The sequence below is a fragment of the Moschus berezovskii genome, chromosome 13, assembly GCF_049115385.1.
Source record: "Moschus berezovskii isolate FMDL1 chromosome 13, NW_MosBer_1.0, whole genome shotgun sequence".
Taxonomy (NCBI): Eukaryota; Metazoa; Chordata; class Mammalia; order Artiodactyla; family Moschidae; genus Moschus; species Moschus berezovskii.
Window position 1 is genome coordinate 28,051 of NC_142472.1, and position 141,172 is coordinate 169,222.

At 46.1% G+C, this 141,172-nt stretch overlaps 6 protein-coding genes and 1 long non-coding RNA gene across 21 annotated transcripts in view; 3 read left to right on the forward strand and 4 right to left on the reverse strand.

The window, feature by feature from the left end:
* Positions 1-4,703: 4,703 nt before the first annotated feature.
* Positions 4,704-14,044, forward strand: LOC129556542 (uS5 assembly chaperone PDCD2-like). 2 transcript variants are annotated; one of them, XM_055426779.2, is made up of 6 exons: positions 4,704-5,038; positions 5,621-5,863; positions 6,227-6,358; positions 7,658-7,761; positions 9,785-9,898; positions 13,691-14,044. In XM_055426779.2, the coding sequence occupies exons 1-6, from the start codon at positions 4,756-4,758 to the stop codon at positions 13,847-13,849; spliced, it is 1,035 nt and encodes a 344-aa protein (XP_055282754.1). In that variant the 5' UTR covers positions 4,704-4,755; the 3' UTR covers positions 13,850-14,044. The 2 variants fall into 2 exon arrangements, with proteins under 2 accessions (XP_055282754.1, XP_055282755.1); XM_055426780.2 differs by lacking the exon at positions 9,785-9,898.
* A 12,144-nt stretch (positions 14,045-26,188) lies between these two features.
* On the reverse strand, positions 26,189-35,723 carry CHAMP1 (chromosome alignment maintaining phosphoprotein 1). 2 transcript variants are annotated; one of them, XM_055426777.2, is made up of 3 exons: positions 35,590-35,723; positions 31,332-31,452; positions 26,189-29,695 (listed from the first exon to the last, which is right to left on the reverse strand). In XM_055426777.2, the coding sequence occupies exon 3, from the start codon at positions 29,655-29,657 to the stop codon at positions 27,213-27,215; it is 2,445 nt and encodes an 814-aa protein (XP_055282752.2). In that variant the 5' UTR covers positions 29,658-29,695; positions 31,332-31,452; positions 35,590-35,723; the 3' UTR covers positions 26,189-27,212. The 2 variants fall into 2 exon arrangements, with proteins under 2 accessions (XP_055282752.2, XP_088698680.1); XM_088842554.1 differs by lacking the exon at positions 35,590-35,723 and adding an exon at positions 30,317-30,393.
* Positions 35,724-39,574: 3,851 nt separating this feature from the next.
* On the reverse strand, positions 39,575-57,983 carry UPF3A (UPF3A regulator of nonsense mediated mRNA decay). 5 transcript variants are annotated; one of them, XM_055426772.2, is made up of 11 exons: positions 57,710-57,983; positions 56,268-56,374; positions 54,591-54,697; positions 53,300-53,398; positions 53,070-53,180; positions 48,437-48,492; positions 48,201-48,347; positions 46,413-46,478; positions 44,880-45,040; positions 43,602-43,896; positions 39,575-40,567 (listed from the first exon to the last, which is right to left on the reverse strand). In XM_055426772.2, exons 1-11 carry the CDS (start codon positions 57,911-57,913, stop codon positions 40,322-40,324), a joined length of 1,599 nt encoding a protein of 532 aa, XP_055282747.2. In that variant the 5' UTR covers positions 57,914-57,983; the 3' UTR covers positions 39,575-40,321. The 5 variants fall into 5 exon arrangements, with proteins under 5 accessions (XP_055282747.2, XP_055282746.2, XP_055282750.2 ...); XM_055426771.2 differs by having other exon boundaries at positions 48,189-48,347; XM_055426775.2 differs by having other exon boundaries at positions 43,704-43,896; positions 48,189-48,347; positions 57,710-57,978.
* An 8,845-nt stretch (positions 57,984-66,828) lies between these two features.
* CDC16 (cell division cycle 16) lies at positions 66,829-94,880 on the reverse strand. 2 transcript variants are annotated; one of them, XM_055426770.2, is made up of 18 exons: positions 94,711-94,880; positions 93,617-93,668; positions 93,422-93,519; positions 92,090-92,128; positions 91,696-91,836; positions 88,361-88,520; positions 87,364-87,455; positions 86,609-86,742; positions 85,772-85,851; positions 84,738-84,787; positions 83,855-83,928; positions 81,745-81,870; positions 76,553-76,705; positions 75,467-75,530; positions 73,116-73,177; positions 72,002-72,137; positions 70,392-70,482; positions 66,829-67,305 (listed from the first exon to the last, which is right to left on the reverse strand). In XM_055426770.2, the coding sequence occupies exons 1-18, from the start codon at positions 94,756-94,758 to the stop codon at positions 67,046-67,048; spliced, it is 1,860 nt and encodes a 619-aa protein (XP_055282745.2). In that variant the 5' UTR covers positions 94,759-94,880; the 3' UTR covers positions 66,829-67,045. The 2 variants fall into 2 exon arrangements, with proteins under 2 accessions (XP_055282745.2, XP_055282744.2); XM_055426769.2 differs by having other exon boundaries at positions 93,617-93,671.
* Positions 94,881-105,052: 10,172 nt separating this feature from the next.
* Positions 105,053-110,206, forward strand: LOC148775793 (uncharacterized). The gene is made up of 3 exons (XR_016038842.1): positions 105,053-105,266; positions 106,736-106,851; positions 108,350-110,206. It is a non-coding gene; the product is annotated as an uncharacterized LOC148775793 (long non-coding RNA).
* On the reverse strand, positions 106,445-118,967 carry CFAP97D2 (CFAP97 domain containing 2). 6 transcript variants are annotated; one of them, XM_055426766.2, is made up of 5 exons: positions 118,756-118,888; positions 116,718-116,883; positions 115,726-115,844; positions 115,262-115,385; positions 106,445-107,026 (listed from the first exon to the last, which is right to left on the reverse strand). In XM_055426766.2, the coding sequence occupies exons 1-5, from the start codon at positions 118,812-118,814 to the stop codon at positions 106,820-106,822; spliced, it is 675 nt and encodes a 224-aa protein (XP_055282741.2). In that variant the 5' UTR covers positions 118,815-118,888; the 3' UTR covers positions 106,445-106,819. The 6 variants fall into 6 exon arrangements, with proteins under 6 accessions (XP_055282741.2, XP_055282742.2, XP_055282740.2 ...); XM_055426767.2 differs by having other exon boundaries at positions 106,446-107,026; positions 115,262-115,394; positions 116,718-116,798; positions 118,756-118,967; XM_055426765.2 differs by having other exon boundaries at positions 106,446-107,026; positions 115,262-115,394.
* A 4,069-nt stretch (positions 118,968-123,036) lies between these two features.
* RASA3 (RAS p21 protein activator 3) overlaps positions 123,037-141,172 on the forward strand; it is a 107,016-nt gene continuing 88,880 nt past the window's right edge. The window contains exon 1 of one of the 3 annotated variants that reach the window (XM_055426760.2): positions 123,037-123,276. Coding sequence is in view for 1 of the 3 variants with exons in the window: in XM_055426757.2 (XP_055282732.2) it covers positions 140,758-140,812 (55 nt within the window). In the remaining 2 variants the exon portion in view is untranslated. Of the gene's footprint in view, positions 123,277-140,657; positions 140,813-141,172 lie in introns of those variants that run through there. The other 2 variants (XM_055426757.2, XM_088842556.1) reach the window with 2 other exon arrangements.

Genomic DNA, 141,172 nt, shown 5'->3' on the forward strand with positions numbered 1-141,172 from the left:
CGCACTGCCAATAAAGCCTGTTACTTTCCCATGGTGTCTGGGTTATTTCCTTATAGCTTGAGACGCCTGTTTCCGCGACCTTACACCTCACACCTCATCTTTCCACTCATGCCAACTAGAAACACTCAACTCTCAATGATCTGCCAGGTGCAGATTTTAGGCCAGCTGATGCGAAGAACTGATGCTTTTCCCTGATGGAAAAGATTGAATACAGGAGGAGAAGAGGACAGCAGACGGAGAGATGATTGGATGGTGTCACCAACTCGATTGACATGAGTTTGAGCAGGCTCCAGGAGCTGGTGATGGACAGTGAAGCCTGGGGTGCTGCAGTCCCTGGGGTCACAAAGAGTCAGACACAACTGAGCAACTGAACTGACTGAGCCCCCAGGCAGCAACAGGGGTGTAAAGGTCTTGCTTACCCCTAAGTTGTCCCAGAATCCCGGTCTTGGAAGTTGAAATCAGGATTGGGGTGCCTGGGCCTCTGACAAGCAGCTGGTTGGAAAAAAGACCAGTCCTGAGGGCAGGGGTGCCCTGAAGTCTCTGGGCTCTGATGCCCTGCTGGGATTCATCCCTGATGGGGACACAGGTGGGGCCTACAGTGGTTCCCAGGTGGCACTAGCAATAAAGAACCTGCCTTGAACAGCAAGGAGATCAAACCAATCAATCCTAAAGGAAATCAACCCTGAGTATTCACTGGAACGACTGATGCTGAACCTCCAATACTTTGGCCACCTGATGTGGCGAGCTGACTCATTGGAAAAGACCTTGATGCTGGGAAAGACTGAGGGAAGGAGGAGAAGGGTTACAGAAGATGAGACGGTTGAACGGCAACATCGACTCAGGGGACATGAGTTTGAGCAAACTCCAGGAGATAGTGAAGGACAGGGAAGCCTGGGGAGTTGCAGTCCATGGGGTCACAAAAAGTCAGACATAACTAAATGACTAACACTTACACTTTCTGAAGAACAAATGTATACCTTAATCTGGTTGCTGTATACCTGCAACAAAGACAACATTGGAAATGAACTATATTCCAAATAAAATAACCATTGTTTTGACAAATAAATTGAAATGCCTACTATATTCCTGTCAAGCATTGGTGACAACAAATGTTGGAGACGGCCTGGAGAAAAGGCAAACCTTCTACACTGCTGGTAGGCAAACCACCTCCTTCCAATAATGCTTGGTTTCAGATTTGAATCAATTACCACAGTATGAATTTACATGGACTATGAACTAAGGGTCTGACTATAGCAGACAATATGTGAAGACAATTGTGGTATTCCATGTGTGAGAGTGAATGTTTCTTGTCAGATCTGTAGCTCAATATTTTTTAGATTAGCTACAATGATTGTAGCTAAGTCCTGTTGAGTATGAATGAAATTTGTGAATCAGAAGGTGATCTACATTTCTTTGAACAGTCTGTAAAACTTCTAAGTAATAAACTCTAAATTTCAAATAATGAAACATTTATCTGAAATTTATAGGCTCTTTGAAGGGTGTATTCTACCATGAAAACTTTTCCTCTGTCCTTTTTGTAAGAAATTTTTCATGATAACACTTTTAACTCCTCCATTGTGAATGTTATCATCAAGATAAGCTTGTTCACATTTGTGATGGAGGTGGATTGATCCACTGTGATCACTCTCTGGTCACATGCCATTCCCAATTTTTACTAATGTCCCTCCATTCAAGATTTTTTTCCTTTTGTACCCATCAAATTCTACCTCTCAGATCTGCATTTACACAGAATGAGAAATTCCTGGCAAGTTCAGATTATGTTAAAACACTGCTTCCAAAGCTTTTTTCATATCAAAGAAATCTGAAAGTGATGAAGCAGGAAGAATGGTTGAGATTTTAAATGATTTCTAAGCTCCCCCCCCCCACCGAAAGAAACCCATTGAACTAAGACATCCTAGTATATTTTACTGGTCTATATAAATTCATTAAGTTTCTAGCCTTCTGTTATAAAATTGAGAAAAATGACTGGACAAAGTTGCAACAGATTGGAGGGCTATCTTTGGAATGACTGAAGATGAAAAAGGCTACATGAGTTCAAAGGAGTATGTGTAGGTTGATACAAGGTATCAACAAGTATGTATCAATGCATTGATAAAGTATGCCTTTTCCATATCTGCATGGGAAATAGATGGAAAGACAGTGGAAACAGTGTCAGACTTTATATTTTTGGGCTCCAAAATCACTGCGGATGCTGATTGCAGCCATGAAATTAAAAGACGCTTGCTCCTTGGAAGGAAAGTTATGACCAACCTTGATAGTATATTAAAAAGCAGAGACATTACTTTGCCAACCAAGGTCCGTCTAGTCAAGGCTATGGTTTTTCCCGTGGTCATGTATGGATGTGAGAGTTGGACTGTGAAGAAAGCTGATCGCCGAAGAATCGATGCTTTTGAACTGTGGTGTTGGAGAAGACTCTTGAGAGTCCCTTATACTGCAAGGAGATCCAACCAGTCCATTCTAAAGGAGATCAATCCTGGATGTTCATTGGAGGGACTGATGCTAAAGCTGAAACTGCAATACTTTGGCCACCTCATGCGACGAGTTGACTCACTGGAAAAGACTCTGATTCTGGGAAAGGTTGGGGGCGGGAGGAGAAGGGGACGACAGAGAATGAGATGGCTGGATGGCATCACCGACTCTGTGGACATGAGTTTGAGTGTACTCCGGGAGTTGGTGATGGACAGGGAGGCCTGGCGTGCTGTGATTCATGGGGTCGCGGAGAGTCGGACACGACTGAGCGACTGACCTGAACTGAATTGAAAGTATGCCTTTGTAAACAAAGATAAAACATTTATCTTTTCCTCTTTAACTGAACGTTCCAGAATTTAACTTCAGCTGGTTCCCCTGTGGACTTGATGGTTTATTGTAACCAGATTTCAAGTAATTATACTAATCATTGCTTTGATGTGTTCTCTTTGTTTTAAAATTGTTTATGCTTTCTATCTCTCTGTGTTGTAGTATGATCTTATTATGTTCTAGCAGTATGATGTGTTTTGTCTATTTAATAAGATTGTTGCTTGCATTATTTACTGTGTAAGCAGGTCTCCAACAAATGAATGATGGCTTAAGGTCTTGAAGCAGTTAATATATCAATATGTATACAGATATTTATAATTATATGTACATAGATCATTATAATTATATGTATAGAGACATTTCTAATTATATGTATAGAGATCTTTGTGTTTAGATAAGAGATATTTATAGTTACATGTATAGAGACATTAAGGAGTTCAGTCCCATAGTTTGAACGTTCTTTGGCATTGCCCATCTTTGGGACTGGCATGAAAACAGACCTTTTCCAGTCCTGTGGTCACTGCTGAGTTTTCCAAATTTGCTGGCATATGAGTGCAGCACTTAACAGCATCATTTTAAGATTAGGATTAAGATGTTAAGCACTTAACCAAATCTTAAGATTTGGAATAGCTCAGCTGGAATTCCATCAACTCTATTACCTTTGTTCATAATGATGCTTCCTAAGGTCCACTTGACTTCAGACTCCAGCATGTCTGCCTGTAGGCAAGTGATTACACCACCATAATTATCCCAGTCATTAAGACTTTTTTGTACAGCTCTTCTGTGTATTCTTGCCACCTCTTCTTAATATCTTCTGCTTAGATCCATACCACTTCTGTACTTTATTGTGTCCATCTTTTCATGAAATGTTCCCTTGGTATCTCTAATTTTCCTGAAGAGATCTCTAGTCTTTCATGGACCTAACGTTCCAGGTTCCTAGGTAATATTGGGAAAGGAGTATGTCAAGGCTGTATATTGTCAACCTAAGAAGAACTACAGAGCTTCTTGGTGAAAGTGAAAGAGGAGAGTGAAAAAGTTGGCTTAAAACTCAACATTCAGAAAACTAAGATCATGGCATCCAGTCCCATCACTTCATGGCAAATAGATGAGGAAACAGTGGAAACAGTGACAGACGTCATTTGGTGGGGGGGGGGGGCTCTAAAATCAATTCAGATAGTGACTGCAGCCATGAAATTAAAAGACGTTTGCTCCTTGGAAGAAAAGCTATGACCAACCTAGACAGCATATGAAAAAACAGAGACATTACTTTGCCAACAAACGTCCCTCTAGTCAAAGAAACTGTTTTTCCAGTAGTCGTGTGTATGGATGTGAGAACTGAACTAAGCTGAGAGCCAAAGAATTGATGCTTTAGAACTGTAATGTTGGAGAAGACTCTTGAGTCCCTTGGACAGCAAGGAGATCAAACTAGTCAATCGTAAAGGAAATCAGTCCTTAATATTCACTGGAAGGACTGATGCTGAAGCTGAAGTTCCAATACTTTGGCCTCCTGATGCAAAGAACTGACTCATTTGAAAAGACTCTGAAGCTGGGAAAGATTGAAGGTGGGAGAAGGGGACGACAGAGGAGGAGATGATTGGAATGCATCACCAACTCGATGGACATGAGCTTGAGCTCAACTCTCTCCGGGCGTTGGTGATGGACAGGGAAGCCTGGCGTGCTGCAATCCATTGGGTCGCAAGGAGTCGGACCCGACTGAACCACTGAATGGAACTTAACAAAGCACCTGACATTTTCTGTTCAGCCCCAGGCAGGGACCGGAAACCGGGTATAAGTGAGCCCGCCCAATCCGGCCCCCCGTGGTCCCGCCCCCTCTGCGCTGTCGTCCAATCACGTCTGGCCCGCCGTCCGCATTTCCGGCGCCAACTTCCGGCGGCGGCGGCGGCGGTTCAGCGGCACGAGTAGCCTGCACACCACGCCATGGCGTCTCCAAGCGCCGCGCTGGCGGAGCTGGGCTTCGTGGAGGCGGCGCCGTCGTGGCGGCTGCGCAGCGAGCAGTTCCCCAGCAAGGTGGGCGGCCGGCCGGCGTGGCTGAGTGCGGCCGGGCTGCCCGGGCCCCCGGAGCTGGCCTGCCCGCTGTGTGGCCGCCCGATGGCCTTCCTGCTGCAGGTGTACGCGCCGCTGTCGGGCCGCGCCGACGCCTTCCACCGCTGTCTCTTCCTCTTCTGCTGCCGGACGCCGCCGTGCTGCTGCGGCCTGCGCGGTGAGCGGCCGCGGCCTCTGCTCGGGGTCGGGCCCCGGAAGCCCTCGGCCTGCCCCGTACTCCGCCGGCCTCTCCCCCGGAAACCGCCCGGCTTCCCCCGTACCCCGCCGGCCTCTCCCCCGGAAGCCACCCGGCTTCCCCTTACCCCGCCGGCCTCTCCCCCGGAACCCCGCGAGCACTTGCGGGTGTGGGGGCGTCGCGGGTGGTCGCTCACTGCTAGCCGCCAGCCTCCTGGTTAATTAGTAGGTAATAGGTGTGGTAGGTTACTTTCAGGCAGTAGAAATTGTCACTTTCCGGAAAGGTGGATCCCAACAGGTTTTTCATGTTTCTGTAGTCTGACTTTACCTATTATTCTTAATTTGAATAAACTGTAAGAGCATACTTAGGTGTGTGAACTGTAAAAGTTTCTCGTTCTTTTCTCCGTTTCCAAAAAAGAAGCTCTTTGCACGGTAAAACTGTCTTCAGTTTTTCTTTTTAAAAAATGAATGTCTTTTTCAGTCCCCCTGTGAAGGCTCAAATACTTGAATTGCTATATTGTTTTATTTAAATCATTCATTAACAGTTCTCCTTCTCTCCCCTTAGTTTTCAGAAATCAGCTGCCCAGGAGAAATGACTTCTACTCCTATGAGCCACCTTCTGAGGATCCTCCGTCAGAGACAGGAGAGTCTGTGTATCTCCAGCTCAAGTCTGGTGCACAGCTCTGCAGAGTTTGTGGCTGTTCAGGCCCCAAAAGATGCTCCAGATGTCACAAGGCACATTACTGCAGTAAGGAGCATCAGAGCCTGGACTGGAGATTAGGACATAAGCAGGCTTGTGCACAGACAGGTCAGTCGATTCTGTTTTTACTTTTAAATATCAGCTCAGTTTCCTCGTGTCTATAGGCCAAATCTTTCATTTTGAGGATAAAGGTTAACATTAGAAAAGGTGTAATAATTTTCAGTGTTTTGGTTAGCTAGTGACATGAACATCTTTATAAAGAAGGAGCTGTGAGTTCTCACCCACTCACATCCCAACCATGCCTTAATATAGTCATTTAATGTATGAACCATATTCTAAAATGCTGAAGCTACATATGTTAGTTTCTAAGGAAGACTGTTATGACATGGAATACATTTCAGAAAAAGGAAATTATTTGATTTTCAAAACTAAATGATCACTAATGATGCTAGTTACCTTTTTTTGTTTCAGACAATTTGGACAATACAGTTCCAGATCACGACTTCCTTTTTCCAGAATTTGAAATTGTAATAGAAACAGAAGATGAGATTATGCCTGAAGTTGTGGAAAGAGATGATGAATCAGAGACTATAGGAAGCATGGGTAAGAAATCTGTTTCAAAACTCATTCGTTAAGTGAGTGAATGAATATAACACTTAAAAGGAAGGGCTCAATATGCCAAGAAGAGAAGCACTGAATAACTCACTGGGAGGCTTCAACCTGTACTTTTAAAATACTGCCTCATTTCAAGATATCCTTTCTGTACTTCCCTTCTTGGCATATATAACGTATATTTTGATTCCTGTGAAGTGTCGCAGGGTGTATCCAGGTGGTCAGTTGGGTGGGGCTGCACAAGATGCTGGAAACTTGGAAAGTTTATCTGGTTCCAAGATTTGTTTCTCAAATTGAGAAACATGAGAGTGCCTTGCAGTGTTTGGTGGGTGGCAGGCGTCCTCTTCCCTGGCAAGCTTCAGTTCCATGATTCTGTCAGTTACTTTACAGTGGTCACGTGCTAGAGCAGTGCCTGTGCTGAGACTCACTAGGAGCCAGCATTTCTCCAACACGTACCGTGTTGTACAGCACATACCATGGGCCTTCTGTGCATGATCTCACTGAGACTTTGGCATCAGAACAATACATTGAAAACAGTACCTCATCTTGCAGTGAGGAATTTGAGGTTTTGGGTATAACTTGTTTGGGCATATAACTGACCAAAGTCAAGTTTTAGAACTGGAGTTTGAGCTCACATCTTATTGACTTTAGAACTTGATCTCTTAACCACCACAGAATGTAGACTTTTAGAATCTAAATTAAATTTTACATTAGAATGTCAGCTTACTGGCTTATAGTTCACATTCAGGATATCAGAAATACCCTGAGTTACAGAGACTCGCCTGTTCAGGACAGGGTGAGTCAGGTAGCTGGGGTCCAGAGGTGAGAGTGAAAGTGTGAGCTGACCAGTCCAGTGAGCCTGCGACGACTGAGTGAGTGTGCCAGCTGGGACAGCAGCGATGGGGCAGAAGGGAACTGGAGATGGAGTCCGGACAAGTGAAAGGCAGTAGGGATTAGAAGGGCTTATGATTTGGGGGTATCCTTTTCAGTGCTGGCTACAGCAGTTCTGAGCCTGGGGGTCTATTCTTAATTTGAAGGTTTAAGGAGAAGCTCTTTAAAGAACCAGCAGAATAATAATGCTTCATGGAGTACCTGGAAAGTCAGGTAGTCTTAAAGCACAGATGTTAATGAACCAAAACAGGGAAAGCCTATAAAAAAAACATCAGGCCTTTACTGTCTGATTTAACACTAAGTTGGTTGTTTAAAAACTGGCTTTCCTCAGCATGTGTTTATTGTTAAGACATGTGGGTTATTCCTGTTGCCATAATAGTAATGTTGATGATTTTTCAGATGAAGCACATGAGGAAGAATTGGAATCCATGGCAAAACATGAATCTAGGGAAGATAGAATTTTCCAGAAGTTTAAAAATAAAATATCCCTTGAACCAGAACAGGTAAAATGGAACTTATATAGCTCCTTCTTCTGTTCTTTTCAAGTGGTGTAGGGGTTTGAATCTTAAGTTGGGAATTCCCTGGTGGTCTGGTGGTTAGGACTCTGCACTCCCACTATTGGGGGCCCAGGTTCGATCCCTGGTGGGGGGACTAAGATCCCAAAAGTCATGGTGTGCGCCACCTCCCGCCCCCCCCAAAAAAACCACACCAGTGTAGAAGTAACTCTTTCTAATAAAGTTAGTCTCTTGTCTATAGGATTCCTTCAAACAGGTGGTCCGTAAGGAAAGGTGTTTGCCGTGCTGATCCTTTTAATAGTTACAGAAAGACTGAAGGTTACATTGTGTATCATATAGTCATTTTCTAAAACTGTCAGCAATCAGAGATAAACATCTTTGTTGCCTGTAACACATGGAGTTCAGACAATAATGGGAAGACAGAAAGGAAATTTTTGCCCATATTTCCAACAGGGACCTTTGACTTATAAAAATTAACGTGACACATTAATAGAGAAATCACTGGCTTTGTGGAAAGAATTATGGGTTTGGTGTTGTGAGGATTCCTGGCTCCTTGAGTCACCTTTTGGCCTTCTGATGTAGTTGTATCTACAGTGTAGGGAGAAGAAAAGTGGTTTGAGGATTAAGGTAGGTCATAGACTTACGGTAAATGTGCAGATAGATCATAGACTTACGGTAAATGTGCAGATAGATCATAGACTTACGGTAAATGTGCAGATAGATCATAGACTTACGGTAAATGTGCAGATAGATCATAGACTTACGGTAAATGTGCAGCAGATGTTTCGCTCTGCCTGTTTTCCTCCATTAACTATTCCCTTAACTTCCCTCACCATGAATATAAACCACTAAAGACTTTGGAAAATTCCCATAAGCCAGTCACTGGAGCAGATAAATACTCAGGAGCTTATAGGAGAAGGAAATGGCAACCCACTCCAGTGTTCTTGCCTGGAGGCCCAGGGACGGCGAAGCCTGGTCTGCTGCCGTCTATGGGGTTGCACAGAGTCGGACACAACTGAAGAGACTTAGCAGCAGCAGCTTATAGGAAGAATAGATCTAGGTCCTAAATACTGAGAAGGCGGTTTTTCAGTTTAGTTCAGTCGCTCAGTTGTGTCCGACTCTTTGCAACCCCATGAATCACAGCACGCCAGGCCTCCCTGTCCATCACCAACTCCCAGAGTTCACTCAAACTCATGTCCGTCGAGTCAGTGATGCCATCCAGCCATCTCACTCTCTGTCATCCCCTTCTCCTCCCGCCCCCAATCTTTCCCAGCATCAGAGTCTTTACCAGTGAGTCAACTCTTTGCATGAGGTAGCCAAAGTATTAGAGTTTCAGTTTAGCATCAGTCCCTCCAATGAACACCCAGGATTGATCTCCTTTAGAATGGACTGGTTGGATCTCCTTGCAGTCCAAGGGACTCTCAAGAGTCTTCTTCTGAGAAGGCAGTTTTTAGCAATGTGTATTTCTTTTTTAACAAGAAACATCTAGGAAAATCACTCAGTTGTTACATAAGATCTTATTATAGTGAAATTTACTTCTGTTGTATTTAAAACTGTATCTCATTTGGTATTTGTTCTTTTCAAAATTGGCAACTGAGGTTCCTTATCTGTGTGAAGGTAAGCAGAGACACTGGGCTGCATTTTGTATTCACAACCTGGTAATAGGGAAATAGAATTATTGTTAGTCTCTTTACAAAATAACTATAGAATTCAGAGTCTAACCATATTGTCATCTAAGAAAAATACTTTTGATAACCTGAATCAGATGAGCTGAAAGCATCACTTTGACGATACTGAGGCAGGCATTGATGGTGCCCAGTGTGTGTGTGTGTGTGTGCGTGTGTGCGCGTGCGTGTGTGCGCGTGCGCGCAGGGAGTGGGGGAGGGGCAGACAGGAAACTGGTTTTCAGATAAGCGTTTCATCAATTGTCAGAGTATGTACAAAGTTTCTCGAGATGATCCTCAGGTCACATGAGGTGTTGGTGAGTTAAACTGATCCTAATTGATTTTAGGTTCTCAGATACGGCAGAGGGATTGTCCCGCTCTGGATCTCTGGTGAAAATATCCCTCAAGAAAAGGATATTCCAGATTGCCCCTGTGGTGCTAAGAGATTATTTGAATTCCAGGTAGGATCTTAAAAAGGAATATTTTAGTATATATTTACCCGATTAAATATTAAAAAACTTTGTCAAAGTAATCTATGTGCAAGAGTTCCTATGGGTACTATGTATGGAAGGTGCCCTTTAAGGACAATTAGTAGTTTCTGCCCCACCTTACAGTTTGTTCCAAGGAGGGAATTATCCTTTACTGGTTAATCTGGAAGTTATTTCTGCCTCTAACTTGCTTGCTTTTTCTGAGATTTATCAGTTTGCTAGTTTTTAGACATTATCTGCTGACCGACTTCTGCAGTAGTGAGGATTTAAATGTCACCTGTGCCACCTGGACTGTCCCCTGCTTCCCAGTGTGGTTATATCGTTATTTTTAGTGCCTCTGTTGTTACCTTTATAATTTAAAATAGCTTCAGTCTTTGTGAGAGGAGTGTTTTAGAACCCTTGCTCTGTTTAGTCTTGGTTTGTGGATTTGTTAGAACAGATGAATGTGATCATTAAAATAAAATTTTTCTTGCTAGAAAGAGATTATTAGCATCAGGATCCATTTGAGTTGGGTGGAAACGACTCTTGAACTGTCGATTCACTAACATTATAACGTCATAGTTGTTCTTACAGTTGAAAGGGTAATTTGAGGACTGACCCCAGACAGACTGGAGGGAGCGCGTGTACAGCAGTCTGATCGCAGTGGTGGCAGCGCTGCCTCGGACTCATCCCAGGAGACCACGGACCCCTCAGACCCCTTTCTAGTCTAAACAAATGCGTCAGTGGATTATCTTTTTGTATTCTACTACAGTAGTGTTTTTCAGAGTCATAGTAACGGCATCTGCTATTCAGGTTGTAAATAACACAAAATAAAAGTTGCCCAGATAGAAGCCTCTGCCCTATTTTTGTGGCATTATTATTAATAAAAAATAATTGGGTTAACAGCCAGGTTAAACAGATTAGCCAATATTATACTTGGGAACTTCTTTCTCAGATAAGAGGACACGAAATAGAAAGAGGGGCTGTAAAGAAACACAGAGCTGCAAAGTATTTTTAGATTGTTCGTAAGTTACCAGTGTAATGTCTGCAGCCTCGCTGTGGAACGTGGAGACTGGGAGCTGAGCGATCAGGACCCTGCAGCCGCCCTGGCAGGGAGACCTGGTCTGTTTTTACCAGTGTAGTGTCTGCAGCCTCGCTGTGGAAGGTGGAGACAGAGCTGAGCGATCAGGACCCCTGCAGCCGCCCTGGCAGGGAGACCTGGTCTGTTTTTACCAGTGTAGTGTCTGCAGCCTCGCTGTGGAACGTGGAGACAGAGCTGGGCGATCAGGACCCTGCAGCCGCCCTGGCAGGGAGGCCTGGTCTGTTTTTACCAGTGTAGTGTCTGCAGCCTCGCTGTGGAACGTGGAGACAGAGCTGGGCGATCAGGACCCTGCAGCCGCCCTGGCAGGGAGGCCTGGTCTGTTTTTACCAGTGTAGTGTCTGCAGCCTCGCTGTGGAACGTGGAGACAGAGCTGGGCGATCAGGACCCCTGCAGCCGCCCTGGCAGGGAGGCCTGGTCTGTTTTTACCAGTGTAGTGTCTGCAGCCTCGCTGTGGAAGGTGGAGACAGAGCTGAGCGATCAGGACCCCTGCGGCCGCCCTGGCAGGGAGGCCTGGTCTGTGGAGACGGCTGTGGTCTGTTTTTGCCAGTGTAGTGTCTGCAGCCTCGCTGTGGAACGTGGAGACTGGGAGCTGAGCGATCAGGACCCCTGTAGCCGCCCTGGCAGGGAGACCTGGTCTGTTTTTACCAGTGTAGTGTCTGCAGCCTCGCTGTGGAAGGTGGAGACAGAGCTGGGCGATCAGGACCCTGCAGCCGCCCTGGCAGGGAGGCCTGGTCTGTGGAGACGGCTCTGGTCTGTTTTTACCAGTGTAGTGTCTGCAGCCTCGCTGTGGAAGGTGGAGACAGAGCTGGGCGATCAGGACCCTGCGGCCGCCCTGGCAGGGAGGCCTGGTCTGTTTTTACCAGTGTAGTGTCTGCAGCCTCGCTGTGGAAGGTGGAGACAGAGCTGGGCGATCAGGACCCTGCGGCCGCCCTGGCAGGGAGGCCTGGTCTGTTTTTACCAGTGTAGTGTCTGCAGCCTCGCTGTGGAAGGTGGAGACAGAGCTGGGCGATCAGGACCCTGCGGCCGCCCTGGCAGGGAGGCCTGGTCTGTTTTTACCAGTGTAGTGTCTGCAGCCTCGCTGTGGAAGGTGGAGACAGAGCTGGGCGATCAGGACCCTGCGGCCGCCCTGGCAGGGAGGCCTGGTCTGTTTTTACCAGTGTAGTGTCTGCAGCCTCGCTGTGGAAGGTGGAGACAGAGCTGGGCGATCAGGACCCTGCGGCCGCCCTGGCAGGGAGGCCTGGTCTGTTTTTACCAGTGTAGTGTCTGTAGCCTCGCTGTGGAAGGTGGAGACAGAGCTGGGCGATCAGGACCCTGCGGCCGCCCTGGCAGGGAGGCCTGGTCTGTTTCTGCCAGTGTAGTGTCTGCAGCCTCGCTGTGGAAGGTGGAGACAGAGCTGGGCGATCAGGACCCTGCGGCCGCCCTGGCAGGGAGGCCTGGTCTGTTTCTGCCAGTGTAGTGTCTGCAGCCTCGCTGTGGAAGGTGGAGACAGAGCTGGGCGATCAGGACCCTGCGGCCGCCCTGGCAGGGAGGCCTGGTCTGTTTCTGCCAGTGTAGTGTCTGCAGCCTCGCTGTGGAAGGTGGAGACAGAGCTGGGCGATCAGGACCCTGCGGCCGCCCTGGCAGGGAGGCCTGGTCTGTTTTTACCAGTGTAGTGTCTGCAGCCTCGCTGTGGAAGGTGGAGACAGAGCTGGGCGATCAGGACCCTGCGGCCGCCCTGGCAGGGAGGCCTGGTCTGTTTTTACCAGTGTAGTGTCTGCAGCCTCGCTGTGGAAGGTGGAGACAGAGCTGGGCGATCAGGACCCTGCGGCCGCCCTGGCAGGGAGGCCTGGTCTGTTTCTGCCAGTGTAGTGTCTGCAGCCTCGCTGTGGAAGGTGGAGACAGAGCTGGGCGATCAGGACCCTGCGGCCGCCCTGGCAGGGAGGCCTGGTCTGTTTCTGCCAGTGTAGTGTCTGCAGCCTCGCTGTGGAAGGTGGAGACAGAGCTGGGCGATCAGGACCCTGCGGCCGCCCTGGCAGGGAGGCCTGGTCTGTTTTTACCAGTGTAGTGTCTGCAGCCTCGCTGTGGAAGGTGGAGACAGAGCTGGGCGATCAGGACCCTGCGGCCGCCCTGGCAGGGAGGCCTGGTCTGTTTTTACCAGTGTAGTGTCTGCAGCCTCGCTGTGGAAGGTGGAGACAGAGCTGGGCGATCAGGACCCTGCAGCCGCCCTGGCAGGGAGGCCTGGTCTGTTTTTACCAGTGTAGTGTCTGCAGCCTCGCTGTGGAAGGTGGAGACAGAGCTGGGCGATCAGGACCCTGCGGCTGCCCTGGCAGGGAGGCCTGGTCTGTGGAGACGGCTCTGGTCTGTTTTTACCAGTGTAGTGTCTGCAGCCTCGCTGTGGAAGGTGGAGACAGAGCTGGGCGATCAGGACCCTGCGGCCGCCCTGGCAGGGAGGCCTGGTCTGTTTTTACCAGTGTAGTGTCTGCAGCCTCGCTGTGGAAGGTGGAGACAGAGCTGGGCGATCAGGACCCTGCGGCCGCCCTGGCAGGGAGGCCTGGTCTGTGAAGACGGCTCTGGTCTGTTTTTACCAGTGTAGTGTCTGCAGCCTCGCTGTGGAAGGTGGAGACAGAGCTGGGCGATCAGGACCCTGCGGCCGCCCTGGCAGGGAGGCCTGGTCTGTGGCTCTGACTGTGCTGTCCTTTTCCCAGGTCATGCCTCAGCTTCTCAACCACCTGAAGGCCGACAGACGGGGCCGCAGTGTCGACTGGGGTGTCCTGGCCATCTTCACTTGTGCCGAAAGCTGTGAACTGGGCATTGGCTACACAGAGGAATTTGTTTGGAAGCAAGATGTAACAGATGCAGCCTGAAGACGATGGTGTAAAGCCTTAAAATATTCATAATCTCTTGTACCTTGCAGTTCCATTTCCAGAACTTTATCCTAAGGAAACGGTTGTACCAGAGATACACAAAAATGTTGTTTTAGGTGTTGTTTACATTGTCTGAATGTTAGACAGAAATGTCCAGTGGCAGGGAATTCAATAAATTCTGGTGTATCTATCTAGCAGGAGGCTGTGATCTTAATGATACAGACCTATATGCAGATCAAGTAAAATACACAGCACCATCTATAATGCCGTCATAGATGGTGTTCATAGTGTGAAGTTTTTGTAAAAATATACATGTGTATGTGTATCAAATTGGAAAGATTCTAGATGCGAACTCAGCGGTGGAACCAAGACCGTTTTACTTATATTTAAAATGAATTTTTACTTTTGACTTATATTTAAAAAGGACAAAGATATTTTTACTTATATTTCTTTTTACAATAAAAATGGATTATGTGCCTAATTAAGTCAGACTATCAGCATTTTCCCAAAATTCAAGAGAAAAATATTTGGGTAAAACCCTAAGAGACATGTATAATAATCAGGTGATTGTCACAGGCTCCAGTTTACATGGAAGCCCAGAAGGTGAGAAAATTCTGAACCCCATTTACTAATTGGACTTTCCTGGTGGCTAAGACCGTAAAGAGTCTGCCTACAATGTGGGAGACCTGGGCTCGATCCCTGGGTTGGGAACATCCCCTGGAGAAGAAAATGGCAACCCACTCCAGAACTCTTGCCTGGAAAATCATTCACTAATTAGTACAATGAATGGGATACCCACTAATTCTGAAAGCAGGATCAGAAAAACCAGTAGATTTGTGATCAGAAGAGCTGACTTTGAAAAACTCTAACTCAAAACTGACCTTAGTCAGCCAGTGGCACTGCTTACAGACCACAGACTGATGGTCTTCTCTTTCCTTCTGCCTGTCTCATAGCACTGCCCACGTGGCAGGTAAACCCAAGTAATGACTTGAATCAGCCACTGGAATTTCTCTGGGTTGGGCCCCAGGGACTGTTGGGCCTAAGGGAGGCCCTGAAGAGGCTTTCAAGTGAGGGATATTGTTTACACAAGTGGTTCCTAAATTAGTGCTAAGGCTCCTTCCCACCCCAAGCAATATACACTTACATCGAGATAATTCCCAGTTCTCTTAGCAGCAGTGAAGCTTGCCCAACACTAAGGCAAACCTGGAGACTTCGCTGTTGATCACTGCTTGAAGACCAACAGCTAATTCTGGTTAACGGCCCTGCTAACCCTGAAATGCACTGCTGCCATAAACACAACTTAGAATGGCGTGGTATCACTTGCTAACGTCACTGACTTGATTACCCCATTATACTTTGATCAGGAAGTCCTAGCCTTTTACTCGGCATCATGTGTATAGTGGTGTTACTACTGCAGTGGTACTAGTCGCTCAGTCGTGTCCAGCGCTGCAACCCCATGTACTGTAGCCCGCCAGGCTCCTCTGTCCATGAAATTCTCCAGGTAAGAATATTGGAGTGGGTGGCCATCCCCTTCTCCAAGGGATCTTCCCAACCCTAGGATCAGACCCAGGTCTCCCACGTTGCTGGCGGATTCCTTACCGTCTTGAACCACCAGGTGTGTGAGTGTGTAATACAAAGATGTGTATATAGAACAGTTACACGTAGCACTATTTGGGAAACTGCAGTATGGAATCCCACGGAGAGATTGTTAAATACAACTTTCAGAGAGAGAGAATGGCGTTGCGGTCCTGAAGCTAGGAGTGCTAAGTCAGCGAGACTCACCCATAATTAAGGGGACATAGCCTGTGGCTACTGAGAGACAGTATGGCAAGAGTCACACCCTTGGCAGGAAGCTCACTGGAGAACTGATCTAGTGGGACCCTCATAGTCCGAACTGTAACTCAGAGGTAAGTTTGCCAAAATAGGACAGCACCCTGACTGCTAAGGACTTTTTAAGTGAATTCAGTATGATCTATTTGGGTACATCCCTGGATGTCTACATAGACATTCTTGCAGGTGTGTGGCAATCAGCCAAGCTGTCCTTTAGGTGTATATTCCTGCCATGGTTGTGTCCAAAAAAAGCAACTAGTTGAAATAACTAAAATTTTAAAACAGTAAAAAATTTTTAAAAAGTAACTCAGTTGTCTCTAGAAATGTGAAGACACATTTAAAAACCTTAATGTTGACCATGCAATGACTGATGCAAGACCCAGCGACTGCTCCTGCAGAGGACATCAAACTGCCACACCTGGGCTTGGCCTGCACACCGCCCAACTAGGCAGCTCACCCCACTGTAGAAAGCAGTGCGTCCACCTCTCCTTATTTCAGACACAGTGCTGGTCTCATCCTTCAACAATTCAGATTACAGTGAAGAAAAAACGTTTCGGTGCTTCTGATAATCGTATTGGTGGTAGTACTCTGTTAGTCTATGGTTCTGTTCAGCTCAGTTCAGTCGCTCAGTCGTGTCTGACTTTGCGACCCCATGAATCACAGCACGCCAGACCTCCCGGAGTTCACTCAAATTCATGTCCATCGAGTCGGTGATGCCATCCATCCATCTCATTCTCTATCATCCCCTTCTCCTCCCGCCTCCAATCCCTCCCAGCATCAGAGTCTTTTCCAGTGAGTCAACTCGTTGCATGAGGTGGCCAAAGTATTGCAGTTTCAGCTTTAGCATCAGTCCTTCCAATGTACACCCAGGATTGATCTTTAGAATGGACTGGTTGCAGTCCAAGGGACTCTCCAGAGTCTTCTCCAACACCACAGTTCAAAAGCTTCAATTCTTCAGCGCTCAGCTTTCTTCACAGTCCAACTCTCACATCCATACATGACCACGGGAGAAACCAAAGCATTGACTAGACAGACCTTTTTTGGCAAAGTAATGTCTCTGCTTTTTAATAGGCTATCTAGGTTGGTCATAACTTTCCTTCCAAGGAGTAAGCGTCTTAATTTCATGGCTGCAGTCAGCATCCGCAGTGATTTTGGAGCCCCAAAAATAAAGTCTGACACTGTTTCCCCATCCATTTCCCATGAAGTGATGGGACCAGATGCCATGATCTTTGTTTTCTGAATGTTGAGCTTCAAGCCAACCTTTTCACTTTCCTCTTTCACTTTCATCAGGAGGCTTTTGAGTTCCTCTTCACTTTCTGCCATAAGGGTGGGGTCATCTGCATATCTGAGATTATTGATATTTCTCCCAGCAATCTTGATTCCAGCTTGTGCTTCCTCCAGCCCATCGTTCCTCATGATGTACTCTGCATATAAGTATGCGCTTTGCTGGAGCAGCTGTGACGAGATATCCCACAACCAAGGTAAGAGAAACCCAAATAAGATGGTAGGTCTTGCGAGGGGGCATCAGAGGGCAGACACTCTGGCTCTGTAGACTTAGGGTAATCTTGGTTCCCATTTTGGTGGTGGTTCATTCTAGGAAATCTCATCTGGAAGGTGCTTCTGAATTGCTTTGACGTGATCTGTATTTGTGTTTGAAATAACTTCACTCTGTTTGTGTAGGATTGTATGGCATATTTTAACAGTTCTTTTAGAGTCAGGCCCGAGTGAGGACCAGAGACAGGGTGGACTGAGGATCCGAGTCACGTTCAAGTGAGGCCGAGTCAGGGCCGCAGTGGGGCCCAAATCTGGATGGAGTAAAGTAAGTCAGGATATAGTGAGACCAGTGTCAGCACAAAGTGAGAAGCAGTGTCAGGAATTGCATGGAAAAGTGTCAGGACATAGAACCAGGATCGAAGTGTGGTCAGTTCCAGAGTAAGGGCATAGGGAGGACCAGAGTCAGGCGGTAGTGAGGTCCAGAGACGCGCCACAGTGAGGCCCGACGTCAGGGAGTAGTGAGCCCGGGTCAGGATGGAGTGAGGGGCAGCGGCGGGCCGATGACGGGACCTGGGACCCCATCTGGCCGATGAGAGGACCTGGGGGAGGGTACCACGGAGAGAACCTGGCGGGAGGGGGGGAGTGGTCCGCGGAGAGGACCCCAAGGGGAGCAGTCAAGTGGGCCTGGGGTGGGGAGTCGTAAGTGGATGAGTGGCAGCGCATGGGGTCTGTGAAGGAGGCCGTCTCAGGGCACAGAGAGAGAAAAGAAGTCAGGACCGGCCACAGGCAGCGTCAGGCCTAGAGAGGACGACCTCAGGGAGCCGCGAGAGGCGGCGTCACTCCTAGAGAGGAAAGACAGGCGGGAGCCGTGTTAGGGTTAGGGGTTTAGGGTTAGGTTTGGGGTTAGGGTTCCCGACATGGCACCCGGCCCCCTCAGAGACACTCCCGCAGCTGCCTCACCCGTGGGCAGGACTGCGCTGACCTAAGGATGTGTTTGTAAGGCTCGCAGAGTGCAGGCCGACATCCAGCCCTGACTCGGGAAATGAGTTCCTTGGAGCAGGCCTTGCCGGTGTGGTGCCTGAGGAGCCACACACTAGGACGATAGCGGCCCCAGCAGCCTGGGGGTTGAGAGTCACCCCAGGCTGGGAAGTTACTTTGCAGTGTCAATGGCCCCTAGGGTCCCGTGCCCAGGCAGGGCTGCCACACTCCCAGGGAACGTGCAGGCAACCTCCACACGGCTGTTCCATTACGTTTGCTCTGCAGGAGAGAGCTTGCGAGCCTAGGCTTGTCGGCATGGTGCTCAGCTCCTGAATAACAGGCTCCAGTTTCATCCACCTCATTAGGACTGACCCAAATGTATTCTTTTTAATGGCTGAGTAATATTCCATTGTGTATATGTACTACAACTCTCTTCTCTATTCGTCTGCCCATGGATATCTAGGTTGTCTCAATGTCCTAGCTACTCTGAACAGGGCTGCAACGAACACTGGGCTATGGGTGTCTCTTTCAGTTTTGGTTTCCTCGGTGTGTATGCCCAACAGTGGGATTGCTGGGTCATATGGCGGTTCTATTTCCAGTTTTTTAAGGAATCGCCACAATATTCTCCATAGTGGCTATACTAATTTGCATTCCCATCAACAGTGTAAGAGGGTACCCCTTTCTCCACACCATCTCCAGCATTTATTGTTTGTAGACTTTTTGATAGCAGCTGTTCTGACTGGCATGAGATGGTACCTCATTGTGGTTTTGATTTGCATTTCTCTGATAATGAGTGATGCTAGCATCTTTTCATGTGTTTGTTAGCCATCTGTATGTCTTCTTTGGAGGAGAAATGTCTGTTTAGTTCTTTGGCCCAGTTTTTGATTGGGTCATTTATTTTTCTGGTATTGAGGTCCATGAGCTGCTTGTATATTTTTGAGATTAATTCTTTGTCAGTTGTTTCATTTGCTATTATTTTCTCCCATTCTTAAGGCTGTGTTTTCACCTTGCTTGTAGTTTCCTTCCTTGTGCAAAAGGTTTTCAGTTTAATTAGGTCCCATTTGTTTGTTTTTGCTTTTATTTCCATTACTCTGGGAGATGGGTCATAGAGGATCTTGCTGTGATTTATGTCAGAGAGTGTTCTGCCAATGTTTTCCTCTAGGAGTTTTATAGTTTCTGGTGTTAAATTTAGATCTTTAATCCATTTTGAGTTTACTTTTGTGTATGGTGTTATAAAGTGTTCCAGTTTCATTCTTTTACAGGTAGTTGACCAGTTTTCCCGGTACCACTTGTTAGAGATTGTCTTTTCTCCATTGTATATTTTTGCCTCCTTTATCAAAGATAAGGTGTCCATAGGTGTGTGGATTCATCTCTGGGCTTTCTGTTTTGTCCCATTGATCTATATTTCTGTCTTTGTGCCAGTACCATACTATCTTGATGACTGTAGCTTTGTAGTATAGTCTGATTGACTTCCTACTTTTGCATTCCAGTACCCTATGATGAAAAGGACAACTTTCTTTTTTTTTTGTATTAGTTCTAGAATGTCTTGTAGGTGCTCACAGAACCATTCAACTTCAGCTACTTTGGAATTAATGGTTGGGGCATAGACTTGGATTACTGTGATATTGAATGGTTTGCCTTGGAGATGAACAGAGATCATTCTGTCATTTTTGAGATTGCCCCCAAGTACCGCATTTTGGACTCTTTTGTTAACTATGATGGGGTTCTCAAGGCAAGTATATTGAAGTGGTTTGCCGTTCAAATGATAGGATACTGAATGAGGAATTCCCCAGGTCGGTAGGTGCCCAGTATGGTACAGGAGATCAGTGGAGAAATAACTCCAGAAAGAATGAAGGGATGGAGCCAAAGCGAAAACAGTACCCAGTTGTGGACGTGACTGGTGATAGAAGCAAGGTCTGATGTAAAGAGCAATATTGCATAGGAACCTGGAATATTAGGTCCATGAATCAAGGCAAATTGGAAGTGGTCAAACAGGAGATGGCAAGAGTGAACATAGACATTCTAGGAATCAGTGAACTAAAATGGACTGGAATGGGTGAATTTAACTCAGATGACCATTATATCTACTACTGTGGGCAGGAATCCCTTAGAAGAAATGGAGTAGCCATCATGGTCAACAAAAGAGTCCGAAATGCAGTACTTGAATGCAATCTTAAAAACGACAGAATGATCTCTGTTCGTTTCCAAGGCAAACCATTCACTATTACAGTAATCCAAGCCTATGCCCCAACCAGTAACGCTGAAGAAGCCGAAGTTGAACGGTTCTATGAAGACCTACAAGACCTTTTAGAACTAACACCCCCAGAAGATGTCCTTTTCATTATAGGGGACTGGAATGCAAAAGTAGGAAGTCAAGAAACACCTGGAGTAACAGGCAAATTTGGCCTTGGAGCACGGAATGAAGCAGGGCAAAGGCTAATAGAGTTTTGTCAAGAGAACGCACTGGTTATAGCAAACACCCTCTTCCAACAACACAAGAGAAGACTCTACACATGGACATCACCAGATGGTCAACACCGAAATCAGATTGATTATATTCTTTGCAGCCAAAGATGGAGCTGTATACAGTCAGCAAAAACAAGACCAGGAGCTGACTGTGGCTCAGATCATGACTCCTTATTGCCAAATTCACTCTGAAATTGAAGAAAGTAGGGAAAACCACTAGACCATTCAGTCAGTTCGTTCAGTCAGTTCAGTCGCTCAGTTGTGTCCGACTCTCCGCGACCCCATGAATCACAGCACACCAGGCCTCCCTGTCCATCACCAACTCCCGGAGTTCACTCAAGCTCATGTCCACAGAGTCGGTGATGCCATCCAGCCATCTCATTCTCTGTCATCCCCTTCTCCTCCTGCCCCCAATCCTTCCCAGCATCAAGAGTTTTTTCCAGTGAATCAACTCGTCGCATGAGGTGGCCAAAGTATTGCAGTTTCAGCTTTAGCATCAGGCCCTCCAATGAACACCCAGGATTGATCTCCTCTAGAATGGACTGGTTGGATCTCCTTGCAGTCCAAGGGACTCTCAAGAGTCTTCTCCAGCACCACAGTTCAAAAGCATCAATTCTTCGGCGATCAGCTTTCTTCACAGTCCAACTCTCACATCCATACGTGACCACGGGAAAAACCATAGCCTTGACTAGACGGACCTTGGTTGGCAAAGTAATGTCTCTGCTCTTTAATATACTATCTAGGTTGGTCATAACTTTCCTTCCAAGGAGCAAGCGTCTTTTAATTTCATGGCTGCAATCAGCATCTGCAGTGATTTTGGAGCCCAAAAAAATAAAGTCTGACACCGTTTCCACTGTTCTTCCATCTATTTCCCATGAAGTGATGGGACCAGATGCCATGATCTTTGTTTTCTGAATGTTGAGCTTCAAGCCAACCTTTTCACTCTCCTCTTTGACTTTCATCAAGAGGCTTTTTAGTTCCTCTTCACTTTCTGCCATAATGGTAGTGTCATCTGCATATCTGAGGTTATTGATATTTTTCCTGGCAATCTTGATTCCAGCTTGTGCTTCTTCCAGCCCAGTGTTCCTCATGATGTACTCTGCATATAAGTTAAATAAGCAAGGTGACAATAAACAGCCTTGACGTACTCCTTTTCCTATTTGGAACCAGTCTGTTGTTCCATGTACAGTTCTGACTGTTGCTTCCTGACCTGCATACAGGTTTCTCAAGAGGCAGGTCAGGTGGTCTGGTATGCCCATCTCTTTCAGAATTTTCCAGTTTATTGTGATCATTCAGGTATGACCTAAATCAAATCCCTTATACAGTGGAAGTGAGAAATAGATTTAAGGGACTAGATCTGATAGATAGAGTGTCTGATGAACTCTGGACGGAGGTTCGTGACATCGTACAGGAGACAGGGACCAAGACCATCCCCATGGAAAAGAAATGCAAAAAGGCAAAATGGCTGTCTGGGGAGGCCTTACAAATAGCTGTCAGAAGAAGAGAAGCGAAAAGCAAAGGAGAAAAGAAAAGATATAAGTATCTGAATGCAGAGTTCCAAAGAATAGCAAGGAGAGATAAGAAAGCCTTCCTCAGCGATCAATGCAAAGAAATAGAGGAAAACAATAGAATGGGAAAGACTAGAGATCTCTTCAAGAAAATTAGAGATACCAAGGGAACATTTCATGCAAAGATGGGCTTGATAAAGGACAGAAATACTATGGAACTAACAGAAGCAGAAGATATTAAGAAGAGGTGGCAAGAATACACAGAAGAAGTGTACAAAAAGGATCTTCACGACCCAGATAACCACGGTGGTGTGATCACTCACCTAGAGCTGGACATCCTGGAATGTGAAATCAGGGCCTTAGAAAGCATCACAATGAACAAAGCTCGTAGAGGTGATGGAATTCCAGCTGAGCTATTTTAAACCCTGAAAGATGATGCTGTGAAAGTGTTGCATTAAATATGCCAGCAAATTTGGAAAACTCAGCAGTGGCCACAGGACTGGACAAGTCAGTTTTCATTTCAATCCCATAGAATGTTCAAACTACCACACAATTGCACTCACTTCACACAATAGTAAAGTAATGATCAAAATTCTCCAAGCCAGGTTTCAACAGTATGTGAACCAAAAACTCCCAGATGTTCAAGCCGGATTTAGAATTCAAGAAAAAAATCTACTTCTCCTTCACTGACTACACTAAAGCCTTTGACTGTGTGGATCAAAACAAACTGTGGAAAATTATTAAAGAAATGGGAATACCAGACCATCTTACCTACCTCCTGAGAAATCTACATGCAGGTCAAGAAGCAACAGTTAGAACTGGACATGGAACAACACACTGGTTCAAAATCGGGAAAGGAGTATGTCAAGGCTGTATATTGTCACCCTGCTTATTTAACTTATATGCAGAGTACATCATGAAAATTGCTGGACTGGATGAAGTACAAGCTGGAATCAAGATTGCCGGAAGAAATATTAATAACCTCAGATATGCAGATGATACCATCTTTATGGCAGAAAATGAAGAGGAACTGAAGAACCTCTTAATGAAAGTGAAAGAGGAGCATGAAAAAGCCAGCTTAAAACACAACGTTCAGAAAACTAAGATCATGGCATCCAGTCCCAACACTTCATGGGAAATAGATGGGGAAACAGTGGAAAACAGGAGAGACTTTATTTTCTTGGGCTCCAAAATCAAAGCAGATGGTGACTGCAACCATGATATGAAAAGACACTTGCTCCTTGGAAGAAAAGCCATGACCAACCTAGACCACATATTAAAAAGCAGAGACATCACTTTGCCAACAAAGGTCCGTCTAGTCAAAGCTACGGTTTTCCAGTGGTCATGTATGGATGTGAGAGTTGGACCGTAAAGAAAGTTGAGTGCCGAAGAACTGATGCTTTTGAACTGTGATGTTGGAGAAGACTCTTGAGAGTCCCTTGGGCTGCAAGGAGATCCAACCAGTCCATCCTAAAGTAAATCAGTCTTGAATATTCATTGCAAGGACTGATGCTGAAGCTGAAACTCCAATACTTTGGCCAAAGCCTGAGGCAAAAAACTGACTCATTAGAAAAGACCCTGATGCTGGGAAAGATTGAAGGTGGGGGGAAAAGGGGACAACAGAGAATGAGATGGTTGGATGGCATCGCCAACTTGATAGACGTGAGTTTGAACACGTTCTGGGAGTTGACGATGGACAGGGAAGCCTGGCGTGCTGCAGTCCATGGGGTCACAAAGAGTTGGACCCGACTGAGTGACTGAACTGAACTGATAGGGATGCTGGGTGTTTTTCATGTGTCTAATGGCAATCTTTATTTGTTCCTCAAAGAAATCTCATTTTCTACTCTGGCCCAGTTTTTTTGGATGTGGGGAAGGTATTTGTATTTCTGATATGGAGCTGCACGTGCTGTTTTTGTGTTTTGGAGACAAACTCCCTGTGGGTGTCTTCGTCTGCCAATATTTTTCCTATCCTGAGGATTGCCTTTTTCTTTCCATTAGGGTTTATGGTTTCCTTTGCTGTGCAGATGCCTTTAAGGTTAAGTAAGTCCACCTTATCTGTGATGTATTTTCATTATTCTTAGATGTGCATGTAAGTTTCTTAATGTGATTTAAGACAAAACATGTTATTCTGATATGCATGCATGCGTGCTGAGTTGCTTCAGTCATGTTTGATTCTGTGGACCCTGTGAACTGTAACCTGAAGCTCCTCCGTCCACAGTATTCCAGGGAAGAATACTGAAGTGGGTTGCCATGCCCTCCTCCAGTGCATCTTCCCCACCCAGGGATTGAATTTACATCTCCTGCATTGGCAGATAGGCTCTTTACATCTAATCTGACCTGGGAAACCCCTGTCCTTTTTGATATATTCCTCCAGAATTTCCTAAGATCCATGACTGAACTGATAGGGATGCTGAGCATTTTTCATGTGTCTAATGGCAACCTGTATTTGTTCCTCAAAGAAATCTCGTTCTTTGAGACCAGAAGGGTAAAGTCACAATCTGTTCAGTGACTGACCAAGAGGGCTCCAGGGCAGGGCTTACCTCAGCTGGAGAAACCTGGATGAACAGGGTTTTCCCTAAGGCTCTGCTTGTCCTAGAAACCAGAGATGGGCATGAATAAATGCTGCCACCTTGTGGCTGTTTCCCAAAACAACTGTAAAACCAGTGCTAAGCAAGAGAATTCCAGAAAAACAACCAACTCTGCTTCATTGCCTACTAAGGCCTTTGACTGTGTGGATCACAACTGTGGAAAATTCTTACGCAGCCAAAAATACATAAACAAATTAAAAAATAAAAAGAAAGTAAATAGGTTCTAAACTAAGGACACAGTCTACCCCTTAGAGGTAAAAGGAGAAAAAAACGGAAGCTACAACTGAGGCGAGCCAAGAGCATGCTGGTTTAAACTGAAATTAAGGCCTGAGGCCAAAACTACACATGCAGCACAACTGCTTACCCTAGCACCAGATCTGTCCTGTGACAGGTTATTAAAACCAACATGAGGCACTGACTTACAGGCTCTAGCTCGCTTCCCCTTGAGCACACGGATGGAGGACTCTGAGAATACTGCACTAAATAATATGACTCCTCAGAACCTGTTGCATGCTGTTACGTGCTCAGACATGGCTGCTTTGATTGCAGGCTTCAAAAGTTTCTGGGCACTGGAACTCATAATTTTAATCAAGTCAGCATGTAAGACAGCTGTATCCAAGACACCTTTCCCTCCTGCCTGTTGGCATCATGTCTAGGAGTCAACTCCACCACTCACAAGCTTGTTCAGCTGCCCAGTGTAAACCAACAATCCCATCAAGCAGTGCCTTCCCTGCCAGACCATGCTCTCTGAAATGACAGGCTGGAGCGGGAGACCTTCCAGCATTACCTAAGCATTGCGTTCCCAGTCAGCGTATGCACTTGAATTCCATCAAACAAGCACTCCCTTCAAGTGTCTGGGAACAGCCTGATAAAAGCCAGTATCTCATTTCTGGCTACAAATCAGAATCCTTATGACACTAAATGCTTCCTATTGCTTAAATGAATCAGTCAGGATTGACCACCACCAGGATTAAGTGACCTTTAATAGGCTGACATGGATTGATGAGAATTTTCATGCAAAGCCCCACGAAGCTAGGCCTCGTGCATCCTTGGTTTCCGCTTTCATGGATTCAACCAATCATGGATCAAAAATATTAGAAAAAATTTCCAGAAAGCTCCATAAAGCAAAACTTGAGTTTGCCACTTGCTGGTAACTATTTACAATGCACTTACATTGTGTTAGGCACTCTAAGTTTTCTAGAGATGATTTAAACTATGGGAGGACATGCGCAGGTTATATACGAACACTACATGCTTTTAAGAGACTTGAGCATCCGTGAATTTTGGTATCCGCAGGATGTCATGGAACTAATTCCCTGTGGACACCAAGGAACCTGAACCTACCTGACCACTCAATAGAGCTTAGAAAATGCTGCTCCAGATATGAAAATCAATGTGAAAACAAGTGGAAATTGGAAATAATGGAATTTGGTATCATAATATGAAAATTACACAAAAGGAAACACACAGGAGGATGTTGCTAACATGAAAGCCTTTGTTTTTAATTTGGTTGATACATATTTGACAAAATATTTTAGAATAAAACAATCCATAAACAGGCACCAAGTACTTACAGTAACAACTGTGAAAAACACAGAACTGACATATTCTTAAATAGTAATGTTTATTTATAAAACTTTTTGTGGTGAATCTGGAAGACTTTCGGTTCTGCTCATGACCCTGGTCTGAAGCCCCAAAAGATGGTGGGTAAGGCCCAGGAGGAGGTGCAACTCTTAACACATTTGGCAAGTAAGGATCACCTGTTGGTGTAAGCTCACAGAGAAGGGAGGGGCCAGATCTCGGGGTAGGGCACAGAATGGAAGACTCCAAAGGAATCAACTAAGGACAAGACCTACGATCACACACCTGTTTCTCAGTTTCCTACAGGAGAAGACTGCAAACTATATTTTAAACTGACTCAATTTCCCCCCTTTTAGCAGAAAATCAGCAACCCTGAGACTCCAAATTTCCATGACATAAAAGCTGATAAACACCTAAAGTGGTTCAAGATTAATAAACTAATATTTTATGACCAAACAGAAACTTTAAAATAATTTTTATGATCTGAAAACACACTTAAGAGAACAAAACTTGTCCGAATTTTTATGCCTAATTCTTAAACATTCTACCAAATAATTTCCATTGTCTGAAATTAGTTGCACAAAAAAGATCTAACTAGATGTTTCAAACTGGGTACGACTTAGTCTTGTTATACAGAACACCTACCTCTTTGTATTACTCAAATATACTAAAGAAATTAGAGAAATTTTTTCCATATGGAATATACAATATGCATTTATTGACTTATACAACAGCCACATAAACAAGAGACCAAGAAAAAAGATGACAAACGCTTATTCTTTGTAGCACTACTGAGACAAACACAGCACACCACAAACATCAGAATCTACCAACCCAACTAGGCTTCCTGACAAGACACTCAACAAACGGGTCCAACAGACAACTCTGTAGAGCACATATCCACACCACGTTTAAAAATCAAAGTTGCTGCTCCTCCAGTGGAGGTTCCAGAGCTTCCATCAGCTTTTTATTTGCTTCCTCATTATGCCGGCTTTGACAATGAGTTAAGTGTTTCTTAAAGCCTCTTGGAAAATTTGATTCAAAATTACAACGTGGACATTTAAGCAAACTTTGCCCATGAGCAGCTACATGATTTTTAAGGAGAGATTCTAAAAGAAAAGCTTTTCCACAAATTGTACATTTGTAAGGACTATGGACATTATGCTTGTTAACCAAATGATGCAAAACAGCACCTTTTTTCATAGCACGACAGCAACAAATTTTGCAATAATACTTCCCTTTTCCACGCTTCATGTATTTTGCAATCTCTTCTTCAGAGATAAAAGCCTCTTTTTCTTCGGTAAACTGCAATACATTCTTGGACTGCTCTGGACTAGTAATGTCCATTTTGTTCTCTTTACTAAAATCAATAGATTCCACATCAACCTGCTCTTGATCACTGCTTGATTCTTGGCCCTTACTATCTGCTGCATCCAAATCTGCTTTTATATACTCACTGCTACTAAGCTCTGCATCAGAGTTCTCTTGGTTGTCTTTCTTGAGCTTCTTTGAGGAAGGAAATAAAGTGTCTTCTAATAGTTTCTTAGGTGTAGCCATTAGTTCTTCCTGAACTAAAACATCACACTTTTGATCATCTATGGCATCTGCCTGTAGTTCATCACCAAGCTCAACTGCCTTTTGAGACTCTGAGAAGATGGCAGATTTTGGAAGTTCAGGGAAAAGGGCATGCTTCCGGGGCTCTGGAAAAAGAGCACGTTTTCGTGGTTCGGGAGAAGCAGGAGGGGCGGTTTTGGTAGGCTCAGAAAACAGGGCAGGCTTTCTAGGCTCAGTATCGAGAGAGAGAACAGGCTTCCAGATATCAGAGGCTGCTTTTGGGGACTCCGATGGCCCAGAAGGACCTGGTTTCCGGATCTCAGGGAAGACAGGTTTCTGAGGTTCGATGAAAAAGGAAGACTTCCAGAGATCAGGGGAACCACCACGGGAACTTTTTTGGGACTCAGGAAAATCAACTGAAGCAGGAGATGTTTTCCGCTGATCAGGAGAAAACTTCCAAAGCTCTGGAGACCCTGAGGGCTTTCTGAGCTCTGGAGATCCCGCTGGACTCCGGATCTCTGGGGACAGTGTTGGGCCTGGTTTGCGAAGCTCAGGAGACACTGGAGGAACAGTCTTCCAGTGTTCAGGTGACAAGGTAGGAGCGGTTTTTCGCAGCTCCGGTGGGCCAGACTTCCAGGACTCAGGAGACGCAGGAGAAGATTTCCAGGAACCAGACGAGACTGATGAAGACTTCCAGGAGGCGGGGGACACAGATGGAGCCGGTTTCCAAGGTCCAGGTGACACAGAAGGAATTGGTTTCCAAGGTCCAGGAGACACAGATGGAGCAGGTTTAGCTGGCTTCCAAGGTCCTGATGCTGCTGATGGACTGGATTTCCAAGACCTGGGGGATCCAGGTGGCCCTGGCTTCCAAGAGCCTGGTGATACAGCTGGGGCTGGCCTCCGAGGCTCTGGGGAGACAGCAGAGAACGGCTTCCAAGGTTCAGGAGACGCTGATGGGGACAGCTTCCTTGGCTCAGGAGAGACAGTCCGGGCTGGCTTCCGAGACTCCGGAGATGCAGTTGGGGACAGTCCCCAAGGTTCTGGGGAGGCAGCTAGTACTGGTGACTCGGGGGATGGGGCTGAAGGCGGCACCAATGTTTCTGGGAAATGGGAGTGTTTCTGGGGTTTGGGATTAGTCAGAGTGGCCTTTACTGGCTCAGGAGACACAGGAGCAAGTTTCTGTGGTTCTGGAGAAGGAACAGGGACTAGTTTCTGAGATTCAGAAACAAGAGGGGCTGGTTTTGGAAGTTCAGGAGAAGAAACAGGGGCTGGTTTTGGCGGCTCAGGAGAAGGAAGAGAAGGTGTCTGTGGCTCAGGGGAAACAGGGCCAGGCTTCTGAGAGTCCAGGGAAGGAAGAGGAGCAGGTTCTGGTGATTCTGGAGACGTAACTGGGCCAAGTTTCTGTGTTTCTATAGAAAGGGCAGGGACAGGTTTCAGGACCTCTGCTGAATTGGAGGCCGTTTTCTGGTGTTCAGGAAGAGGGGGGCTTTTCACAGGTTCTGCTTCTTTGTTGAACTGATTTTTTGGTTTCTCATTCCATTTCTCTGCAGCCGAATGTTTAGAGGTGATGTGATAGTATACATTAGAGTACATCTTGCTGGTGAAAAAGCATTTATGGCAGTGAAACAGCTTTGCACTTTTCTGGTAAAATATCATTTTACCTAACCCACCGGCATCCATTTCATCACAAAATTCAGGATGGATGGTACCCATGTGGATTTGTACATTTTCATAATCTGTGCCTCTGAAATTGCAGTGGTCACACTCCAAACGTGCCGACGTCTTACGAAGTTCCTGGAATACTTCCATTTTTCTAAGATACACGATTTTATTCTTTAAAAATAGTGCTGCGACAAAAGAGAAATAAATGAATGCTTTTCAGGGATCATAATTTTAAATGAAATGCTATTTCTAGTCCACTCTATACTTGAAAAATTTTAAGTCTAGAATGGCACATGTATTTATTATATAATATCTCTATAAAGACTGTGAAGAGAAGGGAAAAATATAACTAATTTTTAACCGAGTCCCAGGAACTCTGCTATTTTTACATATATCATCTCATTTAACCCTAACAATATGACTTCAATATTAGTCTCATCTACAGATGACAAACCTAATGTTCAAAGTCAATTACCCAGGTTATAAGACCATCAGGAACCCAAACTTGATTCCAGAATTATCTACTGAATGTGCCTTACACTTTAATATCCCGAATCAACAAGCTGTTAGCACACAAAGGCTGAGTAAATGTCAAAGTTAAAGCTAGGCTATTCAGGCAGAGCAAGAAACTTTAGACCCACTTTACAAAGTGCTTGTTAAACTAAATCTAACTATGCAAAGACAACTTTTAAAAAAAAGTCAACTTGTCTTTATCCATCCTGATGTATTTTTATCCATCCATTTAATGAATCAGTCATTTTTGTACGCTGTGCTCTTCCAGGTGTCTGGGTTTTAGGGTGTCTTACAATGTGGTGCTTCCATCAGTTGAGAAGAAACGAATGTGAAAGACGGCACAGATGAGGCTCAGCAGAGACCTTACAGGCTGTGAGGGGGTTTGCCAAAAACAGCAATTCAGACGGGGGCGGCAACTCGCTTGCCAGAAAACAGGACTTTTAAACTTTTAAGCTAATCTTCTTAGGCGGTAAAAGTTAAGACTTAACTCACATACTCATTCATACGGACAAGACATTCACACAGTATCAATTCCCAGAGGCAGTCACTGAACTTATGTATCACTAAAGAGAAGTACAAAAGGGCACAAACACACTCTACACAAACGAGGTATTAAACAGATTTTTCTGCAATGAGCTTCCATTTAAGGAAGAGAAGTCTGTGGCCAACTGGTTTTCACAAAAATTAAAAACTTAAAACTGTTTCTCTTATGACTGTGTTTTAAATTATGCCTTCTCACTCAAATATTTTTAAATACCTCAATATTTTTCTGATAATGATGACTTCATTCTCTTCTTACATACTTGTATCTTTAATTCTCTGGTATCCAGCCTGTTTGTGACCCCAAATGGATAGTTCTCATCTCAAGACTAATTACACATGTAATCAATGACATATAATGTTCTTTTCCTGACATGCAGCATTCTATTTAGCAATTACTAAGTTTTGTGATTCTATTCTGGACTCTATTCTATTCTCCACCAGTTATATCTGGTGAGACCTTCTCAGCATGGATCCAACAACTGCTAAAACAGATTCTGTAACTAACATAATTAACACATGTTCATATATCACTATCAATATGGGTATGTATGCTTTTAACATTTTCCCTTAAGAACTCTAAGGACTTTTTAAAAATGCACTCATCATAAAATATTCTCTTAAATGTTAGAAAGTGAGAAATGTTAAAAGTACACAAAAATATATGCAAAGCAATGCTGCTAGAATATCACTATATAAATTCAGGACAAGTACTTTTATAACAGAGAAGAAATATAGACCAACATGTTTTTTCATTAGTAGACTTACCAGTTGTCTTAGAAGAATTCTTTAAAATGGTCTTCAAAGGGCAGGCAAGTGTACATGGCTTTTTGACTAGATCACAGAAAACAATGTATAGTACATGAAAGACAAAGATGAGAAGTTGAACCTGAAAAAAACAAAAAGAAGGGTAATCAAAATTACTTCACTGTGAAAATCTGTGCCCTCTATAATAGAATTCTGATAATTTCTCTCACTATCCTGCCCCTTCCAACAGCAACAGGGGTCCAATCCATAGCCTAGCCATTAACTTTAATAAAATGACCCCAAAGATTATGGTAGATAAAATGCACACCACCACCCTCACTGAGTTTCAATTTAATGATCCACTACGGAATTATATACACACTGGGCTGGATGAATCACAAGCTAGAATCAAGATTGCCAGAGAAATATCAACAACCTTAGATATACAGATGATACTGCTCTAATGGCAGAAAGCGAAGAAGAGCTAAAGAGTTTCTTGATGAGGGTGAAAGAGAAGAGTGAAAAAACTGGCTTGACAGCATTCAAAAAACTAAGATCATGACATCCAGTCCCATCACTTCACAGTAAATAGAAGGAGAAAAAGTGGAAGCTGTGACAGATTTCATTTTCTTGGGCATCAAAATCACTGCAGATTGTGAATACAGCCATTAAAGTATTAGGCTGATGCAAAAGTGTGGTTTTGCACTGTTAAACTTTGCTGTTTGATATTGGAATACATTCTTAAATAAATATGGTCACAATATACATCATTTTAACATGCATTTCTCACTTGATGGCTTTCTTTGCTAATGACATTCAGTTCAGTTCAGTTCAGTCGCTCAGTCGTGTCCGACTCTCCGCGACCCCATGAATCACAGCACACCAGGCCTCCCTGTCCATCACCAACTCCCGGAGTTCACTCAAACTCATGTCCACAGAGTCGGTGATGCCATCCAGCCATCTCATTCTCTGTCGTCCCCTTCTCCTCCCGCCCCCAACCTTTCCCAGCATCAGAGTCTTTTCCAGTGAGTCAACTCGTCGCATGAGGTGGCCAAAGTATTGCAGTTTCAGCTTTAGCATCAGTCCTTCCAATGAACACCCAGGATCAATCTCCCTTAGAATGGACTGGTTGGATCTCCTTGCAGTCCAAGGGACTCTCAAGAGTCTTCTCCAACATCACAGTTCAAAAGCACCAATTCTTCGGCGATCAGCTTTTACTTGCTGTTTATTTTAGACTAGGGAAATGTTAAGACAAAAAGCAAATTCAAGTGGTTTTCTTATTCTAGTTCAAAATGGGTCATGAAGTGCACCAGAGACAATGTGCAGCATCAAAAATGCATTTGGTCCAGAATCTGCTAACGAAACTAGAGTGCAGTGGTGGTTCAAGAAGTTTCACAAAGGAGACAGAGCCCTGAGGAGGATGAGGAGTGCAGTGGCCGGCCACCAAAGCTGACAGTGATCAATTGAAATGATCATCAAAACTGACCCTCTTACAACTACACGAGAAGTTGCCAAAAACTCAACACCAAGCATTCTACAGCTGTTCAGAACTGAAAGCAAACAGGAAAGGTAAAAAGGCTTGATACGTGGCCAGCTCATCAGCTGACCACAAAAAAAAAAAAAAATCATCCTTTTGAAGTATGTCTTCTCTTATTCTATGCAACCATGATTCATTTCTCCATCGGATTATGATGTGAAACAAAAAGCAGATTTTTTATACAACCAACGATGACCAGCTCAGTGCCTGGACTGAGAAGAAGCTCCAAAGCACTTCCCAAAGCCAAACTTGCACCAAAAAGAGTTTATGGTCATCGGTGGGTGGCCTGCTGCCCGTCTAATCCACTACAGCTTTCTGAATCCCGGCGAAGTCATTAATCTGAGACGCATGCTCATCAAATGCATGAGACACACCCTGAACTGCAGCGCCCACAGCTGGCACCAGTCAGCAGAGAGGGCCCGATTCTTCTCCACAGCAACGTCCAACCACACAGCACACAACCAGCGCTTCAGAAGTTGAATGAACCAGGCTAGGAAGTTCCGCCTCATCCATCATATTCCCCTGACCTCTCGCCAACCGACTACCACTTCTTCAAGCATCTCAAGAACTTTTTCCAGGGAAAATGCTTCCACAGCCAGCAGGAGGCAAAAATGCTTGCCAAGAATTCATCAAATCCTGAAGCATGGATTTTTAGGCTACAGGAACAAGCAAACTTTACAGCTGAGGAAACTGACACCTAGACATTAATAACTTACTCAAGGTCAGGCAAATAGCATCTGATGAAGGACAACAATAATATTCTGCTATCTATCCAGGTTCTTTCTCAAATAGCTCAACCAAATTAATATAGTAGAATTTAGTAAGATCTTGGAAAGCCAGTAAATGGGCCAAAAGCAATTACAAGAAATTTATCAAATATTCAGAAGAAACCCTGGAGAAGGAAACGGTAACCCACTTCAGTATTCTTGCCTGGGAAATTCCATGGACAAGAAGAATCTGGCAGGCTACATACAGTCCATGGGGTCCCAGAGTCTGACATGACTTAGCAACTAAATAACAACGTATACACACTATAGCACTGCTCTTCACCTTTGCTTATTTTTTAAAAAATATTAAACTTCAGAGAAGTTTCAGGTTTAAAAAAAAATTGAACAGAAAGTTCTGTGTTCTCATATACCTCCTTTCCTCCTCTGCACATCATTTCTATTATTAACACTGTGTATTAAGCTGGTAAATTGGTTACAACCGCTGAACAAATACGTTCCTGTTAACTAAAGTCCACAGTCTGTAACAGACGTCACTCTGGGTGTTGCGCAGCTCAAATGGGTTTTCACAAATAGACCCCGTCATGTATCTGTTGTCATTTAGCTATCGCAGACCCACACGGACTACTTTCACTGCTGTAACAATTCTGTCTTCCTCACAACCAGTCTCCGCAGTTTAGCTTTTTTGTATACATTTTTTAAAACTGTAATAAAATACAGCATAAACTTTACCATTCTTCTTACCACTTTAAAAATGAATAAACCATTCCACTTACCATTTTTAAATGCATAATCTAGTGGCATTAAGTACATTCACAATGTTGTATGGCCGTTTCCATTATCCATTTCCAAAATCATCATCACAAACAGAAATTCTATACCCATTCAACACTCCCCTCTTTGAGAGGAATCATCAAATATTGGGGGTTTTGTGCCTGGCTTTTTTTTACTTAGCATGTACATACTGAAGCACGCACAGTTTCATTTTCTCAAGGACATGCAGCAGCCCACTGTACACACCACCGTTCTTCCCACTCATCTGCTGACAGTCACGTAGATTGTTATTGTTACCTCCTCTGGCTACTCTGCCTGAACAAAGACTGTGCTGTACTTGGTCACTCAGCCGTGTCCGATTCCTTGCCACCCCACGGCCTGCAGCCCACCAGGCTCCTCTGTCCATGGGGATCCCCCAGGCAAGAATACTGGAGTGGGTTGCCATGCCCTCCTCCAGGGGATCTTCCCAACCCAGGGATCGAACCCAGGTCTCCCGTATTGCAGCCAGATTTCTTCCTCACTGAGCCACCAAAGAAGCCCTCTTTTTGGCCACTCTGAATAAGGCTGCTATGGACACTGGTGTACAAGAACCAGGGTCTCTGCTTTCAATTCTGTGGAATTTATACCTAGGAGGGGAACTGCTGCATCATACTGGTAACGTCAAATGGTAATTTCTAAACCATTTTCCATATCTGATAGCCGCATCATTTCACTGTTCCAATTTCTCCAGGTCCTCATCAACACTTTGGATTTTTTTATTTTAACCAATATTAGGGAGTGTGAATCGGTATCGCATGCTGGTTTCCATTTTCACAACGCTGATAGCTAAGAGTCATCCTTCGATGTGCCCTGCGGCCATCTGCACATCTCCTCAGAAGAAATGCCCGCTGAAGTCCTCGGCCCACTTTTAAACGGCTTTTTGATGCTGAGTTCCCAGACACACACCACCCCACTCCGCGGGGTGCCCCCTGACTTCCAAGCGGCATTAATGACAAAGCCCACACAGCCGAGGGGCAGAGAACACCGCCTCCAGAACCAGGAGCTCGTGGGCCCGGGTCCGCCGCCGCAGCGCAGCGGGAAACAAAACGCTTCCGGCCGCGGGCGGGATGACGCACGGCTCCCGCCCCAGGCCCCGCGGCCCCACCCGGCCCGCGGCCGCGCCCGGGGCCCTCGGCGGCGGCAGGCCCAAGCCTCCTCGGGGCAGCGGCCCGGGACGGCCCTCCCCGCCCGCTGCGCTCCTCACCAGCGGGCCGCGGCCGGCGTCCGGGCCAGAAAGGCGGGGGAAGCTCGCGGTCCCGGCGGCTCCGCCAAGGCCTGAGGCGCGGCGGCCTCGCGAATGGCGGCGAGGCGCAGGCGCGGGCTCCGGGCGCGCGAACGTGCGCGCGGCCCCAGGACGGGCGGGCGCGCGCTCGCGCGACTTTGGCGCCGCGCCTCCCGCGGAGACCAATCAGATCGCTGGTCTGGCGGCCCGCCCCGCGCCCGGAAGTGACGCGCCTCCCGCCCCGGCCGCGCCCCGAGGCCCCGGGCCCGGCCGGCCTGCGGCTGGGCGCTGCTGTCCGCGCGCTAAGCCTGACCCTTTGTGCTTCCGGCGAGCTCGAGCGCGCGGCCGCTGAGTCCTGGGTGTATCTCTGCCAGTGGCCGAGTTCTTTCCCGCTGGCAGCTCCTGAGTGCCCGGCCGCGGCGGATCTGCGCGAGGAGAAAGCGGCTGGCCGCTCGGTTCCGTGTGCGAACAGACGGCATGCATTACCTCAGTTGCAGGCGTCTCTAGTCTATGCCTTTATTTTTTATTTTATCCTCACTTTCACGCCAAATTCTGAATATTGTCTGTTCTTTTAATTTCTGAAAACATTCTAACTTTAAATAGTAACGGGTTCATTCTAGGAAATTTTCAGGTTTTTGTTTTTGTAGCAAAACATTTGACCGGACTTAATAGCTTTAAAAGAAAACTTTTCGGACTTCCCTGTTTGTCCAGTGAGTATCCGCTCCCTGTCTCAGCTGGCAAACGGACCCGCCTGCAGTGCGGGAGACCTGGGTTCGGATCCCTGGGTCGGGAGGATCACGTGGAGAAGGGAACTGCTACCGTCTCCAGTTTTCTGACCTGGAGAATTCCATGGACTGTTAAGTGTCACAAAGTGTCGGACAGGACTGAGCGACTTTCACTTTCACACATAATTAAAGGCGTTAAATTTTTTCAGTTATCTTTTACCTGAGCTACCCTCTCCAGTTTTCTGGCCTGGAGAATTCCATGGACTGTTAAGTGTCACAAAGTGTCGGACAGGACTGAGCGACTTTCACTTTCACACATAATTAAAGGCGTTAAAATTTTTCAGTTATCTTTTACCTGAGCTCTGTGGATTCCTCCCAGATGGAGGCACCTGTCTGGGCTTGAAGAGTGCCTCCCTAGATTCCCTGAGCAAATTCTAACTTCACTTGGCCACCACTGAATTTAGGACGTCCAGCTGAGTCAACAGCTAGAACTGATGTTTAAACCTCCACACTCTCCATGAATTCAGCACAACCCAGCACTCTCTTCTTTCTTGTTTAGAACCCATCACTGGGAACCCATGCCTGCGTGTTCCCCTCGCGTCTGTAGGCCTGAGTTAGTAAAGTGCTTGTTCGTTTGCTTGGAAGCGGCCTCCTCTAGACATCGACTTTGTTACTGGCTACTTAAGATCTGAGATGGTGGTGGGGAGGGGGAGCAGGAGAAAACCGTCTTCCTTGGTGGGGGGAATGGCATGGGAGGGTGGGGCTCAGGTGAGTGTCTGTGGGTCTGCTGAAGCGGGCTAAGTACCTCAGTTCTGATACATAGTCTCATTCTTTCCAGATTATTGACCCAACTTCCACACAGGCATTTTGTGGCTATTTCAACCCTGTGATTGTAAGGTATAAATTATCTTAGCATCTGCATCAGTTCAGTTAAGTTCAGCCGCTCAGTCATGCCCCATGAATAGCAGCACACCAGGCCTCCCTGTCCCGGAGTTCGCCCAGGTTCATGCTCATTGCAGCAGCGATGCCGTCCAGCCATCTCATCCTCTGACGCCCTCTTCTTCTGCCCTCAGTCTTTCCCAGCATCGGGGACTTTTCCAGAGTCGTCTGTTTGCGTCAGATGACCAAAATACTGGAGCGTCAGCGTCAGTCCTTCCAGTGAATATTCAGGGTTGATCTCCCTTAAGATTGACTGGTTTGATCTCCTTGCTGCAACTTTCAGGAGTCTACTCCAGCACCACAGTTCAAAGGCATCAACTGTTGGCAGAGTAATGTCTCTGCTTTTCAACACACTGTCTAGGTTTGTCATCGCTTTCCTGCGAAGAAGCAATTATCTTCTGATTTCATGGCTGCAGTCACTGTCCACAGTGATTCTGGAGCCCAAGAAGAGGAAATTTCTCACTACTTCCACCTTTTCCCTTTCTATTTGCTATGCAGTAATGGGGCCGGATGCCATGATCTTAGTTTTTTAAATATTTAGTCTTAAGTCAGATTACTGACAGCCTAATATATAAAAATTTTATCTTCTGAAAACATTCCTTTGAGGATCTGATGAAAGCTTATATAGGCCACTCCACAGAACTGTACAATATGCTTTTTCATAATATCATGACCCCAATTTAACGGAAGCTACCAATGGTCAGAAGGACAACAATGTCACAAGAGCACCCAACAGATTTTGGGTTAAGAATTCCTGATTTAGGGGGACCGATTCTGCCATTTGTGATGTGGAGGATTTGAGGAAGCCTGTGAGCTTTCAGGGGCTTCCATTCCTTTTGTGGGAAAGGAAGAGCACTGAGGCCTCTGAAGTCAGGCTGGTCTGCTCTGCTCACCACTGCATGGCTGACGCTTGGAGAATTGCCTTCCGTACAGAGGCACGTGGTGACCTCTTGATGAGCAAATGTGTCACCCCATTCAGTCACTTTTTCTTATTGTTAACGGAAGTATAGCTGATGTACAGTATTACATCAGTTACATTATCATTACAACAATATTACATGTTACAGGTGTGCAACATAGTGATTCATAACTTTTAAAGGTTATATTCCATTCACTGTTACGATCGAATGCGGGTTATATTCCTTGTGTCGTACAGTGTATGCTTGTAGCTTACACGTTTTGCACACCGTAGTCTGCACCTCTTGACCCTCTACCCCATCTTACCCCTCCTTCCTCTGCTCTCCCCACTGGCAGCTACTGAACTCTTCTGTGTCTTTTGTTGTTGTTTCATTCACTAGTTTTCTGTTTTAGATCCTACATGTATGTGATATCATATAGTATTTATCTTTGTCTGAGTTATTTCACTTAACATAATGCCCTTGAAGTCCATCCATGTTGCTGCAAATGGAAGAGTTTCCTTTTTTATGGCTGAGCAGTATTCCATTGTGTATATACACCCCTTCTTTGTCCATACTTCTGTTGATGGACACTTAGGTTGCTTCCATACCTTGGCAACTGTAAATAATGCTGCTGTGAACATTGGGCTGCATGTATCTTTTTGAATTAGTGTTTTCTGTTTCTTCAGATTTATACCCAGGAGTAGAATTGTGTGGTGAAGTTATTACTCTGAGAGCTAAAAGGAACATATGTGTATATATTCTTGTGCTTAAACATTTTGCTTTAATTTTGACTACAGTAAACATCAATAGCTGATAAACAAAAGTCCTTTGTGGTTGTTAATAATTCTTAAGAACGCAAAGTGTTCCTGAAACCAAAAAGTATTAACAACCATGCCTTTCAACCACGGATCTTGAAAATGAACCCTAACAGACTATGGTCCACAGGTCAAATATTGAATGTTCCTGTTTTTATAAATTAAGTTTTACAGGAACCCAGCCCTACCCATTCAGTTTCCTATTGTAAATGTTTTCGAAGGCTGCTTTTTCCATTATGATGGCGGATTTTAATAGTTGTTACACAGACCTTATCGCCTGTAAAATCCAAAGTGTTTACTATCTAGCCCTTTTCAGCCAGAATTGAAGCTGCTAGGTCACCTGGACCTCACTGAATCCACAGCTAGCCCTCCTCTCCACCCCGCCTCCTGAGTCAAGAGCTGGGGCACAGCGATGCTGGCAGACTGACTGCCCAACAAGCATGGAGCTTTTTCATGACAAATCTCAGTTTCCTGATAAATATTTTATATCTTATAAGGAATAGATATAATCAAAATATTCAGATGATTACAGCTACATTTTAAAAGGCAGTTTTTTATCACATAACATTCTACGTAGGGAAAGTAACTGGAGTTCAAATTCATAGCAACTAAAATTTTTATTTAATAAATGGTACAAAGCACAGTGCCAAAAACATTAACAGTTAAAATTTCACCAAAAGAAAAAATACTATAGAATACACAGTTGTAAAAAGCTACATTATTTTACAACTGCCTCAGGCTGCAAAAAGAAAAAAACCCCAATGCCATACCTAAGTTATCGCTCTCTCAAAATAATGCCATTTATGTTATAAACCATGAGCACCCATCAAAAGACGGGAACTGCTTTTGTTAATTCAGTGGCCATCTTGTTAAAAGGGCAACAATTAGACCTTTGGGGCTTTACACAGAGTTAGAGTTCCTATCAGAGGGACAACAGCACCACAGCCGTACCGAATCCTCATGAAGGAGGCACACGAATGACTGGATTACAAGAGTTACAGGAATGAGAGCTGCTCACTTCCCAGAAACTACAGCTCACAGGAAGCCAACAAAGGCACGAGATACAGACCATTTACTTACGAATGTGTAAACCTCAGGAAAGTCCACGTTATTCCTACAACATGTTGAAAGTGCTTCAGAATTCACACAATACTAATTTTTTTTTGGTTCTGGTTAAATTATATATACCAGTTTATAACAAATGGTAAAATCTGTAAGTCTGTTCAAAGTTTTAAAAGATTACTTAAGAATGGTTTCTTGTATTTCTATGCCACCTTTATAGTTCTGGTTTCTCATTTCTTAATTAGTAAATTCAGCGTGCAGATTCTATCTCAGGCTAATTTATACACTTCCGGAAGGAACGGCCTCTTGAATCCACAGAGTGTTGAGGTGGGGGGCCCCCAACCACATCACCAACATGCATGTCGCCCCACACCACCTCTTCACTCTTCTCAGCTAAAGCCACAGTTGAGTCTTCCGCCTCACCCCTCCTCCCGTCGCGGCCCTCCTCAAGATGTCTTCCATCACAGTCACGGGCTCGGATGCGAGCTCTGGGCTGGTACAACTGCAAGCCTGGCCGGTCCTGCCAGGACAGAAGGCGTGTTACTCTTCCAAGGGCCAGAAACACAGGTTGGAGCAACAGCTCTATCTATTTTAGGCCCTGATAATCCTAATTATCTAAAGAAAATCAGTCTAACAGGTAAAAATCCCACTATCTCAGAAACTAGGCATTTTGAGATTTTAAAAATAGGCCAGGAAAAAGAAAGAGTTAGTATTCAAAATAACTTGAAAGTAAAGTTAGTCTCTGAGAAAGTGTTATTGCTCAAACCTAGACCACTCTGTCGGAGAAGGCAATGGCAAGCCACTCCAGTACTCCTGCCTAGAAAATCCCATGGATGGAGGAGACTGGTAGGCTGCAGTCTGTGGGGTCGCTAAGGGTCAGACACAACTGAGCGACTTCACTTTCACTTTTCACTTTCACACATTGGAGAAGGAAATGGCAACCCACTCCAGTGTTCTTGCCTGGAGAATCCCAGGGAAAGGGGAGCCTGGTGGGCTTCCGTCTATGGGGTCACACAGAGTCGGACACGACTGAAGTGACTTAGCAGCAGCAGACCACTCTGTGGAATCGGTACAATCATGGCATTCCCTCCTATCGTGAGAGGTGAAAACACACTCCTCACAACCCCTCAAACTCCCATGCATGGTGGATGCAAAACTGGAAACAAACTAAGACATGGCCTTTGAGCTATGAACTGAGCAGTCACACACATTTGTAATAAGATACAATTTCTGTGTAGCTTATTCCTCAAATGTTCCCTTTATAGAAAATACTAACCAGTCATCATACTAAACTCTTAGAGGTGGTGGATAAAAACATGACTGGATAAAGTACATGAAATGAAATAAAACTGCTTCAGGGCATGAGAAGGCAAAGCCAGGGAAGGACAAAGCAATTCTGCAGAGCAGGACCGTTGCGGAGGCCAGCCAGTCCTACAGGAGCCGTATGTGTACGTGGGCAGAAGAGCAGCCTTGGCGTTCCAGGGCCACCTGGGGGACAGTGTGACTCGGGGGGCATGTCTTATGCTGTCTCTCTAGGGCTCACCACTCACCTTTACCCGCCACTCCTGAGCTGTGTGTGAAGTCTCCACAGTCCCTACCATGGGGTTTACCAGAACGCCCTTTTCCTTAATATCAGCCTGGCCAATGAGAAGACTGGGAAAGTGCTTGGTAGGCCTGTGTAGACTATCATGCTCTTTCCCACGTTCCTGGATCAGAAAAATTAAGACTGCTAAAATGGCCACGCTAGCCAAAGCAATCTACAGAGGTAATGCAATTCCTATCAAAATACCCATGATATTTCTCACAGAACTAGCATAAATAATCCTTAAATTTATATAGAACCACAAACAACCCAGAACTGCCCAAGCAATCCTGACATAAAAGAACAAAGCTGAAGGTGTAACCCTTTCAGATGTCAGACTATACTACAAAACCACAGTAATCAAAACATTATGGTACAAAACCAGACATATGGATCAATGGAACAGAGTAGAGAATCCAGAAATAAACCCACACATCCATAGTTATTTAATCTAAGCCAAAGGAGGCAAGAATACACAATGGAGAAAAGACGTCTCAGCAGCAAGGGCGTTGCGAGAGCTGGACAGCTACACACAAATCACTGAAATGAGAACATACCCTCACACCATGCACAAAAATAAACTCAAAATCGTTTAAAGACCTAAATATAAGACATGACATCATACAACTCCTAGAAGAGGACACAGGCAAACATCCTCTGACATAACTCATAGCAGTATCTTCTTAGGTCAGTCTCCCAGAGCAAAAGAAAATAAACAAATGAGCCCTAATTACACTTAGAAGCGTTTGCACAGCAAAGGAAACCACCAACAAAAAACGCCTACAGAATGGGAGAAAATATTTGCCAATGATGTGACCAACAAGGGGTTAAATATCCGAACTACATAAATAATTCACATAACTCAATAAACTTATGTATTACTTGTGTGAAAAGTATTATAAGCCTATTACAATACAGTACTACATAGCCAATTGTGTTAGTTGGATACCTGGGCTAACTTTGTTGGACTTATGAACAAATTGGACTTAATGAACACACTCTCTGATTGGAATTTGTTCACATGTGGGAGACTTACTGTAGTCAAGGTATGGAAGCAACTTAAGTGCCCACTGACAGATAAGTGGATAAAGAAGATATGGTACATATAGACTATGGAACATTACTCAGCCATAAAAAGAATGAAACAATGAACATTTGCAGCAACATGGATGAACCTAGAGATTATCATGTTAGGTGAAGTAAGTCAGACAGAGAAAGTAACTATATGATTACCACTTATATGTAGAGTCTAAAAATAACAGAAATAGACCCACAGTCATAGCAAACAAACTTATGAATATTACGGGAGAGAAGGAAAGAGGGAGGGACAAATTAGGAGTACGGGATTAACAGATACAAACTATTAAACATAGAAGAGATAAGCAACGAGGATTTACTGTATAGCACAGGAATTACATTCAGTATCTTGTATTAACCTATCATGGAATATAATCTGAAAAAAATAACCAGTTCACAGTACACCTGCAACAAGCACAATGTTGTAAATCAACTAAACTTCAATTTAAAACATCAGAACACTGTTAACAACGTAAAAGGAAGCGCCAAGACACACCGCATTTTCCCTCCTCTCTTAGGGGAAAAGCAGATATCTCTCCATTACTTATTCCTAGGCAGATAGTGTGGATGTGCTAAACAAAAGGGTTTTGTGGGTTTTTTTTCCTTTCTTGGTTAAAAAATAATCAATTCTCTGAGTAAAGAAGATGCTGGTTTCATCTCAGGCCCTGGTACCCTCTCACTCGACAAGAATCACTGCTCTACAGACACAGCCTTTCAGGACAGGTAGCCCTAAGATACTGTCAAAGCCGGTGGTCCCGCATCCTCAAGAAACCTCAAGACACTTGGTTAAATAAAACATTTTTGTTTGGAAAAGCAGCTGTAAGCCTGCAGGATTATAGTTTATACTTTGAGCAGATGAAATGAATGGAAGATTATCCCCAAAGAATAAAAGAACCTTGTTTCCCGAGCGCTCCTTTCTGGGTGCCGGCCGGTCTTCACTCTTCTCCCTCCCCAGCCTCTCAGCCGCTTCCACAGGGCAGCCCCCATCCTGGCTTACTTTCCGCCCTCTGTCTGCGACCAATCCTTTCCCGCAGGCCAGCTCCTCTCCGCTTCTTCCCGAACATTCTTCCAGCTCACAGTGGGCTCTGTGTCTCCTGCTGTCATCCAAGTGGCATCGCTGTGCTTCAAGTTCTTTGTCTCGGGATCTTCTCTCCTTACCCCTTTGCTCTTTATCACTGTCGTTTTGTGACCTGTGATCCAACACAAACCATCAGTGACCTTACATAAACTGCTGACAGTTATCTGTCTTCCCTTCCAGACTACAAGTTCAGAAACAGGCAGGGAGCACACCGTCTGCTCATCACTGTTGTGCAGGTTTGCTCAGCACGACGGGCACACGACAGACGCTCAATAAGGAACTTGAAAAGTGAATAAACAAGAGTAGTAACAACATTTACTCTTACGCTTGAGTGACATATACGTAACAGGCCCTATGCTAAGGTATCATATACACACGCACACATACACATTCTGGTAATTCCTACTAAATATAACCTTCTGTTTTTTTTTTTACAGATAAAGCAAACGAGACTAGAAGTAGTCAAGGGACTTTCCCAGTAGACCAGATGAATATCCATCATGACACAGAACTGGTATTTACAGCTTGAGTTTCTCTTCCAAGCAGAGCTAATTTAAAAAATTAACACATGCATATATCAAACTGTTAAATGAACACTAAGTAAATAAGTCAGTGCTTAGCTCATCTTAAAGTCTTTTTCTCCATGAGCCCCACATACCGTCTGCGGCTCCACACACGATGGCAACAGGGCTCATGGAACAAATCGATGTGCAAGCACGCATCTGTGCCGGAAACAGGACAAGAGCACAGAAGAGAGCTCGAGGCTGACAGAGAGCCCCGAGGGAGAGAGCCAGGAGAGAGGAAGGGACGAGCAGAGGCAGGCGGCCAAGAGAAGCAGCAGAAGGGTAGAGCCTGGAGACAGGACACTCCCTGCTTGAAGACAGCCTCGAGGCTGCTGACTGGCGGTTCACCACCAGCATGACCCTGACCACAGAGAGACAAAGGTGTGCACAAGCACATTCCAGCAAAACTCCTGAGTTCCAAGCATATTTATGAAACATAAGCATTTACTCCCACTGCAGAAGGATATACGACCACAACTTGATGACAACTTCAGGTGCGGAACATGGTCAGAGAAACAAGAGCTCGGCTCACCTCTCCTGGAGCTCCTCCAGCAAGCCCTCCGAGGGCTTGGGCTTCAGGACCGCCCCGCTGGGACAGGGCTCCCACTTCCCGTCTCCAGGGTCAATCTCCTCCGCTCTTTCTTTTGGTTTCTCAGTGCTCCGCTCCTCTCCCTTTTCTGTTTTTTTGAGAAGCTGAGAAATTATAGTGCTCGTAAAATACCACTTTAAGAGTATATTAAAAAGAAAGTATTTAATAAATAATTTAAAATATACACCAATATCAAGCCCAAATGTTTAAATAGCAAAAAACATAAGCTTAAGATCCAATGAACAGGTTTTTGGTTAAATATACACAGGAACATTTAGTCAATGAGGTACTTTGTAGTTATGAAAAACAATTCAGGATAATGTGATAAAAAGATATTATATAAACAAAGAAAAGAATGTTACAAAGCAGAATAATCTGATTCCTATTTCATGGAGGACAGTGGGGAGTGAGCATGGAGGACAGCAGGGAGGGAGCACAGAGGGCAGCGGTGAGAACAGTGGGGAGGGAGCACGGAGGGCAGTGGGGAGGGAGCACGGAGGGCAGTAGGGAGGGAGCACGGAGGACAGCAGGGAGGACAGTGGGGAGGGAGCACGGAGGACAGAGCGGTAGACAGTAGGGAGGACAGCGGGGATCAGGGCGTGTGTGCCCCATCCAGTCCACATCCATGCTTGTAAACTGATCTCACACTCCTGTTCCTACAGAGCTTCATGGAAAAGATCATTCGCTTTCAGATAATAGCCTACAATTGTACACAGGTTTCAGGAATTTCATTTGTGACTCTGGCAACCTGACTGCCTTCTTCAACTAGAGCTCACTGCTTAGTTTTCTGAGGAAAATAAACCCCTGGGTTGCTCTCTGTGAGTCGTATTTTCTTTACGGTAAAAAGGGCCATGAGGACCTCTCTGCCTCCTCACTGTTAGGTTATCGATAACAAATTCTTTTCTTTCCAGATTTTATTTTTTAGGTTTCCTGTTTCAAAAATTTGACTTCCCCAGATGAATCTTGGGTCAGAGATCCCCACACTGAGCACATGCTCATAAAAAGGCTCCCCTTGGAGTTGCATACGTACTGTCAGACCAGAAGTCCAGATCAGATCAGACACTCGGAGGACAGAGCTGCGGACGACTCGTGTCAGTGGGGTCTAACCTGCCACCAGGATTCTGTTTAACCAGATTCAATAAGACTAAGCCTTTCTCCTTCTGTGACCATGTTTTTGTTTCTTTTTCTATGTGAAGAGTCCTACAGTTACTTTTACTGACATAATTTGCTTTTATTTCTTTGGCTTATTTTGAATTCTAATTCCATATTCAAACATGTAAAAATAAAATGTTATACTTCAAATACCATAAGTCTTACTTAAAATTAGAGTCAAAATTGTAGGCTACAAGTTTCAATGATTCTTCCTGAAAAACTCTCAAAGCTGTTGAAAAAACTGCTTTTGAGAATATCGAGCATTAGGTGCTATTACATTTTGCTGAGAAAGGTAAAGGAAAAAGTTAGACAGTAACTGCATACCTGCAAGCATAAGGTCTGCATTAGGGATACACCTTCCTCCCCTCTGGTCATGACAGAGCTGACATTCTACAACGACAAAGCCCTTCCCATAGCATTGCAGTTTCATTTATCTTTCAAGGGCGGTTAATTTATACTGTTGAGACTATGTAAGCTTGTTATAGGAAGTACATCAGCTACATTTCTGCTATGAATAGCTGTGCTCACACTAAACCACATGGACAAACAGGAGACACTCTCTGAGTTATTCTCAGGGGACACCATGGCTTTGTCTGTTGTTAGGTCCATGCCCTGGCGTAAGCAAGATAGACAATCTTCACTTAACAATCTTGATTTGGCGCCTCAATTTCATCAGCGTTATTACAGGTTATGAGATTGTAAAGCTACACAGATCTGTCAGAACGCCATCAAAGCCAAGGTGAAGGAGACCACTCTGTCCGACTTCCTGCTCATCTTGCATGCTGAGCTTATCTTTGCAGCAGCTGTGCTGGAACAACATAACCGAGCCCACACCATCCATCAGGCTGAGTTTCTCAGCAAATCCTTAAATTTAAGGAGACACATTTCAAGAAACGATCTTCAGAAATTGTTATGCATTAGTTCTGTTCATCAGATGTTTCAGGCTTTCCTCCTGATGCTTCTGCTGTCCTTCAAATTGACATTAGGTGGGGATGTGCCTTTCATTGGCCAGTGAAATGCAGCAGATATAAAAGGTTTAAGAACCAGTGTGCAATCTGCTGTGTTATACACCTCCTCCCCGTCAGAAAGACTGTGGAAGCAAATGCAGCCTCATTAGCTTAGGTCACTGGAGGGCTGTGATGAGCAATGCACAGTAGACACGTAATGTGAGCAGGAACTGTTCCATGAAACCAATGAGATCCTGAGGCTACTTTCACTGTAGCATCACCAAGCCAGTCCTGATTGACACACATGGCTGTGTGTTTTACAGGCACATCGCTAAGAAATTCCCTTCAATGTTAATGAACCCCATATGATCACCTATGAGAGAAAAGGCCTAGAAAAAGCTTTGCTTTCCTTGAAGAAACGGCATGTTTTCTCCTCATGGATAATGAAAATGTTTCTGATCAACTTTTCCGTTTCTGATTGCTGAGCATATCAGCAACTGATCTGTTGCTCAATTACGGCAACTGTGATCTCTTTCCTCTCCACCTAGCTCCCATCTGGTCCTGACCTTTCATTTTTTTCCCTTTATATTACACGATTTTAATGAATCCTTAAAGGGCACTTTAAACACTTCATAGAAGAGGTAAGATGCACGATACGTTGGAATCTAGACTGAATTAAAGTCACCTGAGCAGAATACTAAGACGGTAACAGCTGACCCCAACTGGGCAGTAAATTTTACACAGAGAAAAACCTAAATCACCTTGCTAAATGAATGTGCCAGTCAGAGAAAAAACCTAAATCATCTTGCTAAATGGATGCGCCAGTCTGAGGAAAAACCAAAATCACCTGGCTAAATGGATGCGCCAGTCAGAGGAAAAACCGAAATCACCCGGCTAAATGGATGCGCCAGTCAGATAAAAAACCTAAATCACCTGGCTAAAGGTATCAGAGAAAAAACAGGGGAAGGCTGTAGAGCCCACTCCTGCTACCACAAAAACAATGACACCACCAGTTTCATGAGGCAGCCTGCATACAGAAGGGCCAGGATACACAAAGCCAGAGGGTTTCAAACATGTAGTTTTTTAGTTAGGAAATCTTTCTTGAAAGGCAAATCTAAGCAGAAGCCCACCCTCTGACACTCCTGGAAGTTACCTTCATCCTTACTTCCATCTCTGCCGTTTTCTTCTGTTTTTCTGCTGCTTTCCTCCTGCACTTCTCCTCCTCCCGCCGCCTCCGCTTCTCTTCTTCCCGTAGCCGCTTCTTTTCCAGCTCCCTCCTCCTCCGCTCCTCTCGCTTTTCTTCTCGAATTCGCTAAAGATGTGGAAAGTGTGTGTATAAACTGTCTTCACAGACATGATGGAAACAAGAAGGCTATTCACAGGGTAAAAAGCCAGACCTACCTGCTTCTCTAATTTTCTGTTTTTAATATATTCCAAGAGAGGTGTGGTTCTTCTAGCTAAAATACAAAAATTGCAATGTAGTATTTAACTGTAAAATAAGATTTCCCTATTTTAAATACTTGCTTTCAATTCAACCTTTAAAACCAGGGAAGAATATATAATTTTAAAATTTGCATGAGCATTCATTTTATCTGGGGGAATTCTTACTCTATAAAGTCAAGTAATTTGGAGCTACTGACAATTTTACACATACTAGGCATTTAATTCCTTATTCTTAAAGGAGTCTTATATATTACTCAAAAATGGTATCAAAGCAAAATAGCAAAATGAATACAGTAAAGTTCCCAAATATTCTATTTATATACAGACGGCCCTCACATCCACCAGTTCTGCAGCTGCAGATTCAACCAACTGTGGATTAAAAATATTTGGGAAAAAATTTACAGAAAGTTCTAAAAAGCAAAACTTTTAATTTGTGGCTCAGTGGCAACAGTCACAGCATTTACAGTGTATCAGGTATTATAAGTAATCCAGACATGACTTAGAGTATACAGATGTGTGTAAGCTGCATGCAAATATAACACAATTTTATAGAGGGACTTAAGCACCCACAGATTTTGCTATTCATGGGGTGCGGGCAGGGCTGGAAATGAGTGAGTGCTCTGCTCTGCACTGTGGAGGCTCTGGCCTTGTCAGCTGCTGCAGGGCTGAGACCTACAGGGGAACGGGTGGTAGGGGGGTGAGGGGCGTTGACAGGAAGACTCCACCTGCCTTCCCTCCTTTACTATCAACACCGGCCTTGTTCCCTCAGAGGACTGATATGACGGGTAAGTGACACCCTGTATAAGAAATTGCTTTGCATGCTCAGTTGCATAGTCATGTCTGACTCTTTGCCACCCCATGAACTGTGCAGCCCACCAGACTCCTCTGTCCATGGGGTTTTTTAGGCAAGAATACCGGAGTGGGTTGCCATTTCCTCCTCCAGGGTATCTTCCTGACCCAGGAATCAAACCTGTGTCTCCTGCATTCCAGATGAATTCTTTACCACTGAGCCATCAGAGAAGCCCCAAAGAAAGTGCTTTATAAACCATAAAGGTGCATCCTTTACTAAAGAGAACATGCATGATCATGTAGCCCTGATTTAACCTAGAGTAGAACAGTCCCCACTTAGTAGGCTTGGCCACAACCACCTAGGAGGAAGCAGGTCCCATGGCTGCTAAGTCTCAGAGCTGGGCCCTGGGCCCAGGTCTGTCTGCTCTAAAGACTGACAGGCCAGCACTGAACTGCAACTTTAGAATGAACTAACACTTGCACGTAACTCACATGGCTCAGACTTGAGCCTAAGAATCCACTAAAGGTTAGAATCTAAGAAAAGAAAAAGGCATTTGCCATGAATTGCCTGATTAAGTTTACATTTAAACAGGCAGAAACAGGAATAACAGAAGCAAAGGTCTGCAGGCTCCTCTGGGCTCGTGGACTCCAGGTCACATTTATTCATTTAGTAAACGGTTCCGCTGCTTCTCCTCTGCACCAAGCACAGGGCCAGGTGCTGGGAACGTAGAGGACGACTGGTCCCTCCTCTGCAAGAGGACGGCTGGACTCTGTGGGGCTGTGTGTGTGTGTGAGACCGTGTGTGACAGACTCTGTGTGTGTGACTGTGTGTGTGTGACTGTGTGTGACTGTGTGTGTGTGACTGTGTGTGTGACTATGTGTGTGTGTGACTATGTGTGTGTGTGACTGTGTGTGTGTGACTGTGTGTGTGGGTGGGTGACTGTGTGTGTGACTGTGTGTGTGCGACTGTGTGTGTGACTGTGTATGAGACTGTGTGTGTGTGACTGTGTGTGTGACTCTGTGTGTGTGTGTGACTGTGTGTGTGACTCTGTGTGTGTGTGACTGTGTGTGACTGTGTGTGTGTGTGACTGTGACTCTGTGTGTGTGACTCTGTGTGTGTGTGACTGTGTGTGACTGTGTGTGTGTGACTCTGTGTGTGTGTGTGTGGCTGTGTGTGTGACTGTGTGTGACTGTGTGTGTGACTGTGTGTGCGACTGTGTGCGACTGTGTGTGTGACTGTTTACTGTGTGTCTGTGTGTGTGACTGTGTGTGTGGCTGTGTGTGTGGCTGTGTGACTCTGTGTGTGTGACTCTGTGTGTGTGTGTGGGTGGCTGTGTGTGTGTGCGACTGTGTGTGTGACTGTGTGTCTGTGTGTGTGACTGTGTGTGTGTGACTGTGTGTGACTGTGTGTGTGACTGTGTGTGCGCGACTGTGTGTGTGCAACTCTGTGTGTGTGGGTGGGTGGCTGTGTGTGACTGTGTGTATGACTGTGTGCACGCGACTGTGTGCGCGCGACTGTGTGTGTGTGCATGACTGTGTGTGTGACTGTGTGTGACTGTGTGTGTGACTGTGTGACTCTGTGTGTGTGACTCTGTGTGTGTGGGTGGGTGGCTCTGTGTGTGTGACTGTGTGTGTGACTGTGTGTGTGACTATGTGTGTGTGTGACTGTGTGTGACTATGTGTGTGTGTGACTGTGTGTGACTATGTGTGTGTGTGACTGTGCGTGTGTGACTGTGTGTGTGTGTGGGTGGCTGTGTGTGTGTGTGACTGTGTGTGTGACTATGTGTGTGTGACTCTGTATGTGGGTGGGTGGCTGTGTGTGTGACTGTGTGTGCGACTGTGTGTGTGTGTGACTGTGTGTGACTGTGTGTTTACTGTGTGTCTGTGTGTGTGACTGTGTGTGTGTGTGACTGTGCGTCTGTGTGTCTGTGTGTGACCAGCAGGCAGATACCCAACAACTGACCAGAAGAAAAGGTCCTGCACAAGGGTGTTTAAGAAGAAGCAGTAAAGAGATGGGAGTGGGAGGAAGCTGAGTTTTGTAAATAATTTCTAGTTTGCTTTCTTGTTTAGCTCTTCTCAAAATCACCATGTTCTACAGCGAAACTGCAATTTTCCCTCCATACTGCTTCTTCTCCACCTCAGTCAAGGGCCATGAACCACTGACCTGCTTGAGCTGAGCGCCTGGAGGCCGTGATCCTTCTGCTGCCTCACCCCCACACCCAGTCCTCAGCCAGTCCTGTCAGTCCAACCTCCAGAGAACACGCTGACTCTGCCGGACTCACCCAGCCACCTTCCCCGAGGACAGCAGAGCCTCTAAGCAGGGCCCGGCTTCTCCATCCTCCACGGCAACCAGAGTGATGGGGAAAAATAAATCAGAACAGATCACACCCTCGATGGTCTCCAGCCCATTATGCAACAGCCCTGCCTCTCCAGCAACTCTGCCGCTTGCCTGCTGTGCCCAACAACGCAGGCCCAGAGTACCAGCCTCCAGCCCTCCCCCTAGACCTCTTGGCTCCGCTGGACTTGGCTCAAATATAGTCCCAGAGAGGCCTCACTCTCTATCCCAATATCCCACTCCATCATATCTGTGCCACTTCTCGCAAGAGGAGATGCTTGGGCTTAGGCGTTTCTGCTTGTGTTTGCTCCAGTCACCCCAGTAGGAGGGCAGCTACAGAGCGGAAGCCTGTGTGTCCTGTTCTCATGTTGCCCCGGACCCAGAATCAGCGTCGATACCCAGTCAACATGAGCTAAGCACATCTCCATAAACACTTCAGTGATGAAAGATCCTTCCAGCCACACATTAAATCACCTCCTATAAAATATAAAACTTCATTATTAGACTAATGAGGAATGTGTCAATAATGTTAACCTTTCTTACTAATTTATGCAACACACATTTACCAAACACCTAACTTGTCCAAGCAATGCACCATGTGCTGAGACTACAAAGACAGCACCATTCTGTGGGGGTGGGAAGCAGGAAAGCAGAATGACAGGAGAATCGATGTAGGAGAGAACTGAGAAGGTGAACTGTCGCCATGAGGCCTCCTGCCTCGTAAGCCTCAGAGGGTGAGCAGGAGGTAGGCACAGGAGCGGAGGGCAGAGGGGTGTTAGGCAGTAAGGAGGCCTCAGGCCCAACACAGGCGAGAAGGCAGACACTACACATGCGTTTGGGAGTGACGAGCAAGTTGCCTGATAGAGAAAGGAGTTTCATGTCTACTCTTAAGCTTCGGGCAGATTGCTACTAGGATACAGCCATTCCCAAAATATATCACTTGTGGGTAGAAGGCTGAAGGCCTGGTTCAAACCAGGTTCAGCACTCTGGCTGGGCTTATCCACGCATCTGTCTCACTTGCTCAGGGGCTGTGACAGTCTTTTTTTTGTGTGTGTGACAGTTTTTGAATGATGGCAAGATGACATCACACTTAAGCAAAGCATCTCATTATTGTGACTGCTCTTTGCAAAGATAACTGGCTTCAGCTCTGAGACATAAGCTTCCCTGATGCAGCCCAGCACACAGCACTCAAATGTCTTCTCAGCCGCCAATTCAGAGCATCAGAACTTTGAAGCAGAATGACCATAGCTGAAAACTCAGGTATTCTCTCTCCACCGACAGATAATTAGAAATATCTTCCCCATCTGCCATGCTGACATCCTTTTCCTTTTGTCAAAACTGGGAAACACTCTATATCTCTGCCAAGTCTGTCACATGCATCCATTTTTTTATAATAATCATGAAAAAGGAAAAATATACTCTATAAATACATATCTCAATAAAGAGAAAAAAATGAGCAAAGCAGACCAATAAGTTCTCGTGTCTTTGCCTCTATGTCTCCCAGAAGAGTTTCAGGACTGGCACTAGTTTTCTCCTCCTCCACACAGTAAGTTTCTAAAAATTTCTTATACTCTGGGTCTGTAAATTAAAACAGAAAAAAAAGCAATGTATTACTTCCCATGTATGGGAAAGAATTATATTTGACCAATGTGCTTAATTTCAAAGCTTCACAATCCACTACTTGAAACAGGACTCACCGTCTTCAATGCTCCCGGTTTTGGCATCTTTTTTCTTTAGCTTCTTTTTGGCTATCTTCTGGAATGGAGCAAATTCTACCACTGCAGGATATTCCAGCCCTTTAACAGGAAACATATTACAAAAGCCATTCTGAAATTCTACTGTATACATTTTGAAACAATAATCTAGCTTACTTAAGCATTGAGCACAGCACTGATAATGTTACTATTTAAACAATAATTTAATTATACTTTCAAATAACAGTAATCTTAGCACATAAGCTCCAGATTTAAACAAAGAATTAGCAATTATTTACTAAATAAACTAATTCCTTTTATTGTAGTTGTGGTTACATGACTGGAGATATTCAAAATTCATTAAACTGTATACCTTAAAGTGGTACTTTCTAACCATATGTAACTTATACCTCAATAAACCTCTTCACTCTCCCACCAAAGAGCTTATTTTGGAATACCTTTAAATAGCTTTCGTAGATAGCTATATTTTTTAATTTTAAAGGTTAATTCAATGATCAATCTGTTATATGAATTCGAGGAAGTGACATAGTTTACAAGAGACACTTATTTAAAGAGAGGGTTTCAAAGGATGTACCTGATATTCAGGTAAGATTTGCTACATACAGAAAAATTCAGGATGAAAGTAACCTGAAACTAATTTTGTTGTTATATTGGGGTGGGGGACAAACAGAAAAGTTTACTAAGAGGATCTGCTTAATCAAGAGATGAAACACTCCTGCCTTGGTACCAAACCCTTTAGCCACTTTTATATTTGTCAGGTGACTGATATTTTAACTCTCAATTATCTGAAAGACACTTTTCTATATTTGCTTTATACACAACTATGCAGAATGAAGTCAAGAACTGGGAGAAGAGCAGGGCTTCGGACAGACAGGGACAGTGTCCGATCCACTTCTCACGCTGTGTCCATAACGCCTAGGACACAGTACTAGGATAAGAGAATTTATTTGCATAAAAGAATGAATTTTACTTATCCAGAAAAATTTTACATAATATAATAAAGTTTACTTATCCAGAAAACTCATTATGAGAAAAACTTCACTGTCCAATGATAATACCTAAGTAGGTTGTGTACACAAAATTGCTAGAATTCTTTGGTTTATATATAATTTTAATTTTCAACATAAGCTCATAATCACAGTAACATAATCAAAGTTTAAGAAGTTATTTTAGATTAGCATCTATGGACTCAATCAAAACTCACAAACATCTAGCAAAACTAAATTGATGTACCCAGAAATTATAATGAAGTTTAAAAAGCCAATGACCCAACCTTTACTATCAATGAAGACATATCCATCAAAACGATCTCTAAACAGAAGGATGTCATCTGGATTTCTAAAGTTAATGTATGCTCTTGAGTAGAGATGGGGGTCAAGACTGAAAGAAGAGACAACAATGAAAACAGTGAAAAACTTGAGGCCAAAACAACTAAAGTCTTATTTTCTTTTTCTTTTCTGGATACAACAAACTATTTCAGATAAAACCTTTACGCCAAAGAATCATTCTTCAGTTAATTACAACAATCTGGGTACTCTTCATCAAAAAAATCCAAACAAAACATTAACTGAGATTTCTTTTTAAAGATTTCAGAGATACTTTAGGTTGGTTTCTCTACTGTACAGAGCCAGGGTTAAAATACTGGTTCTCAGAGGTAGGAAATCAAAGGCAAGGTTATTCAGAGATCATGCCTAATCATACATCATGACTGCAACACAACCCAGGCATGATTCACTCAGAGAAAACGTTATATTGTAAAGAGATCCTTTGACAAAGAGCACGCTTAGGTCATCTTAAAAGAGTGTTTCCTATAGCTCGCAGCATGGGCTACAAGCACTAACCCTTTCTCCTCTGTCTCAGTTGCCAACGTCCTTCACAGGCAGGAACCATCAGCCCCACTGCATGCATGAGAACACTACAACACTAAGGCACCTGCAGAGGGAGCAGTTGGTAAAAAGGTGGGGCTGGGATTCCAATCTGAGTCACTCTGAGTCCAGTGCCTGACTTCCTTTAACTGTACCCTAAACTTTAGTCATTTCAAAAAATCGTGTTTATGTTGGTTTTTTTTTTAAAAAAAAAACAACCCAAATCTATATTTACCTGTGATACTTTTCTCTGAACTGACATTTTTTTACTGAAAGGGATTTATTCAAAAGGAAAGTATGTATGACTGCTATAAATGAGAACTCATGATATTGAAGAGAAAAATAATACAGATAATGAGAAATCAGTAAGAAATCACATGGTGAAATTCACTAAATTCTAGCTGATCTGTCCCCTGTTGAGGTCTGCTCTTTTTTAATAAAAAGCAGATACTGAACTGTTAAAGCATTGACAGAAACATTTTACTACCAAGCTGCAAAAGAAAATAGAAAGAGACATAACTTAGCAGAGGTGGGTTGAAAGTAGGGGTGTCAGTTCTGGAAGGGAACACTGGGGTCTCAGTTACATGGGTGTGTTCACTTGTAAAAACTCATTAGGTTATACATCTGTTATTTATTCGTTTTTCTTTCTTATATTTTAATACAATTTCATATAAAAGGTAATATTAAGTTTAGTGATATCCAAAACAAAATTAAGTAATATGGAGTTAGACTGCTTTTCTTTTTAGACTATGTTGATGCTATGGAGATACATCATTTTAAGGGAATTTAGTAATTCGACTACTTAGAAATAACTTGAAGAAATAATGATCTGCACTGATTTCTGCGTACGTGTGGGAAAGAAGTTGAAACAGAGATGGCTTCTATTACCTATATTACTTTACCATCCAACGACGGTGCCTCTCTCTTTTTTTTTTTTTTCCTTTTCTTGGCCTCAGGGCACAGCCTATGGGGTCTTAGTGCCCATTCAGGGGTTGAACCGGGCGGGCAGTGAAAGCTCGGAGTCCTAACCCTGGACCGCAGGGGAATTCCCGCTCGGCCTCCTAAGGCTGGTGATGTCTTCTCACCTGACATCAGCAGTAAAGAACTCGAAGTAATCGTGTGCAGGCAGCGGGTGCAGCTGCTGTTCCAGCTGCTCCTTGGTGAGGCTGGGGGGAAGCCGCCGGATGACCACCTGGGGAGAGAGCTCGCTGGTTGGATTCATTAGAACCTCATTAAGCTTCAGCTACTAGGTGGGACATGACTTAGCGACTAAACAACAACCCGGATCTCTGTCACCCCGTTTCTGCTCGGAATATCCAGCTCGGAGTATTTTAGGTTATCATGATTGTGAGAGGTGGACCTTAGAGGACAGAACACCAAAGAATTGATGCCTTCCAACTGTGGTGCTAGAGAAGATTCCTGAGAATCCCTTGGACAGCAAGGAGATCAAACCAGTCAATCTCAGGGGAGATCAAACCTGAATATTCACTGGAAGGACTGAAGCTGAAGCTCCAGTATTTTGGTCATCTGCTGCGAACAGACGACTCATTGGAAAAGTCCCCGATGCTGGGAAAGACAGGGCAGGAGAAGAAGAGGGAGTCAGAGGATGAGACGGCTGGACAGCTTCACCGCTGCAAGGAGCATGAACTTGGGCAAGCTCCGGAATATGGTGAGGGACAGGGAGGCCTGCCGTGCTGCGGTCCATGCAGTGGCAGAGTCGGACACGACTGGGCGACTGAACGACAACAAATATCCCAAAATGCGTGAAACGCGCGCACTGAGAACACGGCTGTCAAAAGGGTCACGAGGGCTCAACGATCTAAAAGGGATCGGCGAGGTCAGGAAAGGCTGCGGACAGCAGCGCTTCCCCAGGCGACGGCCGTTAGAAGCAGACGGCCGCCGGTAGTGCGGCCAGGCGCTCGCTGCCACGCGGCCGGGCCCCGCAGGCGGCGCCGCGGCAGGGCGCCCGGGGAGCAGCGCTGCGGCCCGGCCTGGCGCCCTCGGCGAGGAAAGCGACTGGATCCCCGCAGGCGGCGCCGCGGCAGGGCGCCCGGGGGGCAGCGCTGCGGCCCGGCCCGGCCCCCTCGGCGAGGAAAGCGACTGCGCGGCCCTGGCGGCCCAGCCTCGCCGGGAACACCCCCGGGCTGAACTGGCGTTTCCTCCTCCAGAGTCAGAGAAGGCAAAGGGACGGGAAAGTCGCTCAGCCACGTCCGACCCTTTGTGACTACAGTCCATGGAATTCTCCAGCCAGAACCCTGGAGCGGGGAGCCGTTCCCGTCCCCAGAGGATCTCCCCGACCCAGGGATCGAACCCGGGTCTCCAGCACCGAGGCTCGGCGGGTGCTCTACCCGCGGAGCCACTGGGAAGGCCCAGGCACGACGCAGTGGGCAGCCAATCGCTTCCCGCCGCCCAGACGCCGCTGTCCGCGGTGCTGGAGAGCGAGACGCCCCGCCCCGCCCCGCCCCTGCTCGGGGCAGTCTCGTATCGCGAGGTTTGCGGCCCCGCACCGCCCCCGCACCGCCCTCACTTTGCTCAAGACCGTCCTCTTTTCCTCGCGAGGTTTGCCTGCGCCGCTCCCACAGCCGGAGGAGGGGGCCAGCGGCGCTTCGACCTCCCGCCGCGGAGACTCCCGGCGGAACTGGCTTTCTGCGGATGATGGTTTCTCCCTCCCGCTCGGACCCCGCGTAGCAACGGCCACAACGGGGCCCCCGGCTCCATCCTCCGAGCGCATCCGTACCCCACGCGGCGCTGCCGCCGCTTCCCGTCAGAGCAGAAACCTCGCGAGAACTGGGCCGCCCCCGCCCCGGGCTCCGCGTCTGCGTCCCCCTCCCGCCGCCGGGGCCGGGGACGCGCGCGGGGCGCGCGCCAGAGCCGGACCCGAGCTGCGCGGGGCGCGCCGTGGGCCTGCAGCCGCGGTCAGCGGGAAATTCGGGGCGCGAGCTTAGCCTCAGTAGGAGCTTTGAACTGGGCGGGGCGGGCCCGAATCTGTCTCCCGCGGAGAAGAAACGTTCCAGAAAATTACACACGCGCGCTTGACAGTGCTTTGTTTTCGTGTGCTCAGTCGTATCCGACTTTGCAACCCCATGGACTGTAGCCCACCAGGCTAGAATACCGGAGCGGGTCTCCATTTCCTACTCCAGGGCATCTTCCCGACCCAGGGATCCAACCTGCAGTCTTCTGCGTTGACAGGTGGATTCTTCACCACTGTGCCACCTGGGAAGCCCAATGATGTGTTCACAGCCTTTTGTTCTTTTCCAGGGAAATCTGAACGTTTCGTCAGAGAATAGCAGTTACATTTAAGAAAAAAGCAAATGACAGCACAAATCAGCACATGGCTTTCCCCTACGAAGTGGAATAAATGCCCCAGTTGAGAGAAGAAATTGGCCGCAAATAAGTTTCATTTCACCTGCACTTAGTGCTCAGGTGTCATTGACGAGAGTAACTCAGTCGCTCAGCCTTAATGTTTCCAATGTAATCCTCACTCATTTTTTGAAGCGCTCAATGGGACAGCAACCATGTTTTCCTTTTACAAACATGCAGCAGAACTACTTTTGGTTAGAATTCTAGAGGTTGATTTTTAAGTGCCATGTCTTTTCATATTTTCGACTTAATCATGTTGACTGATTTTTCATTCGTAGCACCTTCAAGTACACCTCCAAGTACAAACGAGGATGGAGTTAACTGAGGCATTAAGAGATTAGGGGACTAAGTCTAGATTCCTGTTATGCACCACCGAGCTTCATGAAAACGTCTTTTTGAAAGAGTTCCAGGCAAGAATGTGTGTGCGCGCATGCGTGTGTGAGAGTACATGTGCGGAATATCAAGTAAAGGCACGTTAAGTAGAAAAAAAAAAAAAAAAGAGATTAGGGGAGTCGCTGGCAGCCACTGGGAGTAACTCAGTTTTAACTCAATCCATTTTACCTTTATCCAGGTTTAACTCAATCCAGTCTTTTATCCCTGAACCACTCGCTACCTATGAACAAACTCGAAATGTGTCGTTGTTATTTATTTTTGGTTGGGCTGGGCTTTCCTATGCGCTTGGGTTTACGGTGCATGGGCTTCTCAGGTTGAGCGCCAGCTCCAGGCTTCAGCGTTTGCAGCTCCAGGGCTCTGGAGCACAGGCTCAGCAGTTGTGGTGCACAGGCTTATTTGCCCTGTGGCATGTGGGATCTTCCAGGGCCAGGGATCAAACTGGTGCCCCTGCATTCTTAACCACTGCAGCACCAGGGAAGCCCAGAAATTAACTGAGCTAAAAAACTGAAAAAAAACAAACAAACAAACACAAAAACAGTTCCAAAACCAAGTGCTCAAAAACCCCAGAAAGGGGGCAAGGAGTCGTTTTCATTATTTCATAAAGTCTAAAGGAATCCTATGTATGTACACATGCATGTACACACATGTATACATGTATGGATGTGAGAGTTGGACTATAAATAAAGCTGAGCGCTGAAGAATTGATGCTTTTGAACTGTGGTGTTGGAGAAGACTCTTGAGAGTCCCTTGGACTGCAAGGAGATCCAACCAGTCCATCCTAAAGGAAATCAGTCCTGAATATTCACTGGAAGGACTGATGCTGAAGCTGAAACTCCAATACTTTGGCCACCTCATGCAAAGAACTGACTCATTGGAAAAGACGCTGATGCTGGAAAGATTGTAGGCGGGAGGAAAAGGGGACAACAGAGGATGAGATGGTTTGATGGCATCACTGACTCAATGGACATGAGTTTGAGCAAGTTCCAGGAGTTGGTGATGGACAGGGAGACCTGGCATGCTACAGTCCATGGGGTCGCAAAGAGTTCTCCAGGCCAGAATACTCGAGTGGGGAGCCTTTCCCTTCTCCAGGGGATATTCCCAACCCAGTGATCAAACTCAGGTGCCCCACATCGCAGCCGGATTCTTTACCAGCTGAGCCACAAGGAAAGCCCAAGAATACTGGAGTGGGTAGCCTATCCCTTCTCCATCGGATCTTCCCGACCCAGGAATCAAACCGGGATCTCCTGCATTGCAGGCAAATCCTTTACCAACTGTGCTATGAGGGAAGCCAAGGAAAATGCAGTTGTCAGATAAGATAGTTAATTATATCCTGAGGGTGGAAGGTAGGGGCAGAATGAGCTGATGGTGAGAAATGGCAGAATTTTAGAATTCATGTTTGCATAATGAAATCATTCTTACATAAAATTTTATAATACAAATTTCAAGACAGTGAATGATACATACTTGTTAAATCGCCTATGATTTTACATGAAAAAAAAAGTACAGCTTTAGCTTCCTGCACATTACCAAGCACGTTTGTTTAAAATGCGCACAGAACTACATCCAAAACAAAAGCGGTATTATGTAGTCTCCAAATGTCAGAGAACCTAGCCCTAGGAACTTAACACTCCACCCATGAATATGGTCCTGGTCACAGGAAGGGTTACATTTTACTTCAGAACACAAGTCTAATGGATGGATGACAGTAGCTTAAAGCAACTGGTGACCACTACACTCATTTTTCTTCAAAGATGACAACATGGTCACTTTAAAGTTGGCAGGAAGGCTGATATTTTAGGAATCTAGGCATTATTATGAAATACTAGAGATCTGAATCCTAACAGAAAAGTACTTGACAGAACAATTACATATTACCTGTTTTGTTTTTTTTTTTGACACTTTCTGAAGATTAAACACTGATACTAAACTGCTGCTGATGTGGAAAACGGCTTAGTCAAATGTCTTGAAGCTCTTGTCTTAAAGAACTGTCAAGCAGGTCGTGGCTTAATTATGAGGAGCTCATTTTTCCAAAAAGCTAAAAAAAATGGCACAGGATCAGCAAAGACACTGACCTCAGCAGCACGGCCGTCGGGCGGGTGAAGCGTGCGAGGCCGCTGCAGCTTCAGTCCCTCCATGGTAAAAGCGGCCGGGCCCTCAGCTCACTCTCCAGCCCAGCCACAGGGAGCAGCGGCAGGGGGCATCAAACCAGGCATACGTCACGCCTGATGGAGACAGAAAACTCAGGCACACTACGTGAGTACAAACAGCAGCAGGCAACAGCTGGCGTGCAGTCTGCGGACCTGAGACGGGGCCTGGGTGCTGGCCTTGCATCACTAGTTGTGCTCAGACTCCTCGTCTGTACGGAGTCTCACATCAAAGACTTACTGGAGTTCATACGTGGGGGCCTCAAGAAACAAGAGCTGCTGTATTTCTAACCCTCAGAAAGGTAGAAACGTAAGACTGCATTTCAGATTAAGGTAAAAAGTTTCATCAAACCCTCGTCTCTTACGCCTCCTGCGCTGGCAGACGGGTTCTTTACCCCGAGCACCACCTGGGAGGCCCCGAAGCTTTCTCAGAGTACTTCAAATGTTTTCAGGAGAACGTGTCAGTGTGGCATTGCCGTGGGCACCACCTCACCGCAGGGAGCGGCTAAGCACAGAGCACACCCCATGTGGTCCTTTGCCTCCCACAGAGGCACATGTATCTTCTGGCCTTTCCTGACCCTCTCCTAGCGGTTTTGCCCAAGGGACTAGCAGCGTTAACTGGAAGTTTCGGGGGTGTGTAGAAAGAACACAGCCTGGGGACCAAATCTTCTTTCTCCTTCAGCTTTTCATCGCATTCCGCCCCAGTACTAGCCAGGGAGCATGGAAGACGGAGGTCTCTTCCTGTTCCCCGACAAGTGATGAGGCAATTGTAAGACAGCACACAGCAGTTCCTCAAGAAAGGCTCATTTCCTCAAGTTACCCAGGTTCTGCAACAACGGTAGAGGGGGACCCTTCAGACTTAACGGGCACTCAGGTAAGGGCAGAGCCTTATCGCTAAGGTTTGCCTCCTTCGGCAGCGCTTCCTCCAAGTGAGGACAGCACTCCTTTCAGGAGGGCAGGGTGTGACTGGCAGGGTCACATGGGACAGCCTCCTGGGGAAATAGGTTCCTTGACTTAGGTGGTGGTTACAATAAAGTTTTGCACTTTTGTGTTGCATTTAACAATAAAGGTTTCTTTTCAAGAAAGTAGTTTCATTGTTTAAGGGAGAATATTAGGTGCTTGGAAAATTCATTTCTATACAATACTTTGGCCACCTCATGCGACGAGTTGACTCACTGGAAAAGACTCTGATGCTGGGAAGGACTGGGGGCGGGAGGAGAAGGGGACGACCGAGAACGAGATGGCTGGATGGCATCACCGACTCTGTGGACCTGAGTTTGAGTGAACTCCGGGAGTTGGTAATGGACAGGGAGGCCTGGCGTGCTGTGATTCATGGGGTCGTGGAGAGTCGGATACGACTGAGCAACTGAACTGAACTGATACAATACCTTATCTGTTAATGATGCTGTAAATAAGTGTCAGAATAAAACACTTTTCTATGAAAAAATAGGATAATGTGCCTGATGTCAGGTTGAGAGCTTGAAAGAAAGGATTGTAATAAATAAAGGACCTAATCCCATCACTTTATTAGAATGACAGAGTTGTTCTTTGCTTATATAGTTATTATCTATTTAACAGCAAGATTTCTTATTTTGCAAAATTCAGTAAAGAGGTGAAAATACATTTAAAGATTAGAGATCTAGTAAAATTCTTGTATAAACTTTTTAAAGACAATTTTAACATGACTTTCACAGAATAAATCACTTGCCAATGTGTGAAACTGTAAGAGAATTTCTTGCCCCCACAAATGTGGTCTATCAGTTCTGCCACAATTAATCCACATTCCTGGGCAAGACAGTTCTCTAAGCTACGACATACTGAGATGACATCCCTGGAGAAACGCAGCTCCAGAACGAAGACTCCCTAATCAGGGTAGGCTCTGGAGAAGAAAATGGCAATCCACTCCAGTACTCTTGCCTGGAAAATCCCGTGGACAGGGGAGCCTGGGAGGCTGCAGTCCATGGGGTCGCAAAGAGTCGGACACGACTGAGCGACTTTCCTTCCTTCCTGGCCTTGAAGACTGTATGTGTCTGTACATAACTGCCTGGGGAATGGCTCTCAGACATACACCAACAAACCAAATAAACCAGATTAAATGGACAAACTTCTAGAAACATACAAACTCCAAACACTGACTCAAGAAACAGCTGAAACAAGGACTCTGACAGTAACCAAAACCCCTCCAACACAGAAAGGTGCGCAACCAGAGGGCTTTACTGGCGAGTTCCACCAAACACGTAAAGAATCAACAGCGGTTCTCAAACATTTCGGTAACACTAAAGACTTATCTCAGGATTGCAAGGGTAATGCAGCATATGAAGAGCTATCAGCAGAACAAAGGGGGAAACCCTGCAAGATGTCACACAGAGGAGTCAAATGCGGCCCCTGTATATCGATCCCTATGTGGTCTATTTCTTTGCAGCAGCTAAGATGGTGAGCCCAAGTCCACCAGAGCTAAATCAAAACTTTCCCATGCAACTGTTTATATGTAGCCCAAACAAACGTATTTTCAGTCATTTAAAGCCCGCCCATTTTGCATACTCATCAAAACTACACCCAGCATCTGGAAGTTGTAAATAAGACAAACCTGGGGCCATGAAGACCCCCAGGCCTCCTGCACTTTGAACCCAGAGATTCCAGCATGCTGCCACCTCCCTGGAAGGAACCTCCCTCTCCCCCCAGGAGTTCCATCGCCCTCCTCCCCTTCTGGGTGGTGGCCCATGCTGCTGTCTCAGGAAGGGGCAGCGCATTCTTGCAACCTGTCAGAACAGGGCTCAAATAAAACTACCCCCAATAAAGCATGCAACTGCCATTTATAGTCATGTGTTTTCCTTGAACAGCTCCAAAATCCTAGAACTCATCAAAACTGAACATCTCAACTGATTCCCCACCCCCTCAAAAAAAGCATCTGACCAAATCAGCACCTTTTCCTGATTAAACAAAACACCCAATAAACTAGGAAATAGAAGAGAACCTCTCCAACACTATGGAAGACTAAAAGCTTCTCTTAAGACCAAGAATGCCTACTTCTGCCACTTCTATTCAATAAAATACTGGAATTCTAACCAAAGCAGTTATGCAAGGCAAAGAAAATGTATCCAAATTGGGAAGGAAAAAGTAAAACTATTTCTATATGCAGACAACACGATCCTATTGTGTAGAAAATTCTAAAAAACAAATAAACACATACACAAATTATTAAAGCTAAGAAACAAATTCAGGATACTAAGTCAACAAAACAGTTATTTCTACACACTAGGAATGATACAATCCAAAAAGGAAACTAAGAAAACAATTCCATTCACAATAGTATTATAAAGAATAGAATAATTAGGAATAAATTTATCCAAGGAGGTGAAAGACAACGAAAACTGGAATACATTCTTAAAAGACATTAAAGACAAATAAATGAAAGCTCATCCTGTGTTTATGGGTTAGATATAATACTCAGTTAAATCCATATCAAATTCCCAATGGCTTTTTTTCCGGAAATGAAAAAAAAAATCTAAAATTAATATGGAAATTCAAGGGACTATAAAAGACAAAACAACCCTGAAAAAGAACAAAGTTGTAGGACTCAAACTTCCCAATTTCAAAGCTTACTACAAAGCAATAGCTAACGAAACAGTAGTACTAGCATAAGGACACGCATATGGACCAATGGAATAGAATTCAGAGCCCAGAAAGAATTCCTTACCTTTACCATCAATTCAACCCTGACTCTAACCTATTTTAAAGTGAGTATCTCTCCAAAGAAGATATACAAATGGCCAATAAGCACAGGGTACCTGATCAACATGACTGGTCATTCAGTTCAGTTCAGTCGCTTAGTCGTGTCCGACTCTCTGCGACCCCATGAACCACAGCACGCCAGGCCTCCCTGTCCATCACCAACTCCCGGAGTCATTAGGGAAAGGCAAATCAACCAAGATGAAATATCACTTCCACCTACTATGGGAGCTAGAGTAAAAAAGCAACAGTAAAAAAGCATTGGTGAGGATGCAGAGAAATTGGAACCCTTGTGCAGTGGTGGTGGTAATGTAAAATGGTACAGGCACTGTGAAGTCTGCTGTCTCTCAACAACAGTTTCATCACATGACCCAGCAATTCCACGCCTAGGCATATACCCAAAGGACTGAAAACAGGGGCCCAGACACACAGCCATGTTCACAGCAACATTATTCACAACAGGCACAAGATGAAAACAAGCCAAGTATCCGTCAACAGATGAACGTGGTAGATATACACACAATGGACTGTTGTTCGGCCGTAAAAAGGAACAAAGTTCTGATAAAACCTACAGCATGGATAATCCCTGAAAATATTATGCTAGATTAAAAAAAAGACACAAAAGGACAAATATTCTATGATTCCAGTTACATGAAATTATCCAGAATAGGCAAATCCAGAGACAGAAATTAGGGTAGAGGTTACCAGGTGATGTTCAGCGCGGAGTCTCTCAGTGGCGTCTGACTCTGCGACCCCAGGCTCCTCAGTCCACGGAATATTCCAGGCAAGAATACTGGAGTGGGTTGCCATTTCCTCCTCCAGGGGATCTTCCCAAAGCAGGGATCAAACCCACGTTTCTCGCATCTCCTGCACTGACAGGGAGATTCTCTACCACTGTGCCACCTGGGGAGCCCAGCGGCTGAGGGAGAGACAAATAAGGAGTTACTGCTCAGTGGTCACAGTTTCTGTTTACAGAGGATGGAAAAAGCTGGAAGTAAATGCCACTAATTACACACTTGAAGAAAAGCACTACCTATGCCCATATGCACACATTAACCCAGATCCCTATCTTGCATTAATGTGATATAGTTGTTACCAAGAGTGATGCATCAGTGTTAACTGAAGTTCATAGTTCATGTTACATATATTTTACCAAAACAAAGGAAAATCCAGAAGAAAAAAACAAACGGATTGGGGTATATGGCAAGGACATAAGAGCCAAGCTGAAAGAGTTCCAATGGCCAAAGCTGAAATAACTGAAGCCACAAGTAAGTAACATTAGTATAGAATTATAATCAAAAATAGAAAACACATTTACACGAGTCAGTGCTGATAAATAAATGGGATCAATAAACAAAATGAATAAACAGAAGAAAACAGATGAAATCACCATCCACCTCAAGGGATGGAGCTTAACTTAAACCCTGTCTCCATCGGAGGGTAGACTGTACTTAACGATTTGTTTCTAAAGTGTGGAAAGAGAACGACGATGACTTCTCAGAGGGGAGACCGGGCAGACTCCAGTGCCACCAGTGATCAGGCCGACACCTCCTGTAAGTCATGACAACACACACCCCTGACACACGTGATACGAAAGGCAACTCACACCTCAAACCCAATGCTCCAGTCCAATCGAGAGAAATACTCAAACCCAAACCGAAGGAAATTCTACAAAATATCTGACGAGTCCTCTTCAAAACTGTCCAGATCATGAAAAACAAGGCCTGAGTCATCGTCACAGCCAAGGAGCCTAGGAGACGTGACAGTCTAGGCCTCCCAAATGCAGGTGTGGAAAGAGGCCATTCACAGGAAAACTGGTGAAATCCAAAACGCCTGGAGTTTGATTACTGGGAAAAAAAGGTGGATTTCTACGTTTTGATGAAAGTCTCACAGTCACATGACATGTTAACAATATGGGAACTGGGTGAGGGTATATGGAAGCTCTTGGTACTACCTCTGTAGATTTTCTGTAAGTTCAAAATTAGCCGCAAATAAAGTCTATTGAAGAAAAGACGTAAGAGATGGTTTACCTTCTTTATTTCACTTTGCATTACTATTTTGTAGATTCAGAAAACATCTGTTGCAAAAGTGTGCAATCCAATCTCTTAAGGCAGGTATCCATTCCTAAATGCAGAGGTGGGGTCCGGATGCATGTTGAGAAATTGGAAATGTTTAAGACAAGGACGAGAGGAAACAGACTTACTCTACGACACAGGGGAGCTGGGACTAGTCTGGAATCATGTACTGTGGTCCGACATGGACGTCTCTAACATCATGTCACTCTCATTCATTTCAATTTCAAAGGCCTCTTCCAAGGAGGGTCTGGAATCTGGGGTTTTCCTTGAGGTATCCAGCGGTGCAAGCCCTGATTCTTCCACAGCCTGTTTTTCTACTTCAAATTCCCTGAAATCCCACGGAGGTGAGATAATGTTTTTTAATGTCTTCATTGTATGCACATCAAAATCGTAACATTTTAGTTTGTCTTTGATGTCTGCTCCTAAAAAGACAGACACACCACAGTAAGAACTAAACAGAAAACCCCGTTTGTCATTTCCAGCAACATGTAACACTGCTCTGTCATTTGGGCCAAGCGTCCTTGTAAGAGCACACGCACAGCTACGGAAGGTGTTCCCATGCCTCTCTCCCCCGTGGATCTGTATGACGAAGGGAGTCTATGGGGAAGGCTCCCAGAAGCACAGGCAGGCTCAGCTCCAGGGCTTCAGCAGCCGCCTCCTACCCCAAAGGGAGTCAGCACCAACAGGAGCCTGTGAGCAGGACCTCCTCAGCAGCTGCAGACGGAGAACTCCTGGCTGGCACTTGGCCCGAGTACAGTCGCCAAGTCTCAGGCACAGGGAAACACACTGATTTTCCACAAATCAATACTGTAAGAATAATGGATGGGCCACGGAGAGGCCCAGCTCTATGAGGGCTTCCCAGGCAGCACTACTGGTAAAGAACCTGCCTGCAATGCAGGGGAACTAAGAAACAGTGGCTCGATCCCTGGCTGGGGAGGATCCCCTGGAGGAGGAAACGGCAACCCACCCGGGACTTCTGCCTGCAAAACCCCAGGGACTGAGAAGCCCGGCAGGTTGCTCCATGGGGTCACAAAGAGTCGGACACAACTTAGCACAGGTTCAACTGTCCTGACGTGAGCAAGATGACAGTTTTACAGACTTCAAACTAATAGTTTTCAGTAATACATGTCTCGACAGATAACATGCAAGTCTGCTAAAAACAGTACAGCATGGCAACTACAGTTAATAATACCGTTTTACATATTCAAAAGTTGCTGAGAGTACAACCTTCTAAGTTCTCACTTCAAGAAAAAAATTTTTCTGTGTTGTGACATAGACCTACTGTGGTGGTGATTTTACAATGCAGATATTAAATCATGCTGTACACCCGAATGTAATGTAACATTTTATGTTCAATAAAATAGTATGTAAGGAACAACCTTAGAAATCTCCTTTGTAAGACCTCTATGAGGGCAGGCAAACGTCCGTCTTAGTACTGGGTCTCCAGACACATTTTAAGTTCTCATTCATACATTTATTTTGGGCTCTGCTGGGTCCTCACTGCTTACAGGCTCTTCTCCAGTTGTGGAGGCCGTGCCTCACTGCAGCGGCTTCTCCTGTGGCGGACCGTGGGCTCTGGGAGCGCAGGCTTCAGGAGTTGCGGCTCCTGAGCACTAGAGCACCAGCTGAGTCGTTGCAAACAGGCTTAGGGGCTCCATGGCATGTGGGACCTTCCTGGATCAGGGATTGAACCCATGACTCATTGTGATGAAAAGAATGTGATGGAAATGATTGTGTGCAAACCATAGCCTTAAGGGGGCCCTGAAACTTTAGTTCTTCTCCCTCAGGCCCTGAGACCACCATGCTATAAAGAAGCCTGGGGTAAAGACCCATGGAGGGGCCCAGCTCTGTCAGTGAGGTTCCCCTGTGCATGATACCATCTTAGACCACCAGCCCTGCCAAGTGAAAGCCCAGCACACAAGTCACCAACCGACCTGCAGGGCTGTGGGAAATGGCATGTCTCTGAGGGCCAGAGCAGCGCAGTGGGCAACAACAGGCCTGTCTAACTTCCAGCAGGTGTGTTGTTAAACAGTTTTCCAGAGAGTCTGACCTATTTATAATCCAGCAGTAACAACATGTGAGAGTTCCAGCTGCTCTGCGCCATCGCCAACCCCAGGCACTGTCAGTATTTGTTTCTTTTAGCCATTCTGGCAGGTTTGCAGTGACACCTCATCTCGGCTTTCATTCACTTTCCTGACAAGTAATGATACTGAGCACCTTCATTTGCTTGTAACTCTCTGAATATCCTCTTTGGTGAAACTCCTGTTCGGGGATTTGGCCCATTTTTGATGACCCTGTCTCTTACTGCAGGGTTATGTGTAGGATGTCTGTGTCCTTGACGAGCCCCTCGAGGAGGTTATAGGGAGGACTGTCTGTGCTCGAGACGAGCCCCGTGAGGGGCTGCGCACGGTAAGGGACTTCTCTTGGTCTCTAATGTGCCTGTCTGCTCTCAAGTTTTCAATGTTACTGAAGCCTAACGTAACACTTTTTCTTCTTAGGCTTTTACATCCCGTTAGAGAAGTCTCTGCCTGCCCCAAGACCTCAGGATGGAGCCTCACGGCAACACTCTCTCCTGTACGACGTTCCCGAGTGAGCTCAGCTCCGCACCAACTTACCTCTGCAGTCCCTGCTGTTGTTCACTCATTAAGTCACGTCCAGCTCTTTGGGACCCAGGAACTGAAGCACACCAGGCTTCTCTGTCCATCACTATTTCCCTGAGTTTCCTCAAGCTCATGTCCACTGAGTCAGTGATGCCATCCAAGTAGCTCATCCTCTGTCACCCCCTTCTCCTCTTGCCCTCAATTTTTCCCAGCATCAGGGTCTTTTCCAACAACTCCATGCCAACCTACCTTATGATGTGCTAATCATTTATTAAAATTTTTAAAATTACGTAGCGTTGAAATGTGAACATAAGCCAATTTAACAGTCCACTGAAGTGCCAAGATTAACATGCTATACTCTGCATTGTAAAATAATTAAGCATTTACTTATTAGAAAAATCTCTCAAGATTTTTTTCAGTTATGCAAATAGATTGATTCCTGTATATCACACATATTCTAAAATGGTATTTTGCATACAGCAAGTACTCGACTTTAAAGTGAATGGATACGTAGAAAGTGAAGTCGCTCAGTCGTGTCCAACTCTTGGCAACCCCATGGACTGCAGCCCACCAGACTCCTCCATCCATGGGATTTTCCAGGCAAGAATACTGCAGTGGGGTGCCATTTCCTTCTCCTGGACTGGGGATCTTCCCAACCCAGGGATCAAACCCAGGTCTCCCGCATTGCAGGCAGACGCTTTACCCTCTGAGCCACTAGGGAAGCCATGAATCATTAATTCCCACATGCTATTCCATTGAAATAAAGGGAGCTTCTTGATATTACCATAGCAAGAATTATCAGACAAATAAACTTAGAACTTTATATGAGAATCTGAGAAACCTAAACAGAGATATACAATGATCTAAAATATGGAATACAACATCAATAATAAAAATTATAATCTTACCAATATAAGCTTCAGAATCACCAATGTACATTTCAATGCAATGACCAAGCATTGTAACAGAAAATGTATCATCTCGCCTAAGACCAAGGGCCTGCAGAAAAGATTCAGCCTGGTTATTACAAGAAAATCTTTCTGACTGGCTTAAAGCACTGCCATAGATCGCATTTCTAAATATTCCAGGGAACTCAGGATAGCAGTGAAGGGAGGTTGTTGGTGGGGATACAGACAACATGAGTGGTTATCATCTGATGACTGCTGAAACCGGGTGATGGCTATGTAGAGTGTCATTACACTATTATATCTTGTATGTTTGAAATGCTGCCATCCAGAAGGATTTTTAAAAAGCCCGCAAAACCTTCTGTGTTAATTAAAACATAGAAAAGAAATAAATTATGTAACACTCAAATACAGACATTTGAAATGTCACAAAAACAAGAAAACTTGCCTAGTCCACACTCCTGCCTGCTCAGCAAGTATCTGGTCATCTCAGTGGTACTTCAGGACTTCATCTCCCCTGAAATCTCTAACCAACCATTGCAAATCAGTTACAAATCTATCATTCACTAGTTTAACTTTGAAATATTATATTTTCTTGTATTTTATCTCTTTCTCCAAATACAGTTATTTCATCAATTTGAAGACCCACGTTTTTTCAAATTCTAGCATCTGAACCTTGGAAGTCTTTCAATAGGTGGCTTCTTATTACTGCTGTCAGCTGGTCTTACTGTGGTGAGCACGCCTGTGCCAGCAGTGTGGACCTGGCGGCCACATCAGTGATACAGACTAGACCACACACCACCTGAAGAAGGCCCAAAGGAGGCACTGAGTTGTGGCATTATCCAAAAATGTTCCGGTAACACTTTCTGGCAGAGCCAGTGCCGCTGGCTGGGAAAAACCTGCGTGAGGTATGTGTACTGGCAAGTGGACACAATTTTGGGAAAACAGGAAGATTGATCACTTGGTACAAAAGTGACTTAGAAGAACCAAACTCTGAATGTGAAGAACTGAATATCCTAACAATTTCACTTATATCTTTTTTATGTAGATAGCAGAGTGATCCCTGATAAAAATCTATGCCCTAATATGTCCACAAGAGCACTTTTTCTAAGCAAACCAAAAAACCAAAGTGACAGGAAAGAATTAAAGTTTAAATGGTAGCATAATTTTTGATATAATCATTTTGCTTTCTAATTATTAACAGTGGCTTAAATTTGATGAAACACTGCATGTGGGTTACGGAGACAGCCTGTCCCAATGACGAATGCAGCAGTTCTGCTCATGTATTCCCATGACCTAAGGCAATTCCTTTTAAGTCATAAACAGAAAGACTGGAGTTCCCAAAGGGCTCCCTAGCTGTGCACGCAGCTCAGTTGCGCTGACAGATGCCCAAGGAAGGCTCACATCTGCTCTAATGTGCGGAGAGCTACACAACACTCACACACTTTTCTCCACAAAGAACAGAGTGAAACGCAAGGCTGCCGACGAAGTTTAAAACGTAAAGTTTAAACTGCACTTTTCTGAAGTAAGAAAATAGTGCCTAGAAAAGATGTTTCAAATAAGTGGTAACTCGCAACCAGATTTAAAGTTCTTGGTACAAACGAAAGACGTACGGTGTGGAAATAGTCCACAGCATTCTCAAAGTTGCCCATCAGACTGTGAATATAGCCGATGGCGGAGTAGGTGGACGCGTTCTGAGGGATTAACACCAGGGCCTGCCGGTGGTAATCCAAGGCCTCAGCATACTTCCTATGAGGAGGACAGAGGAGAGAAGCAGTCAGTGGGAACAGCGGGTTTCCGGAGGGGCACACACAGAAACACCTCCTATAGCAATTCCTATGAGGAGGAGAACAGAGGAGAGAAGCAGTCAGTGCGAACAGCGGGTTTCCGGAGGGGCACACACAGAAACACCTCCTATAGCAGAGTCACAGCCTGCACGGCAACGCCTTCACATCCACCGTGGGTCCACTTCAGTGTGTCTTCCAGCCAAGTGCAGACAGTCCTGCAGGGCTACCAGTTGAATTCCACCCTCGACTCTTGGGCCTGACCCCATCACACAGCAAGGCCTCTGTTAGGTGAAGGCAAGCCTCCCATGCCAGGGGTGGTTAAAGGAACTAAATGGTTTTGCTTTAAGATCCACAGGAATCACCTGGAGCAGCATTTCCCCAAATTTTCTAGAATACTTGCTCTGTAGAAACCCTGCTGAAAAGATGTTTCGTGCATGATGTTTGGGAAATGCTGCAGTTCATCATGCATAGTAAAGACTGCAAGATATCCTGAAAAATCTGCTAAATTTTGAGTAACTTCAAGGTTACCAAACTTATTTAATCAAAGAGTCTCTTTTTCAATTGTCATCTAATTAACCATACCAATTATCACTCTGTAAAACTGGTATCTAGAGGAAAACGGTGAGTTAGGATACAGAAATGGCTTTAATTAGTTCCTACTGTCCTAATTCTTCTAAAGTAATTTTGAACAGTAAACATTTTTAATCCAAGAAAACAGAAATTATTATTCTCAATGTATTTCTAAAATAAAATTATACTAACAAAGGTAATAAAAACATTTCTTCTGTTGCATGCTATAGCTGAAGAACCAAGTACAAGAAAACTAAAGGATCTCAAAAATATGGAAATAGAAAAAAAAATTATGGAAATAGCTACACAAGATTAAGTAAAATTTTAGTCATAAAGAATATTTCTGAAAAATGCTTTACTTCACACTTACTTAAGTTTTCTGCAGACATGGCCCAAGTTGTTCAACAAAGGTTCCCATTTGTCAACTGTCACCTAAAACAAAGCACATCAGACCATGACTCACAAGTGACTCCGCCCTGCCCGTCCGCACGGCAGGACTTCACTGTCTGTGGGTCTCCCCTGGTGCTTCCACAGCACTGAGCGAGGAGGGTCAGTGGCTTCTCCATCTTTCCCACTGGAGGACACATTCTGAGGTTCATTTTATTAGCAGAGTTTTGTCAGAGCCCATCTCTGCCTGAAGCTGTTCAAAGTCTGTACTTACAGTCCAGAACTCCCCATCTGCCTAGTATATGGTTCTACTTAGAAATCTCACAAGCACTTCAAATCCAACAAGTCACATGCTAACCTCATCCTCTCTCCCGTCATCCCAGCTCCATAACATCACTGCTCTGAGTGCCTCACACAAGTCCATGTCATCCCCGACCCACCCCTCCAGGAACCACCTGCATATCAGACTCCTCACTGAGCCCCAACCCCACCCCTAACAAGTCTGGTCTGACCATGCCGCCCATATGAGAGCTGCTCCTGTCCCACCACCATCTCAAAACGAGGTGCAAACTCATGTCCTTTCAAGGCCCCTGGAGACTCACATTTCACCCTCCTGCCTTGTTTCTTGATGTTCTCTGTGAGCTCAAAACCCAAGCCATACTGAAGTTTTGCACATTCCCTTTGCAATACCTGAAATGCCCTGCTCCCTACGCCAGCCATCCACCCTTCAGGACTGAAGTGCATTTCCTTGAACCCAGAAGGCCATCCTGACCCACCCACAAGTCTGTGTAGGTTCCTTTATTTCCTCAATCACAGCTCTTTCTGTGCACTGCCAATTTATATCTGCACTGATCTGAGGGCAGTCACTATCAAGCCAGTTCTCTGTTGCTTACCAACACCTGGCTCAGAGCTCAGGACACAGCTGACAGGCAGCCAGAGTCAGGACCAAGGGAATCGGCAGACCTGACCACACCCTCTAACTCCCCTGAGCCCAGGTCTGGGCGGCACAGGGCACGTGAAAGAAACAAATCCTCTATGATTCTTAGGCCAACTGCTTTCCCCCAGCTACTCTGACATCTGCAACAAAGTCACACAGTATCTTTGCCTCCTCATGTAACTTTTTAATGGGTACTTGGGAAGTTTAACAGCACTATGCTTTTGCATTTAAGTTACTTTAAATATCTGCAAGAACCCAAAGTGCCTTCAAATCATGAAAGTTATAATTTCAGTTTCAACTGTGCTTTGCAACAGTGCATCTCAAACTTCTCTGTGCATGAGAATCGCCTGGCAGTCTTGCTAACACTGCACATTCTGGTTCGGCAGACACAAGGTTCTGCGCTTCTAACAAGATCCCAAGTGATGCCGATGCGCTGCTCCAGTCTGAGGGGCCAGATCCTGAGGTATCCAACCCTGTGAAAATGGGCAAGGTTACAAGCGCAGCCCTGCGTTAACAGAAACACAAACATCATCCAGACCACCCTAGACTGAACTGTGGACGACCCGCTCATATACAAACGTGCAGACACACAGAGTACAGTGTTTTTAAGTTCATGTGACAAGAGGCCAAAGTAAGCAAAGCCATGTCTACAGGGACAAGTACGCTGTCACCAGGAAGGGAGCCCAGGGGCGCTCCCTCTGTCTCCCCAGTAAAAAGAAACTGACAGCCAAGGAAGATGTGTGCTGTGGTAAGCGTTCCCGTGGGCCGGAACAGAATGACGTGGGAAGTGGTGACCGAACAGAATAGGACAACATGGGTGTGAATAAAGAGTCAGGATACAAAAACTAACAACATGCAAACCTCTGACCTACAGAAGGGCACAGGGCCCAAAGCTGCCATATTTAATATCGGTGTCCAACACATCCAAGAGCTGGAAGCACAAATTCAAGCATCTTGCATGAACCAGAGCCTGGTTACAGATTTAAATACCCGGTAAGGAAGAACAACAACAGGTCTAATTTTAATTACACCCGGCCCTGTTCCTGCAGAAATGGCATCTGTTGCTACAGGTACCCATTCATCAGAAAGAAAGGACAAGTCAGACTCAACAGCACCCACCCCTTCCAGGACCATCACATACTCTCCCTACTGGACAATCACCAAATGCATTCTGATTACACCCACAGATCAAAACTAGAGCCTCCGAAGAAGCAAACAGCCAACCACCCTCTCACGCTCATTTTTCACCACGTACCATGATAAGTTAAACACTAACAAACATTTGCTATGATAAATAATAGATAAATACATACTAGGCAAGACAAAGATTATTTTCTTCATTCAATACTAAACATACTTATGAGTGTGTGTGTATTTACAGATATTATATAGAATACCTCATTCCCAATTGCTTTAATTTTTTCCAAAGCATCGAGAAACCATTTTTCTGCTGTTTTCCATCTAAAATAAAGGGGAGGAAAAAAGTTGCAGTTTATTCAAAATTGGCATGTATAAACATTTAAAAAATATTTGAATTATCTCCTTCTAATAATAAAATGAAGTAAACATCTGTAATTAGTTCTTTAAAATTCAAATGAGACAAATGATTACTTTTATGGCATCACCTTCACAAGAGCTCAACACTTGGGAGATACAGCACATTCTCATCATTCTGAGTAATCAGGTTCTGCAAAGACTGTGAAAGCACCTCAGCCGACACCGAACCACCACCCCCAGTGGAAAAGCCACACCCCTCTGCTCGCAGGTTCATCAGCTGTTCAAAGCACCTGCTTCACACACGCTTCAGTCTGGCACCGTCGTACCTCAACTAAATTGACTGTATGAAATTACTACTATACGTTATTTTAAAAGGCTCCAAACTCATAAGACTAGATAACCCAGTTTTTAGACTACACACCAATGCCACAAAGAACACTACACTGGTACTAATTTACTGGTTTAAAATGTACGCATAGTTTAACGCAAAGGATCACAGGCCGTTCTTTCAGTATCGCACTGAACTGCCTGCTCTGTAAACATCCAAGGGAACAGCAAGCCTCAGCCACTGACCAGGAAACTCAAGAGACTGGGTCACTCTCACTGGTTAACGTTTGGATTAACTGGTAACTTAAAGGGAAACATTTTTGCTTCAAAATTGTGAGAAATCTTTCTCGAATGTATGAATCCAATTCCTGGTCAACAAAAAGATGACAAGGGATTCTGCAGTGCCTCCAGGCCACCCTGTAGTGTCCAGGCCTGGACCTAAGAGCTTGTGCCAGGCCACAGTGAAGGGGACCAAACCCAGGTTTAGTACGTTTAAAGTCTTCCAAGGTAATGGCTGCTATTTCTTTTTAACTGTCCACCTCCTTCTAAAATAAGACATCTATCAAGAGTCACTGGCCAGTAAAGGTTAAACTCTGGTGATCAAGGTTTTGCTCTGTTTATAGAAAGGAACAAAAGGGCTCGAGTCTTTCAGTACTTACTCTCCATTTTGAAATGCAACCACACCAACCTCGTGCATAACAAAAGGGTCTTCTGGTGCGATGCTCAGAGCTTGGCCAAAGAATCTTTCAGCCAATTTTGAGTTATTGGTCAATCCATATTCTAATCCAATATAAAGCATTGGCAGGTGACACCTAGAAGTATTGGGAAAGTTCACATATTCAACACTCAAAACTGGAATTCAGATTTTCAAACCCTGTCTGCAAAATTACTTTAACATACCAGAAAGAGCACTTATTTTTTTTCTAACACTTCATCACTAATATTTAATGACTATCTAATAAGCTTTAAGAATAACCAGCTGCCACTCCTTTTTCCATTATTCTACAGTAAAAAGACAGAAACAAATCCCCTGTAAAGCAGAAGGGCAGGTCCCAGGTGTTCGCATCCACGCCCCCGGCCAAGACTGTCTTCCTCCCACTGACTCAGCAACACAGACCCCTCGTGGCTGTGGTCGGTCGCATCTCCCACTATGGAGCCAGCCCCGCCCTCGAGCGGACTCCCGCTGCATCGGTTATCAGCAGCTCTAGGCTGAAGAGCCCGGGATGCGGCACGTCCCACTCTCACCACCTCTGACCAGGCGGGACTCGTTTCCCTGGGTTTCGTCTCTTCATGCTCTCAGTGATCACAGTGCGAGGACCGTTCCCCAAAGACAGTCGGACAAAGTCAGTGAGCACTGACCACCCGGCTGGAGGTGCCCAAGCTCTACTCCAGAATCACAACTGCAGTTACAACCATGCCGCCTACAGACGCGTCACAAGAGCCTCTACACACACACCTGGAGGAAGCAACGGGCAATCTCTGACCCCAGACAGTAATTCAAATCCACGTAAAAACAAAGTGCCAACAAAGGTGATTACATTTCACCTTTCTCCTTTTGATTGACAGGCCTAACGTACACAAAAATGTAAAGTTTACCGTTAACAGCACAAATGAAGTGGTGGGAGCAAAAGCTGTCTTGGAGTAAGGAAGGACACCTGACAGTGTCCTGGAATAAGCAAGTGACACCGGACAGTATCATGGAGTAAGAAAGTACAGAATCCTGGAATAAAGTGACACCAGACAGCACCTGGAATAAGGACATTTGGAGTAGAGTCTTGAAGTAAGGAGGTACTGTGTTCTGGAGTAAGGAAGTGACACCAGACAGTATCTCAAACTCACAGGAACAGATGAAGAGAACTTAAAACAGTAAAGAAATGTCAATGTAACAAAGGACATAACTATATACCTGCGCTCCTTCTCACAGCTTCTTTATTACACACTGAAATCATTAGAGCAACAGATAACTGAGAGAATCTGTTGTTTGTAGATCTGCCTAACCAGAAATACTAATGGGAGTCCTCAGGTTGAATCAAAAAGACACTTAGACAGTAACTCAAATACAAAGGGAAAACAATTTGGACAAAGCGACCACACAGGTAAGGATAAGACAGTATAAATGCATTTCTGTTTGCAGCTCTTCTTGAACTTGACCTACTAAAATTAAGTTGGTGTCACAAAGTAAGAAACACATTTGGTTTTGTCCCTGGTTGCTGGCACAGACCTCCTAAAAGCCTGGGGAGTTTGTGTCCTTTGTCACGTACAACAAGCCCCTCCTGAGTACACCCAATTTACATTAATGGGGACTCAGAGCAAGGCTGGTCACCAGAAGACCAGGTGCTGAGAGGACTGGAACTTTCAGCCCCACGCACAGACTTCCTGGTCGGGAGGCTGAAGGCTGAACTCTGGAAACACTCCTGACTGCGAGTTTCTGAGCGCTTCCGAGCTGGCAGACACAGCACGGTCCTGGGAGAGCTGGAGGCGGCATGCGCTCCTCCCACGGACCCCGCACTGCCCTGCTCTCCCATTTGGTTCTCCCTGAGTTGTGTCATTTATGATAAACAAAACACTTTTCTGAATTCTGTGAGTCATTCGGGCAAATAATCAGACCCGAGGAGGAGCTGTGGGAACCCCTGATTTATAGCCAGTCAGTCAGAAGGACAAGTGACTCAGGACCAGCGTGAGAACTGAACTGACTTGTAGGACTCCGCAGGTGTCTGGAGAATCAGAGAACTGGCCGTTAGTGTTGGAAAGTACTCTAGTCAGTAGGTCAGTATTAATCCAAGTAGATTGTTTAAGATGTTAATTGTAACCCCCCAAGATAACAACTAAAACCTCAAAAAATGTACTATATGAAAAAAACAGGGAATTAAAGCGGTAATTACAAAGTATCTAACCAAAGAAAGAGCAGTAATGAGAAATAAAAGAAAAAAAGATGTAACAAAGCAAAATGGCAAGCATAAATCCTACCTTTTTACCAATTATATTATACACAAATGGATAAAACTCCAACAAAAGGCAAGAAATTGGCAGAATCAATAATAAAATCATGTTCCAACTATTTGTTGTCTACAAGTGATACACTTTAGACTCAAAAGACTCAGGTTGAAACTGAAAAGACTGAAGGAGATATACCACGCAGATAGCAACCAAAATAAGCAGGGTGGCTACACTAGATAAAACAAACTCAGACAACATCTGTTACTAGAAACAGCTGAAGACTTTACAAAGATAAAAGGCTAAATCATCAAGAATCTAACAACAGAGACCCCAAAAGCTAGTAGTAAAAACTGCCAGAATTGGAGGGAAAAAGACAATTCAACAGCAACAGTGGGAGACTTCAATAAGGACATCAGCTGCCGTTTGAAAACATGCTTTAAGCCACTTCATGGGCATGAAAGACCCACCTGTTTTGGCTAACCAACAGAAATATGAAGAGGGTATCTGCTTTTATGGGAAAGAAACTTTCCACAACTTCAGCTTGTAAAAGGCCTCACGGGAACACTCTACTTGTGACGAGGGGAAACCCACAGCCACTTGCAATCATGAATGAACTCACAAGGTGGAGGAGCAACAGACAGAAGCCGTGAACAGCACTGTGGCCTGGCGGGACTCAAGGCAGGGAGCAGCACGCAGGCAGGAGTGGGGCTCAGACACGGGAGGACTGCTATGGAGTGTCCTCTAGGACAGACGCGCTAGGCTGGAAAGAACCTCAAGACACCTAAGACACTGAAATCACAGAGTATGATCTTCAATCACATTGGAAGTAAACTAGAAATAACTGAAGGAAATGTTGGAAATTCACAAATATCTGGTCATTATACAACACACTCTTAATAAACAATGGCTCAAGTCATAAAGAAAATTTTAACAGATGTATGCAATTTCAAACAATTAACCAAACTCAGAGTAAGCTGCTGCTGCTAAGTCACTTCAGTCGTGTCCGACTCTGTGTGACCCCATAGACGGAAGCCCACCAGGCTCCCCCGTCCCTGGGATTCTCCCAGGCAAGAACACTGGAGTGGGTCGCCATTTCCTTCTCCAATGTGTGAAAGTGAAAAGTGAAAGTGAAGTCACTCAGTCATGTCCGACCCCTAGCAACCCCATGGACTGCAGCCCACCAGGCTCCTCCATCCATGGGATTTTCCAGGCAAGAGTACTGGAGTGGCTTGCCATTGCCTTCTCTGCAGAGTAAGCTAAGGGAATACAAAGCTATTCTGATGAGGTAGTAAAACAGAGAGGAAAATAACGCTTGTCCTGATGAGGTAATATGAAAATTTAATTAGAAAAGTACTCGACTGGGAAACATTAAAAGTGTTAACCATATAATTAATTACTGGTTTTGACTTCTGATCAGTAACTAAGAAGTAACTTGTTAGTCAGTCAAAACTATTCTGGGTTTGTGAGCACCCAGAAGAGCAAAATAGAACTAGCAGACTCTAGCATTTGTTCTGAAGAAACAACCCACATAAGTGATTATTATTTGCTGCGGTTTACCAGACTGACAGATTAGGTGTATGTGCGGACACTGAGCCAAGCTTCAGCAAAGCGCTGAAAAGCATCTTGCGGTCCCGGTGAACACGATGGACTGGGTTCGAGGACCATTTGGGGGGTCAATAACTGGTTGAACGACCGTAACCTGCAGGACTGTAGCAGTACTACGTCAGGACCAGGGACTTGTGGACCGAGTGTAGGTCTCCCCCCAAGCCCATACCTTTGGCCCCATGCTGGCCCCCATGACTACACTCAGAGAGAGGGCCGATGAGGAAACAATAAAGGTCAGATGAGGGTGCACAGGTGGGGCCCCAACACAGCAGGGCTCGTACCCTACAAGGGACAGCAGACCGAGCTCCCTATGAGGACACAGTGAGAAGGCAGCCGCCCGAAGGCCAGGACAAGAGCCCTCCCCAGGAACCAAACTGGCCAGCCAGCCTCCGAGACAGGAGAAACCTGACTTCTTTTGTTTAAACCTCTGTCTGTGGTCTCTGTTATGGCAGCCTGAAAGACTAGGATTCTTAGGGAGCTGTGTCTTTTATAATAGCTTCATGGACAGCTACTTAGATATCAAAGTCATACACAGAAAATGTAATACACTTAAAAAAGCTGGGACCCTAAATAATACAGATGCAGAACTGAGTGCCGGTAAATCAAACCCAGCAAATGCAATTCAAGCAAAAAGGTAAGGCAGCTAACTTTCACCGAGTGCCCTCTGTGTGTCAGAAGCTGATCCCAGTCTGCAGCTAGAATTTTCTTCTTTATTCCTCAGTCAGCCCAGGCCTAAGTGCTGCTGTTGCTCCTAGTTCTCAGGAGGTGAGTAACTGGCCAAGGTCAGCAGCCACCACCTCCCCACCAGAGGTAAGGCTGCGGTCAGCAGAAGCAGCCCGCACGAGAGAACGGGGCAAAGTGAAACTAGTGCAAACCTGAAAAGAGCCAAAGGAAGAACAGCAGTACTCTGCTCCGCAAAGCAACGTGCTGTTAGGGCTCAGTCAGCATCAACACATTTAACACTGCCATGAATTCACAGCACTGGCAGGCTCAGTCCTGAATCTGAATCATGAGTGAAGCCACAGAAGCAGGATGAAAGTAATCTCCCTGCTCGTGGACCCTGCCACTCCTGTATAAGCACATGAGAAACAGCTTCCGCCCTCCTCCGCTCCCTCAGCTGATGTGTAAGCTCCCCTCTATGCTGGTCAGGATAAACTACTCAGCAAAGTCACACCAGCTTTCTTCCCTCTCACCCCCATAGCTAATTCACAAGCATAAGCTACTAACGAGACACACTACTCTTTAGCAACCCAGTGGCCGAGACGGTGATAACGAAATCCCACTTGCTGCATCAGCCTGTCCCGCGCACCCTTTCATCAGCTGCGCTGCGGTGAAGTATGCGGCCATCGCCTGGTCATGCTCACTCTCGACTGCGAACGAATGCCCGTATGCGATCCATGCCGGCCCATAGGTCTTCTCCAGCGTCGTAGCTTTGCTAAAAGATGAAATTTCATTCACGTGTATAATGTTTAAAGTTGTTAGGTTAATTTTATGTAAGTTGACTATTTCAAGGACATCAGAATTACGTCAATGTATTAAACACTAATGTAGCACTGTTAATTCACTTGAAATAAAATAATGCTTAATAGTACAAACAAAATTTTAAGTAATTTTAGGAGAGGTCCACAACTTCCTAGGTATATAGTGGAACCCATCAGCTTTCTGCATAGACTTTACAAACATTACTTGACCCAGGAGCTTCATTTCAAAGTGGAGGAGATAACCAGGGGCTGCTGCTGCTGCTAAGTCACCTCAGTCGTGTCCGACTCTGTGCGACCCCGTAGACGGCAGCCCACCAGGCTCCCCCGTCCCTGGGATTCTCCAGGCAAGAACACTGGAGTGGCCTGCCATTTCCTTCTCCAATGTGTGAAAGTGAAAAGTGAAAGTGAAGTCGCTCAGTCATGTCAGACTTGTAGCGACCGCATGGACGGCAGCCCACCAGGCTCCCCCGTCCCTGGGATTCTCCAGGCAAGAGGACTGGAGTGGCTTGCCATTGCCTTCTCCAACCAGGGGCAGCAGCAACCTTTGAATGAAGGCTTCGTGCCTCATATGCACCATCCAACCCTGACAACTTCCAGAGTTATTTATGTTTTAAATATTTATGTTTTAAGGGTAAGTGTATCGAGGCTGGAAAGATTAAGCGACACGCTGCAGATGACTTGGAGACTCACGCTGCTTCGATGGACAGGACTAGACAGTCTTACACAGTCTTCAACTAGGTGACCCACAATTAGGAATAAAGGCAGCATATCACAAAACATGAAAAATATAAAGGGGGAGAGTCCCACTTTCTTAGCATTTTATTTTCTAAGATTTCTTTTACCCAGATGGTCCCTGTTTCACACAGAATTCATCACTGAATAAGCGCAGTAAATCAAAGCAGCACAGCCCAAGAGAATTGCTGTAACACGAATCATCCTGCTCCCAAAAACACAAGCACGTGTTCCTAAAGTGCTTAACACTCAAACAGTCAGCGTGCTCGCCCTTAAGTTTTCCCCTCGTGCAGGATCCTCTCCTGTCATCTCATCTTAACAATCCTGGCATACAGATACATCACTCCCCATTTCACAGGAGAGGGAGGATCAGAGGAATGAACTCTTCCAAGGAATCATATCTAGTAAGTGGCAGCATGGGGTCTAGAAATCAAGGCTGGGTCCAAAGTTTATGAACTTTACCAAAGATCCACTTTCTATTCTGTTCGCATGGAGGAAGTCACAGGTGTTACAGGAGCTTTTTCTTTACTTGAGTAATTGAATAACACTGGTTAGGCAGCTGGACTGGGCTAAATGGAGCTCCTCAAGCTAATACCACAGCAGATCCTGACATAAACCTGTTCACTTTGCCAAGTTTCTGGGTTTTTTTAAGCTTTTTAAATTTTATTTATTTATTTAGGCTGCACGGCTTGGCATGTGAGATCTTAGTTGCTTCACCACGCATCGAACCTGTGCCATCGTAGTGGAAACAGAGTCTTAACCACTGTACCACCAGGGAAGTCCCCAGGAATTCTATTTTACAGTCACATTTAGTGACCCTGACCTCACAAAGAGTTTCATTTAATTTCACAGTTATTAAAAAAGTCCTCATAGTAAGAGGTTAATACTGTCTCTGTAAATAACAAAATCCCAAAAGATTTCATATTATTCCCTATTCATATTTACTCTCATTTATAAATAAAAATTTAAATACATCATAAGCCCCTTGAAGACAAGGTCTATACCACTGACTACTTTTATCTCCCCTTCCCCCTACAGCATCTTACAAAGAGCAGGGAACACAACGGATACAACTGAATAAAATCTGAAGAAAACACTTTCTTTCATACTGCTTTTAAAGTACTACAAGCTACTGTATTAAAGCAGATGACAAAGAAATTACTCCTGTAGGTTCACTACAGAGGGAGGAAGACAGTAAAGTCATACCTGAGATATCTTCTGGCATGTTCGTTTTTATGGCCAACCATGAGATAATAGCATCCCACTGCAAACCAAGACACCTAAAAAGTTTAAAATGCACCGTGACCACAGGCCCGTAGTCTCGCACTGGGATCGGCAACAAGTCAGACATCTCATCACACACGCAGCTCACAGCAGCCCTTCTCTGCACGGGTTGAGTACAGAGGGTCCTGGGTGAAGAGACCAGACTCTCGACAGCTGCTGCTCCAGGCGCCTCCCACCGTGTTCCTGCAGCATCTGAAGCTCGAGGCCCCAGCTTGGGTCTACGGAGTCCACCTCGTTAGCTAACTTCTCCTGCACGGATTTCTCCACTTTATAAAGTGGTTTACACTATGGGGTGCAGATTCTTCTCAGAGACTTAAACCCTGCCTCCTGACTTGTCTTCAAGCACACAGTTTCTGATTCCATTTTCAATTTCTAGGTTTTCATTCTGATCCATGGCAGTTTGGAAGACACAACGATCCACTCAGTGCATAGTTCAGTAAGTTATCACACATGCAACAGGAGAAATACCAAGCAGGTATTAACACTGCTTATGAGAGATATATGACTTTCACTTTTGGTATTTAACTTTTCTGTATGCTAAGTATTTTTAAATAATATGCATATATTATCCCTACAATCATAAAAAGTATTTTTAAGTTATATACTAAAAAAATACTTTTGTGATTTGAAAAAGTGAACACTGCTTCTAATTATCATAACCATTAGAAGATTCTGCTCCAACAACTTAAAATAAAACATCTGTATCAACTTAAATTTAGCCTCTGTCTAAACACTAGTTAAGTATTTTCTTAAAGTTTAGGTAAGAAAAACATACTATAAGGAAAAAAAGTTTATATTTACTTACAGGATTACTAGGATATAAATCCACCAATTTATGAGAAAGATAGAAAAGTTCTACATTAGAGAAAAAGAAAAAAAAGAATAAAATTATTCATAGCAAATGAATTTTAAGATATGAGTTTCCCCGTTACAACTCTTGACAATCATATACACTGTGTTCTTGCAGCAGTGATTTTATACTTTTCTTTCTTCCTAGACTCAAAATTCATTTATCTGATGCAACACAGAAGCTCCACGAGCCGTCACTGTGGCTGCCACTTACACCCCACACCTGGCACTAAGTGGGTGGGCAGCACTGAGGACTAGAGCCTGGACGAGCAGCACACGCCAGAGCACTCTGCGTGCTTGGATTACTTCCAAGGGCCACGCCCGTCTTAAAGCCCACCTTTCTTACTCCAGGGGCCTATTACAGACCACTGCAACCACCCACAACCAGCCTGGTTGACCAAACTCTCCAGTTTGTCGCATCAGCAAGGTGAGTTCCTCCTGAGTGACACAAAGACCAGGGCGGCTAGAGAGCCTGCACCCCCAGCAAACTTGCAGAAGACGCGATGCTGCAGGTCCACGGATGGTACCTGGAGCAGCAAGCCTAGAACTGGAGTGCCTGGCTTCCCTTCTTGACAGAGCTGATTATTCAGTTTAAAAGATTTAAGGGCAAATACAGTACAAACTCCAAATGTTTCTGCAATGTTAAAATAAGGAAAACATTAAAACTCTGCTCCCTCACAATTTCTAAAATTAGTGACTCTTGCTGTATCAGCTTTCTTATGGATTTTACAAGAAAAAGGCAAACTGCCACCCAACACTCTAAAGTTATGACATCTTGGAACACAAGTTACATTTAAAAAAGGAAGCAGAAAGTAGGGATAAAGGAAGCGTGTCCTGCTGCAATGACAAGACAGACCACTGGTCAGTCTGGCAAGCGCTTCTTCCCCCAGCTGTCACCTGCAATTGCAATTACCCAGGACTCGAGAGATTAAAATTTCCAGTTACAGATTATTTTTGTTATAAAAATTCTTAGTTGTAAAAGAGCCTTACCATTTGCTTTATTCAGCTCTACAAGTGTTCCTATATGTACAGGTAAACAATTTGCATGAAAAGGATCTTTTTCCATCACTCTGAAAGTTAAAGTAGCACATTATGTATGCAGGTACAAACAATATGTAACAGCACTCATTACAATTAGCTATGTTTATTTCAACAGTCATTTCCACATTACACACAATACTGTGGGTTATAATACATGTTTAGTTTCTTAACTCCACTACCCTCAGACTTTCTTAGGTAAGGCAATGATTAAATTATAAATGAAAGTGAAAATCCTGATTTATTCAGTAGCAATAAATATAAACATCACTATAAACACTTAAATTAACAGATATAATTTAAGTGGTCTAATTATTTAGAAGGATCAAAAATAATATGAAATATTCACTGAATCCTACTTGTCAATTAAACTCTTTGTGAACTCAAGGGTTTTACGCAGCCCCAGAGACAAACATGAACTGTGTACACAGAGGAACTGGCGGTGGGGGAGGAGGCTTGGCAAGTGAGCCTGACACGCAGTCCCTGTGGGATTTTATTCGTCTCCACTGCAACAAAGAACGGACTTTATAAAACACGTGCCAGGATGGCATTCCCAAACCTGCAAATTATCACTGGGGAGGGACAGGGACACTTCCGAGTTAATGACACGAAGCAACAGATGGGCGCACGCCTCTGTCTGTGGGCTGCTCTTCTGAGCCAAAGCCCGCTCCGTACTCTGCAAAGGCTCACCCATCAGTTGACATTATTCAGAAAGCATGTCCCACACACTGCTCATGTAAAGTGGGCTATGCTCTATGTTCCCGCACAAAAGTAAGTGGATGTACTTACACAGAAGTCAGCTTGTAGCACATTTTAAAATCACAGTTATAATAATGTCTTTCAGCTAAAGACACGACCACATCCAGATTCTCCTGCAAACCATCTACAGACTCAGGGATGACAGTTTCACTAGGCTTATTATACTGAAAAAGAGGAACACAAACATGCCTCAGTGGGAAGCACACTCAACCTGACCCAAGTGTTTCAATGTCTAACACACAACAGGTGTGACACTCTCCAAACTTCCAACTTCAAGTGTTACCAATACTCCTTTCACAAGTCTGATTCTCTTCTCACTTTTATCACAGAATTCCATGGTGGGAAGTATTTTACAAAGTGGAAGTACAGGAAACATAAGAAAAAACCCTCATTTTCACACAACATCATCCCATTATCTGACAGTTCCATCTTTTTAAAAGTAAGAGTTGTTCCTGGGAGAAAGATGTATTTTTGAAAGCTTTGTTAGGAATCATTTTATTTAAAATAACCTATGCGTATTCCTCAGAGAAGGAAGTGGCAACCCACTCCAGTGTTCTTGTCTGGAGAACCCCAGGGATGGGGGAGCCTGGTGGGCTGCCATCTATGGGGTTTCACAGAGTCAGACACAACTGAAGTGACTTGGCAGCATGTGTATTCCTGCAACTGTGCTAAACTAATAAAAATTAATGTTTAAATTCTTAACCCATAAAAGAATAGAGGCCAAATTTAAAGAAAGAAATACGATACTTATATAAAGTAAATACTAACTTGGTATTTTAACTTACCTTTTTCAACTTGTTCTCAAACAGAAAACGTAGCAATTCCTGTTCTTCAGTGCAGAGCTTGCTAAGAGGTAGTGATTCAAGAAGTTCTTTTTCTAAAAAATATTAACAAAAAAAAGGATGTCCTCAGTAATTATGGTGAAAAAAAATCAGCAACAAAAATTACTCTTCTATAATTCTTGGTCTAAGCACACAGAACTCAAGAGAGAAAACAGCACAAGCAAATGCACTGCAGACAGCTAAGACCCAGACAATGAGGGCCGCACACGGCTGCGCACAGACCTTCAGGCAACTCCAGCCATCCCCAGACTCGAGGGCCACCCCCAGCCTCAGCATGATGGACTCTGCGGGGATAACTGCCGCCGTGCCGGCTGTCCTCTGCCCTCTACCCACCAGATTCCACAGGCAACCTCCAACCCCAGTCTGACCTGCCCCCAGGCTGAGACAATCAGACGCTCCCCAGACACTGCCAAACATCCTCCAGGGGACAAAACCACAGGCTGAGAACTCATTAGGCCAAAATATGTCTGAGTCCCATTAATACACCTCCACCTTCTCTGCTTCCTCGTTCAGGCACCTCGCACCACTGGCCACATGCTCGGTCAATGGCTCTCAGCCTGTGCGTCACCTCAGAACCATCTGGGGGCTTTAAACCATCTGATGCCAGGGTCCCACCACAGATTCTGACTTGACTGGTCAGGAGTTGGGACCGGCACACTGATTATTTGTCAAACTCCTCAGGGTTTAAAGTGTAGCCATGTTGGGAATCACTGAATCAGATCCTGAATTTTTACACAACCTCAAGTCATAAAGAGACTGACTGCAAGAAGCACTTCACAATATTGTATTCTGCAATGCGCTTCATGTTTGAAGACATGAAGGAAGTGAATAGGTTTATTTAAAACCTGTACATAGCCTGCTATTGAGTCTACAAATTTCAGAAAAAAAAATACAAACAATATTAATTGTGCTAAACATAAAAACACCTGGGTTTCCAAACCTTCTTGGGCTGTCAACATATGGTGGGACGTTAATAGATCAAATGCTTCAAAGCAATACACGTCAAGCTTCAAAGCTTCTTTATAGCTATAGGTAGCGAGGGTTCGGTTGTCTAGAGCATCATAGATTTTTCCTCGTAAAAGACAAATGGAACTCTTTATCTGTTGGAAAAATAAGTCACATACTAAGTCAATACTACTGAAGGTAATTTTGATCAAAAATCACATACTGTCCGAAGGCGAAGACTTTTTAACATCTAAAAGGATTCGCTCCATCTCAGTGTGAGACACAATATACATTAATAGAAACACAGAGACAAAGGAAAACTTCTGTCATCTGTCTTCACTAGGCTCCCTCACTTCAACAAACCTTTGCAGCTCAGTTATGTGTCGCTGCTGCTTCGTTCATACGCACCTTGCTCTGCCTCCCAGAGGGCGGTGACAGAGACAGCATACAGGGCACACGCATATTCAGTGAACATGAAGACGGTCTGACAAGCGCATCTCAGGAGCGAGCCTTAGTAAGTGCTAGAAAACTGGCAGCAGTGCAGCACAGGGCTAGGAGCGTGGCCTTCGGGAACCGGAGAGCGGCAAGCTCCAGCCCCAGCTGTGATGCTCCCAAGTGAGCCTGGGCCACGCTCCAGCTGCTCACGCCCCAGTCCCCCTCATCTAACTCACAGGCACTGTAAGGGTCAGAGGTGGCACACAGTAAGCGGCTCACACAGCAGCCCCCTCACTACCACCAATAACATAAGGATGGAGAAACCAGATTTATGTTCCAGATTCTGAACCTCAAAAAACAAATAAGTGAGCTTAAAGCTTGTCCAGAGATGCCATTAGGCTTCTCAGGTGGCTTAAAGAAACTGCCTGTCAACACAGGAGACTCTATTCCTGGGTGGGGAAGATCCCCTGGAGAAGGAAACAGCAACCCACTCCAGTAATCTTGCCTGGAAAATTCCCTGGACAGGGAAGCCTGACAGGCTACAGTCCATGGGGTCGCAAAAGAGCAGGACACGACTGAGCGTGCATGCACGCAGAGACGTCACTAAGTGGTAGTGGGATGGAGGAAATGCATCATAAAATCACAATTCAAAAGTAGTAGACGACATTAGAGGAGAATCTGAGACCTATGCAGTATCTGCGAGTTATTAAAAAAAATAAACTCAATACTGCATTAAAAATGAATCATGCATTTCTTAGCAGTTAATATATGAGGTCCAAAAGTAATCATCCTCAACATGCTCATGAATGCATTTCCTCACACAAAAAACAATGTGTTTCGTATTCCTACCATTATATGTTGAAGAGCAGAGTAACCAAGTTCCTGCAGATAACGTTACAAAGAGTAACTGGGATATGAAGGAGTTGGTGCCTAACAGCTAAGTGATATAGGGTCTCTGGCTGAAATTTTTTTAAAAAGTTCTCAAATTATGGTAAAGATTGTACATCTGCATATCTGAGGTTATTGATATTTCTCCCGGCAATCTTGATTCCAGCTTGTGCTTCTTTCAGCCCAGCGTTCCTCATGATGTACTCTGCATATAAGTTAAATAAGCAGGGTGACACTATACAGCCTTGATGTACTCCTTTTCCTATTTGGAACCAGTCTGTTGTTCCATGTCCAGTTCTAACTGTTGCTTCCTAACCTGCATATAGGTTTCTCAAGAGGCAGGTCAGGTGGTCTGGTATTCCCATCTCTTTCAGAATTTTCCATAGTTTATTGTGATCCACACAGTCAAAGGCTTTGGCATAGTCAATAAAGCAGAAATAGCTGTTTTTCTGGAACTCTCTTGCTTTCTCCATGATCCAGTGGATGTTGGCAATTTGATCTATGGTTCCTCTGCCTTTTCTAAAACCTGCTTGAACATCTGGAAGTTCACGGTTCACATATTGCTGAAGCCTGGCTTGGAGAATTTTGAGCATGATTTTACTAGTGTGTGAGATGAGTGCAATTGTACAGTAGTTTGAGCATTCTTTGGCATTGCCTTTCTTTGGGCAATGTGAGGAGGAACTAAAGAGCCTCTTGATGAAAGAGTAGAGTGAAAAGGTTGGCTTAAAGCTCCACATTCAGAAAACTAAGATCATGGCATCTGGTCCCATCACTTCATGGGAAACAGATGGGGAAACAGTGGAAACAGTGTCAGACTTTAAGTTTTTGGGCTCCAAAATCACTGTAGATGCTGACTGCAGCCATGAAATTAAAAGATGCTTACTCCTTGGAAGGAAAGTTATGACCAACCTAAATAGCATATTAAAAAGCAGAGACATTACTTTGCCAACAAAGGTCCGTCTAGTCAAGGCTATGTTTTTTCCAGTGGTCTTGTATGGATGTGAGAGTTGGACTGTGAAAAAAGCTGATCGCCGAAGAATTGATGCTTTTGAACTCTGGTGTTGGAGAAGACTCTTGAGAGTCCCTTGGACTGCAAGGAGATCCAACCAGTCCATTCTAAAGGAGATCAACCTTGGGTGTTCATTGGAAGGACCGATACTAAAGCTGAAACTCCAATACTCTGGCCACCTCATGTGAAGAGTTGACTCACTGGAAAAGACCCTGATGCTGGGAGGGATTGGGGGCAGGAGGAGAAGGGGACAACAGAGAATGAGATGGCTGGATGGCATCACCGACTCAATGGACATGAGTTTGAGTGAACTCTGGGAGTTGGTGATGGACAGGGAGGCCTGGCGTGCTGTGATTCACGGGGTCGCGAAGAGTCGGACACGACTGAGCGACTGAACTGAAGGATTGCACAGTTCAGTAAATACACTAAAAACCAGTACTATGCACTTCTGAAGAATGAACTGCATGTTCTGTGAAATCCACTTCAAGAAGGTGGTTTAAGAAAAGAGTAAGTCCAGAGTAGCAATCTGACTGTGAACGTTATCTATTACATTATACAATCTCTGCCAGCAGGAACTTGCAATTTCAGGCAGGTATGAAGTACACAAACTGAAATACAGAAAATAACACAAACAGTAACATAAACCACTTCCTGGAAAGAAACAATCTAAGGGAAGCAAGCTTTCCTGGGGGACCAACAAAACACTGTTAAAACACAGTTAAGGAGGGAAAAGTAGGAAGGAGTTTAAAACATCAAAGGTGAGAAAACAGAGCTTAAGTCAGCCTATTTCATATTCCAGCATCTGCGGACACAATTACAACTTCTAACTGATGGCTCAGAAATGTCTTAAAATCTTTTTGGGTTGGGAAAATCAAGTAAGTTGGCAACCCAACTATTTTAAGACGATTATACTGAAGTAAAAGAAGGTGATTTATATTTGCCCTCTCCTGTGGGCACGTCTTACTGATGTCACCAAAGCTTCTTACTGTATTACTTACTGAGGACTGTGACATTTCCCAGTCACTGGACGGGTCTTTCAAGCCACTTTCATCCTTCAAACATTTCTCAAACAGCCGTTTGTTGATCGGCTCCTCCATGTCAAGAATATCAAGAGCCTGCTGATGTTCTCTCGCAGCAAACTGTGCAAAAAGCAGAAACAGCTTCGTCACTCACAACTCCTGACACCAGATACACACAGTCACGGTAGACTTTAAAAGGCAATGAATACTGCACCCACTCAGTACTTAAATTTAAAATGTTTAAAGTAGAAGTTTCTTCACGCACAGCAGCTTTTAGTAAATGGAGAATTGGCATACTGAGTTCTCACACTCATGTGAGGGATGCAAAGATTCACAGCATTAAACCTTTACCAAATAACGAGAGCATACTTACATGGCATCTAGCTGCAAGGTAGCGACATGCTTCATACAACTAGAAAAGAAAGTAATCTATCAAAAAAGCGACCAAGATAACATGCATCTTCGATCAAAAAGAAAACTATAACAAAACAAAGAGATGGAAGCTATTTTCATGATTCCTCTTTTACTCTCACAGAGAAAAAAAGTCTTTTTAACTCATATTCATCATGAACCTACTGTTTGCCAAAGCACCAAGAACTCAAAAGGGAATAATGACCTGTCTCAAGTCCTTATTGTAGACATAAATACAGCACAAAGTTTCTTTTATAAGCTATGAGAAAATCGCATAAAAAAATACTAGCCAGCTGAATAAGGAAACACCTCCAGGGGGAGAAGGAAACTTGGGAGTTGGTAAGCATCCCAGCACTGAATCTGAGTAGCTGTCACACATCTCAGGAGCTGCAAGCAGTGAGCATGACTGGACACACACTCCACGCACTGACAGTAGTGGCGGCTATGTGACAACTGGAGAGAAATCACAAAGCCCCTGGTGGGGGTGGTGGGGGTGGGGGTGTCCATGAATGCATCTGACTTTATCCTGTGAGTTAAAGTCACTCAGTCATGTCCAACTCTTTGCGACCTCATGGACTATATAGTCCATGGAATCCTCTAGACCAGAATACTGGAGTGGGTAGCCTTTCCCTTCTCCAGGGGAATCTTCCCAACCCAGGGATTGAACTCAGGTCTCCTGCATTGCAGGTAGATTCTTTACCAGCTGAGCCACAAGGGAAGCCTGCAGGTACTGGGAAAGCACTGAGTGGTACTGTGGGCGATGCAATCAGATCTGTTTCAGGAAGAGCACCCTGTGAGTCTAAAGGATGACCTGGAGACAAGTAGAGGGGTGTGGGAAAGATGCTACTGAACAAAAGAGAGAGGCTAAAACAACAGAACAGGCAAAGCACAGGCCTGATGTGCAGAGTGGTCTGTCTGTAATCAGACAGAAGGAACAGCCCAGACTTTCAGAGCTACTTAGAAAACAGTGTTGTCAAAACTTAGTGACTAGATGGGGAGTGGGGGGTGGCAGGAGGGAAAAACAAAGGGATCTGAGATTAGGAATAACAACATTTCTCTTTGACTTTCCTGGCAATTCCACTGCAAGGGACACGGGTTCCATCCCTGTTCAGGGAACTAAGACTCCACATGTTTCATGCTGAGACCAAATGAAACATATACAAGAAATTTCTCTTTACATTTCATAAGAGAAGTTGAATCCTTTAAAATATTCTTCAAAGTATTTTCACATAAAAAGAACATATACCTAAAATACTAATCTAATGACATTTTTAACACCTTTGGACTCACTCACTTTGTCCAGTTTCCGAGACCGAAGTGCATGAGCCGCCCTGTGATACTGGGCTGTCAGGTAAAGACATTGAGCCAACCAGTAAATGTCCTGGGGGTCCTCTGGAGGGAAAATTACATAAACAATCAGAGGTACAAGGTAAAGTAGCAAGTTCTTTTAAGGATAGAGAAATCAGAAAAAATAGAATTTGTCACTTACCATGAGAGAGTGAAGCTACTTTATCTGCCCAAAATAGAGCACTCTGATACTGCTGCTGCATCATAAAAAAAAAAAAAAGCGGTAATTGCCCTGTTCTTTCCATAGTTTTACACAGATAGCTAGTGTTACTAAAAGGCTTTAATACTATATAACAAACCAACATCTCAATACAGTATTTTTTTTTAACGTGAAGTATCAATCATATCTCTATTTTCTATCCCAGGTGAGCTTTAGTTCAGTGGTACAAAAAAAATAAAAATATTATTGGAAGACTGTTGACATACAGTTTAAGAAGGCAGATTTTTAAAAAATTTATACTCTGCAAAAGTACATCAGCAGGCATTTAAGGAAGTGGCTAATTAAAGTGATCACTAGCAAGATTCTCAAGTCTTTGCCTCAGGCCTCCTAGATGCAAACCAGGAACTCTGGGGCCAATCAATGTGGGAGGAGGGATGCTCTGGGAGGGTCACAGATCTGCCCAACCTTAGTGCCTGGAGGCTGGAAACAGGCCTGTCCCCTTCCTCAACACATCCCCAGAGCCAGAGGAAAAGCGCTCCGGAAGAATGTGGTTAACTAGTCTGGCTTACGGCAAACCAAAATACAGCGTTCTGAATGCTGCAAACAACCAGCAGCGATATTTCACACCCAACCCCTAACAGTTCACAGTGAACACGCTTTTCTCTCCCCTTCTGGTTTCCAATTTACTGGGACCACATACATTTTACAAAGACTACGTGACATGGTAGACTAAAGAGATGCTGCTGATTCTGGACATACGTCTTCCCTTAAACACTGATGCTCATTCAAGCGAAGGGCAGGGAGAGAAGGTGCAGTTAACACGAGCTTTTTAAAGTACTGACTTTGACACTAGAAGTTTCTTTATCTTTACTCACTTAAAGTTGCCCAAATAAGGACAACCAAGGTTTAAACGTTTTCTCTTTACTAGCGAAGTTCACAGGCCGCCCCTCGACTTGCGCTCAGGACGAAGCGTGAGCTGAACACCGCGGGCCGCGCTGCGGCGCGCGGAGACGCCCCTCAGGGCTCGGCCCGAACCGAAGCCCAGGCCCGCCCGCCGCGTCCCCGGCCGGCCCCACCTGGTCCAGGTACTGCCGGACGCGCTTCCGCAGTCGCTCCAGGTTCATGGCTGCGGGGCCGCGCCCGGCGCGCTCGCCGCGTCCCGCTGCCCAGCCGGCGACCCCGCGCCCGCGCCCGCGCCCGCGCCGACTCCACGGCACCGCGGCGCAGCCCGGGGACTTCCGCTCCCGCTGGCCCCGCCCCGGAAGCCCTGCGCAAACGCGTCCCTCCTGCCGCCGGAAACGGGCGTCGGGCCGCGGGTTCCGAGAGGCTCTCTCGCCCTGTCGGCGGCCGGGGCTGTCTTTCGGGCGGCACGTTGTTTTGTGTCGTCCGGTTTTTGCAGGAATTCTGATGTCCGTTTAGCCGGAATCCCCCAGTCTACCCTCCTTATCCACTGCAGTCTCCAGGTGATGTCTGACCGCCTTGGCCTGCCTTCAGGGAGAGCCCCGCGAGGTCCGAGGCCTCCTCCCAGCCCTTCTCCTCCGGTGGACCCACTCGAGTGTGCTGCGTCCTGAGTTAACCCGTTTCTCCCTCGCTGCAAATTTCCGTCGCAGAGGTCCTTGTACACGTGTTGACAGTTTCCCACCTTTGAATAAAACCTTACAGTGCCTTAAGGAATGTCATTTGAATATTTTTTTTCTTTAACATCATTCAAGTGAAATATCCAAAAGAGGCCAATCAATAGAGATAAAGAATTGAGAGTCTTGTCAGGGGCTGGAGTGAGGGATGGGGGAGGGCAGATGACAAGTGACCTCTAAAAGGTATGGGATTTCTTTTAGAGTGATGATAATGATCTAAAATGGATTGTAGTGGTTGCTGCATAGCTCCCTGAATAAACTGAAAGCCACAACCTCTACACTTTCAACTTTATGGTATGTGAAAGATATTTCAATAAAGTTGCTTTTAAAAGCTCATCTTTGACAATTTGAATGCAAAAAGAAACTATTTGACAAATACGTTTTCCATACTGTGCATAACATGGTGCCAGCAGTTAGCTGTGCAAAGATGAGAAAGTCCTGTGCTTACTTGAGAAAAATGTCTGTACATGTAAAATGTTCAGACTAGTAGAGGGAAACACATGAGTAAGTACCTAAGTGCAAAGTGCAAAGACGCAAGACTCAGGAGTAAGGGACTAATGCGGAATGGTCAGTACTAACAAAGTCGGAAATCAAGTGACATGAAAGCAGTTGGAATGGAGGTGACGTAAGCGGAACCTTTCTTCCCCATAATGAAGTTCAACTTTTAAAATAAAGGCAACACACTGTCATTACCATACCAAACAAAAAAATGTAGACAAACAGCACATGAAGTCAAAAGACAAGCTAGGGGGAAATTTTAAATCTACCATAAGATCCTAATTTCCTTTAGATGTAATAAGCCAATATAAAGGGACCAATGGGTCAAGAGGGAAAAAAAAATGGGTAAATGACATGAAAATGCAGTTCATAGGATAAGAAATGCAAGTGGATTCTAAACATATGAAGGAAAGCTCAACTTTACTCAATTAGAAAACTAAAATAGTGGGATATCACTTTTCATACATTCAGTTCAGTTCAGTCGCTCAGTCGTGTCCAACTCTTTGTGACCCCATGAATCACAGCACGCCAGGCCTCCCCGTCCATCACCAACTCCTGAAGTTCACTCAAACTCATGTCCATCGAGTCGGTGATGCCATCCAGCCATCTCATTCTCTGTCGTCCCCTTCTCCTCCCACCCCCAATCCCTCCCAGCATCAGAGTCTTTTCCAGTGAGTCAACTTGTTGCATGAGGTGGCCAAAGGAGTTTCAGCTTTAGCATCAGTCCTTCCAATGAACACCCAGGATTGATCTCCTTTAGAAAGGACTGGTTGGCTCTCCTTGCAGTCCAAGGGACTCTCAAGAGTCTTCTCCAGCACCACAGTTCAAAAGCATCAAGTCTTGGGCAATCAGCTTTCTTCACAGTCCAACTCTCACATCCATACATGACCACGGGAAAAACCATAGCCTTGATTAGATGGACCTTGGTTGGCAACATTAGCAAAGATCAAAAGGTTTGATGACACCTTGTTGGCAAAAGTAGGGGAAACAGACCTCTTTTTGTGACTGATGTTGATACATGCTCTATGGTGAAGAAGTTGGCATGTCTTCCAAAACTAAGAATGTACATACTCAGCCCTAACACTTCCAGTTCTGGGAGACAGCTTCTAGAGATGCATTTGGCATGTGTGCAGAGTGACCTGTTGCATGGGGATAATCATTACAACGTTGTCTGTAAAAGCAAAAAGGTAGGGACAGTTTAATAATCCATCAGGTTGGAAACATTAAAAAAGTCACAGCAGTCTCACATAGTGAAAAATACCATGCAGCTGTTTACAGGAACAAGCAGCTCTATGTGTGGACAAGATATATTGAGGGGGAAGAAGCAAGGGACAGAGAAGTGCTTATCATATGTCACCATTTGGGCAAAATAGAAAACCAACTGAACACTGGGTAGAAAGATCCTTAAACTACCCATGGGAGGACAAATTAGGACGTTGGCAATGTGCAGTGTCTTCTGAAAGGAGCATAATTATATTAATGTGAATATCAAGATACATGGCCTCACATTAGATTACGTTATTAATGCCATTTATTACTAATGGCAATAGCTGTAGTGGAAGTGTCGCGAAGAAGCCTGAGAGACACAAACCAGCTGGGTGAAAATTGGCAATTTCTGAGCCCATCTCAAGGCCAGATGGTTTGCTCTACTCCACTTGAGGTCTCTGCACCAAGACAGCTCTTGTTTACCTTCTGACCTGCTCAGGTCCATGGAATGGCTAAGCAGGATGCCAGACAGTTTCTGGAATCTCAGGTAGTACTGGAATTTCTCTGTTGTGCTAAGACTGGCCAGGTGACTTGTCATACCCAATTTCATGTTTAGAGTCTTAATTGAACATTTTTAAATTAACATATATTAGTGCTAAAGTCATATATTTGAGATGAATATTTAGTAAAATCACAAATATAATCTAAAATTTTCCTTCTTTCAAACACACTTTTAAAATGACAAAATAAATGAGTGAATTCTGTTTAAAGACCTCAGTAACTGAATCATTCTGACATTTCCTAGAAGTGTGTGAAGATTCAGTTCAGATCACTCAATCGTGTCTGACTCTTTGAGACCCCCATGGACTGCAGCACCTCGGGCTTCCCTGTCCTTCATCAACTCCCGTAGCTTGCTCACACTCACGTCCATCAAGTCGGTGATACCATCCAACCATCTGGTCCCTTGTTGTCCCCTTCTCCTCCCGCCTTCAATCTTCCCCAGCATCAGGGTATTTTCCAATGAGTCAGTTCTTCACATCAGGTGGCCAAGATATTGGAGCTTCAGCCTCAGCATCAGTCCTTCCAATGAATATTCAGGACTGATTTCCTTTAGGATGGACTGGTTTGATCTCCTTGCAGTCCAAGTGACTCTCAAGAGTCTTCTCCAACACCACAGTTCCAAAGCATCAGTTCCTCAGCACTCAGCTTTCTTTATAGTCCAACTCTCACATCCATACATGATTGCTGGAAAAACCATAGCTTTGACTAGGCAGACCTCTGTTGGCAAAGTAACATCTCTGCTTTTTAATATGCTATCTAGGTTGGTCATAGCTTTTCTTCCAAGGAGCAAGCGTCTTTTAATTTTATGGCTGCAGTCACCATCTGCAGTGATTTTGGAGCCCCCCAAAATAAAGCCTGTCACTGTTTCCATTGTTTCCCCATCTATTTGCCATGAAGTGATGGGACCCGATGCCATGATCTTAGTTTTCTAAATGTTGAGCTTCACTCTCCTCTTTCACTTTCATCAAGAGGCTCTTTAGTTCCTCTTTGCTTTCTGCCGTAAGGGTGGTGTCATCTGCATATCTGAGGTTATTGATATTTCTCCTGGCAATCGTGATTCCAGCTTGTGCTTCATCCAGCCCAGCATTGCATATGATGTACTCTGCATATAAGTTAAATAAGCAGGGTGACTATACAGCCTGATGTACTCCTTTCCCAATTTGGAACCAGCTCATTGTTACATGTTCAGCTCTAACTGTTGCTTCTTGGCCTGTATACAGATTTCTCAGGAGGCAAGTAAAGTGGTCTGGTATGCCCATCTCTTGAAGAATTTTCCACAGTTTGGTGTGATTTACACAGTCAAAGGCTTTAGCATAGTCAATGAAGCAGAAGTAGATGTTTTCCTGGGATTTTCTTGCTTTTTCTATGATTCAACAGATGTTGGCAATTTGATCTCTGGTTCCTCTGCCTTTCTAAATCCAGCTTGAACATCTGGAAGTTCTCGGTTCATGTCCTGTTGAAGCCTGGCTTGGAGAATTTTGAACATTACTTTGCTAGTGTGTGAGATGAGGGCAATAGTGTGGTAGTTTGAAGATTACACATCTTTTATTTCATTCCATGAGGCCAGATTCTCCAAATGTCTTCAGGCATTAAAAGCTTCACTGCAAAAAAGATTTAATAAAGTAAACACATACTCTTGAAAGCACAATCTATCACTTTTTTCCAGTTCATTCTTTCTTGCTCTTGATGGCAGCTCCAGAACCGTCTCCGTTGCACACGATCAAGATGATCGCGGTGGCATTCGACTACGTTATGAATCTAAACCTTGAGAAAGTTTAATTTCAAAGTCACAAGAATCCTGAGGCAACAGCCAATATCCAAATGAGATTTCTCAACTTTCAAAGCGCCCTCCCCTGGTGACTCAGTGGTAAAGAATTCGCCTGCCAATGCAAGAGACACAGGTTCGATTCCTGGCTCAAGAAGCTCCCCTGGAGGAGGAAGTAGCAACCCACTCCAGTACGCTTGCCTAGAAAATTCCGTGGACAGAGGAGCCTGGCAGGCTGCAGTCCCTGGAGTCACAAAAAGAGTCAATGTGCCTGAGCACACATGCAAGCCTATGTAGCAATCATGCACCTCACCACCTCCTGGGCTGTGGCAGGGTCACCTCCTTTCAGATCAGGGGTCTGAGTCCCGACGGAGCGACTGACACTTGACACACCTCCCTCAGGACTACGTTTACCCAGCAGCTCCAGGCCAGTCTCAGCCTGGCCAAACAGCAAACTCCTCAGCCAACCAGCACCATCCCACTCCTCTCCCCTTCCCCTTCCCCTCCTCCTCCCTCTCCCTCCCCTTCCTTCCTTGGCCATGGTGGCCTTGAGAAGGTGGCATGGCCTCTCTCACCTCAGATGAGGAAGCCATTGTTCAGTAGCCAGGCGGCCAGCCCTGTGCCTTTAAGTGTCTTTCGTACCAAGGCCCAGCCAGCTACTGCTGGCCAGGCTGACTTCCCTGGGCTTCTACCTTGGAAAGAGCAGCACTCTTTTCTTTCTGGAGTAGCAGCTTGGTTTGGACTTGGATTTGTTTTCCCTGCCTGTCCTGTCTCCGCAAACCTTGGGACTGCTGCCCTGGTCCTCAGGTTCTAACCAGGGGTGTGAAGGGAAACCACAGCCAGCGGTCATACCATGTCTAGCAGCAGCAACTTCACGATAACTAGGTGCACACGACTGGCCCCCGACTTGCCCCCTCACACCTGCGACATAAAAGCTCCAATCAGAGGCAGCAGCTCAGGTGTCTGAGGGGTGGTCCCTCACACTGCCTGCTTTTTCTGCAGGAGTCACTTCCACTGCCTTCGAAGTGGGACAATGAAGAATCACACATGGAAAGAGAACAGGATCCTGCTACCATCAATCAAGTCATGAATTACATTAGACAATAATACATCATCATCCAAGGGGTTCCAAACCCCTAGTCCAGGACTTTCCTGGCATGTGAACTTGTCTGAAGTCAGCAAGATACCGGGGAACAGCTGCTCACTGACATTCTTATGCAGGACTAGGTTTTGTGAAATTGCACACATGCAAGTCTCTGTTTTCCTGTTTCTCTGATGAGTCCCTCCTAAAATAGTCCATGAAACACAGTCAGGCAAACAAGGCACAGATTTTCAGCCTGACCAGAATATTAAACACCCCAAGGGGTTTCTGAAGAAATTAAATTACTCAGAAACAAAGAGAGAGCCATCTTGCTCACTGGAGTGAGGACTGCTGTGATCAGGCCATGGCAGGAGAGTCATTTAAGAAGCACTGGACTGGTTCCAAATTGGGACAGGAGTACATCAAGGCTGTATATTGTCACCCTATTTATTTTACATCTATGCAGAGTACATCACGTGAAATTCCAGGCTGGATGAAGCACAAGCTGGGATCAAGATTGCTGGGAGAAACATCAATAACCTCAGATATGCAGGTGACACCACCCTTATGGCAGAAAGCAAAGAGGAACTAAAGAGCCTCTTGATGAAAGTGAAAGAGGAGAGTGAAGCTCAACATTCAGAAAACTAAGATCATGGCATCGGGTCCCATCACTTCATGGCAAATAGATGGGGAAACAATGGAAACAGTGACAGGCTTTATTTTGGGGGGCTCCAAAATCACTGCAGATGGTGACTGCAGCCATAAAATTAAAAGACGCTTGCTCCTTGGAAGAAAAGCTATGACCAACTTACACAGCATATTAAAAAGCAGAGATGAGCAAAAATATACAAATGGGACCTAATTAAAATTAAAAGCTTCTGCACAGCAAAGGAAACTATAAGCAAGGTGAAAAGACAGCCTTCAGAATGGGAGAAAATAATAGCAAATGAAGCAACTGACAAAGAATTAATCTCCAAAATATACAAGCAGCTCCTGCAGCTCAATTCCAGAAAAATAAACGACCCAATCAAAAAATGGGCCAAAGAACTAAACAGACATTTCTCCAAAGAAGACATACAGATGGCTAACAAACACATGAAAAAATGCTCAACATCCCTCATAATCAGAGAAATGCAAATCAAAACCACAATGAGGTACCATTTCACACCAGTCAGAATGGCTGCTATCCAAAAGTCTACAAGCAATAAATTCTGGAGAGGGTGTGGAGAAAAGGGAACCCTCTTACACTGTTGGTGGGAATGCAAACTAGTACAGCCACTATGGAGAACAGTGTGGAGATTCCTTAAAAAACTGGAAATAGAACTGCCATACAACCCAGCAATTGCACTCCTGGACACACACACCGAGGAAACCAGAATTGAAAGAGACACGTGTACTCCAATGTTCATTGCAGCACTGTTTATAATAGCCAGGACATGGAAGCAACCTAGATGTCCATCTGCAGACGAATGGATAAGAAAGCTTTGGTACATATACACAATGGAATATTACTCAGCCATTAAAAAGAATACATTTGAGTCAGTCCTAATGAGGTGGATGAAACCGGAGCCTATTATACAGAGTGAAGTAAGCCAGAAAGAAAAACACCTATACAGTATACTAATGCATATATATGGAATTTAGAAAGATGGTAACCTTAACCCTGTATACAAGACAGCAAAAGAGACACAGGTGTATAGAACAGTCTTTTGGACTCTGTGGGAGAGGGTGAGGGTGGGATGATTTGGGAGAATGGCATTGAAACATGTATATTATCATATGTGAAACGAATCACCAGTTCAGGGTCGATGCGTGTTACAGGATGCTCGGGGCTGGTATGCAGGGATGACCCAGAGGGATGGGATAGGGAGGGAGGTGGGAGGGGGGTTCAAGAAGGGGAGCACATGTACACCCAGGGCGGATTCATGTCAATGTATGGCAAAACCAATACAATATTGTAAAGTAATTAGCCTCCAATAAAAAAGAAAAAAAATAATAAAATAAAAATAAATAAAAAGCAGAGATGTTACTTTGCCAACAAAGGTCCGCCTAGTCAAAGCTGTGGTTTTTCCAGCAATCATGTATGGATGTGAGAGTTGGACTATAAAGAAAGCTGAGTGCTGAGGAACTGATGCTTTGGAACTGTGGTGTTGGAGAAGACTCTTGAGAGTCACTTGGACTGCAAGGAGATCAAACCAGTCCATCCTAAAGGAAATCAGTCCTGAATATTCATTGGAAGGACTTATGCTGAGGCTGAAGCTCCAATATCTTGGCCACCTGATGTGAAGAACTGACTCATTGGAAAAGACCCTGATGCTGGGAAAGATTGAGGGCGGGAGGAGAAGGGGACAACAGGGGACGAGGTGGTTGGATGGTATCTCCGACTCGATGGACATGAGTTTGAGCAAGCTATGGGAGTTGATGAAGGACAGGGAGGTCTGGGGTGCTGCAGTCCACGGGGTCGCAAAGACTCAGACACGACTGAGCACCTGAGCAACAACAACAACAGACTCTAACCGGCTAAAGTTGAAAGGATACAGGTAATTCTCAAGAAAATAGTGATTTTCAGACATTCTGTTGTCATTTTACAATGACGATTCTACAGATTTGGGACTAACCTCTGTCCAAACATCAGAGCTGTCTCGCAGAGCCTTCTGCGAGGGTTGCAGCCAACACCCACTTGGAAACCCGTGCTTGTGTTCCTGGTTCATCCCCCAGCCACGGCCCCACAGGTTACTGCCCTGATGGACACAGATCCTTGGAGGGCAGGTCTTACCCCTGCTGCTTCTACACACGACTCTGTTAAAATTCTTGGGGAATCTATTATCTTCCCGAATTGGATTTCATGATTGGAGACTTGTTATAAAACAGCCCATAAAACCATGCTGAAGATCTGAGCACAGGGAGCAGGTGGAGATTAGTTGCTCAGTCGTGTCTGACTCTTGCGACCCCATGGACTGTAGCCAGCCAGGCTCCTGTGTGCATGGGATTCCCTGGCAAGAATGCTAGAGTGAGTAGCCATTTCCTTCTCCAGGGGATCTTCCTGACCCTGGAATCAAACCCAGGTCTCCTGAATTGTGGGCAGATTCTTCCCTGAGCCACCAGGGAAGCACCTGGGGTGATTGGATTTACTCATTCTTCTTGATCAGGCCTGAGTATTTTGGGTGACTTAGTATGTATTTGTTGAGAACAATTGATTACTTTGCTACAATTTACAATTTAATGAAGATATTGGAACCAACCTGAGAGAAAGACTGCTAATTAGGCGAGCTGGAGTTGTGGGATCCTGACCTTTCTCATGGGATTCTCTCGGCAGGCGTGCTGGGTGGGTTACCATTTCCTTCTCCAGGGGATTTTGCTGATTCAGGGATCGAACTTGAATCTCCTACGTCTGCTTCATTGGCAGGCAGGTCCTTTACCACTAGTGCCACCTGGAAAGCCTACACATAGGAATACTCAGGGATGTTAACTCTAATCAATAAAAGGCAACTGCAGCTTTGAATATGAAGCAGCATTGGAGATCATCCATCCCAAGTTCTTATACATGTCTTATAACTAAGAAGTTGCCATTTTGTCAGAAACTAGTCAGTGACAGAACTGGGAGAGAACCAGGGACCCTCGCTTTAGAGACAGACAATGTGTCTAAACCATGCTTAGTTATTAGCTGAGTGGTTAACTTGTGCTTTAGTCCTCTGACTTTCTAATTTACTGAAAGTGTAATATGGGTATTATCTCTTCTTCACTGAAACAGCACGTGAAGTCTCCTACCACAGAGTCTGGTATATTGTCAGTTCAGTTCAGTTCAGTTCAGTCGCTCAGTCGTGTCCGACTCTTTGCGACCCCATGAATCACAGCACGCCAGGCCTCCCTGTCCATCACCAGCTCCTGGAGTTCACTCAGACTCATGTCCATCGAGTCGGTGATGCCATCCAGCCATCTCATTCTCTGTCGTCCCCTTCTCCTCCCACCCCCAATCCCTCCCAGCATCAGACTCTTTTCCAGTGAGTCAACTCGTCACATGAGGTGGCCAAAGTATTGGAGTTTCATTGTAGGTGTTTAGAAAATATGTGTTTTTTTTTCTCCCCAATTCCTTTCTCCTCCATCACACTGCCACTGTCTCTTCAAAAGCAAAACGCAGTGACTCAGAGTTTTACATTATTTCCACAAACACTGAGCTCTTTTTAGAAGGCAAGACCTGTGTCAGATGCCAGGGATTTAAAATTGAATAAGAAAGCTATTGGTGTTGGAGAAGACTCTTGAGAGTCCCTTGGACTGCAAGGAGATCCAACCAGTCCATCCTAAAGGAAATTAGTCCTGAACGTTCTTTGGAAGGACTGATGCTCAAGCTCAAGCTCCAAAACTTTGGCCACCTGATATGAAGAACTGACTCATATTGGGAAGGACCCTGATGCTGGGAAAAATTGAAAGCAAAGGAGAAGGGGAGAACAGAAGATGAGAAGGTTGGATGGCATCACTGACTCGATGGACATGAGTCTCAGCAAGCTCCGGGCGTTGGTGATGGACACGGAAGCCTGGTGTACTGCAGTCCATGGGGTCGCAAAGAGTCGGACGCTACTGAGCGACTGAACTGACTGACTGACTGACTGACCTTTCTCATCAAACGGCAAGAAGGGAGAGAAGCCTCGCGTCGGAGCAGCTGAGGGCTCTGTGGTCCCACAAGCAAGGCAGCCTCTGAGCTGGGCTGCGGTCCCAGGGGCCATCACCAGAGGGCGCGCCTCCGCCGCTCCTCCAGCCCTGCAGAGGCTGCTGGCTGGTCAGTTCTGCGGACGCCTTGAAGTGGACCCGGGCCAGGTCAGGCGAAGGGCTTCGGGAGGCCGGACCCTGAGGATCACCGAGGCCTTGTCCGTTTCGGCCATTGTTTCGAGGGTCAGTTTGTTTTGTGGTTTCCCCAACCTGCTCCTAGATTAATGCAGGAGACACTGGGTGGATTCCTGGGTGGGAAGATCCCCTGGAGAAGGCCATGGCAACCCACTCAGTATTCTTGCTTGGGGAATTCCATGGACAGAGGAGCCTGGTGGGCTACTGTCCATGGGGTTGCAAAGAGTCGGACACAACTGAGCTCACAGTACATTAGTGAACACAGGTAGTTGAGTAATTGTTTCAAAAGCTCAACAGATAACAATTTTGTTTTTTGCTAGAAATAAGACATTTTTGGACAACTTTATCATGTATCAAATCTCTTTTCCTCCTGTATGCAACGAAGCTTCTTTTGCATTTTGGAGTTGAGCACCAAGAGCCTCAAACATCTGGAACATATTGAGTAAATTCACTGCATTGGGGCTTTGCAGGGTGAAGCTGCAGAGACCAGCTACTAAAACTCACCTCTGGGAGTAAAGGGGTCACTGGAGTGGGGACAAAGGCAAGACAAACGCTGGCTGTGGTTGGGAAGGGCAGATGTTGACCCTAAATAGCCACACTTATAAAGGAGGCACAGGTATGAGTGCTCATAAACCAAGCATTCGATCTCTACTGAAGAGCTTCTAGCAATTTGTCACTGAGCTCAAGATTCTTGACACAGTACTATGCCCAGTTTGAGGCTTCTGGAGAGGGAAGGGGTGTGGACAGCTTGCAGGGGTTCTGAGGTTTCCCCCTAACATAATGAAGGCCAAATTCAGTCTTGAACCAGGTTCTAGCACCAGCTCTCTCTGCCGATGGGGGTTCAGAGAGGTTGAGTAATCTCACAGTCACTCAGAGAATCCTCTGAAGGGTCAAAACTCACATCCAGGTCTGTCTGACTCCAGGCCTATGATTTTGAACACCGTCATTGAAGGGCCTGCGTGCTGGGAGCAGGGAAGAACCTGGGTGATTCCACGTGGACGTGGAAGCCTGGGAGGAGACGGACCATGGACCTTCAAGGGTTTGTGCAGGAAGGGGTGATGTGAGCTCCTGGTTCTCCTCTTTCATTTCAGTAGAGAATTCAACCTAAACCTGCAGTATGAGCTAAATACAGCCAAGTGCTACGTACCATGACGCTCGCAAGGGTCCAGCTCTGTGAAGCAGGACCACGTCCATCTTCTTGTCTGGAGCCCCAGGCCTGTCCCAGGGCCTGGCACATCCACACGTGCACAGGTGTCTAACTGAGACGTACTGATTCCTCTTACTTCTTAGGTTCTGTAGTTTCATCCTATCGAGGTGTTTTAATCTGATTTATTTAGATACTTGTTAAAGTAATGATCACAGACTTTTAAGGCAAATTATAAAAATACATCTGAGAGTTATAAACGAATCCACAACAACACAAAATATGGTAACAGAGTATGTGTTCCTAACTAAAGAGAAAAATCCAATTCAAGAGCCTTTAGCTCCCAGTATTACTCTGCATAATTTGTTTTCAGCTATCAGCCCTAGAAGCACAGAAAATAGTTTTGCTGCATCATCTACTCAGACGTCCTGTGAACACACACAGTTGGGATGCTGAGTCACACGCGTGTAGCTGTCCCTGCGTGATAAGGTGAGGAGGCCTGGCCAGGGTGGGAGGCCTGAGGATGGGGGGCTGCCCCAGGAGGCTGTGGTGACCTTGCCGCTTGTCCACCACTGCTTCTGACGCATCTTCTCCGCCTCTGTGTTCTGAGTCCTCCCCTCCACTTCATCTTTTGGGTCCAGGAGGTGGCCTTGCTGAACTTCAGCTTCAGTTCCCATGGGATCAAAAATACATGTTTTAAACAAACACTTTTCTTAGGTAAAGATGGTAAAATATCAGTTTTCTAGAACATGTGGGGAATGAAGTATTTAAATTCATTGACAATTCTACTTTATTTAGAATTAATTATATAACCTTAAAAAAAAATAACAGCCTTGTGTGCATGCTAAGTCGCTTCAGTTTTGTCTGACTCTGTGTGACCATATGGACTGCAGCCAGCCAGGCTCTTCTGTCCATGGGGATTCTCCAGGCAAGAAAAGAATACTGGAATGGGTTGCCATACCCACCTCCAGGGGATCTTCCTGGCCCTCTTTAAAAAAATAACAGCCTTATTGAGACATAATTGTGTAGCATCAAATCCACCATTTAAAGCTGTATTTTCAACGGTTTTGGTATATTCTACATTGTGCCGTCATCCCCAAATCCAATTTTAGGAAACTGTCATCATTCCCACCCAAAGGGCCACATGCAGCTATGGCTCCCAGTTCTCCTCCCCAGCCCTTGGCACCCACTAATCTACTTCATGTCTCTACAGACTGCCCATTCTGGGCATTTCATAGAAATGCACTATGTGGCCATTTGTATCAGGCCTCTTTCACCGAGCAGAATGTCTCAATGTTTATCTGCAATGCAGCATGTATAGAACTTTATTGCCAGGTCTCCTGCATTGCAGGCAAATTCTTCACTGTCTGAGCCACCAGGGAACTCCCTTGTTCCTTTATATGGTTGCATAATATTCTATAGTATGGTTGTATCCTATTTTGTTCATTTGTTTATCAGTTGATGGAACATTCTTGTACAACATTTTGTGTGGACATGTGTTTTTAATTCTCTGGGGTATATACCAAAGAGTGGAATTGTCAGGTGATATGGGAAGTCTGTGCTTAACTTTAGAGGCCAGACTGTTTCCCAGGTTGGCTGCATAATTTCACATCCCATCACTACAGCCCACCTCAACTCTTGTCTTCTGTGTTTTGATTTTAGTCACCTGGTGTGGAGTGAGTTCTCATTGTGGTTTTGACTTGCATTCCCCTAATTTTACTGAGCATCTTCTCATGGGTTTCTTAGCCATTTGTCCATATTCTTTGGAGAAATATCTAAATGATCAGATGATCTTTTGCTATGTCAATTGTATTGTTGAAAATCTTTCTGAAATGGGTCAAAGTACTTTTATACTAGATTGGTACTTCCACGATTGCACTTTGAACCTTCTGGCTTGTTGGTGTTGGAAGATGCTGGGCCTTTAGGAAGTCAGCCACATCCCAGAAGTTTTCTTTTTTCTGTTATTTCCCTCATCCCTCCCTGAAAGGCTGTGCTGGGAACTGCCCTTGAATAGAGACTGCAGCAATGGGGCCTAGTCGTCCAGGTCCCTCAGGGAAAGGGTAGAACAGTGCTGCTTTCTCTGCTGTGGACCCGTTAGGACTCGGAAGAGGAAAGAATGAAGGCTCTCTGTCATGTCCTGCCCTGGAGCGTGTCTGCTTACCCTGACCTTGAACACTGCATGTGTCGGGGGACCACACAGTGCAAAGTCTCACGTGAAATACTAGGAGTCAAATTCTTACAGTTTTTATTTGCACAATATAGTTAAACACACAACCCATCAAGGGATAGCCCGCATGATCACAAGACATTCGCAAAACTTATCAGCAAGTAGAAAAGCCACCGCAAACAACATGTTGATGGAATCCTGTGGCTTAAAATAAGCAGAGGGGGATGGGGTGGAAGGTGGGCGGGAAGCTCAAGCGGGAGGGGACATATGTATACTATGACTCATCCATGTTGATGTATGGCAGAAACCAACACAATATTGTAATTATCCTTCAATTAAAAATAAGTTTAAAAAAGTCACGCTGTTTTTTTCCCATTATCTTAAATGGCTAAGACCTTTAAATAGAACCTATTGTATTCTCTTTCTCCTTTAACTATAAACCTAAAATAATAAATCCCTGTTGGATGCTGAATGCTTGTTAAGTAGTAGGCTCTCATAAAACACATTGGATGATAATACAAGAATGTTTCATAATTAAATTGAGTCACCTGTGTAAGAATGTCATCCTGTTCCTAGTTCAGTGTTCTCGTATAAGAACTGAAGTAATCTTCACGAAGCATCCCCTGCTGTTTCATCATTAATTTAGTCCCAGTACACACATACACATACACACACACACACACACACACACACACAAGATTATAAAATCTTTGAAGTGGGGAATATCTTAAAGTACCACTTGCCCATCGTGTGTTCTTTTAAAAAAAATTTTTGGGGGGTTGATAAATTTTATTTAAGAACTTATACAAACATTCTAGACTGAGTTTTAATTCTCATCTTCCTCCTCTTCTTTATCTTGATTAATCTGGAAGTAACCAGTTTATGAGTTTTTTTGCTGTTACCAACTATGCATAATCATATAGGTTATTCTTTTTCCAAACATTTTTTTGTAAGACATTTCAAATATCTCTTGGAAAAGGACCCCAGAAGTTACAGTGACCTTGCTTTTGCTTCTTTCCGACTGCTGTGACACCGCTGCCCAGATGGTGGCCTTTCCATTCAGCTTGATCCGCTCCTGAAGAAACGGCTCGGTTTTGCTGGCATCGATGACCTGCATCTTCTGCAGGCGGGCCGAGCCCAGGGTGCTGACTGGCATCTTCTGCAGGCGGGCCGAGCCCAGGGTGCTGACTGGCATCTTCTGTAGGCGGGCCGAGCCCAGGGTGCTGACTGGCATCTTCTGCAGGCGGGCTGAGCCCAGGGTGCTGACTGGCATCTTCTGCAGGCGGGCCAAGCCCAGGGTGCTCTTCAGGACCGGCTTCTGTTCTTGACCCCTTCACCACAAGCTCTTTCACTGGCGCCGTGGCGGCAGCAGAGGCAGAAAGGGTCGATGTTTACGTGTGTGTCCATTTATGGCTGCCCTAGGTCTTCGTCGCTGCGTGGGCTCGCTCTCCAGCTGCGCTGAGCGGGGGTCGCTCTCAGGCACACGGGCTTCTCACTGCCGCGGCCTCTCTGGTGGAGCACAGGCTCAGTAGTTGTGGCTCCAGGGCGTGTGGGATCTTCCTCGGCCAGGAATCGAACCTCTGTCTCCTGCATTGGCAGGCAGATTCTTTACCCTTGAGCTGCCAAAGAAGCCCCTATGTGCTGTTAATTAGGATTTTAGATAAACAGAATTGGGGGTTTGCATAATGTCAAAGGCTCTGTCTTACTTTGTTAAGCTTTTTGACCCTCTTGACCCATACCCCCCACCACCCACCCCCACCTCTGGCAACCACCAATCTATTCTCTGTATCTATGAGCTTATTATTGTTATATTTTACATAAAAGAGAGACTGCACAGTGTTTGTTTTTCTCTGTCTGTCTGACTTTTTTTCTCAGCATAATGCCCAAGAGGTCCGTTCGTCTTTTCTCAAATGTCAAGATTTTGTTCTTTTTGGTGACTGAATAATATCTATATGCATAACTATATATCTTGCGATTTCTTTATCCATTCTTCCGTTGATGGCACTTGGGTTGCTTCCATATCTTGGCTGTTGTAAACAGTGCTGCTGCGAACATGGGGGACGTGTACACCTTTCAAGTTAGTGCTTTTTTTGGTTAGTGTTTTTATCCTGTGTGGCAGATGCATACAGTAAAGAAGGAAATAAATAATATTTCATGATTTCATGCTTGCCAAGTGAACGCCAGGCACTGTAGCAGTCGTTTTTGCAAACATTTGACCCTGACATACGTTCTGGAGAGGGTTCTCTTTACAAAGGATCGATGGAAGCTCAGTCGTTTTTGCAAACATTTGACCCTGACATGCGTTCTGGAGAGGGTTCTCTTTACAAAGGATCGATGGAAGCTCATGGGGACCGAGTGAGCTCGGGGTCAGCCTCACACTCTCTGCGTCTCCACCAGGTCCTCTGCACTGGCTGAGAGAACACTGAGCTGCTGCTCTTCAGGATCACTTGTGTTTGCCCTGTTTTGTTTCCTTCTCGTGTGTGGGTTATTTGGGGCTGCGGCACTAGATTAGAATAATACACACTTCTAGGAGCTGCAGGCTCCAGCAAACCCAGGGTGCCTAGTGGGTTTTATCAGTTGATCTTTTAGAAATCTTATCCTCTCTCAATGAAAAGTTATCAAATCAGTTAAGTGATTTCTCAGTTTGGAGTCAGGGATAAGTGAGGATTTAAAAGTGTAAGGAAGATGAAAAGTTGAAACCTTTCTTTCAAAATATTTGAGATACTTTGCAAGTTAATATCTAAACTAGCAAAAACTATAGAAAGATTGAGGAGACGCTGCTCTGGCGAAGGAATCAGGGTGCCGGAGGAAGGGCTGTTTTTTTCCTGCCAAGTCAATGAGCATATTTTCTGGAATTTTAAACGTAAACTGCAGCATATCCTGTCTGTGCCTGACCAGCAAAGGCCCCAGGCTCAGCTGACCAGACGTTCAGTAGGGGATATCAGTCTTCAGACAGCTGGTCAAGGGTAGCTACTGGGCTTTCTTTGGACCATCTTCCAACTTTCTGGTCCTGTAACAGAGTTCTTACCTCCCTAAACCTGCAGTTTTCAAATAGCTTAGTTTTTTGTTGCAACCCCTGCTCCCATCTGGATGCTAAGTCCCCGTTTCCAAGGAGAGAGGGCAGGGGCTTATCGAGGGAAAGTCCTGCTGGTTCGAGGCAGGGAAGGGGGCCCTCGGCAGGGGAGCTCTGCAACGGGGCGTCTGTCCCTCTGTCCTGTGTCTGTCCCCACCCTCGTCTTGCACAGAAGCTGAGGTTGGAAACTCCAAACTGGGTGTGAGGGCCGCTTGGGTCTGGATGGTGACACTCAGGTCACAGTTCTGACTTGGGACCAGAGGCAGTGAGCTGGCAGTTGCTTCCTTGTGCTTTCCACGGCTGTCTTTTCACAAAGGGAAGCACAGAGCAGCAACGACCTCGCCAGGAGCCCAGCCCTGGGACGCCTGCCGGCGGCTCCCTGCAGCCTGGTCTTTGTGAAAATGGGAGCTTCTGCCGCCTGTGGTTCCCGTCCTGTCCTGGCAGCTCCTTGGCCCCACACCTAAACGCTCAGCGCAGCTGGTGACACTTCAAATAAGTGCAGGAAGCCCTGCTGCGCGGCGCTTCTGGTTCCCTCTCTTTGTTTGGCTCTAACATCGCCCTCTGCTCGGGGGCTTTATCTGTTTCCTGTTTTGTGAAAGGAGGGTTTCAGGGGACTTAAAGCAAATAACTGAAGAACGAGTTTGAAGCACAGGGTCCAGGCGTTTTCTTAGCGTTTGCTGAACAAGATGATAAACGGGAGAGAAGTGAGGCGACACAAACAAGCAAAAACCAGAAATGGGAGCAAACACGATACAGCGCTTAAGTCAATAAATATAAATGGTGAAACTGGGGTAAAGTCACTCGGACTAGACTATAAAACAAAATTATAGTGTTCCACTTAGAAGATACAAATCTGACATAAAATGACACAGAAATATTACTAATTAAATGATGTAAAAAAAACAAATTAATCTTATAAAGCAGACGAGTAAACACATGACATCCCAATGGAAAAGGCCCAGGACCCATGTGAAGGGCATGCGGGGTGACCCCTTCTCTATCCGGGAGGACCCAGGAGCCTTTCGTGCTCTGAGGTGTGAGCCTGTAACCCTCTGCAAAGTAGTTTGTGTCAGGTATGAAAAGCTTCTGATATAATACGCTGGTATTTTTTAAGCAATAAATTTTGGGGAAATTTTTCTTACACTATGGAACAAAAATTCCATGTTTATTAAATTCTATATTATTTAAAGTGAATCAGGAAAACTATGAAAAATTAAGGATAACGTAGAATAGTTTTCTAATCTTAGCTTGAGAGAGCCCTTTCTACGTACAGGAGAAGAACAAGATGCCATGAGGGAAAAGAGTCACAGATTTGATGACTTAGAAATAAACTAGGTGAAATGATGAATAATAATGGGAAAATATTTGTGACACCAATAATAGAAAAAGTAAATATTGATAATGCATGTTAGAAACTAAAGGAGACACACCAGTAGAAAGTTGACCAAAGGGTATGCGCAGACAGTTACTCTGCAGAAGAAATCTGGAGGCCAGAGTGCGAGGGGACGGGTGTTTCAGGTGCAGCCGTCACAGGGAGACGTGCACATTGCTGGGCGCTTCTCAAGGGCAGCTTGGTAGCATCAAAAAATTAAGGGTGTACCTTCAGATCGAATGATTTCACTTCTAGTAAGTTGCAAAAATAACATGGGCTAGGATGATTATCATAGTTTCACCTGGAATAGTGAAAAACTGGAAACAACCTAAATTTCTATAGTTTGGGGGCTGATTAAATAAAATTAGGGCACATCCCTGCAAAAATACTTTGTAACTGCTAAAAAGGAATGGGGAGCATCTTTATATACTGACATGAAACTGTCTTCGTGATACATTGTTGAGTGAAATGAACAACTGATAGAAAACTATGCAGGATGTGGTGACATTTTTGTGTAAACAGGTGACTTTACAGAGGAGAAAAGTCAGAGCGCACGAGCAAGAGGTTGGCAATGACCACTTCAGAGAGTTCAAACTGGGAGAACCCTGCCCCTACTTACCTACTCTGCACTGTTTTATACTTTATTTTCTACAATAAGCAAGTACTAGTTTTATAATTAAAAATAAAGATTTGTAATGAACTGTTCATGTTTTCAATATAAACTGCAAGCTGGATTTTCTGAGTGCTTTAGCACCTTGTTTGACTGCATTCCACAGACTCTGCATTTTTATACAAATGGAAGGTTTGGGGCAACCCTATGTCCAGCAAGTCCAATGACGTCATTTTCCCACAGATTTGCTCACCTTGTGTATTTGTGTCACATTTGGTAATTGTCGCAATGTTTCAAAGTTTTTCATCGTTATTATATTTGTTAAGTGGTCTGCTGTCATTACTATGGCTCACTGAAGGCTCAGATGATGGCTGGCACTTTCTAGCAGTACAGTGTTGTTTTTAATTAAGGAATGTACTTTTTAAAGATACGATGCTACTGCACACTTAATAGGCTACAGTACAGTGTAAACACAGCTTTTACACGTGCCGGGAAACCAGAACACTCACGACTCCCTTTCCTGTGGCCTTCACTTTGTTGTGTTCTGGAACGGGGCCGAGCAGGTGTGCCTGTTACAAGTAATTACTTGTACGTTACGTATCTTGTGAAATGTATGTGTTCTTTCCATGCCTCCGGATTCTGTAAGTGTCCAAGGAAGTAGGCAGGAAGGTGGGGGCTTCTCAACACTCCCCCCAAGTGAGGAGAGATGCATTAGCAGAGCCAAGTGCGCTCACATGCTTGCGGGCTCGAAAACCGCCTGACAGAGCTGGGCCCCTGGGGGGTCTGGGTCAGGCTGGGGGCGGGGAGTGTTTCCTTAAACTTTGAGGTAGAGCGTTGTTCCCGAGACGGGCTGCATTTCAAGGGAAAGTAAGCCCCAGAAATACCAGAGCCACGTCTACAGATGGGGCAAGTGAAGGTTTTACAGCCCTTTCATTGGATTCACTGGGACATTCATAAACAGGATAATTAAGGACAAAATTAAAATAATTTTTTCATTCAGAATTATGGTTTTGCCAGCAATGAGGACGAGATGAAAAGGGAGAGCTTACAGTTCAAAGTATCTGGCAAACATGTTCAGATCATTAATTTCCTTCACCCCTCTGGGTGCAGCGTGGGACCGCTATTTCAGGATTGTCACAAAACTTCCCACTGAGGAAGGCTTTTCACCAAATGTTTCTCCTACAACCTATAATTGATCAACTGAACTCATTTTTATCTCCTTATAATCTTTCAAGGAGGTTTCTTTGGTGGCTCAGATGGTAAAGAATCTTCCTACAACATGGGAGACCCAGGTTCAATCCCTGGGTCGGGAAGATCCCCTGGAGAAGGCAATCCATTCCAGTATTCAACAACCCACTCCAGTATTCTTGCCTGGAGAATTCCATGGACAGAAGAGCCTGGCAGGCTACGGTCCGCAGGGTTGTGAAGAGTCAGACCCTACTGGGCAAGTGACACACACATCATTTCTTAGGGAGGAAACAGTGTTTGAGTTCCTCAGTTGAGTCATTGTTCTGTGTCTTCCATTATTAAGCTACGACCTTCAGCACCTTTGCTGACAATAGAGCAAAATGCCCTAAAGTAGCAAGGAGTCTGTGTGTCCGTACCTGTGATGAATCTGATGAAAGGAATGGAAAATCCAGACAGCTCTGGGTTGGAAGGAATAGAAAAGCGAGGTACCTGCTCTGGTGGCGGGTCTGCCTTCCACAGGGACTGTGGCAAACGAGTCCTGCGCTGCGTTTGTGACCTTCTGCAGAAGGGGTTTTTCTGTCTCACCCTGCCAAGCCCCTGCTCTCTTTTCTCCCTGTTTAGACTCCAAAAAACAGCATAGATGTTGAAGCATGGAGAGAGTTGAAGCCTGTGGTGGCATCAAGTCTCATCCTCACTTCAAGAGAAAGAGCTGGGCGCCTTCCGGGCAGGAAGGTTTCTGAGCAGCAGCGTCCCCTCTCATTCACAACGAAGTGAACGGGCTTGGGAGGGCCAGTGTGGCCTGGGGCCTGCGCCCGTGAGAGCTGCTGCTCCTGTCCAGGTGCCGCTGAGAGTGGGAACCGGCCTGACTCTGGAGGCACCGGCTCTCTTTCCGCAGCAGGTGGAGGCGCCTGGCTCCCCCAGGCCGGTCCCGCCCGCGGATGGGGCCCCCTCACCTCCTGAGCGCACAGATGACTCCGCTGCGGGTCTGCCCCCCAGTCCTCACGATGCAGGACACCTTCTCCAGCAGCAGACGGTTGTCCCTGTCGATGACGGACAGCCGGCCCTCCTCCAGCTGCGCAGACACACCGGCCGTGCCAGGGCCCTGCCGGGGCCGCCCCGCGCACAGCCCTGCTCCTGGGCCTCCGGGCCTCCGCGCACCTGCCCACGCTGCTGCGGCCGCTCCCTGGGCGGTGGGCAGGCTCCTCTGTTCTAACTGGGATACCCGAGGGCAGGGCCGAATTTCACGGAGTTGGAGTGGAAGTAACAGGGAGGGGGAAGCGATTCTTTTCGAAATTAGGTCATTCCTCAAAACCTCTACGCTGTGTCGGGGAAACACAAAGGAAATCACTTTATATTTTAAGAGGGAGATTTTATACTGCTCAGAAGCAGAGAAGGTTTGAGGCCAGAGGAAACGAAAACCCTCCTACTTTATTTAGGGTTTTGAACAGACTGATCTGCCGAGGTGCTCCTCTTTGTTTTGCCTGAATTGGCTGACGCTGGGGGCACAGAAAGCTCGCGACATTTTGCTCTGGGAGGTGTAAGGATCAGCAGAGCCACAGGATGCTGACTCTCACCAGACGGCTTCAACTCCAAGAAATGAAAATTTCAAGGTGGCCACAGAATGGTCTGGTTTAGAGGAACAATGCTAGTTAATTACTCCAGATCTAAGCTGAATAAATTGCCGCCATGGGTCCCCTCTGCCTCCTCCCCACTTCTGGATCCCTGCCAGGTCAACAGGGAGACTGGAGGAAGATCTCTGGTTTAGTTGTCACCAGCTCCATTGCTTGCGAGACAGGCTTAATTGGCTGGTTAGAGGCATCTTATTTTTGATACATGACTTGTTTATTCCCTATGAGCCTGCTTTTTTCATTTTCCTGGGTTTTTAAGCTGATATTTTTTGTGTTGTGTTGGCTGTAACAGTAACTGGAGTAGAACTGAAACTTACCTTGAGTTTGCCGAGTTTCAGGCGGAGGTGACTGAGGGTTGGCGGGGCGCGGCTGTCCACCACTGGCCGGGCCTCCAGCACCTGCACAGAGCAGGCAGTGTGACCCATGCACCCTCTCCAGTCAATCACCCTGAGTTTTCGTTGGGCAGCTTCTGGTCTGTGGGCCCTGGGAATACATGCAGGTTGTTACAGCATCGGAGATATCAAGTTGGCCTGGGCAGAAAGTTCTGAAAGAGGCTCCGGACTTGATTCAGAACCTGAGCCTCCCCTGGAGGGGAACAGGCAGCCCTCAGACACGGCCTGACATGGTCATTTTCAAGTAGAGAATCGAGTGTGTGGGATGAGGTCTCATTAAATGGAACTCCCCGCTGACGTTTCCGCTCTGCACTGCCTGCTTTGAGACAGTGAATTACATCCCGGGTCCACCGGACTCTAATTTCTGAGCCTCCAGCAGTATTTTCAGCATTAGCATCTTGGCCACTGATTAAGTGCAAAATGATCCATGCAGAGTTTTGTATCAGAAATTGTACAACCAAGGGAAGAATTTGTGTTTGAAAATGTGATGGACAAAATGCAGGAGGGCCGTAAGTATTACACTTGCATTAAGAAGGAACCCCCGTATTCTAGCCACTTGCTCACAGATCCCGGCTGCTGAGACCTCTGATCTGATCATCTGGAAGTGGCCGCTCCATGACTGCTTTCCCGTGTGAGGCCCTGAGCTCCAGGCACTGGGACCCAAGCCCACAGAGCCGTGTGGTGACGGAGCAGGCATCTTCTCAGAGAGCCAGGAGCTGGCCAGGGGTCTTGGAAAACAAGCTCAGGAACCAGCACTTGTGCCCTGAAGTAAGGGCCCTGGAAGGACAGGCAAGAGAGAGGTCCTCCCCACTGCGTGCGGAGGAGGACATGGCTGGATGCGGCTGGACGGCCCGCGCCGCCCCGTCACCCAGGGTGTGGGAGCAGCAGAGGCGAGCCAGACTCGTGCTCTGTTGCGTGGTGCAAGCCCGTTAGGGTGGGGTCAGAGGAGGGTAGAGGCGCTACGGGCTTTTGTTAAGGAAATATCAGCAGCATTTTCTGTTTTATTAAGGTAATTTTCTTAGCATAAATGGGTGTTGAGGTTCTGAGCCAGGGCCCTGCCCAGACATGGGCAAGGGCCTCACTCTGGGAGTGCTGTGGGCTGGGGGAGGGGCCCAGTCATCCCAGAGCTGCACCAGTCCCTTCCTACCCTCAGGGGTTCTCAGCCCAGCAGTGAGGAGCTCCTCTAAAGAGCTGACCCCACTCGAGTACAGAAGAGGAACCTGTACTCGAGTACAGGGACACCAGGGTGGGTCCTTCCCACCCACAGCTCTTTAGTGCTCCTCCGTGCTCTGGGCAACCAGACCGGCCACCCTCCCGCACGGGGGAGGGGAGGAGGGGCACGGGAAAGCTGCGTGCCAGTGAGCAGGGAAGGCTCCAGAACCAGGGGTTGCAGGAAGGGAGGTGAACTGGGGTGAAGCCAAGAGGCTCCTAGGGACTCCCACAGGGACGCAGGTGCAAGGCCAGGTGAGGGGCACCGTGCAAACCTTGCACCCAGGCGGGCGGAGCCCAGGGGCAGCAGGGACCTTCAGATCATTCCATGGCACCCCGATTCCCACACAGCCGCTTCTTTGTTTCTCAGCTTTAATGGCCAGCCAGCACCCTGCACCTGGATGGTTCTGAGAGGTCTGGAGGGCAGAAGACTGTCTGGCCCCTCGGGACCACAGAGCCGCCTTCTCAGAGACCCACGTTTGCAGCAGATAGATGGAAAGAATAGTGTATCTCTTAACAGAAACAAAAGTCCGTTCCTAGCCCCCTCTAGAGTTTGTTGTTTCAATAGGGGAAATATGCCATGACTGAGAAGGGATGGTCACTCTCCATGGCACTTGGAAGCCATCGTGTATTAAATGGAATTTTTATTGTATGGCATGGCCAACCTTTTAAAGATATGACATTTCATCTATTCCATCTCCAAGAAGAAATTCTCCTTTGGCTTCCAGGTGCCACTCTGTACACCTGCCCCTACCTTTCTCCTGTGATCCTGGTAGGCTTTCTCCCACGTGCCCTGCAGGTACCCCCTGCCATGGGAAAGGGTCAGCCGGGGGCTTCCAGGCATCTCGGGGAGGACAGAAAGTGGACGCCTGTCCGGTGCAGCCCTGGACAACTGTGTTTGCTGGGTCACATGACAGTCTCCATGGCACCCAAGCTCTGGGAAGGGAAGAGACCAGAGTGGCCTCTACGCTTGGCAGAAGTAACTGAATGTCCTTCTCTGCAGGGGGCATCTTCTCAGTGCCACCACTTGGAGGCGCGCACCTCGGCACCCGCACTCGGGAATACGGTGAGACGCTGTCCCCCAGCTGACCCCTCCCGTCTTCTCCTCCTCTGTCTCCCTGCATCCTCCCGCTCCCCTTCCCTTCCCGAGTCCCTTCCTCTTCTGTCTTTGAATTTTATAATAACTTGGACAATTCCAAATATTTTTATCTGCAGCTCAGGTGGCAGATCTTCAGTAACTTTTTCTCCAGTGGACTTGAAGACAGAAAGCTTTAGCCATTTTAAGCCACTCCTCTCTCCCCAGCTTTTTCTGTTAGAAATGGGTTTTCTGTGAGACAAATGAAATAAAGTGATGATAGCATTATCTTTTGAGTCATTCTTCTTTGTCAGAATTATATGCATAATTTTGAGGATGACATAATTAGAGGAAGGGGTTAATGACAAAATAGCAATGCTATTTTTTTTTCAGAATTCTGGTCTTCACTACATTACGGTATCCATTACAAAGGTCTCAAGTGCCGAGCGGGTGAATGGGAGCTCACCATGCAGCTCTGTGGGAAGGGGCATACTACGAGGAACTGGGTTCCGCACAGCAGAAGACAGAAGAACTACTGCCTAAAAATAGTCGGCACTTTAAGTTTTCCTTAACATTTCTTAGCCTACAAAGCTTGCACGTCACAGTCAAAAGACTTCTGTGAAGTTATTTTTGTTTGCCTGGTTACAGGCACTGATCAAGCCCACAGTCAGGGGTGCTTGGTGGATATCTGCCGTTAGCAATGATGGAACATAGGACTGATGCTAGTGACCGAGTCCGCAAGCTGGGAATCTGAGACTTTTCATTCAATTGTGGGTCTACATGACTCTCGTCTTTCTTTTCCTGAAGCCCGCTGGCCACACAGGCTGAGAGATTTTTGATAACCTCAGCATCTCGCCAGGTGCCTGGGGCAGAAGCCGCTCTGTCCAGTTTGTTCACACTGTGTGGACAGCCTGGGCACGGAGGGCAGAGCAGAAGCTGGACAAGTCACAGGATGCTCGAGGGCTTTCGAATGTGTGGCTTTGCTGCCCTCGCCCTTCCAGCTGCGTGCTGACTGCCCACCTGGGCTTGCTCTCCCCTGACCACTCGATTGACGTTTGCTATTTGACTGACTTGATGGTGGGGCCCAGGGCAGAGAACCTGGAGAAACTGGACCTGCCCCCAGGAACAGAAAGGTCACCATCAGCAGCCTGGTCTGGCTCCCACTCGCCCGTCCACCCCGGCTGGAGCTGTTTTAGTTGCTAGTGTGTTCTCAACAAGATTGGAGTAGAAAAGTCTGCTAGTCCGGAGCGCCTCAGGGCTTGTCCCGAGGGAAGAATCTGAAACACTGACAAGGATTCACACACATTGAGGGATTACTCACAGAAGTGAGAGCTTGGAAGGCCGGGAGTTCAGTTTGTAGCAAGAGACAGTGCTGGCTTCTACTGATGTTCTTTTCTGTCCAAGACCCGATCCATGACACCATCTTGCACTCTGTGGACTTTTAAATAGTGAGTCTTCACACGGTTCTAGATTTGAACGTTTAATATTGCAAGTTTCTACCTATGTTCTGAAGAAAGTAAATACCAGAGCCTTTTAAATAGTGAGTCTTCACACGGTTCTAGATTTGAACGTTTAATATTGCAAGTTTCTACCTATGTTCTGAAGAAAGTAAACACCAGAGCCTTTTAAATAGTGAATCTTCACACGGTTCTAGATTTGAACGTTTAATATTGCAAGTTTCTACCTATGTTCTGAAGAAAGTAAACACCAGAGCCTTTTAAATAGTGAGTCTTCACACGGTTCTAGATTTGAACGTTTAATATTGCAAGTTTCTACCTATGTTCTGAAGAAAGTAAATACCAGAGCCTTTTAAATAGTGAATCTTCACACGGTTCTAGATTTGAACGTTTAATATTGCAAGTCTCTACCTATGTTCTGAAGAAAGTAAATACCAGAGCCTTTTAAATAGTGAGTCTTCACACGGTTCTAGATTTGAACGTTTAATATTGCAAGTCTCTACCTATGTTCTGAAGAAAGTAAATACCAGAGCCTTTTAAATAGTGAGTCTTCACACGGTTCTAGATTTGAACGTTTAATATTGCAAGTCTCTACCTATGTTCTGAAGAAAGTAAACACCAGAGCCTTTTAAATAGTGAGTCTTCACACGGTTCTAGATTTGAACGTTTAATATTGCAAGTCTCTACCTATGTTCTGAAGAAAGTAAACACCAGAGCCTTTTAAATAGTGAATCTTCACACGGTTCTAGATTTGAACGTTTAATATTGCAAGTCTCTACCTATGTTCTGAAGAAAGTAAATACCAGAGCCTTTTAAATAGTGAATCTTCACACGGTTCTAGATTTGAACGTTTAATATTGCAAGTCTCTACCTATGTTCTGAAGAAAGTAAATACCAGAGCCTTTTAAATAGTGAGTCTTCACACGGTTCTAGATTTGAACGTTTAATATTGCAAGTCTCTACCTATGTTCTGAAGAAAGTAAACACCAGAGCCTTTTAAATAGTGAGTCTTCACACGGTTCTAGATTTGAACGTTTAATATTGCAAGTTTCTACCTATGTTCTGAAGAAAGTAAACACCAGAGCCTTTTAAATAGTGAATCTTCACACGGTTCTAGATTTGAACGTTTAATATTGCAAGTCTCTACCTATGTTCTGAAGAAAGTAAACACCAGAGCCTTTTAAATAGTGAATCTTCACACGGTTCTAGATTTGAACGTTTAATATTGCAAGTCTCTACCTATGTTCTGAAGAAAGTAAATACCAGAGCCTTTTAAATAGTGAATCTTCACACGGTTCTAGATTTGAACGTTTAATATTGAAAGTTTCTACCTATGTTCTGAAGAAAATAAACACCAGAGCCTTTTAAATAGTGAATCTTCACACGGTTCTAGATTTGAACGTTTAATATTGAAAGTTTCTACCTATGTTCTGAAGAAAGTAAACACCAGAGCCTTTTTTTATTTGCTCATTCACATGATAACTGTGTTTGGCTCAGCCTTAATTAGTGTTTTGGTCCAATATTGACGTGAAGATTGAGTTTATTAGTAAGGCCTTGAGATGTTACCAATGATACCACAACTACACGGAGCCCTTGCTCATGGTTGATTGCGATGTGCACACAGGATCGAGCGTTTCTGTTTTAATTGAATCCTCAATATTTGTAAACCTTTTCTTGTGCTCGGTGAGCACAGTGGACTTTTCTGTCCCTCTGCCCTTCCACAAGGGCAGTGTGAGCAACAGGCTCCATCCTTATTTTGCAGGAATCTCAAATTGCCCCAAAGTCACTCCCTTTTGGAGGGAAATTGGCCCACAGGTGTTTGTTCTGAGAAATACGGAGGTGCCCCTGGTGGCCTCTGGTGGTTAGGGTCACTGGGGGCCTTGATGGGCACACAGCACCTCTGTCCAGTCAGGGCTGCTGCTCCTCCGGCCTGAGACAGCTGAAAGCACAGACAGCATCGTAAATGCGCCGAGGGGCTGACTCAGGCTCAGGAGTTTCAAAGCTGCGAAGCTGCAGTCAAAGCAGCCAGAGTCCTGAGCCAGCACAGAGGGGGCTCTTCCTGGGCTCCAGGTACCGAAAATCGAGGTCTCTGTGAGAGACACATGAGGGCCCCACAGGAAAGCGCGGGGTGGGGGGGAAGGCGAACCAGAAACAATGTCTCAAAGCAGTTTCCTGGCTCCTGCAGGGCAGGGACAGAGTGGGGAGTCCCTGCCCCCAGCCCCTGTGCCTGGGCAGCCAAACGCTCTGACTCCGCGGGACCGGCTGAAGCAGCCGTGGCTGGAGACATCCCAAGACACCAAGAAAAAACGACGGTCTCCGTCAAAGGCCCCAAGCCTGCTCAGTGTCTCCAGGGCATGAGCGTCTTGCAAAGTGAGTGGACATGAGTAGAGCCAGCAGAAACCTCAGAACTGACTCCCAGAGACAGCAGCTACTGAAATCGCGAGACAACTAAAGGACAGCGGTGCCCCCGTGTTTTAAATGGGAAAAAAGACGGAACTGGAAATATCTTCAGGGAACAGGAAACCACGAAATTTTCATCACATGAGGAACATTTACCAAACTGGCAAAATTTGACCATATGCTGAGCCGAAAAAAGTCTCCACAAGTTTCAAAGAACCACGGTCATACAGATAATGAGGCAGTGTGGGGACTGAGCTGAGGATTAAGCAGAGGGACAACTGGGAATCGCCTGTGTCTGGATGAGCTCCAAGGTCAAGAGCAAGACAGGGTGTTCCTGCCACTGGTGAGTGTGCTTTTAGGGTACATCTGATATATTTGTTGGTGTTTTGAAAACAAGGGTTTTAGTTGCCACTAATTAGTGACGGTGGGGTTATCTGTAGCCTCACTTATGCAATCACTTTTCAGGGATGTTAGTCCTGAGAAGGTTCACTTATGTCTCTTAATCCTGCTCTGGAGATATTCTTAGGGACTTAATCCAGAAAAAGAGAAAAGTTTTGAACACAAATGATGAATTTCCATGTTTCTAGTTTTACTGCCAGTGGGGCGATGCGCCTGCAGTGTCCTCTAGGGGCAGATCACCTGCCGAATTCACATGGGGTGCAGAGACTGGAAATGCGCTATAATGAAGGGTCCTGGCCTCTGTGTGGGAAGGCGGTCTGGGGGGCACACCCTTCCCTGTCCATGTGCCTGTGTGACCCTCACTGTGGAGGCGGCTGGCCTTGCATGTTGTTGGGTGACCAGGCAGAGGTCGTGTCTTGGTCCTGTGTGCGGGGGTGGCAGGGAGGTGGGGCCTTCTCGCTGGCAAAGTTAGCATAAGTAGTTACGTGTGTGGTCTCTCTGCTTTTAGACTCTGCCCTACCGTCCTCACTTAACTAAAACAAGCGGATGAGTTCTTGAAGCTTGTTTCTTCCAGGACAAAATTGAACATAAATGTCAGAAAGTGTCTTAGAGTTACCTTGTCCTGGGTCCAGAGGCACTCTTGAGCTACTTAACTTTTAAAAATGGAAGCAATGCTGTGAAAACGGCCCCAGACCCAGTGGGTAGCAATAACACGTGTTTCAACCTCACAGGGCAGGCCTGGCTGGAGTGGAGACAAAGCTGGGTCCGGGGGCTCTGACCCTGGGTCAGGGATGTTTCCCTCTGCCTAGGCCTCAGTGTCTGCCGTGCCTTGGTGAAATAGCCTACCTTCTGCAGACGTCACAGTAGGTATCTTGGTGTCAAGACCAGGTCTTCAGCTGAAGATGAGCTGCTGCTTGCCTTGAGGTCGTGGGGTGCAGGCGAAGCGGTTTCCCTCTGCGGCGTCACTGACCGGGGATGGGAGGGCAGGGCCAGGCGGGGGGAGCCACGGGGCCCTACATACTTCACCGGTTCACTGGCTCCCACCAAAGTGTCCTTTGCTGTGTGAGCTTCTGGGACCCTTTCAGTCAGGTTTCTGACCTCGAGTCTTCAAGGACACCTCACCGATTAAAATTTCTGACATCTTACTTGCTCGTTGCCAAACCCGAAGATTCCGTCCCACCCTGACCTCATCTCACTTCTGCCCCGCCAGCCTCTCTCCCACTGGCCACTCTGCAGGAGAAACACAGATTTGCCCTGAAGCCAAAAAGCAAGTCCAGAGCCTCCACTGCACCCAAGGCCTTGGGAAGACACGAGTGGTCTTGTCTTCATAACTTTAACCCTTTCTCTTTTCAATGAACGGCCCCCTCCCCCAGTGTCCGGTCATACCTCCTTGAGGACTGCTCTTCCTTCTCTGCAACCCCTCCCTGCTCCTGCGTTCCCTGCTGGATGGACGTCTCCAGGAGGTGGTCGCTGGGTCACCAGAGGGTGTGCGGCTGAGACGGCAGGACCCCAAGAGCCTTCCACACTCAACCAGATCGACTCTACCTGGACACATTTAATATTTGATTTTGCGTTTTTGTGTGAAGAAAACTTCCTGGAACTCAGAGAAACTATGAAAAGCAAAGTAATCCATGGCTGGAATCCTAAATGTTAAAGCTAATAACTAACACACAGGATGTGATACTTTGCTCTTGAGCATGGAATAGCAATTTGCTGTGAAGCCTAATTTTAAAAGATGTCAGTGAGTTGGGCAATGAGTCAGCACAATTCTTACCAATTCAGTGGAGCAACGCCGAGGTGAAACACGCAGGCACGTAAAGAACATGGCCGGTAGATACTGTTTCTTCTCTATACGCTTGAGTTTAGGGATCCGTCCTATTAGTGAACCCAGAGAATTGTCACTCACACTGCAAAGCATCCTCACAGAGATGAGCTGACATGACCTCGGAGCAGACAGCTACATAAAAAAATAGAAAATTAAAGGTCGAATTACTGTCCTCAGAAACATTTCAGAAAATGGTGAATATCCATCATGTAAGAACAGGATGCTGTCTTCTAACGGGCAGAGATCAGGAAAGAAATTAACATATGGGCTTACTGAACTTAAATCCCACGAAGAGCTGTAGGCCAGGACAGAGCTCAAACATAGAGAAGGGGAGACCCCCAAGAAGAGCTGGAGGTGGTCTGTGGCCAGCTCGGGAGTGAAGTGTCTGAATACTAGGGTTTCAGAGAGACAGAAGGACGAGCAACCACGAGCGCATAGCAGGAAAACTTCCTGAGCGGCTCAGGGACTGACCCCACGAAGCTGAGGACACAGCAACCCACTGTCCTCAAATAAGTTCAACTCACTTTCTAAAAGAAAGACTGTTGGGTTGGATCACAAAGCTGGAACCGGCCTACAGCAGAGGGAGTCAGAGGGTGTGCGGTGGGAGAGCTGGCAGAGCCACACCAGACAGACGATCCCGAAGAGAACACGGACACGGGGCTGCATGTCCTTTTCAACTAGAGAAGGTAAAGAAGCAAAGATAGCCACAAAAAACATCTGAGGAAGAAGACTCACCGTGGTGGCACAGCGCTGGTCCACAAACAGATCAACGAAGAGATCAGAAAACCCAGAAATACAAGTGTGCACAGGAATCTACTGATAAAACACCGTTTCGGATAGTCAGGGAAAGGATTAGCCAAGTGTGGGCTGAGAGAACTAAAGAGCCATCTGAAAATTATCTTCAGTCCACGTCTTATATCTTAATCAAAGTAAATTCAAAACAAGTCAAAATTTAACTGGAGACAAAGAAAGCATGAGAGTAGTAAACGAAAATAAGAGTAATTTAAAAGTAACGTGAGAGGGAAAGCCCTTTCTGCAGTATAAACTCCAGAAGATACAAGTTAGTAAGAACAGTTTTGAAAAGAGCACAGCATAGCATCACATCACTGGAAGAATCTCCCAATAAGATATGGGGTCTGAGCCCTAATAAAACAATTTTAAAATTAAAATGTTCAAAAATCAAATAAAGGTCTTTGGGTTAGCTGATTAAAAACTATATTAAAAATAAATCTATCAATAAATTTTATTACAAAAAAATAAACTATATCTTTAACAAAACACAAGCCAAAGACAAAATAACCAAACCCAGAGGTATTTGCATACTATAATCTAAGCAAGAGAGTAATTTCTTTAATAAATGAAGATACCAACAAGTCAATACAAAAGACCACAGACACAACAGAAAAGTAAGCAATAATAATGAACAGACATTTCACAGCAAAAGAAATGCCTGGCCTTAAAACAGTGAAAAGATTCACGACCCCGAGAAGCACAAGCAAGCGTTGCCAGGAGCTGTGGGGGGTGCTGTGGAGGCCCCCATCCTCACGGGTTTTCACGCTTCTTCAGAGCCAGCCACACCACCTCCCTCTTATGGCGCATCCTTAAACAGTTTTAATGCAGACCACAGGAGTCAGGAGTCATGATCTTAAACGAAGCAAGTGATGACCGGGCAGCAGCCCTGCCCAGAGGGGATGGTGCCTTCAGTCATCATAGGAGCTGCTGTGGCAGCTACAGCCCTGCCACGTGTATGGGCCGGTCCAGCCTCAGCCTGAACCTTCCCCATCAAAGCGCTGGACAGCTCCGATGTCCCCCTGCCGATGGGGGGACAGGGGTTCCAGCTCACAGGGTGATTACAGGCGACCGCTATCTCTGTTTGCCCAGGCTGAGGATGACCTTGGACCCTAGAGTTGGAGTTGTGCTGGGGGCCTGGCTAATCGGCCTGAGGACCTGGAACAGGGCCTGCCTGTCACCACGGACTTGGGGGAGTGCTCTGCTAGGTAGCGCTCTGTGAGTTAGCGTTCTGCTGGTTAGTGGTCTGCTGGTTAGCACTCTGCTGGTTAGTGGTCTGCTGGTTAGCACTCTGCTAGTTAGTAGCATGCTGGTTAGCACTCTGCTGGTTAGCGCTCTGTGAGTTAGCGTTCTGCTGGTTAGTGGTTTGCTGGTTAGCGCTCTGCCGGTTAGCACTCTGCTGGTTAGCGCTCTGCTGCTTAGTGGCATGCTGGTTAGCGCTCTGTGAGTTAGTGGTCTGCTGGTTAGTGGTCTGCTGGTTAGCGCTCTGTGAGTTAACGTTCTGCTGGTTAGCACTCTGCCGGTTAGCACTCTGCTGGTTAGCGCCCTGCCAGTTAGTGTTCTGGTCTTTTCCTTTCTCACAAGTTGCTTTGAAAGACAATTCAGAAATGAAGTTTTTGTTAAGAGAAACAGAGATTGTGGCGAATAATCCACAATCCTTTGTCTGCCTGAGACAAAGGGTCAAAGGTCCGTTTCCACACTGCTTCTAGTCTTGGCCATGTAAATTGGTTTGACCACTGGGATACAAGCAGGGGCTTGAAACGTGCACAGGTCATGGAGGTTGCTGTGCATGCTATGGGAAACCCCTTGGTGCTGAGTTAACGAGGCTGGTTTGCTGCCGTGAGAACGACTGATCGAATGTGGGGAAATGTGGCCACCCCTGCACTGCAAACGAGGCCACCCTAGACCACCAGTCCCGCCCCGGGAGAACTGCCCACCAACCCAAGAACTAGAGAGTGCTGCCACTTTAAGCCACAAGGTGTTTGTTTGATGGTTGCTATATGACCGACAGAGAGATTTTGTGAAAATGTTAGTAGATGTAGCTAAAGCTGCTTAATGCATAAAATGAAGATGTGGAAATGAACCTATGCACGGATATTAGAAAAGAACATAACACTTGATAAAGTGCAAAGCTGAGACCTAAAGAGGTGAAGTATATAAAATTCATCTTTAGTTTAGATGCACAATCGCTGAAAGCTTTTTCCCCCTATTTGAGTGGTTACTTCTTTCAAAGTTTGCCTTTATAACAGAAAACGTCTTGTAAACAAATCCAGATTAGGTGTTGAGGCTTGTTCCGTGATCTTGCTGGTGCATTTATACCTCAGGAGGACGCCCTCCAGGAACACACCACATGCTAGTGACCGAGCTCCGCCGCTGGGGGTTTGCTCGGGGTCGCAGAGGGCCATGACAGGCTTCCCTGGACACGCCAGTCTCAATGAAGTCCCATGTCCTAAGAACCCCCTTTGTCTAGGCCAGACTGGGGCTGCTGGTCACTCTCTTCCAGAAACAACAGTGCAGCATCCTTCAGGATCAGAGGAAAGGCCAATTCTGGGCCTGCCTTGGACCTGCTGAGTCAGAACTTCAGGATGGGTCCAGCAGCTGCTTTTAACGGGCCCCTCAGGTCATGCTGATCGTATGAACTGGCTCTGGGAGGGGCTGAGGCCCAGGTTCGTCTGGTGGGGGCCCAGAGAGGCTTGTTTAACAGAGGAACCTCAGGATCCCAGGGGCTGGGGAAGATCTGGAGGACCTGTGGTCTGATCACCGACCCTCAGCCCCACAAGTGCTGAGACTCAGGCTCCTGGGTTTGCCTGATGGCTCCAGGCCATGTTCCAGGAGTCCTTGCCGCTTGGGGACATTGTCGATGTTTCCAGCAGGTGGCACATGCTAATCACCCCGTCAGAAATCTGAGTAAACCCAGCAGTTAACTTAGCTGCTGAGTCAGGCGTCTCCACTCGCAACACACGAGCGGTCAATCACGCCATCAGCAGTGGTAAAGAGAAACGTTAATTGGCATTATTAAGCTCTTCAGCATCGTCGTGTGCGATAAAACAGAACACTTTCAGCTCTAGTCACGCTAAGGGTGGTATGTACAGACTTCTAAGGGAAAGAATAAAGGATGATGTTCTGAACTTTAGCCCCTGTTCCCTTGAACACATCTTAGCTTTTACTGTGCTTTGTAGGTGACGTGGTGATGTTGCCCAGTTCCGGTAAAAATCTACGAGAGAGAAGAAAGTAAGATGGTTTAGCAATGTGTGGGACCAGAGATGCAGTCGCTTTTTATTCCCTAAGGAGGAAGTTAGAGAAAGACAACAGCTCTATAAATGTTTGTACTACTCCCATTGCTTCATAGTTGGCTTAAATAAACGTCATCTCGTGCAGGTTATTTCTGTTACCGGAGAAATTGTCCCATGTCACAGTGATTCTGGTGACTGATATCTGCATGTGGTTGTCTGCCGTCTTAGTGTGGCACCCCCTGCCATGGCCGCAGAGGACACGACTGTGGGGTACTCTGAGCAGGACCTGAGCCCTGAACCTGTGGCCCCGCCACGGCCGGCAGAGGAAACTTGGTGGGCCCCAGCAGCCCACTGGGGCCACAGTAGGGACATGGCTGAGAAATTCCGTGACGGGTGTGCACAGAAGATTCTGGGAGAAAAGTTAGCTTTGGCATCAGCAGTGACATCAGCCTTCTGAGTTTTGAATAGACAGTGTGGTGACCTAACCAGGGATCGGGCATTTCAGCATGGTGCTGAGGAAGCAGATGTGGCTGGTGATGCTTGACGTTCTGGGCTGAGCTGGGCTCTGCTAACTGGTTCTGAAAGGCTCAGAGAGAAATCAGGCCGTCAAGGGCCTCATGCACAAACCGGGAGTTTGTAAAAACTTGTTAGTCAAAAGACTCTGAATATCTGAGTCCGTCTTGAGAGAGCCTCGTGCTGGTGATTACACAATGATGTCTTTCTATATATAGAGCAGATGCTGGCATTCAGTTTAGAGAACAAAAAACTGTGAAAACAAAGATGAAACAAAAGTACACGATCCCTTCCAAAAAGAAGAACAAAACACAGCCTTTCAAGCAAGAATTTCGAAACACCATGTGGCCATCTTTTTGTTTGTTTGTTTTTGTATTTCTGATTATTTTATGGGGAGACCGATACACACGTGAAGTTAGCACACACCTAGCAGCTGAGGTTAAAGCCAAGAAACAGCGGCCAAAGCTAGATTCTTATCGTGAGCTGGAGCAGTTGTGTCTGCCTCCTTTTCTCAACTCTTTGCCTTAACCCCACTTGAGAGTTAAAGAAATTAGATCTGTGTGTGCTTCTGGCCCTGGGACTTCTCAGCCTTTGTAAACTCAGCATTGAGAGCTAGAAAGGAATTTGGGGAAACTGCCGACAAGGCGCGCTGGCTTGCTTGACGGTCCAGAAGTCCTGCTGGCCATTTCCCATCTGGACACCTGACGGGGCTCAGCAAACCTCAACTCCTGGGTCCTCCAGAATCAGAACAGCGACCACATCAGAAACATCTTCAGTTACAACAACAGAGATGATGATGCCACAGAGCTTATTTTTCTTGCTAATCCACCTTTTAAATTCCCTCTGGGCTGAGTAACGTGTGTGGGAGGGGAGATCGGACCAGGGCACAGGCCACATGTCCAGCAGGAGACCTGGTCATGGGCTGTGCGGGCTGTGGGGAGCTGGCGGCAATGATTCTCGCCTTCTTTTAGGAAGGCCTCCTCCAGGAGCAGGAAGGAAGTGACTGGTGCGGGGTGAGTCGCCGACCCAGGCTGAGAATCCTCCGGCAGGAGCATGGATTAGCTCTGGAGGCTGGACAGATTCGACTGCCCCTAGGTCTCAGCACCCACCCCTCAGCCATCATCAGATGTAACGGACACGGTTTAGACGCAGCAGTGGATGGGGTTCGGGCTGCCCGACAGACACACACGATGCAGGGTTAGCCGACTCCTGGGGTGCTGCCTGGCCTGCTTCCACGGGGACATTAGCTGTGAAATGAACGCGTGAGTCTTAGGAGAGGCACTTTTAAAAGATAAATTTCTATTTTACCTGTTAGGAATTGGGGGTGAGGTAGAGCACGGTCGCTGAGATCCCCCTGAATAAACACCTATTCCTCACTTGGCCGCGAGCGCAACCCGCTGGAAGCTGGCTCGTCACCGCTTCTCTGTGCAGACCCTGGGCCGGGGACCCCGACATCTCAGGCCCGGTGTGGTCAGGTGCTGTTCCCGCTGCGCTGGCCTCTGGTCTCCTAGCTCTTCCATCCAGCAGCCACATACATTGTGTTCTGAGTCCTTTCCACCAAGTGAGCTGGAATTATGAGACCAGACCAACTGGGAGCCGTGTGGCTCCCTGCCTCCCTAGCCCCAAACCTGGAGCTCCAGCCCAAAGGCCCTGCCAGTCCCCGGGTTCTCCTGCAGCCTCTCCCTCCTTCTGCCTTGGGAAACTCTCTGCTCTATGGCGAGGCGGGGGGCAGGGGGGACGGACAGTGAAAACGGGGACTTCGGGGCCTCTGGGTGGTTGGGGGCCTGCTGGCGATCAGGCCCAGGGCCGTGCGGGTCCCTCCTGCTGCCTTGTCACAAGCACAGCCCCGCCGCCCCCTTCCCTGGCCCCTGACGACCACAATCGGTTCTCTGTCTCTACATTTTCTTGTTTTTAAGTCGTGTGAGTGGCCTCGTGAGGGGAGCGTGGCAGGCTCTCCTCCTCAAGGTCTCCTGGTTCTGGCACCAGGTCAGCCATCCACTTCTGTTTGCTGCTGAACTGTGTCGGTTTAAGACCCACCCACGGAAGGATGGGTGGAGGTTGTCTCTGGTTTGGGTGTCAGGGAACAGTGTGGTTTTGTGAGCGTCCTGTCTTCTGAAGATTTCTTCCTCCAGGGGAGGGTCTAGGGTGAGTGCGAGGCCTTCCTCTGCACTGGATGCAAGCTCATTCTGGGAGGCAGAGGCTGGGAGAACTGACTCCTAGGGGGTGGGTGCCTGCAGCAGCTGCGACCCCAGGTCCCAGGGCGGAGTGGCTGGCCACCTCCCCCAGGTCTCCCAGGTCTGGTGCAGCAGCTGTGGGACAGCAGGTGTCTCCCAGGTGCTGGGGGGCGGGGCCGGGGTGAGAGGAAAGCGCCTCACCCTCACCCTGAAACCACTGAATTGTCCTGAGCACTGAACACCAGCAAAACACCTCGTGGTCCTCAGAGACCAAGAAACTTAGAGATAATGAGGGGAGAAGAGATCTGTTCACATCAAACCATTTGGAAGGGATAGAAGGTAACTGAAGTGGGTGTCAGGGCCCCATGTTAATAAAAGCAGCGTCCGCCCCTCATGGTCACAGACAAAGTTGACAGACTTTCATTCATGCTTCCAGATGCCATGCTTGCTCCTGACTGCCTGGTCTCCCTGCCTCCGTGGGAAGCATGGTCCGGCCAGTGGCCCCCGTCTGCTCCCTTGTGTGCCGCCTATGGCCCTGAAGCTGGGAGCAATGGCCTCTGTGAGGGGTGAGACAGTCCTGGCTGGGCCGGCCACCGAGCCAGAGAGACCTCGGAAAAGGGCTTCCGGTCTTCACCAACTGCCGCCCCTGTGTTCACAGTTTCGAGGCCATGTCCACCTCCGGGGTCATCTCCTCTGCTTGCTTCCCCCACCTCTCCAGGCTGAGCCTGCCCGAGGGGTGCCCCAGGCAGCAGGCAGCCACCTGCGAGGTGACTGGTGTACCGTGACTCCCGCGGGATCCGCAGCCTCCGGACACGTGCCCTGTGCCCAGTAAAGGAGTCTCTAAACAGTGAATACTCTGTGCAAGACTGCCTATAAACAATGATAAAACCTTGAAGGAAATGTAACGGGCACGCAGGTGCCCATTTTGCTCCTTTCAAGTTTCTTTACTACGATGTTGCGTCTTCCAATTCAGTGTTTCACAAAAGCTCCTTCTGACCATAGATAAAGTCTGTTTTGCTCAATTGTTAACAACCTACAGAGCAGTTTGGGCCAAGGCAGCTTTATCACTGGATCTCTGCAATCCAGCTCTCTACACAGGAAGAGTCTGTGGTCAGAGGCAGGGGTTTCCAGAGCTCCTGGGATTTCTCCTTTGCAGCCTGTGTTGTGATTCTATTGTGAGAAAACTTCGACGGCAAGTCTCTACCCCAAGTGGTCTGTGCCAGGTACCCACACCTCTCCTTTTAGCTTCTTCTGGGATTCTTTGATGAAGACTTTAGAAGAAAAAAATGCATACCCTCCTGCCATAGCTAAGAAGGCAAGTCTTGGGGCCTGGTTAGCTGCTGATTTCAGGGGTATCCTCAAAGAATCTCTTGATAGTTGGCAAATTAGGTAAAAAAATAGCAAGTTAAACTTTTTATGATAAAAACATAGATATTTTGAGCAAATATTCTTCATCATAAGCAATCATAGCATTACCTAACTCTACATAACAGGTAAATTTATTAGATGCCTGCAATTACACTTTGCTGTTACTCAAATTGACAGGTGCATTGATATTGATCAATGGCATCCCACGTAAACTGTTAGGGTTTCTGCTCGTGAGGCTGGGCCAGGCCTGGGCTGCCCTGGTGATCCCTAAATCTCGCTGGCTTTACACAGCAGGCGATGTTTCCCATAGCTGCTCACCAAGGCAGCTCCAGGGCAGCTGTCTCCCCACAGGGATCAGCAGCCGCGGGTGCCTCCATCTTATGTCTGAGTCTCAAAGCGAGGCCTTCCGTTCACTGAGGATGGAGAAGAGAGGGACGGAGCTGATCGGTTGCTTTCCCAGATTCCAACCAGAGGTGCTGTGGCTTACTGGGCACTGGACCCTGCGACAGCTGCCAGGAGGAGAGGCAGCATGGACCCCCTTCCCAGGAGCAGCTCCTGGGCCAGCAGTGGCCCAGCCCTGGTCTCCTCACAGGCCGCCGAGCCGGGCCTCCCCTCCACCAGCAGCTCAGAACACCTGGGCTTCGAGCATCTAGCAGGAAGCTCAGTACAGACACCTTTGCTTGAGGCTGTTCTCCTCGGTGTGGGGCAAACAACGAATACTGGAGGAAGATTATTCAAGGGTGTTATTCCTTTTTTCTCTGGATTCTCTGAATGCTTTCTCTTGTACTTACCAGGCCACCAGAGACACCTCCCTTGACTCCTAAGAGCCTGAGTAAACTACCAGAGAACTAGGCTGAGCATTATGAAATTTAGAAAGCTCAGCAGTGGTCACAGGACTGGAAAAGGTCCAGTTTTCATTCCAATCCCAAAGACAGGCAATGCCAAAAATGTTCAGACTACTGCACAGTTGCACTCATCTCACACACTAGCAAAGTAATGCTCAAAATTCTCCAAGCCAGGCTTCAACAGGGCGTGAACTGAGACCTTCCAGATGCTCAAGCTGGATTTAGAAAAGGCAGCAATATCTGATGGATCATCAAAAAAGCAAGAGAATCCCAGGAAAACATCTACTTCTGCTTTTTTGATTACACTAAAGCCTTCAACTGTGTGGATCACACCAAACTGTGGAAAATTCTTCAAGAGATGGGAATACCAGATCACCTGACCTGCCTCCTGAGAAATCTGTATGCAGGTCAAGAAGCAACAGAACTGGACATGGAACAATGAACTGGTTCCAGATTGGGAAAGGAGTACATTACGGCTGTATATGGTCACCCTGCTTATTTAACTTATGCAGAGTACATCATGCGAAGTGCTGGGCTGGATGAAGCACAAGCTGGAATCAAGATTTCTGGGAGAAGCAACAATAACCTCAGGTATGCAGACGACACCACCCTTATGGCAGAAAGCAAAGAGGAACTAAAGAGCCTCTTGATGAAAGTGAAAGAGGAGAGTGAAAAAGCTGGCTGAAATCTCAACATTCAGAAAACTAAGATCATGGCATCGGGTCCCATCACTTAATGGCAAATAGATGGGGAAACAATGGAAACAGTGACAGGCTTTATTTGGGGGGGCTCCAAAATCACTGCAGATGGTGACTGCAGCCATAAAATTAAAAGACACTTGCTCCTTGGAAGAAAAGCTATGACCAACCTAGACAGCATATTAAAAAGCAGAGACATTACTTTACCAACAAAGGTCCACCTAGTCAAAGCTCTGTTTTTTTCCAGTAGTCATGTATGGATGTGAGAGTTAGACTACAAGCTGGACTATAAGAAATCTGAGTGTCAAAGAATTGATGCTTTTGAACTGTGGTGTTGGAAGACTCTTGAGAGTCCCTTGAACTGAAAGGAAGTCAAACCAGTCCATCCTAAAGGAAATCAGTCCTGAATATTCACTGGAAGGACTGATGCTGAAGCTGAAGATCCAAAACTTTGGCCACCTGATTCAAAGAACTGACTCATTGGATAAGACCCTGATGCTGGGAAAGATTGAAGGCAGGAGGAGAAGGGGACGACAGAGGATGAGATGGTTATATGGCACCACCAACTTGATGGACATGAGTTAGAGTAAGCTCTGGGAGCTGGTGAAGGACAGGGAAGTCTGGCGTGCTGCAGGGCATAGGATTGCAAAGAGTCAGACATGACTGAGTGACTGAACTGAACTGAACTGCTCCTTGGAAGAAAAACTATGACCAATCTAGACAGCATATTAAAAAGCAGAGACATTACTTCACCAACAAAGGTCCGTCTAGTCAAAGCTATGATTTTTCCAGTAGTCATGTATGGATGTGAGAGTTGGACCATAAAGAAGGCTGAGTGCCAAAGAACTGATGCTTTTGAACTGTGGTGTTGGAGAAGACTCTTGAGAGTCACTTGGACTGTAAGGAGATCAAACCAGGCAATCCTAAAGGAAATCAATCCTGAATATTCATTGGAAGACTGATGCTGAAGTTGAAGCTCCAAGATGTTGGCCACCTGATGTGAAGAACTGACTCATTAGAAAAGACCCTGATGCTGGGAGAGATTGAAGGTGGGAGGAGAAGGGGACGACAGAGGATGAGATGGTTGGACGGCATCGCCAACTTAATGGACAAGAGTTGCAGCAAGCTCCGGGAGATGGTGAAGGACAGAGAAACTTGGTAGGCTGCAGTCCATGGGGTTGCAAAGAGTCGGACATGACTGAGCAACTGAACAACAAATTATGTTCCCAGTTTTTTTTTCATGTGACAGTGGAAGGAACTATTACGGTCATTCAACAAGTACCAGTTGAGCTTTTACCATGTTCCAGACACTGTTATGAGCAGAGCAGCAAACCCCCTTGTTAAAGATGGAAAGTCACTCCCTGACTCACTGAATCTCCCTTATGGAAAAAAATTATATTAAAAATTCCTCCAAAATACTGTCTTTTCTGAAAAATGAACACACTTCCTTTCATTAGGTAACAAAACATATATGAGATAATGTGTTCCATCTTTCCCTTTTCACCTTGATTGTCAGAAAACTCAGAACTGAGCTCTACATTCATTGCAGTAGCTGCTTTCACTACACAAGTTAGAAACAACAATTTCTTCCTTCAATACATTTTTGATACCCTTTTAATTATGCATTGTATACTGGTCATTTATGTCACTTCAAATCCTTTGAAAGTAGATTGAGCAGATATGAACATAAATTAATTATGCTATATTGTGTGTTTGTGTGTTAGTCACTCAGTCATGTCTGACTCTTTGTGACCCCATGAACTGTGGCCCGCCAGGCTCCTCTGTCCATGGGATTCTCCAGGCAAGATAACTAGAGTGAGTAGCCATTCCCTTCTCCAGAGATCTTCCTGACCCAGGGATCGAACCCAGGTCTCCTGCCTGGCAGGCAGATTCTTCACCGTCTGAGCTACAGGGAAGATCCACAATGCTATTTTAGTCATACGCAAATATCCATTTCTTGATAGATTGGTGCTTCTCAATAAATATTTTGGTCGGGTGCAATAGAGGATTCTGTGGAAGAGGGAACATGGTAACAGTGAGTTATAAACAAAAGCGAGCACAGGTGCTTTCTGCGAGTCATCGCTTTTCCCTTTAATCCCTCTTTGTCTTCTTGTCCCTTATAATCACAGGTATAAGGGAACAGATTCTAGTTTAGGAAAGAAGGATCAGTCCCTTTGAGCAGTCCCTCCTCAGCAGACCTGAGGAGGCCTGGGACTTGCATGGTCTGTGGGGGTGAGTCTTCTCAGAGAAGGAGTCAAGAAAGGATGCTGTGCATCTCCATGCTTCTTGGATGGATAGTGAAGTGCTCAACAACATCTGGCCCCACTCATGTGGGAACCCCCGAGTCTCCATAAACTTATTTCTTATTCTCTGAGCACATATGTCTCAGAGCACACATATCTTCTCAGACCCTCTGATGAACTGCCAACTTCTTGCTCCTCTGATCTGATTAAAGTGATGTCATCAATATGGCAAACCAAACTGATGCTCTGCAGCCTGTCCAGATCTCTTTGGGCTGTGTTACAACAGAAAGCAGGAAAGCCTGAGGATACAGAGACATTCCGGGGTGTGCTAGAGTCTCTGAGATATGATATAACCTGCTTCTGATTCTCCCCCTTGTTTGGGGTCAGAAGAGGGCATCCCCAGCCCCGTGGCCACGCACCACAGTTCAGAGGTCTGGCTGTGCGCCACCTCTGGCCCAGCAGCTGCAACCGTGTGGGGTGACCGTGTGCTAGAGACTTCGGTAGTTCAGTGGCATTCTCCGGAACCTGTCTGACTTCAGACATGGGACTGTGAACTAAACGATCCATCAGGTCTTTTCTCCATGTCTTGATCTCCATGTTCCCTCCAGCGTGTGTCATCATTTTTGATCTCCCGTCTTGGTCTTCCCTGCTGGGATGGCTCTTAACCCACACAACAAGGAACCAAGGTGGGTGCTCTGACAACTGTCACAAATGTCCCTACCAGTCCCTCACCTGTAGTGCAGGGAAATGATCGCCTGGGAGCTCACTGCCAGCTGCTCCTGGCCCCAAGCTCCATGTTTTCCTGAACCTCACAGGTTTCACTCTAACAGGGGCATGACGATCCTTCAACTCAGAACCCAGTTCAGCAGTTCTTCAAACGTCCAGGTGTTTCCCTCTCCAAGTGTAAGCCACAGACCCCTCTGGGGGAGGTCCTGGGGGATGTACTCCTCTCCTTCAGTCGACAGTCACTGGGATGAGAACTGGCTCACACCTGGAAACTGGGTAAGGGGCTGTGACATTTTACTGAAGCAACTTTCTTGGGCCCCTGAGCCCTGTCTTCAACTTTCTTTGGTTGCAAAAGCTGAGTAATTCTCCTGCTGGCTCTACTCCCCCTGATGCTGTGTTCGACTGACCATCACTGTGGCTTTTGCAGCTCAGCACGTCAGGGCTGCCACTGCAGTCTTGCTGCACAGTAACTGCTCCCAGTTACTTCTGAAGTTAAATGTCACCATCTGGCGTCTATCATGTCACCGCCTCGTCATGCTCACTGCTATTAGGGAGCCCAGTGCTCCCCGTAAAGATGTCTCCGACCTCCACCCAGGCCTGCACGGCCAGCACATCCCTTATCGCGTTTGGAAACGGAGTGTCTTCTGGGCTTTCCTAGGCACTGACTAGGTTTCCTGGGCTCCTGGAGATTATTTCCTCTCCTGTTCCACATCTCTGAGCACTGGGATGCTGTCCTCAGCTGTCTGCCACAACCATTGGGCATTTCCACTTCAATTTATGTGGGATGCTGCTTTTTACAAGCTTCCAAAGGCCCTACAAGGGGTCTGGAGTCCCGGTCAGGGTGCTGAATCCTGTATCATGGTTCAATGACGCTGTGTCAGGGGACTCTAACCTGGTCCCCTGTGATGGCAGTCCTCTCCTGGTTCCAGCGTTCTTTGGCTCTGCTACTGATTTTGCTCCCCCGGTCCCTCCAGCATGTTTCCCATGTTTGCAGATCCAGCACTTTCCCAGCTGGGAGATGCTGCTGTGCTGGGGACTGGAGATGGATGCAGAGCACAGGCACCCTCCCACAATCATCCACAAGCACAGAGGGTGCATTTGCCTGTGACAGGGGAAGGGGCACACCTCTTCAAGTACAAAAGATTTAGGAAGGCTGGGATTCAAGGTTCTGAGTGCATTAATCCAGATGACACTGCATCAAACCTCTGGGTCACAGCAACCTTCCTTGGGTTGGGCCTGCAGGTGGCCCTGGAGCACTGCGACTTTTGTGATTAAGTCCTCACTCTGATCCACAGCTTTTTTGGTTCTCTGGTGGTAGGAGAGTTATATGGTGACAAAGAAACCTTTTTGTCACATTTTCCTTAAATGGGTGATCTTCTCATTGCCTCACCCCCAGCAAGAACCCTCTGGTTCCAAAGCCCAGGTGATTCCTGCTTTTGCCAACCTCCCTAGTGCCTGAAACCCTGTACCGCACTGTGCCCCCCGTGCTCAGCTTGGATGCAGTCACTGGCAGGTAGGGGGCTCCCAGCTCTCAAACCCCATCACAGAGGCCACTCATAGAACACTCCTGGCCCCAACTCTCTTATGCTGGTTTCTCTGGAAACAGACTCCGAAGCAGACAGAGGAGTGTGCAGGGCTTTTTTGGAAGTGTTCCCAGAAGGGGAGTCCTGAGAGGGAGCAAGGAAAGGAAGACTGCATTGGGGAGCAGCTGGTCAACAAGGCATCTCTCCCGGGGCTCAAGCAGACCCTTTGAGAAACTTGGGGGCTGGGGGTGCTTTCCAGTTCCCCAGATGGAGGCAAGGCCCTCCCAGGTCAGATCAAAGGAAGGCTGGCTTACTGCAGGAGCCCCCAAGGTCTGGAGGAGGATGCAGCAGCTCTCACTGGGGGCTGGACCAAGGAAGGGCTACTGCCCTAACCTTCCTGTTAAACCCCAGTAAACACCTCCTGTGACGGTCTTGAGAAGATAAACTCCAGGAGATGACTAGGACCTGGAAGGAGGCTCGAGGAGTCTGGGTAAAGAGGGTCTTAACCTTTGTCAACACAGACCTGAACGTTTCTTCAAGGAAGTGAGGAAAAGTAACGAAGAGAACAGGCCTCTCTCTTTATTACGCTTGTATTCTGGTGTGTGTGTGTGCTTGTGCCGGGCGCTCTGAAGCCAGAGGAGGGGAAGAGGATGTGAAGTCAGTAGACACAGAAAATGCTCTGAGGATGGTAGCCTGGGGGCAGGGAGGACAGACAGGCGTGCACTTGGCCTTATGAGAAGCTAGGAGCCAGGGTGGCCCGAGGCCCGGGGACGGGCAGGTTGGCAGCTGGAGGGATTGAATCTCACCAGGACTGCCCGCTCCTCCAGATCCCAGGTCGCCTGCAGCGCCCACTCTGTGGGGACTGAGTTGGGCCGGGGAATTCTTTTCCTTTTCCATCTTTAGGTTTGCGTTTCTTAAATCCCTGTGCATGTTCTTCCCTCCCACGACCCCGCCTGGTCCCCCCACACCCAGCAACACTCGCCGCCTCCCGCACACCCGGCTGCTCGGCCTGGTTCCCCTGCAGCAACCAGCCCGGTCGCCCCTCCGGCTGCTTCCCACTGCACCCCCGTCCTGCTCCCGCCGCCGGCCTGCACCCCGGACTCCCCGCCGGTTCTTCTCTGCCGAGCCAGGAGTCCGGTGCGGTCCCTGGGATGCTTCGCGGACACAGAACCGGCCCCCAGGGCCTGGGGTGTGGGCGGAGCCTCCCCGCCCCGCCTCCTCGCTCTCAACCAATGGGCAGTTGGGATCGCGCCGTTGGCCGGACGGTGACGCCTCCGCCCCGCGGCGGGCTTTGGGCGACCGGGGCGGGGGGCTGGCCTCCACGCCCCCGCCCGCGTCCCCGGCCAATGGGCGGCTTGTGGGCGGGGCCGGAGGCGGAGCGCCGCGGGCGCGCGGGCGCGGGGTCTGGCCCGGAGCGCGGGGACTGCGCCGCCGCTCGGTCTCCGGCTGCTCCGCGGGGCTCGGCTCGCGGATCCCGGCGGACCCAGCATGGCGGTGGAGGAAGAGGGGCTCCGGGTCTTCCAGAGCGTGAAGATCAAGATCGGTGAGCGCCCAGGAGCGGGCGGGGCGGCGGAGTCTTCGGCGGGCTCGCGGCGGCGCCCCGGGTCCCCAGCCCCTTCGCTGGGGTCCACGGCCCCGGCGCCTCCCGGCGATGCGCGCTCCCCGGTTGCGGCCCCCTCCTCACCCCGGGCGAGCGTAGCCGCGGCCCCCTCCCCAGCACCAGAGACGCCCAGCGGCGGCCCTCTCCCCGCCTGCCCCGCGGGCGCGCTGGGCCGAGGGGGCCGCTGGCCCTGGGGGACGCAGCTCCCCGCCGCTGGCGTCCCCGGGTCCCCGGAGGCAGGGTCGACTGCAGCAGGGGGAGGTGCTCCGCCGGACCTGGGTCTGGTCCCCAGGGACTGCGCGT

What these genes read in the sequence shown, in the direction of transcription:
- LOC129556542 (XM_055426779.2), top strand. Translation starts at nt 4,756, where the DNA reads ATGGCGTCTCCAAGCGCCGCGCTGGCGGAGCTGGGCTTCGTGGAGGCG. An exon ending in AGAGACTATAGGAAGCATGG is followed by an intron (nt 6,359 to 7,657) that starts GTAAGAAATCTG and finishes ATGATTTTTCAG; the next exon opens with ATGAAGCACATGAGGAAGAA. An exon ending in AGAGATTATTTGAATTCCAG is followed by an intron (nt 9,899 to 13,690) that starts GTAGGATCTTAA and finishes TCCTTTTCCCAG; the next exon opens with GTCATGCCTCAGCTTCTCAA.
- UPF3A (XM_055426771.2), bottom strand. Translation starts at nt 57,913, where the DNA reads ATGCGCTCGGAGGATGGAGCCGGGGGCCCCGTTGTGGCCGTTGCTACG. An exon ending in AGATGGAAGTAAGGATGAAG is followed by an intron (nt 46,479 to 48,188) that starts GTAACTTCCAGG and finishes TTGTCGTTGTAG; the next exon opens with AATGTCAGCTCTGTCATGAC. An exon ending in TGCAGACCTTATGCTTGCAG is followed by an intron (nt 45,041 to 46,412) that starts GTATGCAGTTAC and finishes ATAATTTCTCAG; the next exon opens with CTTCTCAAAAAAACAGAAAA.
- CDC16 (XM_055426769.2), bottom strand. Translation starts at nt 94,758, where the DNA reads ATGAACCTGGAGCGACTGCGGAAGCGCGTCCGGCAGTACCTGGACCAG. An exon ending in ACCTTGCAGCTAGATGCCAT is followed by an intron (nt 91,837 to 92,089) that starts GTAAGTATGCTC and finishes CTTTTTGCACAG; the next exon opens with TTTGCTGCGAGAGAACATCA. An exon ending in TATGTTGACAGCCCAAGAAG is followed by an intron (nt 87,456 to 88,360) that starts GTTTGGAAACCC and finishes AATATTTTTTAG; the next exon opens with AAAAAGAACTTCTTGAATCA.
- CFAP97D2 (XM_055426762.2), bottom strand. Translation starts at nt 118,814, where the DNA reads ATGGCAGGGGGTACCTGCAGGGCACGTGGGAGAAAGCCTACCAGGATC. An exon ending in ACCAGGATCACAGGAGAAAG is followed by an intron (nt 116,884 to 118,755) that starts GTAGGGGCAGGT and finishes ATGTATTCCCAG; the next exon opens with GGCCCACAGACCAGAAGCTG. An exon ending in GTCATCTGTGCGCTCAGGAG is followed by an intron (nt 115,395 to 115,725) that starts GTGAGGGGGCCC and finishes TGTTTTTTGGAG; the next exon opens with TCTAAACAGGGAGAAAAGAG.